This window comes from Lissotriton helveticus, chromosome 3_1 (assembly GCF_964261635.1).
Source record: "Lissotriton helveticus chromosome 3_1, aLisHel1.1, whole genome shotgun sequence".
NCBI classification, from domain to species: domain Eukaryota; kingdom Metazoa; phylum Chordata; class Amphibia; order Caudata; family Salamandridae; genus Lissotriton; species Lissotriton helveticus.
Window position 1 is genome coordinate 1857962440 of NC_136061.1, and position 144179 is coordinate 1858106618.

Sequence of the window (144179 nt, forward strand, 5' to 3'; positions counted from 1 at the left end):
ATTTTCATCATAAGAACACAAATATGTACTTAAGTGCTGCTCCTGCTCTCCAACATAATTTCTATTGAATAACAGAATGCCCATAAGTACCTTGCTTTCTCTGATGACAGCCTCAATCTCTTTGCTGACATTACTATCACCCAAATGCTCGTTTGCATTTTTGGTGTCTTATAACATTTTGTTTGACAATCTGGACTGGTCTCAAACCACATCCTTTCCTTTGAACCAAGAAGTGATGAACTTGCTTTAACTAATCTCTGGTGACACATAGCAGAGGACACACCCTCCACATGATCCTACTCATGCTAGGTCACTTCATTGTGACAGCAAATCAGCCTAGCTTAACCATTGGAGGATTCTATTGCATCTTTCACCCTTTTCACTCCTACTACATCACTAATAGCAGTCACCAAGACCCTCTTCAGCTTATATAAGAAGATCATAGAAACAACTGGACCACATCACTATCATTCACAACTGATAGTTACATTACCAATCCCCCATAATGAAAGTTGTCTTCATAGCGTGCACCAATTCCAAATACAGCCGCCTTTTAACTCATACATATAATCATGACCGACCACATGCACCAGCTTTGCAGGCTCTTCACCAGTAACCTATGTCCAATGTAGCTCTTTCAAGACTCTCTGCTTCATCCACTGGACCACTGATATTATTTAATCTATCTACAACTGTGGCCATACTTACAAAATATAATACTCTGATCCTACTATCTATAGACCCCCATCCCCCACTTCATACATTTTGTAAGTTGATTGTAGCTCTTTCTGTGTACAAATAGTGAGCTCTGGAACGCTCTCCTGTCAAGAAAAAGGGTAATCTATGACAACTTTGAATTCAGCAGGACAGTATAGACCTTGTAGTTCCCAAACAGGTCTGAGGATGAGTGTACATATCTACAACTTCGACTCCATCTATAATTTCTGGCCAATGTCTATGCATAAGCTCATCTTCAATATTTTTGTCTCAGGACCAAAGCATTCCTCTGAACTTCCGTGTGAGACAATGAAGTACACAGACTCAACTCAGGATCATATCCCAGGTAAAAAACATATCAGAGATGGTGACCTTAGCAGTTAGTAAGGTGGTTCTGGATGAACAGGCAGGAGGACACAGCAGCGAAAGGAACTTAAACGGAGATACTTAGTGTGAAGAACAAACGCGTTCACTTGTTTTTTAGATACAGGAATAGCAAATTTTCTGTCAGAGAAGAAAAAGCAATCCTACTTACCAGAGGAAGAAAAATTGGTGGAATATTGTCAGCATCATGCCAAGGACGCCATTGGGGATGGGCCTAGAGTTTTGTAGGAGGCGGGCCACACTGACGAAAGACCAATAGGAGAGGAGTTAGGAGCCAAGGGGTTTCTCGGACACCTTTCACTACTGATGGATCATGGGGAGGAGCTAAGAAGGAAAGGGGGAAGAGGCAGCTGCTATGAAAGCCAGATCATTTGCATTGGGGCTAGAGACAGGCTGGAAGGCAACATCTATCCTGACCATAGTTCCCGCTTCCTTTCATGCAACGTTATCGCTTTTTAAGCTCTCTGCTTCTCTTTATGGTTATGCGCAACCACACGTTTGCTAATAAATACCTGGAACACATTTTCAACACTCATGCATGATGACCATTATTTCTTACATAGGCCACACTATATAAACAATGCAAAACAAACATGGTTGCTTTCCAGAAGATGAACCAGAAGTTCTATAGAGCCTTATCACAGGTGTGAAACACATTACAAATCCTTCGCCCCACAAATTGTAGAATCCTGGAGAAGTGCTTCTTCTTTTTGCTGTCCAACCTTTCCTAGATTCTAAAGCTAAGAGTTACTGGTCAGACCATTAAGGACTGATCAATGTTAATTTGTTGATTCCAGGCCAGACAGCCCTCTCTCTCTGTTCCAATAGTCTCTGAGGGAAACATCCTTTACAACGTAACTGGTACAACGCGGTACCGTTACGACGCAGCTTTAACAACGAAAGTCGTTACAACGACTTTCGCTGGAGGGCGCTCTAGGATAGGGGATAGTTTAATTAACTATCCAACACCTTCCCTACTATCCACGGGGACTGGTGTTGGAATAGTAAATTAAACTATTCACTATCATCGCCCCCCCAACCCAAGTCGTTGTAACGACTTGCGTTGTTACAACTGCGTCGTAAAGGGACGCGTTGTAACGGTACGCGTTGTACCGTCATACATCCGTCTCTGAGAGTGACTAGTAGCAACATATGAAGCATGGATACAGTGGTTGCACTAGAGCAGGGGACATTTTAATCTGCAAAAGTAAATGGGCTGGCAACGTTTTCTCCCAGTCCACCAGTTACAGCTGGTTTCAGGGAGATGGACTTAAAAAGCACTATGTGCAGGCTAGCATTTCCACCATGGACTAAGACATCCTGCTGAAGATGGGCCACTCACTTTTACAGCATACACCTGAGCTTAAATGTACCCCACCATTCACCCAGTGTAAGTAAACCACATACAAACCGAGCTTCCATACAGTTTAAGAACTGGACAGCCAAAAGACAATATTCCCACAGCAGTGTTCCTAAAAGGTATTGCGCCACTGAAATATTAATTTGCTGCTACTAGCATGTCAACGCATATGTGCATAATTTGTGTATCCCCCATTCATCAGAGCCCTGTTGAACTGAAAAGCTGGAGGACAGGGGACTCCCAGAGGACGTGCATGATTATGAACTTCATGGGGATGACGCACTTTTCCACTTCTGGCCTTTCCTTTTACAAATCATTTTTTTCAGGTATTTAGCCTGATTTGTTTAATTTAACGGAACAACTTCCAGAAAGCACACGTTTGTCGCATGGAAATCTGGGGTACAAACAAAAGAGTTTTTATAACATGGAGTCATTTGGTAGCCCTATATCTGGCAGTGGTTAATTTCAATAACACATGAGAGTACACAGCTTCACCTAGTTTTGCAAAGGATCTGATCATTTGTATCGTTAGCCACCTCTTCAAATACACTTAAACGAGCAGAAGCATTCCTGGAGGAAGAGTTGCAAGAGCTAGCACCATAATAGGCTTTCAAAACCACTGTGTTTGTCTCTGGGTGTAATGAAGGGGTTATATGTATCAAGTCTGACAATTTAACAAGGAAACATTCTTTTTTATGGCTATAGGGAAATTTAGACTAGTGTTGATAAGGTGCAAAGCATTCAAAGACACTTTTTTCACTAATTTGCATAAGAATATGGGTGACAATTGTGTTTACCCATTGTCTGCAGTTCCTCCTTAGGGTAAGTTTCTTTTGAGATCTGCAGTAGGCATAACATCGTAATTTCTGATGTTTAGACAGTAGCCATGCAAAGTCTGAAGTAACTTTGCTCTTTGCATGGCCACTGGCCAGATTGTGCATATCGATATTTGGGCATGGGCCAGGGAAATAAGAGGGTTCTTTGATGTTCTCACATCCTCCTGCAAAATTATGCAACATTCCTACTACTTAACAAGCAGCTGGGTACATAGTGAAGATTTTTGCTATGTTGACGGCTGCTGGAAAAAGAATACATAATATCTTCTATTTAGCCAGCAGCCAGGTAAACAATGTAGTTTCTTTGCTGGTTGCACATTCATCTGCTAAATTGTACATATTATCTATTATTTAGTTAGAAGCTGGATGTAGAATAAGCTTTCTTAGCACTTTGCACAACTGTTGGACAAACAGTACATAATGTTTGCTATTTAGCGAATGGCCTGGTAAATGATGACTTGTTTTGCTGTTTATAATGCCATTGGCTAAACAGTAAATAATGTCTGCTATTTAGCTAGCAGATAGGTAGGTAGTGAAGTTTATTTGCTCTTTACATAGCCACGGCCAAGGAGTGCATAATCTCTACTATTTAGGCAGCAATTGGTTAAGTGGTGAAATGTCTTTGCTATTTGCATGGCTGCTGGCTAAACAGTACATAATTTCTTCTATTTGGCCAGCAGATAGGTACAAAGTAAATTGTCCTTGTTAATTACACTGCTTCCGGCCAAAGAGTGCACAATCTCAACTACTTAGCCAGAAGTGAAGTGATGTGAAGTTTATTTGCTATTAGCAATAACCCCAGCCAAACAATTATTAATTTCTATTATTTATCCTGAAGCCGAGTAAATAGCTGAGAACATTTACTGTTTATTCAGCAGCCATTTAGTTAGCTGCCACTGAAGTAAAACTGCACAGTAGAGCAGGTGGTATTTTACATATACTGTTAGACTGTGCATGGACGTTAGATATACGAAGAGAGATTTTAGGCCCAATTTAAAAAAAATATGATATTAAAAATAGGACGCAAGCTGTAAATCTCCTAGTGGGAATGATGAATTTAGATATAGCCTGTGCCACTGGTAAATACCTAAAGAAAGTTAAAGATTTCCTTAAATTTAAAGAGGACGGTTGACGTGTAGATCTTTAAAGTGTTAGGGTGCATGAGGTATCTATGGATAGAAGCAGGGTGTAAAACATATTTGAAGTTTGATGTGACCAAAGGAAGGATAGCTTGCTTTTAAAAGTAAAATTGTAAGATATTTATCTCTTGTTTTTAAGGATATGTGAACAGTAGAGCAGGCTTCTTCCTGGAAACAAAGATACATAATTGGCAAAGACAGTGATGACAGAAGACAAAGATGTACTAAAACTGGTTTAGTCATTAGAACTGAAAGAGAAGAGAATGCTTTTTGAGGCCTCTAATATGTAACTGAGAGCGTGGCTCTGTGTCAAATTTTGCAGCGCCATGCTCTGCCATTTCGAAAACACAGGGATGCTCTGTATTTACAACAATACAGTGCACCCCTGTGTTTTGCCTAGCGCTGGTGGTAAAAATAGCTGACTAGCACCAACACAGACACCCTTGCGCAATAGTGCCAGGTTGACTGCGTTGCAGGGAATTATTGTTTATGTGCAGGACGGTTTTCTTTCCTGCCCATAAACAAACAATAATGGCGATTTGCTACTTCTTCTTGCACATAACAATAAGTAATGGCATTTTGCTATTTCTATGTGTGCTACAGAATGCAGCACACATAGAAAAAGCAATAACTTGGAGAAATAAAAGTATTTCTCCTCATTGTGTCATTCCAACGTCTGCTATTAAGCCTCCTTGTAAATCTGTGGCAGGGTCAAAAAGCAATGGGTGTTGCGGTGGAACACTCACAACGAACCCCATTACACATCCCTGTCATGCACATACCTGCGTAAAAGGTTACCATATTTACAAAGCAGCGTTAAGGTACAAAAAGTGGCTTAACACCACTATGTAAATATGGTGCCGGGCATTGCACCATCAGAACTTCAACAAAAGTGATGTTACGCTGGCGTAATCTCCTTGTAAATATGCCCCTTAGTATCCCTTTTTCAAGGAGAAAATAGCTATAGGTAGCTTCAACTAAAGGTAACACTAGGAGAGTACAATCCATGAGCCTAAGGCCCCAGAACACAGTATTGGAGACCAAGGATATTGCACTTTGTAAGCTGAAACTGCCCCCATGTTGTGAGGTTGTTCTGGAGTTCCATATGTAAGTAGGAGCATCAGGACTATTCACAAGCAAAACACAATTTCCTTTCTCAGCGTGATGTGAAGCCACAAAAGTTTTGTCATGGTTGACAAGGGCTGTGTAAGCTAGTGTCCGAAAACCAGTGTGATCCTTTAAGTCGGCATTTAATCACCATGGAAGAGAGTGTCTCCTTCTCTTAAATTAAGATGATAGAGCATGAAGTCCAAGCAAGGGGGGTAGCCAGGCTCCAGAAACCTGTGAGAACCTCCAACACATTAGTTATTCCAAAACCATCAACATCTTTCACGTTCACCACCAGGAAAAAATGCAGCCTTAGGCCATGAAGGAGCCAAGCCAAGAATGAGGGTGAGGTGAAGACAGACCTTCACTGGGAAAAAAGGGCACCTGAAGGATAGTAAGCAAATTAGCATTCACACCTCATATTTGCCAGTTTTTGTATGTGTCATGCCCTTCCCAACATAACCAGGACCCTAGCAAAGGCTAGAATCTGGGAAATCGATGCCATACTGGAACTGTGACATACTGATACTGTGGAATCACTTGTCTGTGGAGTTGTAGTTCCTTAAGTATAATTCCACTATTTTGATACTCCTTAGCCCACCATGCAAACACGCCCAAAAATACCCTCAACACATTAGAGTGAAAATAGGGATGCTGCAAGCCAGGTAGACCGTAGAAGTGACACAGGAAACTCCCACTTCCGGAAATTCCCCATTTCTGCATGATCACTATGTTTTCTTCAACTTTTGTTGGAAGCTACTTTTTCCAGGATTATGTGCTCTGTGACACTGCATGCTGTCTCACAGTGTGGTGTCCTGTTCCCAAAATGGTACTCTAAAATTGGTTACACCCAACTGAAATATTTAACTTCCAGTAAGACCATTTTGGCCCAAAAAATGCACCAGGGGCAGTGACATTAACTGTCTTATGTGGGCTGCAGTATTTACTCTACCCTTATACGTGACACAATATACTTCTTCAGGAAGCATCATTGTGTTCTGGCTGGGATGTAGTTTAAAAGCACTGCAATAACACTTGTCAAGAAAAAGTCCTTTTGTCAAGTAGCATTTTATAGGTTAACTAAATCCCCCCTAAAGTCTGTCTTTGTGGGCCACAGAGCTGAATGCTTAATTATTAAACATGCGGCATACTACACACTGGGGCAAGTACACCTTCACAGTAAAGAATTGTCCCAAAACATTTTTCACTATGTAGGTTGTTGGAAAGGTAATGTCCCTGCACGGATGGAAGTTGTGTCTTCTGCTGTGAGTTCCCAACTGTGAGCGTCTGGTATTCTGTTTTTATTTATTTTTGGTGCAACCCCATGCTAATCTAACATGTGGCTGGAGGCCTAAGCCTGCCCCTTAAATTGAGTGAGCTCCTGGATCCAGAGGGGCACACTAAGCATGCAACAGTGGACTGCTATCACTGCTGTTGCAAAATCATCCTGTGCCCTGGGCACCCCCCAACTTTTTGCTGACTGGAACTGGTGGTAACTGACTCTGACTGACCCTGGGCTCTATTTAACCAGGCCCAGGGCCCGTGCCAAGCTAAAAGGAACACATTAGAACACAGTTAAGACACCCAACATATACTAGGGTACACTATAGTATGGTGGGGTACCCCTGTAGTTGGCATGACCTCCCACCTAAGCCCCTAGTATGCCATAGGGCAGGGGATTGAAACTACCTAGAAGTCTCCAGTATCCTGGGGCATGGCAGTTTAGAGGCCAGCAGATTCTCTGCATCAGCATGTGTGCAGTGCTGAAGCCTGAGGTCAGTTCAAAAGCTGCACTGGTGGCCAGGACAGATTTTAAACCTTAAATTGTGCCCAAACTCGACTTTGAGGGTAGAGGACCTTAAAAATTAAAAACCTACCATGTTTTTGCATATTAGGGACCCCCAGGGTCACCCCTAGGTATCCCAGGGGTGGGGGGTCAGTTATCTATAAGGAGCGCCCTTATAAAATGTGTTTTTAGAAGCCTGGGTAAAGTGAAATTTTACATTTCACTCCCCACATTGTCTTAAAGAGGTGCTCAAATTCGACTTTGATGCTGGAAGAATTGGGTATGGGTGATATGCAATATTTCTGCAGATTCCGAACCCCTGAAGTCTCCCCTAGTTGCACAGGGGGTGGGGGTCCGGTAGAAATTTGGGAAATACTTATAAAATATGGTTTTATAAGCCCTGGTGCTACAAAAGTGGCGCAAGTCATTTTCCCCATTGCAAACCACATGGCCCATAGGTTAACATGGTAGGAAGTGATTGATTACTAAATATTGATAGGAGAGGACTAGCCGGGCCATTCAAAGACTTCCCAGAATGGTCGTAGTAAATCCAACAATATTATATTGTTGAATTTCTCCTAAAGTGTACATACAATAAGTTATGAGACTTTCTTGTTTGTAAGTCCAAATTCAGCCTTTCAGTGGTCTGCCCTGATTGGTCAGATTTAAGTGTATTAGCCAGGCTGCTGGGAGGGCAGTGATCTGTTCTATAGGAATTCCAGGCCAGGAGGTGGCGTCGTAAACTACGCTCTTCAAAGGCAAGAGGGGAGGCCTGGGTTTTAGTCCACAATGACAGTTGTGACCCAGAGTCAGGACTAGGCTTAAGAAAGGAATTTGCAGATGTTACTGGGATGGTCCATGGAAATGAGATATCCCAGGGGGTGTGTTTAGCCAGCTCTTACCTCCTTGCTGGAAAGTCAGCCATTATGTATTTGGAAGGATGATGCATTCTGGGACAAACTAATGACACACTCCACAGGATGTGGTCATAACTAGGAGGAGTTGCCCTGCTCTCATTGGTCAGCAGTGACCTGGTGCTTGACCCAGAGAATTTTGAATAAGTATCTGAGAGGGGCAGAGCCCTCCAGATCTGCTGCTTGAAACTGAATGAAGCAAGAAGTGCCCTGCTGAAGGTTTTGCTGTGTGCAAGGAACTCTAAGGCATGCCCTATGAAGACTGCACCCTCTGAAACTACAGCCTTGTGGATTACCTTTCTGCCAAAAGACTCAAGAGTGGAAACTCCCTGCAAGCTACAGGTTAACTGGGCTCACCTGGACAGCCCCACAAAGAATTCCAAGCCTGGAGTACAGTGCATTTGTAAGGGTTTTGTTCCAGTGGATTGCGGAATTGAAGTTTCACACTTTCAAGGACCCTCTTGGAGATTCCAGAACCTTGGATTGTGTGTTGGATACTTTGGGACCTGCAAGCAGAACGCCAGGAAGGTGTTCTAACTGGACCCCGCTTGCTGAAGAAGGCGGCCCACTGCAGTGGTGAGAATTCTTCAGAACAATTTATAAAGGTGTGTCCCTGGCAGAGAAAACGAAAAGACTTAAAGGGGCGCTGTTGGTTTCTAAGCACTAGAAAGTGACTAATCTTTAAAAATTCATATATCAGGTTCCCTACAGTGGATTATTTTCGTTTTGGTGTCATTTAAAAGATAAAAATATTACCTATTTTTATAAATTGGTGTTGGATTTTTATTTTGTGTTGTGTCTTAATTATTTACTGAAATGGTGTTTTTAAATGCTTTACATACCTGTCTTTGAAGTTAAGACTGTCTGCTCGCAGCCACGTTACCAAGGGTTGAGCAAAGGAATAATTTTCTAAGACGTATGCTGAGTCCTATCATGTGTTAGTGGCCTTATTGCCAGTGGCAGACCTACATTTGCCCCTACCAATAACCCACTTTCCAACATTTGGTGTTCAGCGGTGTGGATGAGGACTTGTGTTTAAAAAGTACACCTTTCAGTGAATAATTTAAGATAAAAATCCTCTAAATTGCCTTAGAACAAAACTTTTGAGTTTGATTTTTCGAATTTGGACTAAACTGTTTTTGATCCATTGTTTTGATTTTTCCAAATTGTTCTAAGTCTATTGTGCCTAGTTTTTGTGACCCAAAACTAGGGAACCATGGAGCTGGATCTGGCTAAACTGTCCCAGTTTAAGATGGCGGAGCTTAGGGAACAGTGTAGGCTTAGGGGGCTGCGTCCTGCAAAGAAGACGAGGAAGGCAGGGTTGCTTGAGTCCCTAAAGGCCTGGGCCAGGGCAGCGGAGGAGAACCCAAGGGGATGGGAAGATGTTCCCCCCAACCTCACCCGAGAGGAGGGTGAGGATGAAACCTTTCCCATTGTGACTAGTGTTAGCCAGGTGAATCAAGGTGGTGGTGGGAGTGGGGAAGGGTCCCTTACTCAGGTACCACTACTGTCCCTTGCAGAGAGACAGCTTCAGGCTCAATTAGAGTTGATTGCATTGGAGAAGGAGAAATTCGAATTGGCTAAGAGAAAGTGGGAGAGGGAGGAGAAAAGGAATGGTGGCAGCGAAAGTGAAGAAAATGCTGAAATGTCTAGGTGTGGTAGATTTGAACCTAAACTTCCCAAAGGCATAGTACCCAAGTACACTGAGGGGGATGACATTGACAAGTGGCTAGCAGCTTTTGAGAGGGCCCTTAAAATGAGTGGACTCTAAGCTGACAAACCCCAGAGAGCTGGGGGAATCAGCTGATGAGTGGGTGAGAACCCGGGTTTCCATTCAGCATCAGGGGGGTAACCAGAAGAAAGGAGGACAGGTCCCTCCCCAGGGGAAAGCCCAGGGAAATGAAGGTCAAAATCCAAAGGAGTCCTCCAAAGACCCACAAAAACCTGCACAAGGAGGGAGGGTCCCGAGCCAACCCAAATTCAAAGGGAGGGGGTTTCAGGGAAAGCCTGGTAGGTTCTGTGATCCCTCAAAGGTGGGTAAGTGCTTTAACTGTAACCAGCCAGGGCATAAGCAGGGAGATGCTGTCTGCGCCAAGAAGCTCCCCCCTAAGGGGCCATCCACAGGGATTGCCAGTGTCAGTGTAGGGGTGGAGGGTGGTGTACAGAACAGGCAGGTGGTGGAAGCAACCTTAGTGTCCCTGGGTGGGGTGAGTATTGCCACCCTTGCTGCCTTACCTCCAAACATGGACAAGTACAGGCAGAGGCCTAAAGTGAATGGGACTGAGGTTGAGGCTTTCAGAGACACTGGGGCTAGTGTAACTATGGTCCTGGATAAACTGGTGCCACCAGAGAGGTTGTTACCTGGTGAGTTTCACCAGGTGACATATGCAGACAGCACTACCAAACTCCATCCCATGGCTGTGGTAGATTTGGAATGGGGAGGTGTGACAGGCCCTATGAATATAGCTGTGTCAAAGGTGCTTTCGGTCCAGTGTTTACTGGGCAATGATCTTGAAGCCTCTGCGAGGTCAGAGGTGGCGAGAGGACTCCATATGAAAATATTGGAGCTCCCGGAGTGGGTATGTGCTGTGACTAGGTCACAGACTATCCAGAAGGGAGGGGCTGGACACTTGGACCCTGGAACAAAGGGCCAAGCATCCAAGGACAAGGGCACAGGGTCTGGTGAGCCAGCCCAGGGAACTCCAGAGGCGCAGGAAGAATCTAACCCTGATGGGGAGGATTTGGCCTCTGAGGGAGGGACTCCATCCCTGCCAGAGCTGTCAGATTTGGCAGAACTGACAGGAGCAGGTGGACCCACCAGAGAGGAGTTCAGTCAGGGACAGCGTGAAAGGGTGGGGATGGACATTGTTGGTCCCCTGGACCCACCCACTGCATCAGGGAATAGGTATATCTTAGTGGTAGTTGACCATGCTACTAGATACCCTGAAGCCATACCTCTTAGAACCATTGATGCACCTGCAGTGGCTAGAGCACTGCTTGGCGTGTTCACCAGAGTGGGTTTTCCAAAAGAGGTGGTGTCAGACAGGGGCACGAACCTCCTGTCCAGCTATCTGACTGCTATGTGGGTTGAGTGTGGTGTCAACTACAAGTTCACCACCCCCTATCACCCACAAGGAAATGGTCTTGTTCAGAGATTCAACAAAACCCTGAAGGGCATGATAAATGGGTTGTCAGAGAAACTCAGGAGGAGATGGGACGTTCTCCTCCCATGCTTACTGTTTGCATACAGGGAGGTGCCACAGAAAGATGTTGGTTTCAGTCCTTTTGAGTTGGTGTTGGACACCCTGTGAGGGGGCCATTGAGCCTGCTAAGAGAGTCTTTAGAGAAGCCTCTTAAAGAAGCTAAGGACAATGTGCTTGATTACGTGCTAGGCCTGCGATCTAGAATGGCAGAGTACATGTACAAGGCAAACAGGAAACTGGAGGCCAGCCAGGAGCTCATGAAGCACTGGTATGATCAAAAGGCTACTATGCCTGAGTATACTCCAGGACAGTTGGTGTGGGTGTTGGAGCCTGTGGCTCCCAGGGCCCTCCATGACAGGTGGAGTGGGCCCTATCCAATCTTAGAAAAGAAGGGTGAGTTTACCTATTTGGTTGACCTTGGCACCCCAGGAACCCTCACAGGGTCCTGCATGTGAATAGATTGAAACCACACCATGACAGGGCAGACATGACCATGTTACTGGCCACTGATGAGGGTGTGGAGGAGGAAACGGAGCCTGTGCCCGACCTCCTCTCCACCAATGTGCAAGATGGGTCAGTGGAGGGAGTTGTGCTCTCTCCCAAGTTGACAGACCAGCAGCAGAGAGACTGTAAGCAGGTGCTGGAGCAGTTTGCTGGCCTGTTCTCTCTGACCCCAGGCATCACTGAGTGGTGTGTGCACCACATTGACACTGGTGACAGCCGACCTGTCAAAAATAAAATGTACAGGTCGTCTGACCATGTCAGAGCCAGCATTAAAGCTGAGGTTGCTAAGATGCTGGAGCTGGGGGTAATTGAACCGTCTGAGAGTCCATGGGCCAGTCCAGTGGTACTGGTACCTAAACCTAATCCTCAGGGGGGACCCAAGGAGTTAAGGTTCTGTGTGGACTACAGAGGTTTGAATGCAGTCACAAAGACAGACGCTCACCCTATACCTAGAGCTGATGAGCTCATTGATAGGTTAGGGGCTGCTAAGTACCTGAGTACTTTTGATTTGACTTCAGGTTACTGGCAGATTGCCCTCACTGATGGAGCAAAGGAGAGGTCAGCATTATCCACACCAGAGGGACATTATCAGTTCAAGGTAATGCCCTTTGGATTAAAGAATGCACCTGCCACCTTCCAAAGGTTGGTGAACGGGGTCTTGTCTGGGTTGGAACAGTTCAGTGCAGCTTACCTGGATGATATAGCTGTATACAATTCTACCTGGGGGGATCACTTAAACCACCTAAGGGAAGTGCTTCCGGCCATGCAGCAGGCAGGCCTGACTATTAAGGCAAGCAAGTGCCAAATAGGGCAGAGTTCTGTGGTGTACCTGGGCCACCTGGTAGGTGGGGGACATGTACAGCCTCTCCAAAGCTAAAATCCAAACTATATTGGATTGGACAGCTCCTGTTACCCAGACTCAGGTCAGGGCATTCCTTGGACTGACAGGGTACTATAGACAGTTTGTTCAAAATTATGGGACCATTGTGGCCCCCCTAACAGAACTGACTTCTAAAAAGAGGCCCAAAAAGGTGATTTGGACCCCAGAGTGTCAGAAGGCTTTTGACACTCTGAAAGCTGCTATGTGTTCAGCACCAGTGTTACTGGCCCCTGACTACCCAAAGGAATTTGTAGTACAGACTGATGCTTCAGAGCAAGGGATTGGTGCAGTTTTGTCACAGCTGAATGAAGGGGGCCTTGACCAGCCAGTTGCCTTTATTAGCAGGAGGCTTCTTCCCAGAGAGCAGAGGTGGAGTGCCATTGAGAGAGAGGCTTTTGCTGTGGTGTGGTCACTGAAAAAGTTGAGACCATATTTGTTTGGGACTCACTTTTGTGTTCAAACTGACCACAGGCCTCTCAGGTGGCTCATGCAGATGAGAGGGGAGAATCCAAAACTGTTAAGGTGGTCCATTTCCCTACAGGGAATGGACTTTACAGTGGAACACAGACCTGGGGTTGCCCATGCCAATGCAGATGGACTTTCCAGGTTTTTCCACTTAGCCGATGAGGACTACCAGGGTGTAGGTTAGTAACCCATCACCTTTCGTTTGGGGGGGGCTATGTTGCAAAATCATCCTGTGCCCTGGGCACCCCCAACTTTTTGCTGACTGGAACTGGTGGTAACTGATTCTGACTGAACCTGGGCTCTGTTTAACAGGCCCAGGGCCCGTGCCAAGCTAAAAGGAACACATTAGAACACAGTTAAGACACCCAACATACACTAGGGTACACTATAGTATGGTGGGGTACCCTTGTAGTTGGCATGACCTACCACCTAAGCCCCTAGTATGTAATAGGGCAGGGGATTGAAACTACCTAGAAGTCTCCAGTATCCTGGGGCATGGCAGTTTAGAGGCCAGCAGATTCCCTGCATCAGCATGTGTGCAGTGCTGAAGCCTGAGGTCAGTTCAAAAGCTGCACTGGTGGCCAGGACAGCTTTTAAACCTTAAATTGTGCCCAAACTCATCTTTGAGGGTAGGGGCCCTTAACAATTAAAAACCTACCATGTTTTTGCATATTAGGGACCCCCAGGGTCACCCCTAGGTATCCCAGTGGTGGGGGTCAGTTATCTATAAGGAGCGCCCTTATAAAATGAGTTTTTAGAAGCCTGGGTAAAGTGAAATTTTACATTTCACTCCCCACATTGTCTTAAAGAGGTGCTCAAATTCGACTTTGATGCTGGAAGAATTGGGTATGGGTGATCTGCAATATTTCTGCAGATTCAGAACCCCTGAAGTCTCCCCTAGTTGCACAGGGGGTGGGGGTCCGGTAGAAATTTGGGAAATACTTATAAAATATGGTTTTAGAAGCCCTGGTGCTACAAAAGTGGCGCAAGTCATTTTCCCCATTGCAAACTACATGGCCCATAGGTTAACATGGTAGGAAGTGATTGATTACTAAATATTGATAGGAGAGGACTAGCCGGACCATTCAAAAACTTCCCAGAATGGTCGTAGTAAATCCAACAATATTATATTGTTGAATTTCTCCTAAAGTGTACATACAATAAGTTATGAGACTTTCTTGTTTGTAAGTCCAAATTCAGCCTTTCAGTGGTCTGCCCTGATTGGTCAGATTTAAGTGGATTAGCCAGGCTGCTGGGAGGGCAGTGATCTGTTCTATAGGAATTCCAGGCCAGGAGGTGGCGTCGTAAACTGCGCTCTTCAAAGGCAAGAGGGTAGGCCTGGGTTTTAGTCCACAATGACAGTTGTGACCCAGAGTCAGGACTAGGCGTAAGAAAGGAATTTGCAGATGTTATTGGGATGGTCCATGGAAATGAGATATCCCAGGGGGTGTGTTTAGCCAGCTCTTACCTCCTTGCTGGAAAATCAGCCATTATGGATTTGGAAGGATGATGCATTCTGGGACAAACTAATGACACACTCCACAGGATGTGGTCATAACTAGGAGGAGTTGCCCTGCTCTCATTGGTCAGCAGTGACCTGGTGCTTGACCCAGAGAATTTTGAATAAGTATCTGAGAGGGGCAGAGCCCTCCAGATCTGCTGCTTGAAACTGAATGAAGCAAGAAGTGCCCTGCTGAAGGTTTTGCTGTGTGCAAGGAACTCTAAGGCATGCCCTATGAAGACTGCACCCTCTGAAACTACAGCCCTGTGGATTACCTTGCTGCCAAAAGACTCAAGAGTGGAAACTCCCTGCAAGCTACAGGTTAACAGAGCTCACCTGGACAGCCCCACAAAGAATTCAAAGCCTGGAGTACAGTGGATTTGTAAGGGTTTTGTTCCAGTGGATTGCGGAATTGAAGTTTCACACTTTCAAGGACCCTCTTGGAGATTCCAGAACCTTGGATTGTGTGTTGGATACTTTGGGACCTGCAAGCAGAACGCCAGGAAGGTGTTCTAACTGGACCCCGCTTGCTGAAGAAGGCGGCCCACTGCAGTGGTGAGAATTCTTCAGAACAATTTATAAAGGTGTGTCCCTGACAGAGCAAACAAAAAGACTTAAAGGGGCGCTGTTGGTTTCTAAGCACTAGAAAGTGACTAATCTTTAAAAATTCATATATCAGGTTCCCTACAGTGGATTATTTTCGTTATGGTGTCATTTAAAAGATAAAAATATTACCTATTTTTATAAATTGGTGTTGGATTTTTATTTTGTGTTGTGTCTTAATTATTTACTGAAATGGTGTTTTTAAATGCTTTACATACCTGTCTTTGAAGTTAAGCCTGTCTGCTCGCAGCCACGTTACCAAGGGTTGAGCAAAGGAATAATTTTCTAAGACCTATGCTGAGTCCTATCATGTGTTAGCGGCCTTATTGCTAGTGGCAGACCTTCATTTGCCCCTACCAATAACCCACTTTCCAACACATACATAGTGTTGGTGGCAGCATACAGTGTTTTTGTGAATCAGTAGTCATGGCCAGACCGTTTTACCTGTGTTACAGGAGGGAGAGCCTTACTGCTCCCTCATATAAAGAATGGATTCTACAGGCTAATCCGAATCCTGGCACTAACATCACTGCACATGTTTGCTGGTATGTTTGTGCGTGATCCACACTTGGAGGGTATGAGAAAGAACAAGACTGAAGGAGGCCTGCAGATTCCTGGTTGGAAACCCGTAGCTTGTTTATGTCCATAAGATGGATGTGAGGTTGCTTTATCAGATAGTGAAATTGTGTTGCTGTTATTCCAGAGACTTGAGGGAGGGGACCTAGACACTTAGGTGGGAGAAGAGGAGACAGTGCTGCCTTTAGAAATTCCGGTAAATCATTTTACTACAGGGAACTGTTGATTAGTCTTCTTTAGTACTGTCATTTGGTAGATGGGGCGAGGCAGGTAGGTTGAAGGATGAGAGTTCTATTTCTGTAGTTTAGCGTGAGAAGGGCCCTTTAACTGAGGCCTACCTTTTGTCCCTGTTTAGGATTACTGTGAGTGTGGCTTATAATAGCCAGGTTCAGAATGCATGCACCTCTTTCTGCCTCTATTGTGGGTGTCCTGCCTGAGAAGGACCATTCTGTGAGAAAAATTATGCTACACAACGGCAGAGTGTGGAAGACAGAATGAGAAGGACAAATAAAAGAAGAACCAATAGAAACTGGTTCTGAAGGTGCAGATAGAGAATACACATCTCCTGTCTGCAGTACTTGTATAAAAGAGGAAGCTGTTGACCCAGTTACTATTTCAGTTCCTAGTTTTCTCTGACCAAGAAGGAGATGCTCAGCAGAAAACCCAAAGGACTGCTGTGCAATTAGAGCTGGTGTCTGCCTGACAGCCAGCAGCCCAGTGGTGAGGGGACATCACGTGCCTGATTTGAAGAAAGAGCTGTCTCTCTTTCCTGAATAACCTGGAAGCACTCTGCCTGAGAGAAGAAGGAAGAAGTGAGCCCATTCTACGGGAGGAGCTGATAGTCAACATGGACAAGAAGCGGTTGACCTGTTGATGAGGGTCCAACCGCTGTAGAGACTCTCAAGAGCCGAACCAGCATGTTCCCTGATCAGAGTGTGTTACACTCGCTGAAGCAGAGGATATGCAGGTATCACCAAAAATGCGCCTGAGTGGAAGGTACCACTCAACCAGCTGTTGTTATGCATGTGACACTTGCCTGAAGTGTGCCCAAACAGACTGTTGCCAAGACTGTGGCATTTCCCTGAAGTGTGCATGGATGGACTCTGAAGTAGGTACCCAGCAGCACTTGCCCACAGTGTACCTGAAAGAATTGCACTGCTAAACTCGATTGCTGCTAAGCCCATATCACTTGATCGAAGTGTGCCCAAATGGACTGGGAAGCGGGTGGCCGTATCACATGCCCTAAGTATGCTCAAGTGGACTATATCATTGTGATAATTAATGCGGAGGCCTTAGGTACTGACCTGAAGTGCACCTGATTAGACTGTGATTGAGCTTCTGAACCTGTAAAGCACCTTGAAGCTTCCCAACTGCTGCCAGCCAGACTCAAGAACCACAGCTTTGATCCCTGGGACTTGACAGGGAAGCCACTGACTAACCCGCTAGCTCGTGTTGAAGAAAAACCCATTGGTGGCACAAATTTTCAAACTCCACCAGCTCACTGTATGCCGATAAGGGAGACACTCTGAAGATAGCCTGCAACCCTGTCCGCAGCCACCTCCTGGCTTTCCCACACTGTCCTACCTGCTTCTGTTCCTGAAATGGGAGCAGAAGGTCAGAGGCCAGCTCGTCTTGGCCGAGCAGAGGGAGTACATGGACTAACTCATACTAAGGCATAATCGAGGCCTTTCACGAAGACTTGCTTTAGTGAGAAAATAAACACTGAAATAATTAGTGCACACTTGGCCTGAGAGGTGTGAGCATTGCACCTGTGCCTAAGACCCACATCAGATTTGCCTATCTTATAAAAGAGGGGGAGGTGGAGGTGGAAGTGGCGGGTGAGCATTGGGAGTACCATTGCCCAAGGTAGCCTGGAGCTGCACTAGAGACTTGGAGTACCTACATATCATAGTCTGTAGCATTGCATTTTAAATTGTATCAAATTGCTTTATTTTTCATAAAAGACAAGCACTGGGCTGGACAGTCTGTTATTAAGCTGCTAGGTGTTTGTTGGGTGCTAACTTATTGTACCCCCATACTAACCACACTGAGAGGCATGTGTCTGCTCGCCATCACTACCACCAAATGTCAATTGCTGAAGGGCTTGTGCTTTGCCCAGGTTGCAGAGCTGTATCACTGGCGTAACGAAAACTGAGGGGGCCTCCCTGCACAGGACGTAGAGGGCCCCCCTCCGGGCTCAATCATGAGCTCTCTGGCCAGAGTGCAGTGCTGAGGGGGCCCCTTGGAGCTTGAGGCCCCCCCGCACCACGTGGGCTGCGGGGGCCTGTGTTAGGCCCCTGAGCTGTATTAGGATGGACCCCATGGCATCAGAGGCAAATGACCCCAGCCCACACAGTTGAGACCCGGTACTCCCTGCTAACACCATGGCTGACATAGGTAATGCTGCATTTTTCAGGAACAGGCCTAGACATGGCTAAAAGCATCACTTCCTATCATTCCCAGGTTTTACCTACTGAAATAGTCATTTTTGGTTCTGAAAATCCACTAGTGGGAAAGGCTTGAATCTGTAGCCATGTAGGGCTGAACAAAGTCAGATACCTTCACCACGAAGTCTAAGCGAATCAGTATTCTGTACGGCAAAAATCTTAGAATGGGGCGAACCTGGCTTTTTTGACAATCAAGGGTACAGCTTTCCTACGGTAGCCTTAGCACCTTGTCCCGGTCCTATGGTGGTGAAAACGTGACTAGGTCACACTTTTCTCCATCTGCTGGAAAAGTTCTTTCTGGCTCCTCTTTTAACCCTTAGGTACTAAGGAGAGGTTTTTTATACACCAGACCTCTCTCCAGCCAGAACTTCTACTGGGGCCATTCTCAATGGTCAGCTGGGGACTCTTACAGAAGCGTATTTGCTTTTTGTGTACCCAGAGCAGGCAAACAGTAGGGAGGCACATAACATTGGAGAGTAATTCCTGTCCACTGGTGCCAGAGGGGATCAGGAGTCTTTCTGTATTGTTTTTTCAGAAAAAAGGAAATATTTTTACCCCGGAGTTTTATATAGCACAAACTTGACCCAGAGGTATCAGGTATCAAAGCACTTTACATGAGCTCCCGTTGCGTTAAATTAGGACACATTCATTTTTGTTAGGCACAAGGATATTAAGTGATTGCCCAGAATCACAGGATGTTGAGCATCATTGCTGAGCCTCGAACCCAGAACCCCAGATTTGAGATTGACCGCCCTAGCCATTAGTCCACATCCTCTTCAACATACTTTTTCCTGATCCAGGAATATACTAAGGAGGTGGTGGTGAGGTACCAGTATTATCCTGTGTCCTAGCAAGTGGTTTGAGAATTCCGTACACCTAGTCCTGACTACTATCTCACTGTATGCCCACATCCCTTTTGAGGATGTCCTCTATTGTTTTAGTATAAATCTTCCCACAAGAGGATAAACTAAGATTGCTCGAACCAGCTTCCACCTGGAGGAGCTCTTGTCCTTCCCCTAGCAAGATTAGAAGTTATTTTTCACTCAGTTTCATTAATTGAATTCAATGATGAAAGTCAATTTTGATAATTTCAGTAGATATTAATTTTAAGACTGTGCACTTTGTGTTGCAGGAGAGAAAACTTGTTTAGAACTGGTTTGCCTCACAGCGCTTTCCATAGGCCCAATACATGTCCTTAACTAATGACCCCAGTCCCTGAGGGCAATAGTTTTGCCCCTGGGTCAAGGAAGTTTGGGATGTTGTCACCAAGTGGTCACTTAACTAGGATTAGTCATCTGAGCGGGGCAGGGGGCGGCTGGTGACATTTGAAAGTGGTGGGGTGCAAACTGATTTGCCTACTGCACCGCAGCGAGCGAGCGCAGCGAGCGAGCCCGAACCCCATAAGGGGGGGAACATTTTGAAAAAAGAGACGAAAAATCGTGCATTTTCAAGCAAATTTGAGAAAGCAGGAAGGTAATAAAGCAATTGTGAAAGTGCAGTTATTACATTAATAGATGGCATAACAGGTAGCTGCTTATTCAGTATAACCACAGAGCTAAAACCAGATAATAGAAAGCATGCAACTGTGAGTTACAAACTACAAAGACAATGGTAAGCAATAGGTGAAATGTCTTCCCAGAGAAGCTTTCAGAATTTCCCCACGATGTCGTGAGCAAACCAAATAGCTGCACCGTCTGGTAGGCTTCGACCAAGCATCATCATTCGCAGCAGATAAACTAAAACAACTCAAAAGTGTACATCATCATTAAAGTACTACATCCCCACTGTAATCCGCAGGCTTTTATCAACAAATATAAATGGTGTAATCTAATGTCCTTGGTCCATTCCATTCCTCCCTCCCTTCCCTTTCACTTTAGAATGTTCGGCAATCAACTGTCATGTGAAGATTCCATAGCTGACTAAAGCTGGCTGGAACCTGTGATGTTGTGACGCTTAATAAAGACTTCTCTTCAACTCGTGGCTATCTCACGTCTTATCAATGGTGACTATTGATTTATGGTGTGAGGGGACAGCTACACCATAACTCCCTTGTGCTCCAGTGGCAGCTGTACAGTGGACTTATACCTCATGTGCGGCAATGCGCAGACAATACTTCTAGCCCGAGGGGGGAAACATTAAGTTCACCGGTTTTAAAGTAAATTACTTTGTGTAGGCTTCATGGATGATTATATTTCATGCAGTTTAATTTATCTGCAGAGATCTAATGCACCATCTACCCTTACCTAAACTGATAGGTCCTCATAATGAGTGGCCTATACATTCAGAAGGATAATGAAATCAGCAGGCCTATCAGAATTTAAACGTTTTAGCTGAAGAAAACATGCAAGAATATGCACAGAAATACCGATTTCCGCATGTTAGTCTCCAAAAACAGTAATCCGCATTATTTCCATGCACCCAGAATTTCCGGGACCACATTAATGGTAATTCAGAAGCGGGGAAATACCAGGGATTTTCACCGGTCACCTGTATCAGGGCCATAGAATAGCCATGGGCAACAACAACGATAAATGCCACATTGGAAAATTAGTTATTTATGTGTACTACAAGAACTTCTAAGATTCACAGAGTGTACCCCTATTCTGCAGTGTGTTTTGCACAGCTGAGAAGTTTTTGTTGACATAAGGCGGCGTCCCACACAGCTGAAAATTTTAAAATTCCTTTTAAGTTCTTGACATCATTCAGTTCTCAGGAAGCTACCGAGACAGCAGCTCTCCTTGTAAAATTATACTGCACATTTTATTAGCAGCTCGTTAATCTAATTCTGTGTGGGTGGGAAAACACTTCCATGAGCTTCTAAAAATGCCAATGTTGGCATAGATTTGGATTTTTTTTCTATTTTTCTAAATACTGTGAACTATCGTATGCAAATGTTTCTCGTAAACATAAAATCATAACTGTTTTGGCAAATGTCTTCCGCACAGATGTTTTTGCAATCGCCTGCCAACGCGCTTAGGTGCATGGAAGTTTCATTTCTAGACTGCAACAGGGAGCAAAAAATGGCGCATTTTTATGATGCTCATGCTGCATGAAGTCTTCCAAAGACTCTAATTTCAAGTGTCTTGTAGAAATACTATGTACAGCCAGCAGCATTCTCTTCACCCGCATGACATCATCTGTTCCTATTTTTCAGTTGTACGATTTAACACTTGAGTTTCGCCCCTCCTCCCATAAGTGCGCTGTCTCCAGCCTCTCCTCAAGTAACCTTTCCCACACAAGTAGCCCCGTGTCATAAACTGAAAACGGAAAGGGCTAACTTTAGACCGGTATCTGCAACGGTTTTGGGCTGGCTGGATTTGGGGCCCATCGGCAGACGGTGAGGGTGAAAGACAGACCGGAGACAAGTTAAGGTGTGATAAAGGCCGCTTTATTGGGAAACAGGTGCATCTTAACCATACCACAACCTTGGCCTTTGCCGCACAAAACTAGGCCTAACTAAATATGCACATACCTGACCAAACCCCCCCCCACCCCACCCCTAAAACATTGCCCCCGCAAACAAACATAAACATAAGTACCAACTCTCCAACCACCTGCCTCAACTGTTTAACTCTTGCCATCTGTACACTCCCTCCCCCTCTGTTCAGGAAACTCATTCCTCCTAACCTAACCCCCCCCCCCTTAACTAGGAAAAAGCGCCACCCCAACAAACTTTCACCAGCACCTGCCCCCAGCGACATCAGATTTCCGCCACCTAACCAAAAGAAGCACCTGCTCCCAACAAAACCCCTCCAGGAATACCCCCCTAGAACCAGTACACCCAAAACCGAAAACCACTCGCGACCAAAACTCATAGGGAGGGCGGGTGGGACAACCAATTCCCTGCCTAACTCGGCTGCTGGGTCACTGTCCCTAAAATGGTGCACAGTGACCCAAAATGGCCGTATTTATTTAACCCCAGCCCAAAAGGAGCCCAAACCAGCCCAATGTCGCCCAACCAGCCCAACCAGCACAAAATCGCCTTCCTGTCCCCTTCCTGTTCCTTCCCCTCCCCTTCCTCCCGGGTCCCCAAACCTCCCCGGGGGGGCGAGCCTCCCGCCGGTCGGCCACCCCCGCAAAGCCCCATTGGGGCCCATCGGGAGACGGGGAGGGAAAAGACCGACCGGAGACAAGTTAAGGTGTGATAAAGGCCGCTTTATTGGGAAACAGGTGCATCTTAACCATACCACAACCTTGGCCTTTGCCGTACAAAACTAGGTCTAACTAAATATGCACATACCTGACCAAACCCCCCACCCCCACCCCAAAAACATTGCCCCCGCAAACAAACATAAACATAAGTACCAACTCTCCAACCACCTGCCTCAACTGTTTAACTCTAGCCATCTGTACACTCCCTCCCCCTCTGTCCAGGAAACTCATTCCTCCTAACCCCCCTTAACTAGGAAAAAGCGCCACTCGGAAGCCCCATACGGCTGCCGCTGCCCCCACCCCTAGGGCCCCTGCACCTTCGGATACCTGCACACCCCTACAACCCGATCCACTGGCTCCTTCAGCTGCACAATGTATAGCTCCATCCCGTAGCGTGATAAATGCACCCCATCCTCCCTGAAAAAATACACTGCCCCCTACCTCAGCTCCGGGTGTTCCATCCTACCCAAACCTTCCTTCTCACAGAAAACCCGCATTTCCCTATTAATCTTCCTCCGTGTCCTGTCAATAGCTGCAGGCCTCTCTGCCCCCCTCCAGCATCGTCTGGGTTGAATTCCGACCAAATGACGTGACACCCCGCCCACTGTCTCCTAATTTCCAGCAAATCCCTCTTCATTTGTTTTACCAGTGCCAGTCCCTTACACTGCACCAAATCATTCTCCCCCAGGTGAATGACTACCACATCCGGACAGACTCCCGCCCGCACAACATTATTCAAAACCGGCACCAACTCGTGCCAACGCATGCCCCCTTTTCCCAACCAATGACACCTAAACAACTGGTCATCCAACTCCAAATTGAGGCTCCTGTGATTTTCCCATTCGGCCCTCTCCGCTCTCTTTACAAATGAATGGCCCACCACGTAAATGCTCATCGTTGCCGCTGTAGGCCCCACCACCGCACCTGCAAAGATACATATATAAGTAATGGGCCAAAAATGCCTTCACTCCACTCCGTCCTCCCGCATCCTGACGTACGTCCTATAACAGTCCGATTTCCAGCGCCCCAGCCTTTTTATCTCCTCCTTTCCCCAACCCCTTCACGCCGCCTCTGTCGCCGCACCAATGCGGAAGCAATGCGTTCCGAATTCCTTCGGGTCCTCACCCATAGACCGCAGGGCGTGCCGCAGGACCCACAGTAGCTGAGCCGCCGTCACCCGACCGGCCTCTCCCCGGCCAAAAACCTCCGCCCCGGCTTGTGCCTGCCCCCTCGCCAGTCGCCTCCCCCACTCCGCCGGACAAACCGCCTCCGTCCCGGGACCAGCACCACCCATGTACCCTCACCACGCTGGTCTGTCTTCGACCGCCGCAGTCGCACCGCCACCTCCCGGCCTCGCAAATCTACCTCCCCCCACGTCACTCCCGGCCGTCCATGCAACCCCACCAACTCCGACACTCGGAAAGTTCCAAAAAACATCCATGACATAAGCGTGGAAAATAAACCCGTCTCCGCTGAATCCCTGCACACTCCCGGTAAGAGGCGCACTAATTCCTCCAGCATCATCGCGGTAATCGGACATCGCTGCCGCGCCCGCGCCCCCTTCTCCCGCTCCCAACCCTCCAAGAGACGCCCCCCCAACTCTCCTGCCGAAGGCGCATATCCCCACCAGAGCTTCCCCATGAGCGCCACTCCTGCCAACTTCCCCGCGATCGTCACCCTCGCCAACCCTTTGTCCATCAAACTGAGCATGAACCGCACTACCTGCTCCTCTCGACGCCACTAGCCACGCTGCCTTACCGCTCCGAAACGTAGAAACTCCAGCCAAGCTTGGTCATACACCCTCCACGTGGATGCCGCCACCGACAATCTCACCAACTGACCGACCCCCGCTCTCCCACCAACCAAAGCTCCTCTGGCACCGGCGTCTTGACTGCGGCCGCCTCCGTGGCTAGCCCATGGAACCTCTGCCACTGTGAACGAGACAAAGCATCCGCAATGTCATTGTCCACCCCCGGCACATGCTGAGCTTGAAACAGAATGTCATGTTCCAGACACTTCAGGACAAAAACGCGCATCAGCTTCAGCACCTGTGATCCCCTTGCGGACTGCCGATTCACCACCTGCACCACCGACATATTGTCCACCCTGAACAAGACTCGCTTGTGTGCCAGCTCCTGCGCCCACACCGACACCGCCACCACCAACGGGAAAAGCTCCAGGAAAGCAATGCTCCTCCCCCCTGCCTGCCACTGAGCCGGCCACTGCTCCGCACACCACCTCCCTGCCCAGTACAGACCAAAGCCGCCGACTCCCGCCACGTCTGATGACATCGTGACGTCCCACTGCCAGTCCTCCGGTGGCGCCATGGGCACTCCATTGAAACGCCCCAGGAAAGCCAACCACATGCTCAAGTCCTCTCTCGAACCCACCGACAAGCGCACGTGGTGATGAGGCAACGTCATTCCGGACAGTGCCAGCCCCAAACGACGGCAAAATGTCCTCCCCGCCCGCACCACGCGGCACGCAAAGTTCAGATGCCCGAGCAACACCTGCACCTCCCGCACTTTCACTTTCGGCCTGGCCAACATGCCCCTCACCAAGTCCATCATCACCACCCGCTTATCCTCCGGTAGGCATGCTTCCATGGCCGCTGAGTCGAGCTCTATCCCGAGGAAGGACAGCACCGTGCTCAGACCCTGAGTCTTCTCCGGCGCCAAGGGAACCCCTAGGTAACCCATTAGGTCCGTAAAACCGTCCAGCTGCCGCTGGCAGTCCGTCGAACTGGGCCGACCCACCAGGAAGAAGTCGTCCAGATAGTGCGTCACCGCCTCAGAGCCTGTGCGCCAGGAAAAAGCCCACTGCAAGAAGGAGCTAAACCTCTCAAACAATGCACACGACACGGAACAATCCATGGGAAGCGCTCTATCCACGAATATAAGGCCGTCAAACTGTATCCCCAGCAGCTGATGATCCGCTGGATGTACCGGCAACAACCTGAATGCAGATTTCACGTCACATTTCGCCATGAGCGCACCCCGCCCCGCCGACGTCACCAGCCTTCTCGCCACATCCACGGACGAGTAGGACACCGACGCCAACTCTGCCGAAATGTAGTGATTCACCGACGTGCCCTCTGGCCAAGACAGATGCTGGATCAGCTGGAACTGACCCGGCTCCTTCTTTGGAACCACCCCAATCGGCGAAATGATCAAATCCGGCAGGGGCGGCTCCTGAAAAGGCCCCACCATCCGCCCTTCCTTCACCTCCTTAAAGAGCTTCTCCCGGACGATGCCCCTGTGTGCGTCCACGGACTTCAGATTCTCAGCCCACCGAGCGATCCGCGGACCCTCGTAACCCAAACGGAAACCCTCCCTGAAGCCCCGACGCAACACCGCCGCATCGTCCGCCCGCGGATACGCCGCTAGTAGAGGTTCGAGCCTGTCCAACCTAACCGGTGTACAAGCCTTTTCCCAAGGCACTGCCCCCCCCCCCTGCCGCCTCCTCTCCCCCAACCGGAAGCCGCCGGCAGTTGCCCATGAGCGGGTCCCCCTCCGAGCCCCCAGCAGCGCACCACTGGGTGTCTCCTCCCGCACTTGGAACATTCGTGCCGAAAACTACACGTCTGCCTGAGACAGGACCCCCTATTGAAGTCCCAGCAGGCCCCAACGCTGTTGTTACTTCCGGCGTCTCCCGACCCCACCCCCCACGGGTGGGGCGGGCCGTAAAGGGGGTCGATGCCAATGGGAGCCCACTGGCCGTATAGATGGTTCGGCCAAATTTCGCCCCACTCATCGTCTGCTGATACAAATCCGCATCCAACTCGCCCCACTGTGCCTCCGGATCCGACGCCATGCGCGCCCGGAACTCCTCGTCATAATGCGACCAAGCGTAACCTCCGTACGTCACTTGAGCCCGCCGCACCACGTCCATATATTTGAACAACGCAACCGACCGGTCCGGATACTTTTCGCAGTATACACTAGCGTAGATCAGGAAGGCAGCTGACCAATTTTCAATGGTCACCGGGACCTTGGGGCGCCTAGCTAACTCCTGCTCCTCCTCCTTGGAACCCTCCTTGGCCATCAATTCCCTGTGAAGTAACTTCAAAATCTCCACGTATTCCCCTTTCCAAATTTTCTCCTTCATCGCCAAGGACAAGTGCGCCCCCAGAGGCTTCGCCGCCCCCATATAGGGCATCTTCTTGATGGGCACCTCACAACTCTCCTTTGCCCCGACGCCAGCCGCCGCCGACCCCCCTGCCTTCCCCGCATCTCCGCTCGCAGCGCTACCCGGCGCCGTGTCGCCCGCTGCCTCCTGCGTCTCCGTACCTACCCCCGCATCCATCACATACCTGCCCTTAACCAATCGCACTGCCTCCCCTCCCTCTGCATCCGTGCCCACCGACACCTGGCCTCCACCAGACACTCGGCCTCCATGAGGCTCGCCCAAGCCACTCCCCAACCGTGCAGCCTCCTTACCTGGTGTCAAGGCTGACGTCCGCGCCGGATCCCGCCGCCTAACCAGTTCCACTGGGGGGGCCGTCACTTGCGGCACCGTCTGCCGGGGGCATTCCTGCAAAATACTGCCAACAACATTACTCGTCTCCCCCTCCCCCTCCCTGATCTCCCCCTCCTCTTCCGACTCCATTTCTCCTTCTCCATCCCTCCATTGCCTCGGCAGAACACTGCCCGTGCTCCTGCCCAATCCTGCCTTGTCCCTGCAAGCCCTCATCAATATCCCCAGATCCCCACTCTCTCTCCTCCCACTCGCAGCATGATAGTCCGTGTATCCAGTCACATTCGTGCTCCATCCCCGTCCCCCGGCGGCCGTCTCGACCCATCGGGAGGGGGGTGGCGGAGACCTATCACCGTGCCATCTGCTGTCCGCACGTGCCAGGTCCCTCGGTGGAGCGCGGCCGCCCGTACAAAGCTGAGCCGGCCCATCCTCTCGGCGGATTGGAGCCGCATGCTGCTCACCCGAGCCCCCTGCCAACTGCTCCTGCCAAGAAAAAAGCAGGGAAGTCCAGCATGCCGAGGGAAACTCACCCCCATCGCCTCCCCAACCCCTAGGCGCCCCTCTCCCCCACGCCGCCGAATGCCCACCCCGCCACGCCGGTCGTCCCCACCATCCCCCTTCCCCCCCACCCCGCTCCCCCTCGTCCCCCCCTGCGCCCCTCCATAACCCCCACATGCCCCACATCCCTGCGATCCACCCCCGCTACCCCTCCCCCTCCCTGGCTCCACTCACCGCACCCCCCTCCCCTCTCCCCCCACCACCCGACCCCTTCCCCCTGTGCAGCCCCTCGCCCTCCCCCGTCCCCCTCTTTCCCCACCTCCCCTCTGGCCTGCCTCTACCCCCCGCCCCGAGGCGACACCGGCCTGCTTGTCCCCTCCATGCCCCCCTCCCCTCCTGACGACGACCCCCAATGCAGGTCACTCTCTCCCCCCCTCCCCCTGCCCCTCCTTCCCCCTCCCCTCCCCTTCCCCCTCAGAGTCCTCAATCAGCAATGGTGACACCCCCCTGCCCCCCGTCTCCCACCTCTGCATCATCCTGGCTCACCGCCCCTCCCCCCACCTCCCCCATCCCCCCACTTGATTTCCTGGCAGCCTAATGGGCACCCCCTCCTCCTGCACCACGGGTCCATGTTCCCCCGACCCCCCTTCCTCCCCCCCAACCTAGCACTCCTCCTGGGCTTCTTCACCCCCCCTCTGCCCCTCCCTCCACTGCCTGCCTCCGTCACTCCCCCCGGGCCGTTCTCTCCCGATCCCTCCACCCCCCACCCCCCCCCCCGAACTGAAGCGCCACCTTCCGCACCCCCATGCCCCGCCTCTCGTTTTTCGCGGCGCACCAACCACCCGCTGGCCGCCACCGCATGCTGCTCCGCCTCCGGTCCCCGCCCCCTCCTCCCTCCTCACCCTCGACCGTGGTGGCTCACAGGCCAGAACCGCCGCCGCGGCGCCATCAGCAGCGTGCCACGGTGGCCTTACCCGCACTCCCCCACGCAGGAGATCCATCTGGCCGGCTTCCCCCAAGAGGCGCAGAGCCTCTCGCACGCGGGGATCCGCCAGTGCGTCCGCCGCCACCATACCGCCCCAGGTACACACCGCTACGGCCGTCCGCGTCGACACACAGCTTCCGCCGACCTGCCTCGCTCAAAGTCCCAGTTACACCGTCACTCGCGGCCGCTCAATGTAACCGCTCCGCTACCGCTCCCACTTCCTAATCTAACTCCCCACTGCTAACACAATACGCACTGCAACAACCACCCTAACTGGACAACCAATTCCCTGCTTAACTCGGCTGCTGGGTCACTGTCCCTAAAATGGTGCACAGTGACCCAAAATGGCCGTATTTATTTAACCCCAGCCCAAAAGGAGCCCAAACCAGCCCAATGCCGCCCAACCAGCCCAACCAGCACAAAATCGCCTTCCTGTCCCCTTCCTGTTCCTTCCCCTCCCCTCTCCTTCCTCCCGGGGCCCCAAACCTCCCCGGGGGGGCGAGCCTCCCGCCGGTCGGCCACCCCCCGCAAAGCCCCATTGTAAATGGCGGAAGAGCTGCTGCAGCAATATTTTACGGCTTTTGAGAGTGGTAAATGGTTTATCGTCACCGTAAATTTAAAGGAATGTGCTGCTTTTGGCCTGAAAATCAGCATCTCTAAAGATATTACAGAGCACAGCAAAATACAATAACACGACACGAAGCAAAATGCCAACACGACAAATAAAGTATAACACAGCAAAACAGTCAAAACAAAACCCAACACAACCGCAGTACAACACGACACAACAATGCAGCACGAAAACAAAACTGCAACAGCCAGCTTAGCACACCATTACCACACATTGTGGTTACACATCAGTTTGCTGCGTGAATCTACTTTCATAATAAGACGGTAAAAGCTTCCCTACTTAACACCACAGACATGTGGTAGAGCCAGTCAAAAATATTTCCAAACCCAGTCCAATGATTTTCCGTCCAGCTAGTTAATATTTATTTCCATGCGTGCTCTGCTAAATACCAGCAGAGGTAGCATTGCAGACACCGGACCGGGGCACAGAGGGCAGTGCAAACAGCGGGCGTGCTATACTATAACTATATCAACTACTGAAGGAGGTACTTGCCCAGCGTATATGTAACAACAGTAAGTAAGAACTAACTGATACTCGCTGAAGACTAGTAGTACGGTCTACTGTAACTGAAGTAGTCTGGTGGTGATGACGACGGGTCGAGAGGAGACTCGAGAGAGAACCAGGCTGGCTGATTCGCACACTCTCCACACCACGAGGCAAGTACCAGGGCCCCAGAACCGGATCCAACATCAGCAGCGCCGCATGCCCGGCGGCGCTCGGATGATCTGATTATTTTTAAAAGACACTAGTGGGTCCATGGGCTAGTGGGGCTATGCCCCTACGCTCCAATGGACGCACCACGGCTGGAGAGGGGGCAAGAGCAGTTGACAGAACAAATGGCAGTTTCATGGTACTGTTTTTTGTCTTGGAGATGCTAGGTATGACTGCAGACAACTGCCACTGGAGTAATCTTAGTTTATCCTATTGTGGGAAGATTTATACTAAAACAATAGAGGACATCCTGAAAAGGGATGCGGGCATACAGTGAGATAGTAGTCAGGACTAGGTGTACGGAATTCTCCAACTACTTGCTAGGACACAGGATAATACTGGTACCTCACCACCACCTCCTTAGAATATTCCTGGATCAGGGAAAAATATGTTGAAGAGGCTAGGGCAGTCGATCTCAAATCTGGGGTTCTGGGTTCGAGGCTCAGCAATGATGCTTAACATCCTGTGATTCTGGGCAATCACTTAATCTACCTGTGCCTAACAAAAATGAATGTGTCCTAATGTAACGCAACTGGAGCTCATGTAAAGTGCTTTGATACCTGATACCTTTGGGTCAAGTTTGCGCTATGTAAAACTCTGGGGAAAAAATCCTTTCCTTTCTTCTGAAATAATAAGACAGAAAGACTCCTGATTCCTGCTGGCACCAGTGGACAGGAATTACTCTCCAATGTCATGTGCCTTTCTACAGTTTGCCTGCTCTGGATACAAAAAAAGCAAATAAGCTTCTGTAACAATCCCCAGCTGACCATTGAGGAATGGCCCCTGTAGAAGCCTTGGCTGGAGAGAGGCCTGGTGTATAAAAAACCTCTCCTTAGTAAGGGCTGAAATAGCAGCCAGGAAGAACTTTTCCAGCAGCTGGAGAAAAGTGTGACCTAGTCATGTTTTTCACCACCAGAGGACCGGGACAAGGTGCTAAGGCTACCCTAAGAAAGGTGTACCCTTGGTGGTCATAAAAACCAGGTTCGTCCAATTCTAAGATTTTTGCCATACAGAGGTATCTGACTTTGTTTAGCCCTGCGTGGCTACAGATTTCAGCCTTCCCCACTGGTGGATTTTCAGAACCAAAAAGTGACTATTTCTGAAGGTAAATCCTGGAAACAGGGTAAGGTAGCAAACCTCTTCCGATGGTGAAGTGAACTCAGCAGCTATTAAAAACAGTTTTGTGTTGCATGGAGCTTTTGATACCAAAACCGATTGCTTCAATGGTATTATATGGGAATGAATTATTACAAATGTACTTTCCACTGTGAAAATATAAATTAGTCACTGGTGATGTATTTAATTATACAGAGTAATATTATTCCGATTTTTTGATATGCATAGTAATCTTCATTCCTGGTACAAGTACCTGAAATGTGCATAATGTAACACTTATGACATACATACAAGGGCTCCCGCAATCAGCCCATAATGTTATTGATTTTTTAGTGAATTAAATTGTTGATACTGCTTGAAATGAACTCATATTTCTCTGGGGATTTGCCTATTCCTTTTGCCACAGTTACCTTGGGTTGAGCATAGTTGGGGTTTGTTTATTAAGTTGGTAACGGAAATCATCTCCCAAATGAATCCCTCGCTTTCTGACATCCACCCACTCAGGAAGAAGGAGCTCAAAGAACACAAGGGGAAAGAGTCGGTACAGATGCCGTTTTTCAGGTGAGAAAAGGAAAGAAACGACACACCTTAGGACAGGAGAAGCCTACACCGTTTCCAGAACACCCTCGGAAATGGAACTAGTTGTAAAAAGTGAGAAAAGGGCATGGCTACTACTGTCGAGCAGAAATACCTCCATTTTATGTGCATTTTATTGGCATGGACCCAAGTCCATGCTAATGGGAGCCCGTGACCATGGTCAAGAGGCAAACATTCCAAACAGAAGCAACAAATCGATACATAAAGCATCGTGACTCACTGTCGCGTGCCAGATGTGGGCTGGGCAGAGAGCACCTTTGCCCCAGGCGAGATGGCTGCTCTGCCATCATGTATGCAGATGGCAGTACTTGCCCTCGAAGACGAAGATAAGAATGCTGTGGCAACCTCAGCGTTATCTGCAGACATCAGGGCAAAGAGGAAAGCCAATAGCTAGAAGAAAACTGTTCGTTTTTTGGAGTAGAGCAGTTAAATAAGCAAACAGCTCTGAAGTGTGCAAGAAGGTATTTATTGAATTGTGCGGGTTTCTCTAGCACTGACTGGGCCGCAAAAGCCGTCTATGTGCTGTACGATGAGCTGTTGATGGAATTTGAAAATAATCAACGGGAGAAGATTTAAAACGTTAGACGGTGTTTATTAAATACTAGTAATAGGAAATTAGATGAGAAAACAAGAAATAATGTTAAACAAGGTTTTACAACATGCACACACTATACAGGTAGCACTAATGTTATTCATGGTTAAAGAGAGAGATGAACAGATCGGAGTGGGTGGCGCCATAAGTAACAAGAGTTTTAAAGGGCTGTCTAGACTTGTGAATTTACTGGAAAGGAACCTGATAAACCGGGCCACTATTAATTGGGCGCAATAAGTTCACGGAGAAGCTGGGTACTGTAGTCTTTAGATGGCACAAAGTGCCAAACACGAATGATATTGCCAGAGTCTAAATAGTGTACAGAGACTTGTAAGATGGTGCAAAGTCTGCATGAGAAATGTGTTATGAAGAGATTGCAGGAACTTAACCCTTTCATAACCTGGAGGAGTGTTGGAACTGGCCCTCTCTGCAGGGTCACCCAAAAACTTATTTTGCCTTTTGCCCTACAATTTTTTCTGAATTTGTTTTTGTTGGCCTTTAGACTCTCTGCACTTTACCACTTCTACCCAGTGCTATCGTGAGTGCTCACGCCCCTAAGCATGGTTTGATTGGCAAAAACCAATTTGCATGTTTAATTTAATTATAAGTCCCTTGTAGGGTGGTATAGCATATACCAAGGGTATGTAAATAAAATGCTACCAGTGGGCCACCCATGTAAGTAAAAGACACTCATATGATGGACAGAATGCAGAAGAAATTAAACATTCACTCCCAGTCGAGAAATCTTGGTTAAATCATTCGTTCTTTTGCTCACCATACCACCCCAATTTAGACCCAGCCATATGCAAATCAGTCTTGACCCAGCGCCTCATGGGAACAGTCCAGCTCGACCTGCCAAGCCAGGTCCTCCCTGGACCAGAACAAGCATCCTGGGACAGGTTTCGGGGTATCACCGCTCATCAGCCAATCTAGCTTGAATCCAGTGGCACAGTAAGCCTGAGACCCACGTCTGGGCATGCTCGGCTCATTTAGGGCTTGAAAGAAAACGAGACACAAATGATGGACAGAATGTGGAACAAATCATACATTCACCCTGAGGTAAGAGATCTGGGTTAAATCCATCGTTCTTTTGCTCACCATGCCACCCCAGTTTAGACCCAGCCATATGCAAATCAGTCATGACCCTGCTCCCCATGGGAATAGTCCAGCCTGAACTGCCAAGCCTGGTCCTCCCTGGACCAGAAACAAGTATCCTGGGACCGGTTTTGGGGTATCACCCCTCATCAGCCAGGCTAGCTTGAATCCAGTGGCACAGTGAGCCTGGGACCCACGTCTGGACATGCCCACACAATTTTGGCGAGAAAGCAAAAGACACACAAATGATGGATGGAATGCGGAACAAATTCACCCCAGTCAAGAGATATCGGTGTGACGGGGATGAGGGCATGGGTGACTCCATACCGTGGGTCTTCCCGTCCATTGATGCATTAAAAGATGTGTTTCTAATTTCTCTACAGGAAGGAACATGGCTAGCCCAGGTACATGGGCGTATACTTTCAGGTCTGCCCAAATTCTCAACAGCTCCTCTAAAAACCTGCCTCAACCCAGCAGCTAGACTTATAAAAGGCTCTAAAAAATTCGACCACATCTGTCCTCAATTCAAGGCGCTAAATTGGCTACCATACGAAGCCAGAATTCAACTCAAAATGGCTTGTATCACACACAAAGCAGCACACTTCAAAACACCAACAAATCTAGCTCAGAAAGTGGAGATTTCCGGTGGAAGCAGATATTCTAGCGCCAGAAATCTAGTGCTGAAACGCCATAGATCTTCCAGAAGAAAAAAACCTGTGACAGATCATTTTCAGGAGCTGCACTGAGAATCTGGAATTCGCTGCCTCCAAGCATCAGAAGAATAACGAACTCCTCAAGTTTCAAGAAAGAAGGTAGCATCTTTCTATTGAGCAAATTCCTACCTTAACCATTACCGAACAATCATGTAAAGATTTGCCTAGAGACTTTCTCATTTTTCCGCACGAGCATCGCTCGCCAGGTGAACACCAGGACGAAGCAGATAGAACCCTTTCATCTTACCTAAGAGAATTTATCCTCGTAACTAGTGAGATACAAGTCCCCATGTACCTGTTAAATGTAGATTTTCGCACATTTTGGTTGAAATGTACTAGTTTACAGTATGGATCCTTTAGACTCATATTTTGGGAATTTGTCAATGTCTTTGCTGCTATGAGAAGTTATTTTTATGCTTTCCAGTGTGTATAATGCCTACTATTGAAAAGTACTAACGAAATACGATATTACTGTAAAGCGCTCTGATATCCTAAGGGTTCAAGTTTACGCTATATAAAACACTGAATAAATAAATACAATACTGGGAGGAGGCAGTATTTGGGAAACAGCGAAGAGCAGGGTTGTGAGGGCCGGGGATGCAGAAGGGTTACTTGCAGAACAATGTTTTGGCAGCTTACATTTGAAAGGCATATGATCTTATTGTACAACTGGGAACATACCAGTGATAGTGTATATATGTATGGTCTCTATTTGAATATTTATTTTCCCTATGTATATCATTTAATGTTGCCAGGAGATTAATTAATTGGAGTTAATCTAATGAGGCATAACTAGGTTAGGTACCCAACATCAGAGAATAATAAGATCCCGGTGGTGGTACAGGATCACTAAAAGACAAGGTGTTATTCTTCCTCACACACCCATTCCCTTAGTGGTGTGGTGTGGCTCACTGGTTAGTGGCGGCAGACCCGGAAGCAGAAGTCGGCCCGGGACCAGGGTTCGATTCCCGACACGGCAGGGTCGTGGACTAGGGTCAGTGGACTCGATAATTCTCGCCTCGGTGCCTACTCTAACCAGGGGTCGCACTCGGCAACTCTGGGCATTAGCTTGCCTAATCTCAACAATGGCCCCATCAAAGCCGGGGATACCTGGCTCCACCTTGGGGATTCCCAGCAGGGACCATCCCACAGGGAAAGCAAGGACGGGTTCCCCCGCGGTATACAGCGCCAGGACGCCGGCTGGCAACAGTGCGCTTTACAAGTATACACATTACATTACATTACATTACTTAAGGCATAAAACAAAAACACTTACCTGTAACTTTTCCTTTTCCAACCCGAGGGTCGCCTTTCATCCATGGTGGTCCTAATGTCCTGGCCGTAAAATGAAGAAAGAGAAGATGCGCTATTACAACATTTCATTTCAAGGATGTATCTGAATAAAGTTACAATATTTTCAAGTCTGTATCCCTGGGATAATCTACGGTCATGCCCCCCTCCCTATACATCACCTATATCAGTGACACTGGGTTAAATCTAGTGTTCTTTTGCTCACCATGCCACCCCAATTTAGACCCACCCATATGCAAATCAGTCTTGACTCTGCTCCTCAAGAGAACAGTCTAGCCTGACCAGCCAAGCCAAGACTGATTTTCATATGGCTGGGTCTAAACTCGGATGGCATGGTAAGCAAAAGAGCAATGGATTTAACCCAGATTTCTTGACTGGGGGTGAATGGTTGCTTTGTTCAGCACTTCGTCCATCATTTGTGTGTCTTTTGCTTTCTCACCCACGTAAGTAGAACCTTAAAACATGTCCCATGTCTGCCATTACAGCATGAGTGCAGTGTCATATTTCAAATTTGACTTGCCATTTAAACCCCATTGCCAAGCCTTATTCTCCCCTTTTATGACATATATGTCACCCCTAAGGTAGGCCCTAGGTACCCCTTAGGGCATGGTGCTGTATAATTAAAAGGTTAGACATGTATTTTTAAGTTTTACCTGTCCTGGTAGTGAAAAACTCCCAAATGTGTTTTTCACTACTGTGTTGCCTACCCTTTCATAGGATAATATTGGAGATTCCATATTACATTTAATAAGCTGTCATTTCTACTTGAGAGGAGTTATATATGTCATGTTTCGTACCTATGAAATTGTAATGATAACCCCTCTTTATTTGTAAAGTCAGATTTTTCATTACAATTTTGAAAATGCCACTTTTTGAAGATTGGCATTTTCCTGCCCTTAAACCTTTGTGCCTGCAGCTTGTCTTGTGTCACATGACTGGGTGTAGCTGGCAGTCAGACTTTGTAAATTCCTCACAGTCACACAATAGAGATTGAGTGTGCCTCAATGGGTCAACTGGCAGGGTGAGGGGGCCAGAGCTGAGCACAGCCACACTTGCACCTGAATAGGCTGTTTCCTGTCTACACACAAAGAGCCTAACAACCCTGCATTCTCACTCAGCCAGCTTGGGGCAGGGGAGTCAGTAAATTCCATGCACTTCAGAGAACTCTTCCAGAAGCTTCTCCCACCTTCCAGAATAGGACCTGTTCACTAGTGGAACTGCGGAAGGTCTCTCAAAGGACCACCTGCTGCTGTGACCTGCTGTGCACTCTGCTGGACCACTGCTGCACTTGGAAGGACTGCTTTGCTGGCTGGTGCTTGCCTTTAACCCTCAGAGACCAGCCATTCTGTTGGGCCCTTCATCTACACCTACACCCAGGACTTCCAAGAGTGACTCAAGGGGCTAGTTTGCTGGCCTCTTAGTCAGAGCCACAGGGACATAACGGGATCCCACCATCTTAAACCCACACCTGGACCCAGCCTGAGGTGTCCAATAAAACATGGATCCTTGGTTTTGGTGCCAAAGTTGCCCAGATGGCCATTTTCAATACTGAAGATGTGGACATAATTTGGCCAAAAAGTGCTCTGAGAACCAATAGGAGACTGGGACCAAGATGAATAGAGAGGCAAGGATAAAGAGCAAGAAATGGAGAAAGAGAGATGGAAACAGGACATGCAGTCCCATAAAGTGCTAAAACAAATGGAGGAGAAATATGCCAAAACTTGTTCACTGGCATCAAGTAGTGGAAGGATACACCCAAACAATTAAAAAGCAGGATGAAACCTAGAATATCCAGGGGTGGAGTGAACACAAGAACAGGGAGGAAAGTCATAAAATCAGGAGCAGAAAAGTGAAATAGACAGGAAAGCCACCAAATAATGAGCAAGGGACTGATCCAAAGTCCACTCTACACATAATAAGTATTGGTTACAATGCTGTCTGCAACCGATGGTTGAAGCTGTCAGTAGTTAAACCACAAGAAAAATTGTGTGCAATTCCTGTATGAGACGGAGCTGGACCACACAGAAGAATGCAATGCTTCAGGTAGGTGAGAAGGTAGAGCAGATTACTGTGAAAGTCTTTATCTGGGTATGAAGAAATGTAATGTGGAATATAGAGGGAACTTCATTGAGACATCTCAATGATATATACCCACAGAACGATACAGAAGTTGCAAGGTGTACATGAATGTGGAATCTGAAACTCCAACAAGATGGGATATTCTACAAGGACAACTTCTTTTTCATTGGACATGCACCTGAAAAAAGAACACTGGTCTTTCTCCACTTCTCATATAATAGAGCATCGCTAGTAAATTATTTTCGTTTCTCAGTGCTCATTTTGCCTGTTCTGCCATCAGGCCATTTTGGCCCTAAGCAGCATCCATCCCCTAGCTTATTTGCCCGAGAGTCATATGAAAACACAAAAATGTCCTCAAATTAAAAAACTATTACAGCTGTTAAAGGATAAGGAAATAAACATGTACTTGTGAGAAATCCAGTCCATTAAAACCCTCATACCTGACCTCATGAACATTAATTCAAAAATTCAAAAAAGATTATCAAACTATATACATTTATCATACATGCATAAAAAAGCATGTTTCAAATAGTATAAAAGCTTTACTCTCGAAACTCAATACAACGTAGGATCATATACACAATTTTTAAAATAAACTCCAAAATTCCTTATTGGAAATGTCACCAAGTAAAACCTCTTCTGTAGCCCATTATAGCAAAGGTTGACACATGAACTGTAGACAACATTTCTTAACATTTGTTTCTTGAGTTATAAAAGCCATAATAAGAACAAAGAGAAAACGTCCACAGGGAGGCACGCACTAGTATGGTATGAACCGGGAGTTGAGAAAGAACAAAACATTAAAATGTTATGTTGACAGTAAACTGGACTTTCCAATTATAATTGAGAACTTACACCTTCACGGACCTATCAGAATACCCAGCACTGAATCAGAAGAGCTGGAAATTTAATTTCCAGTTCCGAAGGTCGTATATCCTTATCAAAGATAAAACTAGGGATTTATGGTGGAACAGTGCAGGCCCTGCAAGGTAGCTGGTCTTTGCTTAAAGGTCCTGATCTATCTGTTCAAATTCTCTCTCATTCTCTAAGTGAATCAGAACATTTAGCGCCAGATGTAGGTAGCCAAATACCGATCGGTAACGGCCGAAAATCGGTAATTTTGGCCGTTACCGACCGGTATCCAGGAAATGAGATGTAGGAGTGTAATTTTTTCCGAATCGGAAAATATGAGTCGGTATTATCCCGAATCGGAAAATAAGAGTCGGTATGTCTCCGAATCGGAATATTCCGATTTTACAGTTATCGATTTCTTACTTACCAAATCGGTAAATAAGAAATGGTAAAATAATGGGCATTGAGATGTAGGAAACCCAAAAAATACCGAATATAAGGAAATTCGGTATTTAGGAGTCGGTATTTACCATGGATTGAATGCAGGTGGTAACCAGGTGCAGGCTATAAAATAAGGCCCAAAATGCAACAGTGTAATCAGAATGGCGGCATTCTACGTCATTGCAAGGCGGCAAAGACTATAGGCAGCAGGAGAGAGGGAATGGCTAAGGGAGGAGCAAGTATACAGGCAGAGGATAACACTTTTCCAACTGACAGAGCCAGAAATACTCCAACGGTACAGGCTACATCCCCAAACTATCCTGAACCTGATCAGGGACCTACACCCATTCCTGGAGCACCCAACACCAAGGGCGCACGTCATCCCACCCCATGTGCAGGTGTTGTGCAGCCTACACCTGCTTGCCTCTGGGAGTTACCAAAGTGTGATAGCTGCAGTAGGTGGTGTGTCCCAGAGCTGCCTGTCCCGTTTCTTCAAGAGGTTCCTTGACGCCATGATGCAGAGGATGGAGCATTATATTTCATTCCCTGACACACCTGCGGAACTTGCAAAGGCCAAGACTGATTTGTATCAACTGGCACACTTCTCTCACGTGATAGGCTGCATAGATGGCACCCACATACCACTCTGCCCACCTGCAGCCACAGAACACATAAACAGGAACCGGAAGTCGACACACTCCATCAATGTGCAGGTCATATGCAACGCTCGCAACATCATCACAGACATCGTGGCGAAATTCCCTGGGAGTACCCATGATTCGTACATATTCCATAATAGTGGGATATACACACGCCTTGTTGCCGGAGATTTTGGGGTAAATGACATCGACACACCCTGACAGTCACAGTAGATGAGTGTATCATGATAATGCAACTAATGGCACTCTTTCTCCCCCCTAGGCGACAGTGCATATGCCCTGCGGTCCTTTGTGCTCACCCCCTACCTCAACCCATCCACCAGGAGTGAGAGGCGTTACAATGTGGCTCACAGATCTACACGCAACGTTGTGGATCGCACATTTGGACTCCTCAAGAGCAGGTTTCGCTGCCTCCACAAGAGTGGAGGGGCACGCCAGTACACTCCAATCCTGTGCTGCAAAATCATTGCGACCTCTGCCATGTTACACAATCTTGCCACCAAGGAAGGCACAGAGGTGGAGATCACACATCATGAGGACATTGATGATGACACAGAACAGGCAGAGCCCTATGCTACAGTAGCAGCACCAGCAACAGATGGGAGACTAAGACGGGCAGAGATCACATAGCAATATTTCTGAGTGAGTAATGAGACACAGACAGGCTAAGATTATGATGTACGTAGTTTAATTTTCACTACGCCATTCCAATAATACCACACAATGGTAACACAAAATATCAATGTCCATGATTGGGTGGTCACAGTTAACCACACCGTGACCTGTCCTTTGGGTTGAGGGAATAGTTAATGTTTCTGTCCACGGATTACAGGGTGGGACTGACGTGGCTGTGTCTCACTGTTTTCGGTGTTGCCTGGCTCTGTGGATTGACGCCTGATGCTCCTGCGTATTTCCGGAACAGGAGTGCTTGCGCCACTCCTGCTGGTGGATTCTTCACTTTCAACCACACATGTGTCGCCTGTAGTGGCTGCCTGTTGCGTAAGCAGCAGCTCCATGGCAGAGGTGACTCTGCCCATCCCCATGGATAAATCGGTGCAGCAGTGCACAATTGCATCCTGCGTCGCAACTTAACGTCTGCACAGCAGGGAGGTTGCAGTTGTGAAGCGGTTTAATGCTTTGGTCTGCTAGCGCAAACCCACACGAGCCTTGCGCCTCTCCAAGTGGTCCCTATTAAATTTGTCGCAGCGGACAGTCATGCACTGGGTCATGTCTGTCATGCCATTTGCCAGCGACTGCATGCTGTCCAAAATGTTCCCTATGCCCTTCTCAATGTTATCCAGCTTGTTGTTAATGCTGCGCACCTGCCTCTGAACACCCTTCATTGCCTTTGCCTGCAGGCGCTGGACCTTCACCATGGTGGACTCCAGACCGCAGAAGACCCCCTCAACGTCCTGCCCTTCAGCTCTCTCCCGTGCCCTTCGGCCTCGGACACTGGCCCGCACAGCTCTTGGAGTGGGCTGCTGCTCAGCGTTGGCTGACTCTGGTGGATTTGCTTGCCATGTCACCCTCCTCCTCTTCCTCCTCAGATGTTTCTAGAATGCGGAGAGGGGGCACATCAAGTCCGCCTTGCCCTTTCTTGCACAGGTGACGGTGTTGTTGGTGTGGGGGAATGTGCTGCTGATACTGACTCCTGAGTCCCAAACAAGAGAGGTGACTGAGGCTGTGGTGTGGTTCTTTGCTCAGGTGTCTTGGCTGCCTGCTCTGTGTTCTTCCCTCGCTGAACTGTGCTGGGACCAGCTTCTTCTCTCCTCTTCTCCCTATCCATTGCTGTGCTGCACGATGACTCTCCTGTGGACAGACATGGACATTGTGTCAGTGGAGTAGTTCACCTGTGTGTCTTGATTAAATCACACTACCATCACACATTTGCCTGCTACTCATTTGCTTCTGCTAGTAGTGTGTTGCATCGCTTGCTGTATGGTATGCTGACTGCATTGCTTTATCTACTTATGACTACGTCGCCCATGAATCATTGCTGGGCATTAGTAAAACCTGTTCTGGAGTGTGATGTAGGCACACAGAATGGGGAAGGGGAACAGGGAAATGGGTTAATGATAGTTTACATGCTTCTTACCTTGTTTCTTTGCAGCTCTGTCGGAGCTGCCAGCGTCCCCAATGCCATGGATGGTTTCCGGCTCTAGGGTGAATTCCACAAGCTCCTCAATGTCTGTGAGTCGTGGTGCTCGGTTTTTGCCTCCCCCTGTTGCTGCAGCTTCTTTTTTGTGGGCAGCTAGTTTCTTTTTGGTGATAATACGCCGGTCATACCACCTTTTTTTTTAAGTCATCAATTTCCCGGTGGGTGACTCTGATGACATTTATCTTTGCTTGGATATCAATCCAGGTAGTGCGCTTGACAGACTCTGCAACATGCAGAGACTGTTTGCCAAAGATTTTGCTGTAGTGTTTCACCACCTCTTCAACCAGCACCTGCAGTTCAGCAGGGCTGAATTTCTGTTTCCTCCTGCGCTCTGCTGCATCCCTCTGGCCATCCTGGGTCTCCATTGTGCTGTTCAGGTAAGCTCAGGGAAGCCTGCTCCTCTGTCTGTCCTCCTGCTCTCCTGACTGTTCAGTTTCTGCACCTGCATGGGTGTGGCCACTCCCAGGTACTGGGGAGGGGTGCTTGATTCTGTTTGGTTGATTCCACTGTACCTTTGTTTTTGGGTGTTTCAGATTGGTTCACAGGCTCACATGTTTGTCAGTTTCAAATATCCGAATCGGTATTTACAGATTCGGTAGTTTCCGAGTTGGTAAATTCCGAATTGGTAAAACTCATTCATTCCTATGGGCCTCTTGGCCCATAGGAATGAATGGGTGTTACCGATTCGGAATTTACCGATTCGGATTATACCGATTCGGTAAATACCGATTTCAGATTCCGAGTGATTCCGAATCGGTAAAATTTACCGATTTTTTTACCTACATATCATTTTCCGATTCTGAAATACCGATTCGGTATGAGTCGGTATTTAAGAATCGGAAATATTAAATTACCTACATCTGGCCCATAGTCACTCTATTTGCAGTGCCAGCTCGAACTGGCAGAGGAGACAGATGTTTTTAGTCTACAACAACACTGCGAAACAAAGGTTAACACGTTACCAGATGATCCCGGCCATGCTGTATGAAAGTGACATTACTGTTATTCAATGCAATAATACTCTTTAAACCTCCAGATTACACAGAAGTCACTGCAGTTGGTGCATTAACTCAATGATCTACCCATCCACATATGTAAGGAATATTTCATTACTTTTAATATGTAAATCAAATTTCTGTACTCATCCTTTTTCTTCAGGGCTAAATGTACAGTTTGGTGTTTGAGGCAACACTGATAGTACAAAATTATCAAGATGAGCAAAACAGGAAAAATAGCAGGGTAGCACATGAAATTCAAAACAATAACTTGTTGACAGTCTTATGGAACTCTCTTGAAACAAAATAAAAGAAATGCGTTATAAGACTTCCTCCATCCACCAAGAAACATGTCATCCTAGACAGCGGTCAATGGCGGATCAAGTGGACAAGTACCATAGGCTGCATCCGATGGGGTTTAGATTATCTTCCAAGAAATCTTTGAAAGCCACCAGACATCAATGTCAGCCAAAACATGTTGGTATGGCCATTTTCTCAAACTGAGAGAAAAGACAACCTTTGGGAAAACATTGAGAACACCATGACCCCTGGATCTCTGAACCATGTACACAGCTTTGACCCACATTTCTCGAAGACAAATATCCTTACCATACACCTCACACTTGCTGTATATATCGTCTCTATTGTGGTGTTAGCAGCTATGCCCCCCATTTCTTTGTACTCCTAGCAGCGTATTTTGATCCCTCTGCTCACCTACATTGCGTCTGTTCATTTCTTTACTCTCATGTAGAGCATCCTCTCTCCTCTTACCTTGCTTCATGTAGCCTGTAATCTTTTTCTCTCCTGTATTTACTATCGTCTCTCTCTTGCAGTGCATGTCCATTCTTCTTGCCCTGCCGGATTTGGTTTGAACGGATTTTTCCTACATTCTCTGTCTTTCGGTACATTTGCTCTCTTCTAACTCTTCAATTGCTCTGTCCTTCCTGTATGCAGCTCCTACTCTTGACTTGTTGTCCTACATCCACCTCCTCTTACAAAGCAGAGGCTCCCTTTGGTACTTGGACTTCGCTCATACCCTGACTTGGTTGCAAAAATGAAAGGTCTTGATGGATCATACACTGGATGCACCTATATTCTGGGTCATCTTTTATCATGATTTTGCACTTACGTCTTGTTGACTTGTTGCTCTTGAGGTGATTTCTTTAACCTATGGAGACCGAAGATGGCAGCAATCCATACCTGCAACTGCACCTGCTGGCATCTACAGGTGATGCCACTTTCCATCTCCCACTGGCCACTTCAGTACCTATTGGGCCTTCTCGGGTGTCATCTGCTCCTGTGTAAAAATAGTTCCAGGCAGGGCTTGAGTCGGGGTACCACGCGGATGGACGGCGTCCCTCCACTCATTTTACCGGGAGCTCGATAACTATAAACCGCAACTGAGTGCAAGCCACCTTTTGTGATGTCACTTCCTGTCGTGACGTCAGCGTCCCCCCACTTCTTTTTTAGGACTTGTGCCCTGGTTCCAGGCCTTATCCAGTGAAAGGACTGCAAAAAGGGCTCTGATCCGATCTGAATTTCAAAAGACTAAGGGCCTGATTTAGAAGTCGGCAGAGGGAATGCTCCATCACAAACGTGACAGATATTCCGTCGGCCGTATTACAATCCCCATAGGACAGAATGTGATCATAATACCGCGGACGGGATATTCGTCATGTTTGTGACCGGGTGCTGCCCTCTGCAAACTTCTAAATCAGGCCCTAAAATCACCAGAAGGGATCCTGGGCAAAAACATGTGGTGGGATCCAGTCCTACTGTGCATTGCTCTGCCAGTACAGGTGCTATAGACACCCTAGCATACAAGCCTCTAGATCTACCTCTTCTCCAACGAAGAAACACAGCCGTCAAAATTAACTGCTATAGAAAAATGTAATGGGACTGCAAAACATCTTCTAAACTGTCACAGGTATTCCACTACTATTTACTTTTGTTTCACAGGGACATTGACATCTTTCAGCAAGAAAAAACACATTTATACTTAGAATTAGTACAACAGGACCTTGGTTTTCCCGTAAATCCCACAAGAACAATCCCAACCACGACCACTCTATCTTCTTATGTATATGAATGCATGTATTTAGGGCACTAGGGGCCAACGTACCTCATGTCTATAAATGACATGTTGCAAATTGTGACTCATTACGATTAGAGACCATCACAACGATGGTGGCCGGCTGGATTCAACAGACCACCATATCTGTATTTGGTTTTGAATATAGCAAACACCTTTTTTGAGAGGTAGCTAATTTTCCTTAAAAGAAACAGGACTGCGTTTAAAAATAAATGTTTATTTTTCAAAAGTTTGTTTAAGAGGATACAGTGGTCCTATGGACACTGACTCTTCTTAAACAAACATTCTTTTTACATTCACCAAAGGGAAGCAATCCCAAGAGGATCCCTTCCCTTTTGAGAATGGGTTACTACCTCCTTTGAGGTGTCAGTAAAAGTTAATGATTTGGAACTGGATTTCGGCTGCAAAACAATGATACATTAGATACAGTGTCAGCCTGGCCTATAGGGCAATCTGGCAGTGCCAGACGGGTTTGCCTGAAGGTTCAGTATGTGGCTTGTTTTTGTGACTGTTTGTGGGAATGTTTTATGGTCTACTAGACAAGTTTTTACTGTTGATTTCCCTAATATTTAAGTAAACATTGCCTGCAGTAGGCTCAAGTCCATGCAGTCTTTCATGCCTAGTAAAACACTTATGGAGCGTGTCTGTGCAACTTCAAAACTGCCCCAATTTGCAGACATGGATCACATTTGTGGCCATCTAATTCACCAATGGGGGCCACTTTTATATTGGTGCCCAAGCCTATTTTCTCTCCCAGTCTGACCCCGGTTAGGTAATGATTTGGTATTTGGAAGGGATGCCTACAACACACTCCTTCCAGATCCATTCAGAAGTCCATAGTAGAAGTCAGAAATCATTTTCAGATTCTAAAAATTGGCTTTGTAAATAAGAAAAAGCATTTTATGGGTCACAAACGCCTAGTTGGAGTGCTTTCATCCAGTAAAATTGTTAGTATATCTGGCCCTTGGAGGCCAACCTTGCCTTCACATCCTTATAATTTCACCATGGCCCCCTTGAGTCCTGTTGTTACTGTCTTTTCTCCAATAGGATCTTCACAAACAGTTGGTGTTCCCACATCCATGGTCAAACGTCGACTTGCTATTTTCCATTTCCATATAGCGGACAAATAAACACGAGACACAACAATCTTTGGATTATTTGCATGAAGCGATTAACACAAACATACCAAGGGTGTATATCCTTTGGGACAGTATGTCATTCTGACCCCATAAAAAGATACAAGTTTATTCCCCAATGGTTGCTGCATGCCCAAACCCATTCTGGGAGCCTTTACTGAATACTTCACATTATCTATGCCCCAGCAGCAAAACGTATGGCTGCAGTGGAATGCTGAAACCTGTCACCTTTGTCATCACTTCCCTACTCACCTGCTAACTAGGCCCCAGCACTAGTGCTCCTTCCCTTAAATTGTACATGTGAATTGGTACACCCAATTGGCAAGCACTTTTACACATGTGTAAGGCCTTAGTGTATGGTACCAGGGGTACACAGGGCAGAGATGTAAAAGGTGCACGAGGGCTGCAGCACTTATTGTGCCACCCTGAGTGACTCAAGTGAAACCAAAGGCTGCAAGTCTGCCATTTCAGCCCTGTATGAGCAGCTTCCATGCTCGAGTTCGACCCTGCACAAACCAGGTGTGACAGAGTCACTTCACTGCATTTAATATATGTTAGTCACTCCTAAGCTAGGTCTCCTATAGACAAGGAGGCAGGGTGCATTATAGTATATGTCTGGAATATATGTGCAAGCATATACTGCCCTGTGGTAGAATTCTAAACATAATTCTACCTCAAGTGACTGACCCTCCATAGGATAACACGGGCTGGACACTGGATATACACCTGAGGATGTATGATAGTACTTTACATCGCGGATTTTACAACGCAAGTCGTTACAACGACTTGCATTGAAGGGCGCGGATTGTGGATTTTTATAATTTTATATTCCAACACCAGTCCACATAACAGTAGGGAAGGTGTTGGAATATAAAATTACAATATTCCTCAACCAACAGCGCCATCCAACGCAAGTCGTAGTAACGACTTGCGTTGTAATGGCAGTGTGGTAAAGGTCGTGCGGTGTAAACACCGCGTTGTAAACGACGTTTACCACACCTGATGTCCAGCTCCATTATGGAACAGTAGATTTACTTCCTGTTTCATTTCAAACACTGTGCTTTTTAACCCCTGATTCGATGGGGATGTCGAGGTTTAACCCGCATGTACCTGTGGCACTTTAGATTGTGCCCACCAAGATAACTCAGTACTCCCGTGCCTTGGTGGGCTGTTCCAAGGGTGTGCCGCAAAGACAGAAGTCTGACCTCATGCTGGGTAGTGTGTGCCACTCCCAGAGGCCAGAGACAAATACCTGTGTGTGCAGGAGGTGACACCTTCGCCCACACAGGATGGCTAGTGAATGGACCATCATGGCGTGAGCCCCAAAGGCTTCACTGGTGCCATAGGACAAAGGAACTTGTCCCCCACTCGAGGACAGAGCCTCCCCCTACTGCAGGCACTGTTTTTTCAGGTCAGGCGGGGAAATAGCTTCTATGCAGGAGACGTACACCTCTACAAGGCTGACCACACCTCTAGGGTGTCACAGCTGAGGTGTACAGTCGAGAATGGTTTTGGCTATCTTTAATTTATTATAACTCAATGGGAGAGTGAGGAAATTATGGGGCAAAGGCCCTATCCCAAGTTTAAATACATCTGAAACAAAGTGGACAAGCCCACTGAGGAAAGAATTTTGACTTACTGTTATAGAGAACGGTGCCAGGGAACCATTAAGTTTTGTTAAAAGACCCCTCACACACCAACCTGGTTGGTGTCATGCTTCATCATTGGGGTCCCAACCGGGTGGCCGAATGCCCCCCGGTTGTGCTACAACGCCTAATTACAGCGGAGCTGGCATGGTGAATTAGTGTGAAGTGGTGTCGTGAAAATGTAAAAGTATCTCTGGGAATCCTTGCCTTATGTGTTTTAATGATGGCGGCCCAGGATACAGCTAAAAACAGATAGCGCAACTACTGGAGTGAAATTGCACTCTTAGTTGTCTGTGTTGTGGTCTACATGTTTCAGCCCTAGAATAAATATATGAGGGCTTTCGTCAGGACCAGGTGAAAAGTGCGTGAGTGGCAAAAAATCGTGCCACTTGACAAGTGAATCTTCACAAACGTGTTAAGGTGTGTTGTGGTGCTCAGTGGTGTCAGTATTCTTACGGACCCACTGTGAAAACACTATATTTAAGTGTTAGGCAGAAATTCAGGGTTCCGGGAGGGGTACTGTCTATTGTCACACTTTCATCAAGACATGTAGCCCGATAAGAACATGCTGTGGTCTCCCGTGATCCTGGCAGCAGCCACACTAATTCACCACACCAGCTCCGCTGTAATAAGGCATTGTAGCACAACCGGGGGGCATTCGGCCACCCGGTTGAGATGCCAATGATGAAGCATGACGCCAACCAGATTGCTGTGTGAGGGGTCTTTTAACAAAACCTAATGGTTCCCTGGCACTACTGCTTAGCAAAGCTACGTCTACTTTTTGAACTTGCTTGGAATGTAGAGGAACCTACCTTAGGGTTAAACTAGCTTTCGCTCATTACTTAACACAAAATGACATTTTTCATCAAACAAAATACTGCCCATTTGTAGGTTGTTTTTTGGAATACTGGAAGTATATTTGTACAATATCTGATATAAATTCCCACATATAGATGCTACATTGCCAATGTAGATTTGTGGAAACATGTTTTCTTTCGTGATTTGTATTTGTATTTGTATATTTTATTTTATATGCGCATAAATCACCCGAAGGTCTCAGAGCGCTTGCAGATGCTCAAAAGCTGGGACAGTGGTCAGATGATTTAGAAAAGCCAGGTTTTTAGGTTTCTTCGGAATCTCAGATGGTTGGGTTCTGTCCTGATGTGTTGGGGCAGGGCGTTCCAGGTTTCAGGGGCTATTTTGGAGAAGGCCCGGTCTCCGTTTCTAAGTGTGCGAACTTTGGGGGTAGTTAGAAACAGCTTGCTGGAGGATCTGAGAGTTCTGACCGGACTATGGATTTTGAGAGTTTTTTCTAAATATTTCGGTCCTTGTCCATAGATAGTTTTATGGACTAGGCAGCATAATTTGAATTTTATGTGTTTCTTTATAGGAAGCCAGTGCAGAGTGTTGAGGTTGGGCACCGATGGAGTGCGGGGGGAAGATTAAGCACCATTCTAGCCGCAGTGTTTTGCAGGACCTGAAGTTTTAAAAGGAGATTTTCATTTATGGAAGGCAGCAGAGCATTTCCATAATCCATACGGTGGAAGATTAGGCCTTGGACTAAGGGCATGCGGGACGGAAGGGGGATCCATTTGAAATTTTTCTTCAGGCTGCGCATCAGTCCAAAGCTTGTGTGCACTATTTTGTTGACATGTTCAGTCATGGAAACCCTGTTGTCAATTGTCACCCCTAGGTTCCTGCCTGAGGACTTGGGAGAGGGGCAAGGTCCTAGTGTCGGTGGCCACCATTCATCTGTCCAGAGTTTGTCAGCATTTCCGAAGAGCACAATCTCCGTTTTGCCAGCATTTAGCATCAAAAAGTTGTTGGTCATCCAATCATGTATTGAAATCATGCACTTTTGGAATCTCAATTTGGTTTCATTGGGGTCTGGGCCTACGGTGATCAGTAGCTGAGTGTCGTCAGCGTAAGAAGCGGTTCCAAAACCGCGAGCTCTGATTACTTGTGTCAGGGGGATACGTATAAGTTGAAGAGCGTAGGGCTCAGTATAGATCGGTATTGATCACATTTCCTTTTATGCAAAAAAACGTTCTTAGTGCTCTGCACTAGTGCAGTCTTCAGGAAACAAAGAAAGTCATTCAGATGTGTCTATTATTTCCCTAATACCATCAGGGGCATAGCTTAGTCAGTGAGATTCAGGGTAGTGAATCTCAAATGTCTCTACTAAAAAAGCGTAGGGCTGTAGGGTGCAAGTGAGTGATGACAACAGTGTGGGTTGGACTGTTTCTATGAGGAACATGGTCAGTACTCATTAGCATTAGTTGAGCCTCTGTCTAGAGTAGCTCAGTGAACAATTACCACTGGTTAGACTATGTGCAAACATTCATCCCTTCACCTTTAAGGTGTGGGTTTGTAGAAGTATGCCTCAAAGAGATGCTGGCCAGCTGTTCAGGCCTACTACTGCCAATGGGTGTGAATTCCAAAAAGTAGTACATTTGCACCCAAGCAAGGAGCACTTCTGTGGGTGCAGATTTACTACTATTTGGTAAATCAGTCACTACATACATTTTAAGACCCAGACCCAAAAAAGTAAAAACTTCTTAGTGAAATGAGAATGAAAAGAAAACCCAGCACAGACATTCAGTGACCCGAGACCCAACTGCCAAAGCTAAAAGGCATTTGAGGGGTGTCAAACCCCAAGCACCTCTGTTAAGGATACACCCCTGCCCTTCTGACCTGTGCCTGGTAGTTCTTCCTGGGAACTTGAGACTACAGTCACATGCAGGATTGTAATCCATTTTCACTGTATGCACTTTTATTTGCCTTTTCTATAAAAAGCCTTGATGATAGATGTGTTACATTGGTGCATGTGGGCAGGGCTCCATGTTTCTAGCCCTCGCTTTTTACACATCATTTTATCAATGGACTGATGGTGCACTGTACTAAGCCTGAGTCGCAATAGAGGGTACAAAGGCAAATTAATAAGGCGAGCCGAGCCACAGTCGAGCAATAGGTCTGGCTTGGCTCTAAAAGGCCATGAAAATGTTTGGCGTGCATATCGTGCAACAAACTTAATGTAAAAATATGTTGCAATCTCTTAAAAATTCCAAAAAGTGTATTTCATTAACATTTGGAAATGTTTTACTTAAATACATCAGATAATATAACTGAATAGAGTGACATGTTTTAAAAGTGATTTAAAAGAGTTTTTGAAACAATCATATCTGCCCCCAATGGCAATGCCATCAGTGAACTAAGAGGAATGTAAGTAGTCTTGTAAACCCTAAACGCGGCCTTGATTCGTATTATAGATGGAGCAACATTATAGCCTATTAAATCAAATTTAAGAGGTACATGTGCAGCGCACATCCTGAACTTTAGTATTTGAAATTGTACTACTATGTGATGATAAAGAAAAAGGAGGCTGTATCAAATACAATTTTTATCTAAAATCACACAATTTGGAGAAGCAGGGAAGCCAATATGATTTCCAGGTTATCTGGTTTCACATTTTGAAGTTCAGCCACTAGATGGGTATTTCTGTCTCTCACTCCCGTTTTCATCATTGGTCACTGTTTTGTCTTTCATCTTGGCTCAGACAACAAAAACTAGATCACAAACCCCACTCAGGCTGGGAGAGGACTCTGGGTCACCACTAAACGAAAATAAAAAATAACACAAGCAACTAAAATGACCAAAAAGAAAAATGTTTTTGACAACACAAAACAATTTTTTTTTAAACACTACTGTGAAAAACGTTAATTTGGGGCCAAAATTATATAGGGAAGGGAGAATAGACATGGCAGGACAGTAACAAAATGGATTGAGCAAGGGGAGCAAAGGAGAAGTGAGACAGCAGAGTGAAGAAGAATGACACAAATATGGGGAAGAGTATGAGGAAATCAAGTGAGGACGAAAGGAAAGGTAGAGGAGAGAGGATACGAGTGCTAAAGATGCAGACAGATGAATGGAGTAAGGGGGAAGAGATTAGAGAGAAGAAGAGAGTGGAGAGAAGGATAGAAATTGTTAAAGATAGAGAAAAAGCTGGATAGAGAAAGTAGAGAAGAGAAAAACAGAAAAACGGTAGAGAATGTAGCATAACGGCCAGCGCTGCAGACTTTGGACCTTGGGAACCAGGTTTGAGTGTCAGCGTTGGCTCAACACTTTGTGATTTTAGGAAAATTACCAAATCACTCGATGCCTAAAAAAAATGTGTCCATGTAAAGCACTCCAATTTCTTTGGGTAGAGTGTGCGTTATATAAAATTACAAAAAAGTGAATGACGAAGGAAATGATGGAGAGGAGAGGAAGACATTGTCAAGCATTTCCTGGTGTATGAGAAAAAAGAAAGGAAATGTATTACCTCACATGCACTATCCTAATTCTCTCTCTCAATCTAGGGCTTAGGTCGTTTGCATTCCAGGAGGTAGTGCTAAAAGTAATTACAATCCACCAGTGGAATTTCCTTTATCAAAGGTACAGGAAATTCCGCCTGTGGATTCTCCTTTGGTTTAAATGCTGCCTCCAGGCAAAGGAGAACTTTCTGTTGTTTGCAGCGAGGAAACAAAGGGACACATAAGAATATAACATTAGGTATAGTGCAAAGAAATTCAAGGGACAGAGGGTCATAAAAGGAGCTGACAGGAAAGAGCAAGACAGGAGAAAAGGGGAACGTTTGCAAGAAGGGGAAATGAAATAAAACTTCAAGGACAGATACAAAATGACAGAAGGAATAAGGGCATGAGAGATATACAAATAACTGAAGAGAGAGCCCACAGGGGACACAGTATTGGGAGAGAGAGGGGGGGATTTGTACGCAGAGAAAAATATAGGAAAAGGGAGAGGAAATGTGAGAGACTGAGTAAAAAAGCACATAGGTAGAATGAGAGACACTGAGGAGAGGAAAAGTAGTAGAGTGTGAGAGAGAAAGGAAGAACTAAAGAGAGGGGCAAAAAGTTAAAGGGAGAATGAGACAGGTGCACACAGAAAGTAAGAAAGGGGTATAGAGACACAGAGAAAGAATGGTATTTGGAGTGAATTCCTGCAGCTTTTCCAGATTCAAATCAAGTCTCTAACCTCAATACAAAACATATCAAGTACGAAGTACAAAGGCATCGCTTCCAGAGAGGCTCCTGAGTGACAATTAAAGAGGAAGGCCCCTGGTTCCTTGAAGGTGAAGGGAAACCTCCAGACACGAAGGATGTGCATAGTTCTCTGACTAATGGCCTGATATAATAAAGGATATTCATGGATCTTTTCGGGGGGGGGGGGGGTGGGGGGGGGGGAGACAACGTGAGTGGCCAATAGGTGAATAAAATATCCAGACACCCAAAGTAGAGAAATGTATAGGCCTGAAGATCAGGTGAGGAGACCTGTGGGTGAGATACGGGGAATAATGGTGTGACTAGTGGTGCGTCTAGTCTTGACCAATCCTACTGACCCCACGAATTTAGAAAGCTTAATTTATCAGAGATTTCTTCCAAAATGACTCCCGATACCAAGCAGCATTTCATGAAAGGTCATCAACCACAAATGTGGGCCACTTTCTTTTTCGGTGCCCGGGGGCCTAATTCTATTCTCAATCTGACCCTGGTAAGAATGCTCCCAAGTAGAAGCTTTATAAGAGAAACGGATGCATTTCGATACTTTCTTCCATGCTTCCTACCAACTGCAACTACGGAGCAGTAAAGGGGAATTTTCATCAAAATTTGTCTGCCACCTACTGGTCATTTTGGGCACAAAGTATATTTAAAAATGAGGGGCAGACATAATATTATACTGATCACAATAACATGCAATACATGGTTGGCTCTGTTAGGACCAGACTCAATGCTACCCTGATCCACCCCCACCCCCCAAACCGACCCAAATGTGTCTTGCCTATAAGAAAGTCTTCAAAGCACCAATGCCCATTGGGCTAAAAGGGCTAACGCCTCCCCTGCCCCCCCCCACCCCCAAACACGACCCCCTCAGTCGCTCAGCTTGAAATCCTATAGGCCCCTCAAGCCCTAGACTAGCCGAGCTTACATGGGTACCTTTTTAATGACATATGAGAATACTTTGAAATACATGAGCTCAAGATGTATACTATACAAAAACCTCTTGACTTTGATTTAATACTCTATAATGTTGCTCTATATGTAATAAAAATGTGGGTCACATTTAAGGTGTACGTCAACTGCCTTGCCTCTTAGTTCACCAATGGCAAAGTCATCATGCTGGGAGTATGGGGGTTGAAAATACATTTCTAGATTACTGTTTAACAACTATTACTTTTAATAAATGTGCCTCAATGAAGTGATATACTCTGTTGTTTTCTTGATCTCCTCTACACATGCGCTTTAGGTTTTGTCTTTAGCGCTGGGGGGCCTTTGGTAGCCATGTGCTTTATACGTGTTTTATTAATTCATTCGTTCTTATGTACTAAGGTGAAAAGCTTTAGCATGTTAGCAATTTCCTTTTTTTTTTTATTTCCAAGAGACTTTATCATGTTATGTTATGTTATGTTATGTTATAATGGTTTTTATAGAGCGCACGGCTACTCAAAAAGAGTGTCCCGGCGCTTTCATTTTTTCATGAAGTTGTTGCATGATTTACATGCCAAACATTTTCAGGTCTCAGCTCGTGCGCTGGCTTTTAGAGATTAGTCAGGCCCTTTGCTTGGTTTGAGTTGGCTATGGCCCGGCTCTCTGTGCTACTTTGTTGGCGCGCCCTCTATATTGCACACAGTATAAGATAGGCTGCTGTATCCAAAAAACATTTACAGGTAAAGAAATCTTTGTTTGTTTTTTTCATTGGTTCTGTGCCTCATATTCCCGTTCTCTCTGCCAAATCAGTCTACTTGCAAGGTGACCATAAAATGTATGGGCCCTGATTAGGGAATGTGCGGAGTGGAATTCCTGCCTGGAATTCCATTCAGCACTATTATCAGAGATCCAGTGTACCTGCAGAGAGAGCGGAGAGGAGGCTGTTGGAGGAGCAAAGTGGGCCTTGAGTCACAAGGCCAAGTCCGAGAGGGCGTAGACTGTTCCCAGGACCCGTCCTAGGTAAGTGGAGGGGAGAGCTTGGGTCTAGGCACCTGCTCAATGGGGTTGCGCAGCCATTAAGTGGGTTTTGGGAGCAGGGAGGAGCACCCCGAGGCTTTGGGTAGGGCTTGGAAGGGCGCGAAGAAGCATGGAGAAACAGGAGAGCAGGTAAGGAGTAGGAGGAGGTGGGAGGTGGAAAAAGCACACTACTATGGGGGCCTGAAGGGGCAAGTGGGGAGGGGCTAGGAGCAAAAATTGAAAAAGTCGAAAAAATGGAAAAAGAGCACAAGAGTGAAAACATGCAAAAGGGTTTAGAGGGCAAAGCAGCCGTGGTCTGTGCAGGTAACAGCGGTGGGGTCGTGTGGGGGGGGGGGGGGGGGGGGGTGTTTCGAGAGACGATGCAGAGGGGAAATTAGATAAATAATTAATTTTCCCTTGGCATCGTCCCTCGAAATCCCCCCGCCCATGGCCCCACCGCTGTTACCTAAATGGACCGCGGCTTAGGCAAAGGGTGGAAAAGTTCAGTAAAAAAGCACAAGAGTGGAAGTGCAGAAAAAGACACAAGCCTGCAAGGTGCAGAAAAACTCAGGAACGTAGGAAAGTGCAGAAAACTGCACAAGGGTGTAAAAGGATAGAAAAGGAAATGGCAGAAGTGAGACACAAGTGAGAAGTGAAGGGTGTGGGAGAGAGATTGGAGAGAAGAGGCTGCTGGAGAGCAAGATGGGTCTTTGAAGCGCAATGCCAGGTCCGAGAGGCCCAACACTAGTCAGAGGAACAGCTCCGGGTAAGTGGAGGGGGAAGCTTGGGCCTAGGCAATACCTAGGCGATCAAGGCCCTCACCAAGTTATGGGCCATGACACATCAAATGCTAGGGAATCTTGCCCAGGACTTCTATCAATAATGCCTCAATCACATTTCGATCATTTGCCGGAGTCATATGGAATTCTGGGCTTCTGAGGGATACTAACAAGTGGAAGGTTCAGCCATCTGATTTTCCAGCCCTTCATGAATATGTGGGTTCCTTGCCACACTGACCTGTATGAGTTCAGCTTGACACAGCAACTTTCAGGTTCTTCATATGGGGACCAGATCGACAGGTGCTGGCTGCAGAGAGCTCTCTCCAGGATTGGTCCAAAGAATGCCATTATGCCTTCCTGACTTTCAGAGTGCCTTCATATTTCCTATTACATGCCCGGACGTCTGGTACCCCAAAAAATTATAGGTCAGCATTAAGTTGTTATGAATGGATTTTTGAACCCCTTAGGGTTCGATATTGTGCACATCTCCAATATTTTGGTGGAGATAGCTAGCTCAGGATTATCCTATTGTACAATAAACATGTATCAAACTGTGGTTTCTGCAAATCATGTGCCAGTTTTCAAGTCCTTAAATAGGAGATCATCCTTTATTTGGAAATTAAAGAAAGGGGGCTAAATGGTGTTTCTCCTGTAGATATGCATCCTTGTGAGATGTCAATAGGATATTTCTCACACACAGATGTAGGTGAATATGGATATGCTCCTCTGCCTGCTATCAGATGTGAAAGTCTCAGATATAGAAGAGAAACTTTCACATCTGAGGGGGCAACTGTCATTGTGGCTTAGGGAACAAAGAAAACAACCAGGTCGATTTCATACTTGGCCTTTCCAAACAACTCCATTGTACAGAAATGGTATGAGACATTATAACCCAGGCATTGGAGGGAGGCAGGACCAGAATACCTGACCAGAGTATGCCACATGGGAGTACCAACATTAACTCTAGGTGTAAAACTTGGCTCCGCTCGTGGAGTTAGCTGATTTTTGGCAACTCCACGTTCCGCGGAGAACGTGGAGTTGGCAGAAAATTCCGCACTAAACAACAGAGCAGCGTTTTTTTGTGTTTGCGGACCCAAAATGTGTTGTTGCGCACACAAGAGCGATTTACCGGATGCCTGAGATCGCAGACGAGATTTCCCATTCGTTCACGAGCGCCATGAGATTTTCTTGCTGGCTGTACAGTCCGCGAGAGTTTGTGATCACGGACAAGTCATTCGGACGCGCCATCGGACTTCTGGCAGAAGTTTTGTGAAGAACACGCAGAATCTGCAATATGGAGAAGGTTCTCTCCCAAGCTACATCAAAACCTTCTCGAAATGCCGATTTGGATTAAAAAAACTCCTCAGATTAACATTTGGCTGTACTTTTTTGTGCAATGAGTCATTTTCCTTTTTTTTTTAAGAGGAAGGAAGTGCCCCAGAGTCTCCACCTTCCTGTTCCTGTCCAGCAGGCTCCTCCCAGTTCTTTGTCCATCTTCTGATCCCTTTCCATTTGGATTTGGAGTTGGAAGGATCTCTCTTTGTGTCTACTGCGTCATATATCATTGGATTAGAGGACTTTTGAATTTGAGGTTTCACAAGTAAGTTTGAAAATTGGTGTTGTTTGTTTGATTTGGGCCATGCACCTAGATTGATTTTTTAAAAATGTATTGTGGTGGGTGGCCTGTAGTTTCACTACGGGCATAGATGTTTCTTTCTAAGTCATTTTTCTTCTTTTATAGAGGAAACATTTTGCACAGTTACTACATTTTCTCCAACGTTTGAAATCATTTTGCAATATTTATTTAATTCATTAGCCCAGTAGTCTGCAAATAGGCCTTTCAGCCAGTGGGCCCAGAGCTACTCATGGGTGCATAAAACAACTGTTTCTGTGGTGTCTGTTGAAGTTAAACATCATTTAGGGCCTGGATGGCATTGAATTAAAATGCAAAATGTGTTTTTTTTGGTATTTAACTTTTTTCATGTGTGTTAAATAAATGCCTTTGTTGGATGTGTGTGGTTGTTGTAACTTGCAAACCTTTTTTAGCCCTGTGGATTTTCGATTTTGGTATTTTTGCATTAAAGCTGTGTTGGTTAGCATGCCTCCTTTGTCTGGCCAGTGTGTGAGTGTGTTTGTAATATTGGACCATACTATGGTACCGGAGGCCAAACAAACCATCTGAGAAAACACCACTTGATCCAGAGGGAGGCGCACCTTAGTGGCCAAAAAATTGTTGTTGGTGGAAGGGATGAAGATGAAGAAGATCCGATCACGATGGAAAGTGAACAAAAGGGAGACATTTTCTCTGCTACACCAAGCAGCCCTGTGCCCAGCAGTACAGTGGTACCGCCCACATCAGCAACATTGCAATGCAATAGAGTCCGGCTGAGACACCAAGGAGCCCAAGGCAAGAGAGTACTGCAATGAAAAAACATGCATTGAGCATAACATCTGGCGTCAAGAAGTCACATGCATCAGTGGCACCAGAAAAGGAAAAAATACAGGCTACCATTCTCAGCATGTTTAGGTTGGAGGGGCAGTTTGAATGCAACCACCCAATGGCACGTTTGTACAAAGCAAAGCTGGCTAAAATGTTAGCGCTGGGCCTTCTCCCTCCTTTTTTTTGTGGAAGGGGTGGGTTTTCTTGAATTTGTGGAAGGTTCCCAGGTGGTCCTATTTGGCCAGAGTTGCTGTTCCAGCAACGTGCTGGAATGGCGTGGACAAGCTTTGCAGCAGAGTGCTGTTCACCCTATCCACCTGACAACAGACATATGGACCAATTGCCAAGTCACTGATTACATGCACATCACTGATCACTGCACACTGGATCTATTTTGTGTGGGGGTTAGAAAAAAGATATCTGCAAGTGTTGGCACTGCTGTGATTTTTAATGCCGCTCAGAAACATGCAACTGTAGCCATGTCCTCCATGGAGAAATCTCTTACTGCTGCAAACATTTTGGAATACTTTGACAGCAAGGTCTTTGAATGGCTGCAACCAAGAGGGCTTAACATTGGTTTTGTTGCCACGGACAATGGCAGCAATATAATTAAGGCCATGCCCAATGGTGGCTATTTCAGGGTCCTCTGTTTGGCGTACTGCATTAACATCATTGTTCAAGACTTTCTGAAAAAAGAAGACATAGTCGGCAACTTACTGACCACCTGCAGAAGAATCTGCACACATTTCAGCCATTCTTTTAAAGCCCGGAAGCAGCTGAGGATCATTCAACTTGATAATAGAATGCCAGTTAAAGCACTCATCCAGGAGGTGCCAACACGATTTAATTCAACTTATTAAATGCTTGAATGTCTGTTTAAGCAGTACAGACCAATCAATGAATATGTCATTCAAAGACGGAATGCTACTGTGAAAGGCATAATCATTGACCTAGTTAAATGCCTGACTGAGATGGTACTTACTTTCGAGGTATTCACACGTGAAGTCATCAAGTAGGACTGTATTATGAGTCAAGCTATCCCATTGTTGCACACCATACAGTAACAGCTGGAGGGGGTGTCTGCAATGTATGCAGGTGTGGAGGGAAAAAAAAGAAGCATATGAATTGGTGGAGAGCTTAACCCTTCGCTTATCTGAAAATACAAAGGTGCAAAGAACCATTGTGTCATCTAACCATTACATTTGTGCCACAATTCTTGATCCACGGTACAAACTATTACTGTACACTTTCATTCCTTTTTCAGACAGGGATGTTGCCAGCTACAAAACTTGGATAGCTGTGCAAGCCAGTCTGCTAGAAAAAGAACGGCTGGAAATTGGAGGCCCGCTCCTCCAGGGCACAACAAGTACAGAGGTCAGCGTTCAAGTTCAAATTCAGAGCCTGAGGGCAGTGCTGTTGGCTCACAGCAGGCAAAACTACCAACAACACCAAGAACAACATCACAAGAATAGGATCATCAGACCCAAAATTGTCACAGGCATGGTTTCTACAAGCAGTACAGTGCTGAAGCAAAGGCAAAAGAGGCTGAGCAAAGCGGAGCACCCATGAGCATTGAGCAGATGGGCCAGGCATATCTGGATGAAACAACAGAGATTTGATCAAAACCCATTGCTGTATTGGTATGTCGAAAACGAGCCAATGGCCAGTGCTCAGCAGGCTGGCAATAAACTATCTGGCTTGCCCTGTCACAAGTGTCTCTGCTGAGCATTTTTTCAGTGCTGCTGGTGCCGTTCTGACAGTGAGAAGGACCAGTCTCTCGTCCCAAAATGTGGAGAGGTTAACCATGATCAAAATGAATCAGCATTTATACCAGCGGATTACACTATACCTGATGTAGCACAGCAGGAAGATGATGACAGCGACTCAGGTCATAGAAGTAGTGTGTTAGGTGACCTACGTCTGGGTGAACCACCAGAGTTTGAGGATGAGCTCTACTTCCCTGACAACTAGGCTCTTTCAATTTCCACTCAATCAATCAATCAATCAGGTGATTTATATAGCGTGCTACTCACCCAGAGGGTCTCAAGCGCTTGGGGGAGGAGGGTCCGCTACTGCTCGAACAGCCAGGTCTTGAGTTGCTTCCTGAAGGAGAGGTGGTCTTGTGTCTGACGGAGGTGGATGGGGAGGGAGTTCCAAGTCTTGGCTGCCAGGTAGGAGAAGGATCTTCCTCCCATGGTGGTTCTTCGAATGCGTGGAACGGCGGCGAGGGCGTGGCTGGTCGATCGTAGCTGGTGGGTGGGAGTGTAGAAGGTCAGGCGGTTGTTGAGGTACTTGGGGCCCAGGTCGTGGAGGGCCTTGTGTGCGTGGGTGAGGAGTCGGAACGTGATTCTCTTGCTGACGGGGAGCCAGTGGAGGTCTCTCAGGTGTCCGGAGATGTGGCTGTGTCAGGGGATGTCCAAGATGAGTCGTGCGGAGGCGTTCTGGATGCGTTGGAGTTTTTTCTGGAGTTTGGCTGTGGTTCCCGTGTAGAGGGTGTTTCCGTAGTCCAGTCGGCTGGTGACGAGTGCCTGTGTGACCGTCTTCCTGGTTTCGGTGGGGAGCCATCGGAAGATCTTTTGGAGCATGCGCAAGATGTTGAAGCATGATGATGAGACGGCGTTGACTTGTCTGGTCATCGAGAGGGAGGAGTCCAGGATGAAGCCCAGGTTGCGTGCGTGGTCCGTTGGTTTGGGTGCGCTGCCCATGGCAGGGGCCCACCAGGAGTCATCCCAGGCGGAGGGTGATGATCCAAGGATGAGGACTTCCGTCTTGTCTGAGTTCAGTTTCAGGCGGCTGTTCATCATCCACTCGGCTACGTCTTTCATTCCTTCGTGTAGGTTGGTTCTGGCGGTGGCTGGGCCGTTGGTGAGGGAGAGGATCAGCTGGGTGTCATCGGCGTAGGAGATGATGTTGAGGTTGTGTTGGCGTGCGATGGCTGCGAGGGGGCTCATGTAGACGTTGAAGAGGGTGGGGCTGAGTGATGATCCTTGTGGTACGCCGCAGATGACTTCGGTGGCCTTGGATCTGTACGGGGGGAGGCGGACTCTCTGGGTTCTTCCGGTGAGGAACGAGATGATCCACTCTAGTGCCTTCTCTTGGATTCCGATGTTGCTGAGGCGCTGCACTAGGGTGCGGTGGCAGACAGTGTTGAATGCTGCGGAGTGGTCCAGGAGGATGAGGGCCGCTGTTTCCCCGTTGTCGAGCAGGGCTCGGATGTCATCAGTGGCTGCGATGAGGGCGGTCTCGGTGCTGTGGTTGGCGCGGAAGCCGGACTGCGAGTGGTCGAGGGATCCGTTCGTCTCGAGGAAGGCGGCAAGCTGTCTGTTGACGGTCTTCTCGATGACTTTGGCAGGAAAGGAAAGGAGCGAGATGGGGCGGTAGTTCTTGAGGTCGGCGGGGTCTGCTGATGGTTTCTTCAGGAGGGCGCTGAGTTTGGCATGCTTTCTTTCTTTCTGCGACGCCCCCCCCAAAATAAAAAAACTATATATATTACCTACTGGCGGTCACCAGTAGGTAGTTATAGTTAGGACCTATTTTCCATAGGAAATCCGCAATATTCTATTTGGAATAACATTGGCGCCGGTTGATGAATCTTCATGACATTTTTTAAACTGGTGGGGCGCTCCCGTCCGCTCCTATCCTGAAAGTCTTGGGGTGATTCGTGAAGCGGAAGCTGAGAAAAAAGGGGAGTCCCAAAACATGTTTTCCCCATGCAATTTTCCATAGGAACCTTTCATCGCGGCTACAGCCTGAACGGCTGAACAGAATTACACCAAATTTGGCAAAGTGGTAGTCCTTGGTTCAGACTTGTGGCTTTTGCTTATACGGTGTAAATCCGTTCAGTAGTTCCTGAGAAAATTACAATTAAAAGTACATATATATCTATGGCCTCGGTGGATCCGCGCATCTTGCGCGGACTATTAGCGCACCGTCCCGATCACGCACTGAATGATAATTGGCTATCAAGTGGTTGTCAACATTCCAAACCAGAAAGTGTTGGCAGTCATTTTGTGCCTCGGTGGAAGCGAGGATCTAGAAATTAGTGGAACAAGTGTTCATAACGTATAAAGGGGGTAGGTAAGAAATATGTTGACCCTCTAGACCTGCTTAGGGGGTCCTACAAGGACTTGTGGGGCCCAAAAAAAAAGAATTTTTTGGGGGGAAAAAACAGAGAAATGTGCGCAGGGTGCATGGATCCGCTGTAAAAAAAATAAAAACGAAGCGCAGGCTCCTGTGCTTGTTTACAAATTAGCTACCTGGGAAGGATAAATCCCGGGGTCTAAAATATTGCATTTGAAGCGGGGGGCAAGAAAAAAGGGGGTCCCAAAACGTGTTTTCACCATGCAATTTTCCATAGGAACTGTTCATTGCGGCTACAGCCCGAACGACTGAACGGAATTACATCAAATTTGGCAAAGTGGTAGTCCTCGGTTCAGACTCGTGCCTTTTGCTTAAATGGTGTAAATCCATTCAGTAGTTCCTGAGAAAATTACAATTAAAAGTACATATATATCTATGTCCTCGGTGGATCTGCGCATCTTGCGCACACTCTAAGCTCACCGTTCCGATCACGTGCTGAATGCTAATTGGCTGTCGAGTGGTTGTCAACATTGGAAACCAGGAAGTGTTGGCAGCCATTTTGTGCCACGGTATAAGCAAGGTTGAAGAAGTCAGTGGAACAAGTGTGGAAAACGTATAAAGGGGCAGGGTAGAAATATCTTGACCCTCTATACCTGCTTAGAGGGTCCCACAACGACTCCCAGGGACAAAAAATATATTGTTTTTTCCCCTAAAAACGGCAAAGTGCACTTAGGGTGCGCGGATCATGCCATAAACAAACAAATAAAACGAAGCACATGCTTTAATAATTAGCTACCAGGGGGGCCAAATCCCGGGGGCAAAAGTTTTAAATTTAATGGGGTCCCAGAGGGACTTCCTAGCTCCGGGGATCACCACCCTCTGGGGCAAAATCATTATTGGGTGGCGGGGGTGGCTCAACCGCCACCCCACCAGCAAAATAGATGGGTCGAGGGGCTCAAAGGCCCACTACCCCTTGGGACTTTTTTAAAAATGGTTGAGGGGGACTCAAAGGCCCCTCTAGTCCCAGGGACCGTCACTGCTGTTTGCTATGGCTCCCTGGTGCGCACGCGTTGGGTGCACGACTAACCCGTTGGAGATGTAAAAAGGATTTAACCAATGGCATCAATTGGTGCCACTTTAACCCTCTCTGTCCATTCCATTTAATGTCTACATTTGGCAAACCTAGCTCTTTGTCAATGGCTCTATTTTCTGCGTACCTTTGGCTCCAGAAAATATAGCTGTGTCTCTCAATCCACACTCTAAGCATCTTGAAAGGAGGTCTGGATGCACTCAGATGGTCTCTGTAAATGACATGGCAGTTTGAAAAGTAAGATTTTTCTAAAATGGTGTATGAGGTGCAGTTTTGAAAAAACAATAGAAATGATTGGCTGTTTAAAAACATTCTTGTCTGAAAAGTGGGGTGCATGTTTCTGTTTTTTAAAAGCATATTTCTTATTGGTTAAGAAAAACTGTTTGAATGGAACATTACATCAGATAAGGTGATATTTTGAAAAGTCAAGCACACTTGCTGTTTGCATTAGCAACATTGTGTACTGAACCTGTGACCTGTGTGCTTAGTTCAGTGTTCCATGTACTGTTACCATGGTAACAGGCAGTAAGCAGATTGGGGGTAGGGTTCAAACGTATGTCAATTGGAAAGAGCTGAAATGTGTAACCAATAGAAATATGTGTTAGATTTTGAATTAATGTGGGAAGCAATATGATTTGATATTTACATGTATGTGTGTGCAGAATGAGAGGGAAACTTTGCAATTTTTTGGTTTTGCTGAGTAGTGCTACAGTACATAGATTCTGTATTAGAAAATCTGGTGAGTTACTGACATTATTCTTAATCTACAAATCAAGTTGAAAGGTAAATTAGTAATTTGTGAAGAATTTCATGTCGGGTTTTTGTTTTTAATATAATTAATGTGTTTTTCCTGGTAAAATCCAGGTAGTAGTATTACTTGTCTTGAATTACAAGTGTGCCTGTGTCGACACACGGCAGCTGTTTCTGCGCTAGCGCAGGGGAGACCACACGAATGCTAAATATCATTGTACATATATCGCATTTCTGTGCTCTGAAAGGGCCGTAGCGTGGCACAGCTAAAGCGTTTGCAGTGCCACGCTGTCACACTTTCTTGTAGATCTGCTCCGTGGGATGTGTGCAGTCATCTCACTTGTTGCAGACAAGTAAATGTTTTTTTGGTAAAGTGAAAGGACGCTGTTATTTGTCTAGAATCACACTGTGAGTTAGTGTGTATTTGGGAAAATTGTGAGAGAAGCATTTGGTTGCTTGATGTGTTTGCAGATACATAAGTGCTTAAAAGTTTTTATTGTTGTTAAGTTATCAGGTATCAATCCATCTCCTATATTTAACATGCTTAAGTCTACTTCAGAGCCCATGTTAGGATCTTGCATAAACCCCAATTAGCGAGAGTTTTGGTATTGCTCCTCAAGTGCAGGGTTACCTTGTAAATACAACGCTATTGTTGTACTCCCCTCTTCTCTGTTCTATTGTAATAGGAAAACGTACCTTGCCTCTGAGAACGCTTACATTGCAACGCATGGAGATACGAGGCGAGCCGTTATCAAAACGGGTGCTAACATAAGTTAATGCATTTTAGCGTCATCTAGTAAATAGGGCGATATAATTTTCACCACATTTTTGGCTTTTTTTTTTAAAAAATGCGGCGAAATATATTTTTTATAAGTTTGCTATGACAGACCTGGAACCTCGACTCCTTCCCTGCCATAGCAAAGAGCAGTGTCCCGGGGGTAGACACCCCGAGACACAGCAGGAGCCGCTCCTGGTGAGTGGTGTTCCCCAAGGCTTTCGACTGCTCCAGAATGGGGGCCACGTGGCCTCTCTCAAACAATATAAAAAGCCCCAGAGGGTGGTGATCACCGGGGCTTAGAGGTAGGGCTGGACTGGGAACCACAACCGGCCCTGGCAAAGTGCTCGGCCGGCCCCCCCGCCCCACTCGAGGGGGTTGGAGGTGCCGCCAAGCTCTTTGCCGGGGTCAGTTTTCGCCCGATTTTGTTACAGGGCTGCAAAAACGGCCCTGTAACAAAAACTGTAACTGTAACAAAAACGGCCCCCAGGTGCCCAAAACCGGCCCCCACCCATGCGGCACTCCGGGGGATTGCCCGGTGCCCGCCATGGCCAGTCTGGCCCTTCGACCCATTGTTTTTTAAAGCCTCGAAGAGTAGCGGTTCCCGGAGCTGGACGGGGCCTTTAAGACCGTCCTACACAAGTATTTTACTGGGGAGTACCTTTGATTGCCCCCACACATTTATTTTGTAGCACCGAAGAATGGCGGTCCCCGGGCTACAGGGCCCCTCTGAACCCCAATGAAATGTAATATTTCAGTCCCTGGAATTTGGCCCTCCCAGGTAGCTAATTTTTAAACAAGCACATGAACTCGTACTTCGTTTTTATTTATTTTTTATGGCAGGTCCATGCACCCTGCGCACGTTTCTCTGTTTTTTTAAAAAAAACATGCTTTAGGGCATGGACTGTTTTAAACTCCTATACACTATGCATGTACTCGTCTAATCACCTTTACAGTTGTGGTTCAGGCCTACAATTCTCTAGTCAGTGTACCTACACTACAGCAAACACCCTGTCACTGCTCTTGCAATGCCATAGTGAATCTTTCAGTACTATGTTTTAATCCCTTCAGTAAAGTAAAACTTCAGCTAGTTATAAATTCACTCAGTGTCTTTTTCTTGTACTATTCTAATTATTCAGTTAGTATGCATGGACTCATATAGTGAGCCAGGCTTTAGGGCACGGGGTGCTTCAAACTCCTATGCAGTATGCATGTGGTGTAGTGTAACCACTTTCACATGTGTATTTAAGGTATACAATTCCTCTGTCAGTATCTATATAGAATGTGTTTGCATAGTAATAGAAAAGTATAATTTATAAGATTAGTAATATACTTTTATTTATGTTTATTTTTTACAAATATTGTTTATCATCATTAAAATAAAGTTATCATGCCTGAAAAAGGTCAAAAAAGAAAAAGAGAGCTAAAGGACATTTACTTGAAGAAAACTCACAACAAGTATTGGATTAGCAACATAATGTGGCCAAAAAGAAGTTTATTAAAAATGTTTCTAGACCGAAAAAGAAGGTTCAAAGTGTTGAAACCAGTGATAACGCTTCAATGACAAAACAAAATCGAAATAATAGGAAAGGAAAAAAACCAAATGTAGAATCAAAAAATTCGACTTATGGTAAAAGAAGAGAAAATCAGTATAAATAGATTCGAAAGAAAATATTTTATAATAGAGCAGTACATAATTTGCTGAAAGATTTGAAGAAATATAAAAAGAGATCACTATTTTATAAATAGAAGCATATTGAATCCATTGTTGAAAGGGCTTTTGAAGTAAAAAGAAAACTATTTATTTTAGTTTTAAACAGAATTCGATCACTAGATAAACCAATACTTGGAGATTTTAATATACACACAGACCTACCTAATCATTCAGACACAATGTCCCTGCTCTCTGATCTCCGGATACTAGGACTTGAAATTCAAAATAGCGGTCCAACTCACACTGGTGGACATACCCTGGATCTAATTCTAGCTAACTGCCCTAAAATAAAATGTTATCCTCCAACGCCTGTTAGTTGGTCCTACCATTTTGTTGTTGAATCTACTTTTTTAGGTCTCCATCTGCCACATCGTAAATCTCTTCCAGCAGTATAGCGAAGACAGTGGCATAAAGTAACTCCTGATAGACTTCAGAGGGTATGGAAAGAACCCTCTGTTTCGGAGAATGATGATGTTGAGACAGGTCTTATTAAGTTTAATAAGGCCCTTTTAGAGGCAGTGGACTCACTCGCGCCTCTGAAACTTCATAAACAGTATCCTAGATCCAAACAAGAAATATGGTACACTGAAGAGTTGAGAGTAGAGAAACAGGGATGCAGAAAGTTAGAGAAAGTCTGGAGGAAGATGCACACACCTTATAGTAGGAAGCTGTATTCGGAGGCCCTAGCCAACTATCATAAAAATATAAAATTGGCGAGGACAAATAGTCTCGCGCTACAATTAGAGGAAGCAGGTAATTCCTCTAGAGAACTTTACAAAATTCTTCAATCTTTTGTAAAACCTATAGTCTGTGAAAGCCCTGATGACTTCACTCAAACCATATGTGATGACATTTCTGCATTTTTTTAGAACAAAATAGAGTCAATATATGGAAAAATCACTGAAGCCCCAAATTTTAAGAGCAATATTGACTCCTCTCCTTCCCGGATACCACAGTGTCAAAGCAGCCTACTTACCATGATTCCTGAGGTTAGTTTGTCTGAGGTCACTGCTCTGTAGAGTCAAATTAAAACAGGGTCCCCAACTGACCTCTTGCCTGCTAAAATGGTAGCCCCCTTAGGTAGCCTGCTCTCCTCAGGTATTCGAACAGTGATCAACCTTTCCCTTAAGGAAGGGCAGGTACCCAGGGACTGGAAAAAGGCGATTGTGAACCCTATTCGAAAGAACACGGCGTTGCCATGGTCAGACCTCTCCAACCTCTGCCCGATCTACCTTCTACCCCATCTTAGTAAGATGACCGAGAAATATGTCAATACACATGTGTCTAATTTTATCGAGGCAGCGGGCGGTCTGGACCATTCACAATCTGGGTTCAGACCTAATCACAGCACCGAATCAGCCCTCCTCTCCGTGACCGATACCATCAGGATGGCACAGGATAGAGGAGGCTCTATGATTCTGGTGCTGTTAGATTTGTCCGCTGCCTTCGACACGGTGTCACATGACATTCTCATTGGTCGTCTGAAGAGGGTAGGGATAGGCGGAACTGCTTTGTCATGGCTGGAGAGTTTTATTACTGGCCGCTCACGAAGTGTTCGATTGGGCTCCCATTTTTCTATCTTCAGGGAGCTCACCAAGGGGGTTCCACAGGGCTCATGCCTAAGCCCCACACTCTTCAATGTGTATGTGGCTCCCTTGGCTGAAATTGTGAGAGAATATGCGTTCCCGCCTATATCATACACAGATGATACCCAGCTCCTGTTCCCTTTTCAAACACTGACGCCAGCAGTTAAAAACTCCTTCGCTGCAGGCATGAGAGCTGTATCCGATTGGATGACCTCCAATTTCCTGCAATGTAATGTGGGCAAGACGGAGGTCATGCTCTTCGGAGAGGCCCCGTTCCTCTGGTCACCTGAATGATGGCCTCTCGATCTAGGTTCTGCTCCTTGCCCCAAACAGGTAATAAAAAATTTAGGGGTTCGCCTTGATCAGTCTCTGCTACTTAAGGACCATGTAAGTCAGGTAGTGGGATCTTGTCGTAGGGTCATTGGGCTCTTGAGGCGAGTGTTCCCATACCTGGCAGACAATCATAGAAAAACCCTGGTCCAGGCATTGGTAATCAGTAGACTAGATTACTGCAATGGGCTGCTCATTTCTGCCAATGAAGAGCAACTTGGCAGGTTACAGGTGGCCCAGAATACAGCAGCTAGGCTGATCCTCAATGTTCCAGCTAGATCCCCCTCTTGCCCTCTTTTGAATAAACTCCATTGGCTGCCTATCCGCCAGAGGGTGAAATTTAAGATATGCTGCGTAATTCATAAATGCCTCTTTGGTACTGGTCCGAATACTTGTCAGAAAAATTTAAACCTTACGAGCCATGTCGTTCTTTGCGCTCTAAGAATCAATCACTGCTCCAGGTACCGCGTATCAAAAGGGAAAGACAGGGTGGCCGAGCCCTCTCCTATAGGGGCCCCACCCTTTGGAACACTCTGCCCCTCACCCTGAGGCAAAACTCCAATCTTGAAGCCTTTAGGAAATGCTTAAAGACTTACCTGGTCCCGACGATGTAGACTCTAATCTTCTTGTTTCTGATTGTTTTAATTTGGTTATGGCTTTTGGTAAGAACATAAGCGCGGAGATTCCCCTTCGGGGGTCGAATTCCTGCGCTATATAAGCAAATAAATAAATAAAAATAAATAAATACATTCAATGAAGGCCAAAAGTTGTAGTGTAGTTCCTATCTTCCCAATAGGCTCTGCGCATTGGAATAATACCTACAGCAGTAAAGGCCTAGGCCAGACGTTAACTAGGTCTACTACTGTCGATACTAGACTTAATTTTTGGGTTTGCCAGCGTAGCTCAGAGTTCGCTAGAAACTTTCTCGAATGTTCAGGAAAGAATTAACTCCCCTGATTAGACAAGAAGGGATTTAGTTTCTGACAACCATAGAACATGACAACTTTGCTCTCCCCTAATCAAGAGTCAATCTCGAGAGTCGTGTGAGCACAAGGCAATTATTTTACTCAGTCAGTACGTGCATTCTTAGTCTCATCAGATTGTAGAGAAAAGGAAGAGACGGGCGTGTTCAATAAAAAGGTGTTATTTATTGATCAGTCTCTTTTCTCGTACAAGAGAAATGGATCGATATTATTGCAATACTTATAGTTAAGTAAAGTGCATACATTAAAAGCAATAGTATAAAATAATACTGTAAAAACATTGATATGGTTTCTGAGCCATATGATGTTTAAAATGATTAAAATATATTTACATACACATATACATTTGACTAAACGTACTCAACTGGTGTTTCTAAATACGCCTACCCCGTGTACCTGACCTAAGTCTAATGCGTGGGCGGGAATAGAAAGTTACAGTTTAAGTTAAGTTTGTTTTTGCCAAGTGAATAACTAAAGAATTCTCTGTGAGGGGTTATTCAGTTCTGTACCTGGAAGTTAGGATGAATGAGGAATGGTATCTCTTTCTCTGCTCTCGATATTCCAGGCTGCCTGCGAGGGCTGCCCAGAAACGCCAGTGCTGGGTCTCTCGGCTTGAGATAGCAGCGCGTCTCTCAGCGCGTCAGGAAGGCGGGGCTGCGCCAGCGGGGTCTGCTTCTGCTCTCGGCGTCGGCAAGTATGGCTGCTCCGTCTTGTCACCACGCGTGTGTTTGCATAGGGCAAGATCGGCAATATTTATACCTTGAAGGTGCCGAGATTGACGTAAGGATGGACATAGATACGTCAATAAAGATGTCATACGACTTGCTCGTTAGCACATTCTTTACTAAAGTTCTCTGTGAAATCAAAACAATGGCCGCACGGATTTTCCAGGTTGTCATAGGTTTGATTTGTTATGAGAACGTCGTATGCCTTATCAGGGGCTGGAGGAATGTCGCTTGTCTAATTAGATCTCAAGCGTTATGACCTAATCAGATAACACGTTCCTGTGCCGTAGTGTGACTGCGTCAGATAACGGTATCTGCATCATGGGGGTTGTGATTGCCTCATGGGCTGACTGTTAGTTAACTTGATAGTTAGTTTAACCAGAATAGGGTCAGGAATAGGGGGATCGATTCAGAACCTATAGGAATACATGACACCCACTCCACGCTAACTATGGTCATATTTACTAATCTATGCATAGTATAACATAGTACAACATACTGTAGAGTATAGTGTATACCTTACCACCCCAAAATACATAAATGCATTTTGAAATTTTCAAATATACTGAAAAAATTGCAGTCATATACATTGTATGCACTTAAGCTATGAATTAAATGCTAAAGTAAACACGCATTTGTATGCATTATTGCTTATTTGGTATATTAGAAATACACAGAAATGGCTCTTAATATGGCTATACAGAAAGGAATTGCGAGACCATCTCATCACATAATAAAATATTTGTGAACATCCCAGCGGGCAACTAAAGTTTATAAAGTATCTAAAAATAGAAATCTTAGTTCTCTAGGAATAGTTTCTTACTTTAAGCAGAAGATAAGTGTCCAGAAAATTTTGTTGAAAAATAATTTGGGCTGCTAAAAAATTGTTGTCCGTGAACTGGTGGGAAAAATTGTTCATGTGACTTTATTTTTAAAGTTGAAGGCCGAATTCAGGGAACGCCGTGTGCGAGTCTACTCAAAAGTCTCTATTTCTGTTCTGGAGAGAACATCATATCATTCAGGCTTTTGAAAAAACTGTCAACAGCTTCATGGGAAAGTTCCACTAAGTCGGAAATAGGGGTAACCATGCATTCGTGCGCATGATTGTCTGCATTGACATTCTGATTCGCATTGCTGACAGAAGGTCGTACCTGTTCAATGCTGCTTTCATCTTGAACTTCACTACTCTTCAATCGTAGTGGTGAAGATTCCAGGAATGCCGTCATCAGGATTGGTAGCCTTTGAGGGCAGCACAAAGCGTGAACCTTGGTAGGAACCAACAGTGTATCTGCATCCACTGGCGCATCCGATTGTAGCGTCAGACAGGTGTCTAACACGCATTCTTCTCCGCATAGCAGACATCTCAATACAGGTAAAACACATCTTTGCCACATTGGTCAAAATGATAGAAACCAAGTCATGTTCAGGTCTCTAAGCCGGGATAGTCCCAGGATTTTTGATATCCGGTCCCGGTATCCAATGGCTAGGATTGTATCTTCCATTGTCGCGAGAGTTTGATCTGTGACATGGGTTGCCATAACGAAAAATAAGGACTAAGAATAGGATTCCTGCAATTAGTCCCAGTATCAGGGGAAGTCCGCCAAAAATCGAATGGACGAAATCTGGAAAAATACCCAGTATGGCTTTGAATGGTGTTAATGCCATCGAAAATACTGTCTTAAATACCTTTGAGACCCCAGTGGTATCAGAAATATTTAAGATTTCGCTCAGGATTTCCGCGAAATGTACGGGGGAATTAGTCGATAATAATGTATGTATCTCTGCAGTCGTCCTTGCGACTTGTAGATCATACGTTTCTTTTGATGACGTGAGCCTTGAAGGCGTCTGAAGGAGCACTGTTTTCATTCTGCTTAAAGTATCTATTCGAATAGAAGTAATTTTCAAACTGGGCCATGCCCTTGCCTCCCTGTCTGGAAAGGAGCTGGGGAACAAAGAGCGTCCACAGCACTTGACCTTCGCCGTCGTAGTGACTAGATAAGGAGTCCCGGGCATAAGACTACAACATTTGCGGTCTACAATAAGAATGTAACTCCCATTATAGAGTCTTTGAAAGAATGGTTCTATTTCAGTTGCAGGTGCGCCTTGCTGGTGACATGAAAGGTTGTATGAATTCCCTTCACAGGCTCCATGCAAACTAATTCCGTTACACAGAAGCGTGCCGCTTAGTGACATAGCACAATTGTTGCCACTAAGAAACACTTTCTGTCCTTTATTACTGATACATGCATGTGAATAGGGCAGGTTCCAAGTTGTTTTAAGGTACCCCTTCCCCAATTTCTCGTACATGCCAGCCTGTATATATTTTTGGCAGTATTGAAACCTGAAGGTTGAGATTGGAATATTTATGATTCCGTGGATTATCCATTCACTGACAGGTCGTTCTGACATTGTCATTGGTAATCTTTCTAGTTTTTCAATGCTCAAGATTGTATAATCAGCACCCTTTTGCGCCATACCGATTTGTCTATCAGTAAGGTTAAAGATTTGGAATAGTGACGTTGTGTTGATTAAACGCCAAGGCACATAGCCTGAACGCAGATTTTGTAACGTCCAGCCAAGCTGTACAATAGAACGCAATTGTGACTGACCATGTTGTAATAACAGTAAGTCTTGCGATAATATATCGATTGCTGACGACACAATGCTGTCCAAAGAAAAAATTCTGGAGGACAGAGTCATTAACCCATTGTCCACTACAGAAAGTGATTTTTCCAAATTAATACGGTCAATTTCCCGTATTCTTTCTGCTGTCTCAATTTGAGTAACCTTCCAGGCCTCATTGTATGCTGCATATACAGAGGCTGCTATGAAACGCTTTTGACGCTGTTTGCGTGGTCCCATTATGAAATCACGCAAGTCAGCACCATCAGTAAGTAAAGTTAGGTGTTGCTTAATTTCAGGCAGTGTGGAAGTTTGTAGCCACTGAAGGCATAATTTGCCCACACTGTAGGTTGTTATTATCCCTGGGTGATGTCTTTGGGGATATCTAGGGTCTGGCCTGGTCATTTTGAAACCCTGTGTTTTATTCAGGAATCTATCTTGACAGTTATTTGTATCTGTGGGCCAGATCAACCATTGTTTCCAATCAGGATGTGTTCTGTTTTGGTTTAATATATGGTTTACGTCTATCTCTTCATCTGTATCAGAGTTATTGCTAAACATTATTGGCTTTGGAATAGACGATTTATTTAAATCTTTGATTTTGGCTAAGCCAAGACAGGTGGTTTGTTGAACAGTGTCATTTAAAAATATCATTTGTTCTGGGATCATGCAAGCTCTAAACAATGCTTCTAAACCCTGTACTTGCCATTCTTTTGTACCCCAAACACTTTTCAAATCAACATTTTTGTCCCAATAATCAAATCCAAAAGTATTCATTTCTTCAAAGAATGAATCTGAATATATCAATTTTGTGTTGGTTATCATGGTTTTCATCCCTGTCTTGTTTGACAATTTAAAATAAAATGTTTCAGCATTACTTATGTTAAAACCAGAAAAATATGAATATTTGTCGTAAACGGTTCTTGAGCTCCCTTTTGGAGGTGTTGCACAATGTTCCCATTGATTATAATTTAAAACATTTCTAGGTTGTGCAGATTTATGCAAAAAATGATTACCATAGTGGTTATAGCAATACATACTATCATAATTTGTAGAACCTTGCAAATAATCATGTTTTGTAAATTTAGCAGACACTACTAGATCAGACATCATGTTGTTAATACTTTCGAAGTCCCAATCATCAGCAAATGAGTTTGGTTTTGCAAAGTCACTCAAGGAGATCTTGATTTGGTGTGGATATTTCAGGATCTCGACCGGACCATAAATTTCATAGTCAGTGTTGTCCCAGACTACCCCACCAGGTATCGGATTGGCTGTGAAGTTGGCTGAAGAAAGTTCTGGAGAAAGTTCTCTTTTCTCGACGTGTGAAGATGTGTGTGGTTTGAGGACCAAGTTGATGTTCTGACTTGCTGTGTCCATTTTAGCATATTTTCCCTCAATGAAGCGTCCCAAAGTAAATACCATGATGAGCCAAAGTATGAGGATAAATGCACCAAAACCCACCCAAAATTCAATCCATGGAGAAATCAGATATGTTTCTTTCAGTTGTTTCAAAAGTTCCTTCGCTTTGTCTTGAAAGGATTTTGATGATGGCTGTGTCTTTGATTCACTGAAGCCGTCAGAGGAATCATCGAAATTGATGAAGTAACCGGATGCAGTTCTGTTAATTGTTCCAATTGGTTCAGGATTTTTGTTTCTAGCTTTGTCACTTGGTACTTCATTGTAGATTGGTGTGTCTCTGCTAAATGTTTTTATTTGGGTTTTCAGAGGTCTTAGTTCTATTGCATTGTTGCATAGTCCTTCTTGTTCTTCTTTAGGCGTTTCGAATGTGATGAGCCTTTTTGTTAGAACCTCTGTATTGGTAGCAAACCTTGGTGTTCTGCTACTTATTGGGAGTCCACTTGGCCTACTGTTTGTTATCGGCCACATGTTGTGGTTTTACCAGGTCGATGGATACAACTCGGTTCTCCTTTTTACCAGCAAGTGGCGGTAGTACAACTGATCTTGTCCCGTTGACAGACAAGACAGGAACTGCTTTTCTGTAAGAAGGCCCAAATTCCTTCTTTACCGCGATCTTCTCCCTGACTAGATCCCCGACTTTTGGAATCCAGACAGGTCTTGCTGGGACAGGTGGTGATTCTTCAGTGGTTGTTGGCTGTTGTTTCAACTGTATGTTGCTCAGGTCTTTTCTTGTTTTGTTTAAGTCCTGCAAAATAGCCAAACGGTCTTTGACATCAAAGCTTTTTTCTTTAACCACTGAAGTCTGACTATCAAGGTCAGAGATCAACATCCTAGTTCCAAATAATAATTCGTACGGACTGAATCCCTTCAGAGAATTTCTTGGCAAGTTATTTAGACTACGTTGGACACTTATTAGATGTTTGACCCACCCAGCTCCCGAACCTAATACCTTTGCCGTTATAGATTGCTTTATGTCACGGTTTTTTCTTTCAACAATTCCGTTCCCCTCAGGGTGAAATGGACAAGAGTACCGCAATTGCACGCCCATGCTGACCATGGCCTCCTTATAAGCCCGAGAGCTAAAAGCAGGACCATTGTCCGAATGCAGCATGCCAATTGCGTATGTGCCGATAAAGACTCGCAAATCTTTTATAACAGTTCTGGCGTCAGCCGTTCGCTGGGGCCACATCCATATGAATCTCGTGCATGAGTCCACTGCGACCAAGATATATTTATAGTTACCATCCCTTTGTAAGGGACCGCAGTGGTCTAGATAAACACAGGCTAATGGTTTATCCGAGATTAGAAGGGGAGTCTGCGCTGGACGTCTCACCGTTGATACTTTCATTTTTTGACATATTTCACATGCTAGAACATAGTTCCTAGTTTGTCTTCTCATTTGTGGCCACCAGTATCTCTGTTTTAATAATGATACTGTGGCTGAGACGCCAGCATGAATAGAACCAAGCCCTTCGTGTGCCGCTATTATTAGTCCTAACCTATGTTCCATGTTTGGAATTGCCCTATCCCCCACTCCAGGGATTTGAGCAAAAGGAACATTGTTTGCATCAGTTATGTATGAGTATTTCACTGGAAAGCCTTTAGGGAGTGGTTCTATCGAATCCTTTTCTGAAGCGCTGACAGCTTGTAATATTTCGCTGTCTATTTTTGTTTTTGACCTGGTGACGGCAGCTACGGAAGCCCTTTGCACAGCTGCCTTCGCGGCCTCATCAGCCAATGAATTCCCTGCAACGTGAACGCCATCACGTTGATGACTCAGTGTATGTATCACGTGAGTCTTTGGTAGTTCTTTTTGTAAAAGAGCTACTTGTTCCCAGAGCATTTTATGCTTGATTGTGCCACCTTTCGCATCCTTGAAACCGTTCTGAAGCCAGATCTGCAAGTATTCATTATAAGACTGAACGCAATAATACGAATCGCACACTATGAGTGTGGGGAATTCTCGATCGGTATTTTCAAGCGCCATCTTGAATGCTAGTAGTTCAGCTCGCTGAGCTGTACAATCTCCTAGGGATTGTGTTTTAGTGAGGGTTGGTTTAAATTTCCCTTCGTGCCAACGACCTTTAACAATCGCGCACGCAGCACTGTAAGCTTGTTTACCCCCTACTGCGGGTTGTGCTGATCCGTCTGTATATATTATACAGCCGTAGTGATCTAGAGGCAGAATTTCGGTTGGCGGAGGACATTCAAATTCATATTGGAGAAATTCTTGTGTTTTTAAGTAAGGATCAAATTCGTACACCACGTCTGTTGCAGCAAGAGAGTTAGCCCATTGTATCCATCTCGGATGGAGTGCTTTAGCATTTGGAATGCTTGCCTTTGTTACCGCCTCTAAAGCTGGTATAGGTGTCACGATTATTATTCGTTTACCTTGTGCCAGGGCTCGTTCTTTTGCTATAGCTGTCTGTGTTGCTGTAAGAATTTTTTCCGTTGGGCTGAATTTCATTTCAGCCTTAGTGTACAAGTGTGATTTGAATGCAATTGGTACCTTTTCTCCCTCATTAGAGGTCAGGTATGTGAATCCGCATCTCCCTGGGATGACTCGAATCACAAGATTGCGTGTGTTATCACGTGTTTCTAATTTTGTTTTAATTAGCATGTCTGTTTGTAAGGATCTCAAAATTTCTGTGTGTGTTTGAGTCCAATTGGATCTTTTAAAGTCTGGTTTAATTAGATCATAAAGGGGTTTGACCCTTTCTGCGTAATTTGCAATGTATGTTCTTCCGAAATTTAGGAAGCCTAGAATTGACTGTAGGTTTTTTAGTGTTTTAGGAGCTTGGATTACGGCACATTTCTCTAGGAAATTGTCAGCCAGGCTTTTACCTTCACTTGATAACTCATATCCTAAGAATAGGACTGTCAGATGGGCAATTCTGGACTTTTTAAAGTTGAATTTGTAACCCTCTGCTGCGAACCCAAGTATTATGGTGTTCACTCTTTTCAAGTGAGTCTCCAAGTCATCATCTGTTAAGTAAATGTCATCGACATAAGATAATGCTTCATCATCATATAGTTGTAGTAATTCTGTTACTCTCGCTGAGAATACCCCCGGGCTGTTCTTGTACCCCTGGGCTAACCGACAGAATTGCTTTTGAGTGCCATTTACTGAGAATGCAGTTAAATATCTGCTCTCTGGTGCTATGTTTTGACAAAAGAATCCATTGGAGATGTCCAAGGTTGTTTTGTATTTATTCATTAGTGCAGCACTGTGTGAGTTTTGCACTGCAAAGGTTTTGCAACATGTGTTAAGGTGTCGGTAATCCAAAACTAGACGATATGAATTGTCTGGTTTGGAGACCGGAAACAAAGGATTGTTCATTTGTGAGGTGCAAGTTTTAATCACCCCCTGGTATTCTAGCTGATCTAGTATTTCATTTACTTGTTTTTTAGCTTCTTGCTTAATTGGGTACTGCCTTTGTGCAGTAGGTTGTGATTTTAACTGGATTTTGTGAGGAGGAGAATCCTCATCCCATCCTACATGATTTTTATATAAAGCAGGTGCTAAGGCCACTGCCCACTTTCTAGCAAGTGTATATTTTGTTATGAATTGGAATATGATTCGAGAAGGCAGGCATAATTACTTCTTCGCCATGAGGGCACTCCCTGACAAACTCTGATGGCCAGTCTTTTTCAGCTAGTAGGATATCATAGCCCTTGGAGAGATTATCCCAAAATAGTCCTCTTATTTTCCTAGTCCTATCTCCCTCTATACGTAATGTTATCTCGTATATCTTGTGGGGCTTGCTAACTCTGGTGTCTGCAGTTTCCACTTGAAGGTATTCATTCGTGTCCACTGTCTCCAGATGATTCATAAGGACTTTGCGAGCTATGCTCACCTCTGCTGCGCTGTCTAGCATTGTCTGAGCCCACTCTCCGTTTTTCAGTTGTGTCCTCAGTATTCTCGGCATTGTTAACTACCTTGATACTGGCTACCTTCTTTTTTGGAAATTGTAATTTCTTTTTTTGTTGAGCAGGTTCCTTGTCTTTGGACTTGGCGTGCTCTTCTGATCGTCCTCTTCTTTCCGATTTCTGCGAGGAAGTCTGAAAAGATTGAGAGGGACGTGTATCAATGTCTTGATATCTATCAGGTTTTTTTAATATTATCCCTATTTCTAAGGTTATATCTATTCCCAGAGGGGTCACTCTGCGGTGACCTCTGTCTTCGGTTCGGAGATTTCTCCCTTCGCCTAGGAGACCTTCCTCTGGATTGGAATTTCTTTTCTTTAGGATTGGATTGTTTGTTTCCATCCCAGTTCTTTTTTGGTGAATTATTATTAAGAAATATTTTTTCTGGACTTGTAGTCAGTTGCGGTTTTACTGGTATTCCACCTAGACTATCTCTGCCTAGTTTTTCATAGGATTTTTCTATGATTCTGGCAATTTCAGCTGGTTGGTCTGCTATATCTGTCTCTTTTAACCTCTGGCGGATCGCCACGTTTGCTGCTTCCCCTTTTATATTGGCTAATAATATAGCCGAGACCTGCTTGAAGTCTTTCAGTAATTTCATACCAAGAGTTAAAGCTGGTTCTGGACCGTATTCATCTTGAATTTGTTTTAGCACATCTGGTATTACCGAAATGGATGGAACACCGTGCGTTTTTGTGTAGATGGAAGCAAAGACTGTACCCCAAGTGTCACAGTCCTCTATGTGTGGTGCGATTCCCATTGGGAGACATATAGTCAGAATCCTGTGTTTTTCTAATGGGGTGGTGTCAGGAAACACCGCCTCTATTTGTGTGATTTTCTGTGCCAACCAGAATGGTATGTGTTCCCGTTTAGCTGGAACTTTACCTAGGCAGGATTGGATGTTCTGTGGTGTAATTTTATTTGTGTTCCCCTGGTGAGGGGTCAGCTGTGGAAGTTTAATCGCTGGCTGAATTGTTGAAGTCCGCATTACATACTGAACTAATTGTCTATGAATTTTTAGTAATTGTTTTAGCTGTATTAAGAGCTCAGCTGCAGGCATCCTATCGATGTCTGGATGTGGTGTGTATCCGGCTAAGACCGGCCACGTTGCTCCTGGTCTACCTAAAGGACCGAGCCTTGTAATGTGATTGTTATGTATTAGAGCGCCATCAAATAAGAGCAAATGCTCTTGGAATTTGAGTGGTACTTCCACCTCCTCGAAAGGAGTGTACGTTTCAGGAGGTTCCTCTACTTTGTAATAGTGGAAGTACTTTGTTACAGCATTTGCTGCTGGAAAATGTATCCATGAATAGTATACCTCTGTCTGCCGATATTCGTGTGCCTCGATTACGAATATGACTGTGCCACCTCTAGGTGTCAGTCCATTTTCTATAAGTTTTATGGTTATAGATTTCCTTTTAATGACCGGAATGAGTGTTATATTCGGGTCTGCTGCTTGCATGGTAGCATCAGCATCTGCGAGTTCAGTTGCTAATCTAACTGTCTCTCTTTCATCATCACTCTCTGCCATTTTACAGACAGGATGGTATTATGCTTGTTTGCAGATCAGGTTTCTTTATGGAAACAGAGATTAGATGCACAATATTTTGGAACTGTTTATCCTTCAACGTTGACTGTACCAAGAACCATACATAGGAGTTCCCTCCTGCGAGGTTTTGGAGGATATTACCTTTCACCCACTCCAGACGTCTTTGGAGTATTTGGGAAAAGGGGTCTGAGTGAGAAAGCACGACTGAGTTACTCTAAAAGTCTTACGTTAGTTTTATCGCCCTTTCCAAACGCGTTGGGCGCCATGTAGTGTAGTTCCTATCTTCCCAATAGGCTCTGCGCATTGGAATAATACCTACAGCAGTAAAGGCCTAGGCCAGACGTTAACTAGGTCTACTACTGTCGATACTAGACTTAATTTTTGGGTTTGCCAGCGTAGCTCAGAGTTCGCTAGAAACTTTCTCGAATGTTCAGGAAAGAATTAACTCCCCTGATTAGACAAGAAGGGATTTAGTTTCTGACAACCATAGAACATGACAACTTTGCTCTCCCCTAATCAAGAGTCAATCTCGAGAGTCGTGTGAGCACAAGGCAATTATTTTACTCAGTCAGTACGTGCATTCTTAGTCTCATCAGATTGTAGAGAAAAGGAAGAGACGGGCGTGTTCAATAAAAAGGTGTTATTTATTGATCAGTCTCTTTTCTCGTACAAGAGAAATGGATCGATATTATTGCAATACTTATAGTTAAGTAAAGTGCATACATTAAAAGCAATAGTATAAAATAATACTGTAAAAACATTGATATGGTTTCTGAGCCATATGATGTTTAAAATGATTAAAATATATTTACATACACATATACATTTGACTAAACGTACTCAACTGGTGTTTCTAAATACGCCTACCCCGTGTACCTGACCTAAGTCTAATGCGTGGGCGGGAATAGAAAGTTACAGTTTAAGTTAAGTTTGTTTTTGCCAAGTGAATAACTAAAGAATTCTCTGTGAGGGGTTATTCAGTTCTGTACCTGGAAGTTAGGATGAATGAGGAATGGTATCTCTTTCTGTGCTCTCGATATTCCAGGCTGCCTGCGAGGGCTGCCCAGAAACGCTGGTGCTGGGTCTCTCGGCTTGAGATAGCAGCGCGTCAGGAAGGCGGGGCTGCGCCAGCGGGGTCTGCTTCTGCTCTCGGCGTCGGCAAGTATGGCTGCTCCGTCTTGTCACCACACGTGTGTTTGCATAGGGCAAGATCGGCAATATTTATACCTTAAAGGTGCCGAGATTGACGTAAGGATGGACATAGATACGTCAATAAAGATGTCATACGACTTGCTCGTTAGCACATTCTTTACTAAAGTTCTCTGTGAAATCAAAACAATGGCCGCACGGATTTTCCAGGTTGTCATAGGTTTGATTTGTTATGAGAACGTCGTATGCCTTATCAGGGGCTGGAGGAATGTCGCTTGTCTAATTAGATCTCAAGCGTTATGACCTAATCAGATAACACGTTCCTGTGCCGTAGTGTGACTGCGTCAGATAACGGTATCTGCATCATGGGGGCTGTGATTGCCTCATGGGCTGACTGTTAGTTAACTTGATAGTTAGTTTAACCAGAATAGGGTCAGGAATAGGGGGATCGATTCAGAACCTATAGGAATACATGACAAAGTAAGAGGAAAAGAGTAATTAACAGAACTAATTATTGCAATGTTTTTTTAGGTGAACGGAAATACAGTTCAAGTTCAGAGCCTTTCTTTAATGAAGAGAGTTATTTTCAGACCAATGATTTGTTGCATGCAGTTGACACCAGTGGTCGAGCTTGTGAGGTTAGAAATGGTTGTCCAATTGACAAAGAAAAAATGTTTCCCAGAAATGTATAAGAAGTGATAGCTGATGAAGTTCTAGGCAAACGTGCTAAAGCCCCAGTGTAAACTTGGGATTGCAGTAGTATTTGTAGTGTATGACAAGAATTTATTGATCTTTTATGTAATTTCTTACGAGAATATAGTAAAAAAAAGTGTTAAACAAAAGATTAAGATGTTGCAAGGACTAGACCCTTGCAGAGTGAGAAAAAATACTGGTTTGTAAGGTCATTCTCTGGCTTGTCTCTCTAGAAAAGTATGTCAAAGTGTTTTTCATCATTTCAGGATGTTGGCAGTACATCATACTCAAAAGCGGAAGTTAGTCAGAAGATTGTATTATGCAAAAAGTCCAGCACTAAAATTAAATGAGTTGAACTGTACTCTTTTGCGTGGGTCAGTTTCAGATGTGAAGAAGATTTGAGATGATATTGAGTTTTGTTACTTTGGTCCTGAACAAGAGAGTGCAGAAACTCATACATGTTGAAGAGAATGTTGAACATAGTTGTACAAAAAAATTTGAAGGTGAAATTACAAAGTTTAAGGTGATTTCAGGTGAAAGGCCAAATTACTCTTGTATTTGTTATCGGCGAACTCACTATAAAAATCAGACTAGGAGTGTTGATCTGTATTTAAAAAGTGAAAGAGAAAATAATTATATGTGGAAGGAATTTGCAACTTATTTGTTTGGGTTGGGTTGGGTTCTGATCAGCGTATTTGTAAATATTGTTATAACAAATTAGATGAGAATAAAATGCCCGATTGTTTATTGTTTACCATTCATTGTTTATTATTCTTTCTGTCCTTTTACTTGATCGTATAATTCTTCGTATTTATTTCTGTATTTTTGTATTTATGTATGCATTTATGAATATGTATTTACTGGTATAAACTCTCAATAAAAAAAAAAAGAAAAAAAAAAAAAAAGAGAATAAAATGCCCACTAGAGCTGTGCATAATAATCTATTCCTCCAGAACTGATAGATTTAAATAGCTATGAGTCTATTCTCATTCAATGTGTGCACCTGTTTCAGGCTATTGTTCATATGGAGCCTAAAATAGGTAAATTGCTTCCTTCAGATTTACAGAGAGGATTAAAAGGAAGAGTTGTATATTTACCATTAGATTTACAGAAAAATGTTGAAACTATTGGTGTAGAGTGTGTAGAAAATGAACCACTAGTCATTCTAGTTAATGGTGTTCCTACTAAGAGTAAGAAAATCTGGCAGGAGTTAGTGGATGTTAGGAAAATGCAGAAGGCGACTTTGTATTTAATAAAAAACAATAAGTACTATAAAAATGTGTATATCGGAGAAGAAGAAATAATTTTAGCAGAAGATACTGAAACGTCAAGTGGACAAATTGAAAAAGTGGATATGTCAAGAAGTGAAGAAATCTGTAAACATTACAGTGTACATCCACTTCATTCAACATAAGTGATGGGGAATACTATTGAGTTGTTTCAAATGAAAAAATCAAAGGGAAGTCCCAGGAGTGTATGGGAAGAGAGCTTGGAAGCTCGTTGTTTTCCGCAGTTGTTTCCAACAGGAAAAGGAACAACCTGTGCAAATTCTTGCATCTGAATTTCAGACAACAAGATTATATGCAGAAGATCCAAGATTTAGACAATGTATCCCTTAGATATTTCATCTTTTGTTTGAAAGTGACTTGTCTGGACTTTCATATGCAGTCAATCACATACTGAAACAAGCATTTACAATGCAATGGTTTTGCCTTTGTTAAAGTTTGAGCTATTGGCAATGCTCTTGACATTATTTTTATTTATGTTTTTTGTTTTAACATAAATAAATGGCATTGTCATTTGCAATGCCACTAGCTTTATCTTTCGCAAATGACACCCACAAACACCTACAGAGAGGTCCCCCAACACACACCCACACAGAGCCCCCCCACACACTGCGAGCCCCCCACACTGCGAGGCCCCCCACACACTGCGAGCCCCCCACACACACTGCGAGCTCCCTCCACACACTGCGAGCCTTCTCCACACACTGAGAGCCCCCCCCCACACACTGAGAGCCCCCTTATCGTAACGGTCCTTCATGCTCTCACTAAATCTAGAGTTTACACGAACACATGCTTGTGCTCAGCTGACTCTCAGCCCCACGATTTCAGCACGATAAATAAAATCTGGCATCGCACAGAAACAGGGCATCCTAAATGTACATATTGACAAATTACAATAAATAACAAAGGCCTTAACAAAGCTTACATGCGCAAACATTTACATCTTAAATGCACAGTTTGCCGATGTATAACTTTGCACTGAAAGTCGTCGGATCTGACCTTATCCTAACGGTCCTTCATGCTCTCACTAAATCTAGAGTTCACACGAACACATGCTTGTGCTCAGCTGACTCTCAGTCCCACGATTTCAGCACGATAAATAAAATCTGGCATTGCACAGAAACAGGGCATCCAAAATGTACATATTGACGAATTACAATAAATAACAGAAAGGCCTTAAAATTTAAGCATTTGTTAGAATTTGCAAAGTCCAGGAATAAAGTTGACATGCGCAAACATTTATATCGTAAATATACCTATTGACGATGTACAAAAAAGAACTCAAAGGCATTTAAAAAAAAACATGGTTAAATTGGCCAAATGTATATGCAACACAATTTAAATGTAAAGTGATACGTATTCTTACTGCTTTGTATGTGCGTATAAAACAGAAAAATGTGCTCGTAAATTACCTGAATAAGTCACGGCAGGATCAAAATTCCGCCAATAGCAGCGCATCCAGAGCAGGAAGGCAGATGCCAGCAATGCCGGACCAGATTCAGGGGCGTTCCCGAGAATTGGGAGAGACTGAACAACCAACAAAGCGCCTAGAAGATTGACTAGCACCAAAAACAATAGCCTGTGACTTAACCCTGGATCGAAAACCCAAGCACTAATGCAAACAATGGCACATCCCTGGATGAATCATCACTTACACTGACAACAACCACACATACGACCCACGATAACACCAAAACTGGTTGGTGGATCGTTTTCCTTAGGAGAGAAAAAACACCGGCTAACCCGCTGCTGAAAAAACTCAGGACAGCGCAAACACGCCAGCTCGCGAAAAACACTTGAGCAAGGGGGGCAACTCTGAGATAGTAAGGAGAAAAGCAAGACAGAGAAGGATCCCACCTAGCAGAGAAAAGACTTACCACACACCATGCACCAGCAGCACATCACTGGCTCAAAATCTGTCAACACTATTATAGCCATGTGCACACAAGACACACTGTTTCTAGACCGTGGACAAGCCTAAACTCCACTCCTAACCATGAACATATTTTAGCCTCTTAGGTGCTGCGCCTATTCCAACGGCCGACGGCACCACTACCTCAGGAGTGCTGCCGTCGGCAGTTGGACGTTCGAACCTCACCTGCGCAATGGAACGTTCAGCACTGGAGCTGGACGTTCCATAGCTGCTAAGAGGCTAGTCTGGGACAACCCAGTGTTTGGCAATACTGAGCAGAGGACTCCAGTTCTATGAGAAAACATAGCTCCAGGACAGCACAACTCCGGGCCATAAACATGCAAAGCAAAAAACAGCTGTTAAAGCATGGAAATCAGCGAATTGCATATTCTACAGCAACACATTCTGTGGCAGGTCATGTGATCACTCATTAATCCACATGTCCCATGTCCTTTGCGTGTATCTTGCCACTTATATTTTGCAAAGGAGGGACGGATTCAAAGTGGACAGGAGCAACAGATATTCCCGAGAGGAAAAGAAAGCGATCCCTGTAGGGAAGCTCGAAGGGTCATTGATTGTGGTGGGTCAGTAATCCAGGGGAGGAAAAGAGAGCATCGGGATGAGGCAACGTCTCCTAAAAATGCGGGAGGTGGCAAGGTAGGGGGCATCGGCGCGTAAATGGTGCCAGGGGGACAGCTTCTAAAACGGAGAGAGATACACAGTGTGAAGGAGTGCACCAATTCTTTATTCCCATTGAGAGGGGCCTCGTGATTGCCAAGGGGGGCGGGTATGGGAGCAGGAATAGCTGAGGTCGATTGATACATGTAGCGCAGTAGTCGACACCTCTTCTTGTAAAGTTTAAATCCTCACTTTAATCAAATAAAAAAAACATCCTTTACAAAATGATGAGAGCTGCTTTCTTAGATCATGGCATTAAATGCTGACCATGATCGGTGAATAGCGAATCTGGTCCTGCTTTGACGGACAAACGTGTCTTCCAATGGCTAGCCTCCATTTATGGAGCTAGCCAATGGAAGACTGGGGCGGATTCCAAGCCCCATACTATACTCATTAGGTTTTCGCCTGCGCGAAAAAGCTGCGCAGAGCGCAGCTTTCGCCAGGCAAGACCTAAAAACAGCGTTGTAGAATATCAGTCCTGCAGAATTCCCCTACGCCATAAAAAAAAACACAAAACCATGTCATGCACCAGGTACAACTGAGCTCCCATGAGAGTAGAAGATTATAAAAAAAATCCTCAACCAAAGTATCGGGCCACATGCTATTATAACAGTCCACATATTACACCCCTGGAAGGTTAGGAGCACAACTGAAGACAGTGGATTTTCCGAGGGCTAATAATGGCTGCTACAGACCTTCTGCTCAAATATTCCAGTATTTGTTTAATTATTTTGTCAATATAATTTAGAACAATTTACACTTAGAGGGAGAAATTTTCTGGTAGCTTGATAGCATTTCTGCTTTCAGCATTAACAGTCATTAAAGGCCCTCCCTCATTTGGTCCCACATCTGCAGCTTAGGTGCATAACTTGGTAGACAGCCAATGAAGAACTCACCAGGGGGGTTGATGATATAGTGAAATGGTCTATGATAAAAATAAGATGCCCTTTAGAATAAGGAGGTCCAATATAAACGAGCCTCACGTGGGATGTTGCATAATACAGATACACCATTTTACTGAAGACATCAATGGTCAGATGTTCAAAGAATACTGGTAAAAAAAAAAGTTGTCAGAATTTACCACCACACTTTCTGAGACCAATCCTTAATTTTGCAAACCGACCACGGAGATAAAAAATCCGTTCACAGAAAAAGAATCACCTAAGAACAACCTTCCTCATAAATATATGTTAGGCAGGTCACAATTTGCTCCCGACTGTTATTGGCTGCAGTCACACAGATGTTGGCCTGCAAGGGACAGCAGACTACCATCCCAGGCAATGTTTCAAAATTGACTACAGAAGAAAGCATATGGGCCTCATCGTCAGCCCTACACCGCACTTATTTCTGGCATACCCGATGGAGTGTGAGAAAGAGGGCTTTGGAAGTGCCTGAAGTGTGCAATGCAAAAGCCACACAGCATCGTGACAGCACTACAAAACGTGTGGCTATATATAGCGCTCCCTGCTCTGCAGACTTCACTAGGAGGCGATAACATACTCATCTAATCGATGGGTTGTTGTTACTAGGGCGACTGACAGAACCCAACGCAAGTGTCAAAAGCTGGCAAAGTGGGATGGAATGGGGGTCGGGCACAAGGATGTCAAGCTGCGAGATTCTCCTCCTCTGCTGCGTGAGGCTGACACTTATAATGCACAGTGCTCTTCTGGTGTATGCAATAAAAGCCATCCTAGCGTTAGTACAAGCAGTGCGGAATGCAGCCTCCCGGCCACCTACAGCCACAATCACATCACCTCACTTCTGATATCACAATATTGCCTGTCATTTTCTAACCTACGTCGCCATCTATATAGGCCATTGTGAAGGTGCACACACACAGTACAGTAAGAACACTTTGAGGCAAATTCAGAATGAAACAGATAGTATAAGACCTGGAACATTGGTGCAGACTGATCAAAGGGTATTTGGGTTATTAGCAAAAACTAACAAACATTGGCAAAGCCGATTAATTTGATCTTGCTAACCTATTGGCTTTGCCACTGCTTTTAACCAATAATTAAAAAAAAATAGAGAGAAAGGCCCCAAGGTAGCCACTCCTGTCTGTTATGTCATTCAACAGACGTGCGCAAGCATGATGATGTATACTCCATCATACATGTGTGCTTATGCAGAAAAGTGGTTTAAATACTGCTGACCCACCAGCACAAACGGATGCTGCCAAGCCCTCCCAAAAGAAATACAAATACTACACAGCTAGGGGAGCAAATGAGAAGCAGGTTGGGGGGTATTTGATGAGGGTGAAGCAGCACAAAATGAGACAAATTAATGACCTAAGTACTATATTTCTTAAAAACTGAGATCTATATTGTCCAGCTGTCATTTTAGAATTGGCGACAGTGACTGTAGGTACAGTTAAAACGAAAGACCCACATGAAATGTTTTCTACTGATTACTAGTAACTTTTACATCATTTGACAACATTTTCCATCCTTAAAAAAAAAGGAAAATATATGCCTCAGAGATGGTTCCAAACAGCTTTGCGCACGCTTGTCAAATGATGGCGTGTTTGATATTACACTACATTTTCCATAAAAGACGGCATTTAATCCAATTTAGTCGGTTTCATTTGAAAAAAAACCCAAATAAAACCTAATTGAATAAGAGGGTTCATGAGTCAGAATCTGGCTGGCTCTGTCAGTCAGCTCACACAGCAATTCCCTGTTTGTGAACCACTTTATGGAAAGAGAAGACAGTGGGTGACGTTTCAGGAGAATGGGCATGCTGCCTCCTAGGAAGACTGGAACAAATCCTATGTCAAGTGTGAAGAGTGCCCTTTGTCTAAAAAATAAATCGTTATGTTTGACCAGAAGGCCGGCAAACTCAAATTAGTTTCTTTGAGTCAACATGCACGTTTTCTTTCCCATGAAATGCCGCCCATTCAATCAGCACTAGTACTGAAGCAGAGAAACACGGTTTGGGGAGCGCTTCACAGTCTTTGTGTATGCGTTTTGTGTCTGAGTGAGGGAACCACAAAGCTCAAACGTGTTTTGTGGTTATGCAAACATGAATGATTGTCAATTGCACGTGGATTGTGTTGTAGGGGGTATCCGGTTGCCAATCCACAAAATGGTTCCATATGCTGTATGGTTGTGGACTGACTGTAATGATTAATTATACATCTGTGTGGGTAGTCTGGTATCGCCTCGTCGCAGTATACGCATATAGCATGCAAACGAGGGCCCAGCTCTGTTTACACTACACAGAGAGAGCGAACGCCGAGGCAGCCTTCGTGGACCCGGCAAGCTTGAACCCCTCCGCAACAGCATTTTATCAAACGTCGTGGGGCAGGCCAAGGGCAACAGTTTTCACTTGGGCAGGGCACGTGCAAGCATAACGGCCGATGTGAGCTTTCCTATGTGCAAGAACAGATGCGAGTGCAGGGAGGACACTGCCAGTGCTGACTGCAGACTAGGGTTAACATCTTCAAGCGGCTCGTGCCTTCACCAGAGGTCCCTCCCTGGTACTTACCTCAGTAAATTAAACCCTCCTTTGGGCATAGTCTTTACCCCCTTACTAAGCCTGCTAGCTGTTTGGCTGATTAACAGGTCACCAAGGGCACTCATTAGTTATTCCATTTTCTTGCTCACTCTACGTGGGCTCAATGCATTTCTGCGGGGACTCGAGTTATGTGCGATGCTGGACATCAATAGCAAAGACCGCAGTAGAGCGCCTACTGGCATTTGAGATTATGTAGCGCTATACAAGGTCTTTCATGTGTTCATAAAAGTGAGCAGGGTCGACAGCCCTAGATGCCAGGTTATGACGCGACAGAAGGTAAAATACACTCATTTCACACTAACAGACTGCTCCGATTATTCATTAACAAGAATTACACCAGGGGCAGACCTTCGGGTCCGTGACGTGCACTCTTGAGCCCAACAGAACAGTACCTTTGATACGGGGTTTATTTATAAAGTTTTATATAGCGCAAACTTGATCCCGAAGGATATCGGAGCGCTTTACAATTTGAGGCAAAGGTAACAAATCAGAACAGAGTGTTTGGATTGTTTCCCCAGTCTTTCACTATCCTAGAAAAAGGGTCCATTTGGATATAAATCAAGTATGATTATTATAGAGAACCCCAACCATGGTATTATGTTTACAATTCTGAGTTTGTGCTTCTCCAGACCAAGCACTCTTAAACTATACTGTCTACCAGTTTGGATGACACCTGGCAACCACACCTTGCAGTCCTCTGTCCTACGCAACATCTCCTATACACCGATCCACACACCCACGATCGACTGTCTCTGCGCAGTGTGCGTGATGTGAAGTGCTCCTACACCCCACACTGGCATGAGTGGCACTATGAAAAAAATTAAATGCATCTGTGTGGTGCACGGTGGCATTCCCTCCCCATGCCTCGCCCCCTTTCCGCTTCCCTCTAAATCAGCTTGAAAAAAAGCGTAGCCACACTATTTGTCTGGGTCTAAAATGAAGCAATCAACAAAAGCTGCACTGCTTGCACGACCCAACAACCCACCCACCCGCAAAGCTTAAATACAAAAAAAACACTGAATGGATTCTCTGCAAGTAGTTCAAATTACTTGGTTTGAAACACAGGCAAACTTGGCACAGTTATCTTCGAAAACTAGGAGAAAGAAGAAAGAAACATGGCCCGTTTAATTTGAAGTGAAGTAAAGCTGGCTAGCATCTTGGCAGCGTGCTTTCCGCTCTGTAGCCATGGGCATCGAACGGGTGCTGGGCCCTACTGCAAGCTGGCATGGGGGTAAAATGCCATCAGGCCCCCTTTGCAGGTGCGGGCCGGCTGGGCATTGTTCTGGGATGCAGTCACCGTGCAGTAAAGGGGCGCACACAACAGTGTAGCGAGGCCTGCCCCATTCATTCCCGGTCACTGCGGCCCTCGAGGAGAGAGCCGGAAGGAAGCCGCGGACCCGGCTGTGCACATGGCGATAGTGCGGGGTGGAAACGTGGAACCGTGGCAACCACGAAACTTAGGAAGTCTTCAGGGTGGAGTCGTGGTGTCATGGTTCAGAAACAGCTGACCTGCCTCGTCCTGCTCAGTAGCGATCAAAACTTGTGGAAACTGATGTCATGCATAATGGTAGCTCAGTGGGTGCAGGACCCGCTCCTGAGATATGTGCGGGTTCCTACCACTTACTGATACTGCCTCGCGCCTTCTGTCGAGCTTTACGTGTATTTCGTGGCACACGGGTTCGAGTGCTGCAATACGTCCAATCATACAAGCACAAAGAGACAGCCCAGTTTGCGGTATGCGCTATAAAAACAGCTCAAACCCAAATCAACAAAATACACCTCTTCAGAGTATTGAGTGATCCTGTCCCACACAAGAATTGGGCACCATTCATTATTTTAAACATTCGCATGCACCATTAGCTAAGGTAGCTCAGTGCACGAGCGCCTGCTGCAGAGACCCGCTTTTGGCCTGGAAGGCCCCAGCTCCTGCTTCCTTTTATCTGCAGACAACACAGCAAGAACCATTGTGAGGTAATATTAGCACCTTCCGCTAGCGCCTAGAAACGATAGTTAGTTTGTACTATATGTGTGTGCTTGGTGTGAACACAATATCATCCTTATGTAATTACTACTGTAAACCATTGCAGAACGCATCCGCACCACCCACAGTAGTTCTAATACAAAAAAACACAAACATGTCTATGCATATTCCTTGTTAGAATGGCTCCATACTCTGGCGTCTGCACGAGACAGCGAGGCTGACTTCGCCCCGGGGGCACCGGCGATGGTGAACTGAGATTTTGTTTGGCTCTCCTGCAGGTGCGGATTCGCTCTTTTCGGATATTGCCATGGACAATGCGGGGAACAGCTGTGGACCGGGTCGAGTCTCGGCAGGGCGCCTGAGGTGGGTCCGGCTCGTGGCGGCGTGCGGCGCTGGAGCGGGGCCTAGGGGGGGAGGGGGAGGGAGGGAGGGGCTCTGCGAGCTGTCAGGGGCGATGCGGGAAGTGCACTTTAGAGCGGCCCGTACTCCTTTGAACAGGGTAGCTCCTCTGTGTGGCGCAGCCTCGGGGATTCCCTCTGGTGCGGGGTGGGTAAATACACTTTGCCGGCGTTGTGACACGGGCCGGATACCGGGGAGCAGGCAAGAAGGGGAGGCGGCGCTCAAGGGCACGCACCTTTTAATCTGCTCACTCGGGTCCCGGGAGCTCGTGGGGGGCTGCAAGGCGGGCGGTGCACTTCTCCTCGGAGATGGGTGGAGGCAGGGTGCAGGGCGGCCCCTGAGGACACGGTGTGGCGGCGGCTGCGATCAGCGGCGGCACACGGGTCAGGGCGGCCACGGCACGGCTCCAAGCACAAGGAGGCCGAGTTGGAAAGCCGGGACTTGGGGGCGGGGGAGGGGGGGGACTCGCGCGGGGGTTAAAAAGTAATTTTTTTTTTAAAATAAGAAAACTTACCTGACTGCCCGTGTCCGCGTCAGAGCAGAGGAAGCAGCTCTAGTGATGACGCGGCGGAGGCTCGGCCGGCTGGGCCAATCCCAGCCCGGCCCTGGCTGGAGGCGGACGGCTGCTTCCTTCGGCTGGGGAACTCGGCTTCGGGGGCCGGGGGGAAACAAAGGGACAATGCCGGGTGGGCACCGGCTTTAGAGGTCAGCAAAAGCCTCCACGCCATGTAAGTGAGGCTCCTTCTCCTTCAGGCGGGTGCTGGCAATGCCGGACCAGATTCGGGGGCGTTCCCGGCTTTCGGCTGACGTCGCGTGACGTCGGCAAAAGCCAAAGAATCTCGGGAACGCCCCCGAATCTGGTCCGGCATTGACGGACAGGCCCCTCGTCCAATGGCTAGGCTCCATTTATGGAGCCAGCCAATGAATGACGAGGGCCGACCCAAACCCACACTACAGTTCTCATCAGGTTTTCGCCTGCGCGAAAAAGATGCGCAGAGCGCATCTTTTCGCCAGGCAAAACCTAAAAAGGAGTACATCTGCAAAAAGTTTCTGCAAAGGATTTTATGGATAAAGTGCACCACAGGTTTGATCATTTGGAATCTCAGCTGATTAATCTGATGGCATGTCAGCGTGGCACTAACGAATATTGGTACCGTCGTCATGGAGAACTGAAATGTATGCTACAGAACTTAGGAACTCCTACATGGTTCCTTACCCTGAGCTGTGCTGAATACGCTTGGGATGATTTACTTGAATTTCTTCGAGAGGCAAATTCCAATATAAAAAATATTGAATACAAGACACCTGGAGAATTGTGCTCTTTGGATCCTGTTAATGTATGCAGGTATTTTAGTCATAGATTTGAAGCTATGATGTCTTTTATCTGCAATAAAAAGAATCCTCCTCTTGGAGAAGTTGTGGATTTCTTTTGGAGAAAGGAGTATCAAGCAAGAGGTGCTCCTCATATACATATGCTATTATGGATCAAGATTGCCCCAAAATTCAGAACAGATTCAGATGATACTGTTTTGTCTTTTATTGAAGAATATGCCACATGTGCTGTACCCAAAAGCACAAAAGGAAAAAACTTAAGACAAATAGGGGCCCATTATGATGTCGGCTGGATTGCCCCCGCCAGGCTGGCGGTAGCCACCGCCAGCCTGGCGAGGGCAATCCGCCCGACATCCACACTCGTTTTCACCCCGCCATATTAGTATGGCGGGAGTGACCTCGGCGGACGGAAAGACCGCCCGCCGCTTTTCCGCCCCGGTCGCCTTGCGGCCGGGGCAGAAAAGGAATAATATGGTGGCGGTGTCTATCAGACACCGCCAGCCATATTATGATGGGCATTTTCCAATGCCTTTCCTGCCACGGAAGGGCATGCGGTCTTCACTTTGAGGGCCCCCTGCGGGCCCCGAAAGTGAAGGAGGGGTGGGGGTGCACATGGGGGGTACCTGTGGTACCCCCCTGCATTTGCATATACAATGCGGTAGGCACCGCGCGGTGCCTGCCGCATTGTGTATGCAAATGCATACATGCATTTATGGCATTGTGGCAGGCGGTGCAGAGAGCACCGCCCGCCACAATGTTATAAATGCAGGATGCGGCCGCCACTGTGGCGGCCGCATCCTAATACCACCCACGGGACCCCGGCCCTTATGGCGGGCGGTCCCCAGTCCTGATAGGATGGCGGGCAGACTAAGTCCGCCCGTCATCCTAATGACCCCCCAAGTCTTATGATTCCAAAGCCATCGCTGTGGAAAATACCGCAGACGAAAGTACAAGTCTAAGGATAAGTTCTATACCAAATGTCGTTTTGCATTTCCACATCCTGTAATGTCCAAAGGAAGAGTGAACAGTTTTATGTCAGCTATGCGACATGCCATTACAAGAAAGTCTTCAAAAAATACCTACAATTTAAGAAGAAGCGAAGAGTCAAAATACATAAATGACTACAATCCGGTTATTCTGTCTGTGTGGAATGCTAACATGGATATTCAGTACCTTGCGGACAATTCTATTGCTGTTGCTCGATATGTAACGTCCTACATTACAAAATCAGAACACATGGAATTGAAAGAAATGTGGGAAGAGATTTCTCACGAGAAGAGTCTAAGTAAGAAATTATATAGTTTTAGTTTGAAGATTTTATCCCATCGAGAAATTGGAGCATATGAATGCACAGATCGGTTATCATCTGCAAGTCTATACTCCAAATCTAGAAGAATCATTTGGGTGAGTCTAGGTCTCGTTGCAATGTGAAATCGGGTACTGAAATCTCTTCAAGAAATTGAATATTTAGCAGAAAAAGATCTAGAAAGTACAGATATTTTGAAAATGAATATGTTGGACACATATTACCCAAACAGAAGTCATCATCTTGAGAACATGTGTCTCTATGAAGTGCTGCAAAACTACACTTTTAAACGGAACACTACAGAGAACATCAGTGATGGAAAATATGGAGTTATTGTTTCTGAAGTATGTTTGGTGAGACAAACAAAAAGAAATTTGATTAATCACAGGAAGTTGATTTGTGACTTCTGATAAAAGGGAATTTTACTATTTAGCCCTTTTGAAACTGTTCAAACCATGGCATTCAGAATTGGAATTACTTGGAGAATTTCAGAGTTATGAAGATTCCTTCAATGCTTGTAAAGATACCATACCATGCACTGTTTTTGCAACTTATATGAAAATGTTGAACGATCAAATTGATCAAGAAGCAACTATTGCAGCTGAGATTGCTAGAGACAGTTCTCAAGACAGTCAAATTTCTGCTGCACTGTGTCAAGATATATTAGGACAACCAATTGTTGAAAATGAAGCAGAAATCGACATGAATGAGGTGGAAACAGTAATGCATCAAGCTCAAGAAGATGTAACGGACTTAGCAAACTTGGAAGAACAACTAAATGTTGAACAGAAAGAAATATATCAGCAAGTGAGACAACAGATTGATCATGGATTTCTTCCTGAAAAAAAAGAATGTACATGCACATGTTTTCAACCTATCCGAATGTATGTGAGTGGACAAGCTGGAACAGGAAAAAGTTTCTTAATTAAAGTAATCACCAGTTATCTTTTTTTTAAAAATGTATTTACTTTTTTAAAATAATTTTTTCATTTAGCAACACAAAAAGAATTGTACATATTGAAGACATATTCATAAGCATAAATTAAGCATGTATCAACATTAATACTTCTTATTGTTAATACAGGTCATATAATCATGGAAGCATAAGAACATAACATAGCAGTTATTTCGAAGAATAGGTCAAAATAGATTGGCTCCCAGATTCTTTCCCCTCGTATCCTGACTTTTTTCCCTCTACATGCATAGATTGCCTTTTCTTGATTATAAATCCCTAGGTATCGTGCCAGCCATATTTGAAAGTTAGGGGGATTGGCCTCCTTCCATCGTGCTGCTAAGATTATTCTGTACACCGCTGTCCCCAGAAAGAGGCATGTTTCCTCCTCCTTGCTAAGCATAAGAGTATTGTCATACCCTAGTAGATATAAAGTGGGTGATTCAGCTATGGCATGGCCGAACACATTCTTGCCAGAATTCCGCTATCATTTGTCTGCAAGGTGTTAGTGTATCAGATGTGCCGGACTAGTACCGCACCGAGGACATTCAGAGTTTGCTCTTTTCCCCCAGATATACAGTTTGGCAGGTGTGTAGTATAGATTATATATTGTTTTATACAACTGAGCCTTTAAGTTGGACAAAACAAATAATTCGGATAAAGCTGTAATGACATGTCAATATCCACATTCGGATTGTTAAGTTTATTGGCCCATGTAGATTCAATATGCTCTAAATCGTCCTTCTTACTTTCTAACAGCATATCATAAAGTGTACCTATCCTGCATGCTGATTTCCCTATACAGTCCAATAAGGGAGAGATATTCAGGATTTTTATATTGAGGATAGTATTGATTTGAATAAACTTAAAAATATCTGAATTCGGGATTAAAACATTTTCTTGAAGGGACTGAAACCTGGTTTCTGAGATGCCTTGGTGGAAATCTCCTAGAGTTAAAACTCCCAAGTTTTCCCATCGCCTGGAGATATCATCATTAGCTTGTCTTGGTAGCACAGATGAGTTCCATAGTAGTGTGTACTTGTTACATTTTGGGATTTCAAGTTGTCCCGCTGTTTTCTTCCAGATTCTCCAAGCACTCTTAATAACCTTGAACTTAACCTTCTTATAATATGAGGGTTCTAATTGTTTTAGCAAAAAGCCTTTTGCCTTGTTTCCTAAGGCTAGTTCATATATCGATGGTATAGCACTTTCCTCTAATGTTGGATTTGCCGTATATGTATTAAACAAGGGTGTCATTTGCTGGAGCATAGTGGCCCAAAGGTAGAGCATTATATTGGGGATTGCTAGCCCACCTCTGTATACCGGGAGGGATAAATAGTTAAGGGCCCTCCTTATTTTCCTATAATTCCAGATAAACTTGCTCATTTGATATTCTATTGCTTTAATAGCTTTATCTTCAACTATTAGAGGAATGGCGCACAATAAATACAACAGCCTTGGTAGGATGTTCATTTTTAGAAAGTTTCCTCTCCCGATAATTGAGAGGTGGAGACTGTCGACCCTCTTTAGATCTGTCTCAATGTTTTTTTAGTAATGGTGCATAATTTAGATCATTAATGATCTCTACATTAGGTGATATACATATACCTAAATACACCGCGTTATCTACCTTCTTTGGGTCGTCAAACTGAATATTGTCAGTGCAAATTACCATGGTTTTATCGCGATTGAGAGAATACCCTGAGATCTGCCCGTAGGCTTGTGTAATAGCCTCAATTTCAACTATAGCCTCGGAGGGGTATTGTGTTATTACCGCGACGTCATCAGCATATGCCATAACCTTAGTGTCGTAGGAGCCTACCGTGACAGGTATAATTACATCGCTTGCTATCAATTTGAGAATCAACGGATTGATGTACATAGCGAACAAGATCGGTGAACACGGACAGCCCTGTCTGGTTCCTCTTAATATTTCAAACGGTTTTGATTCCTGTCCCATCACTAGAACCCTTGCCTTTGGTTCATGGTACATTGCCCTAATTGATTTAGAGAGGCAGGGCCCAAAGTTGTTTTTCTCAAGCACCGCCCATAAGAAACCCCAAGAAACGCGATTGAACGCCTTCTCGGCGTCAGGTAGGATCATCGACATTCTGCCCCCGTCGCATTCATGATATCAAATAGCGATATAGCCCTACGAGTATGGTCTGTGGTGGACTTCCCGGGAATAAATCCGTGTTGCCATGGGGAGACAAGGTTTTCGATGACCCTCCTGAGCTGATTGGCCAAGATTTTTGAGTATATCTTTGAGTCCGCATTTATTAAGGAGATTGGACGGTACGATGAAGGTAAGTTTGGGGGCTTTCCCTTTTTAGGGAAGATAACTATATTTGTTGTTTTCCATGAGACAGGAGGGATGCCACTTACTTGAATCCCTACAAATAGGTCTAGTAAATATGGTGTTATACATTCTCCAAGAATTTTGTATAGTTCTAGTGGGAGTTTATCGGGGCCCGCAGCTTTTCCCGAGGCTAGCTCTGACAGGGCCAGCAATACCTCTGTGTGTGTAATATTGTTTTCTAAATTTTCCCTTGAATCGTCAGCGATAGTCTTATTTGATCCAATCTCGGTTGGCCATATATTAAGGGCATCTCTTACTGCTTTTTGATCAGCCTTATCCTCAATCTGGTATAGTTTCCGATAATATTGCCTAAAAGTATCTAATATGTCTTCAGGTGTTGTATACTACTTTCCCTCTACTTCAATACTAGTAATTGTGTTATGAGATTGCTTCTGATGTGTTCGTAGAGCTAGCTGCTTCCCCACTCTCTCACCATCTTCATAGATTTTGTTACGATTTGCCTGGAAGATCTCAGCTGCTTTCTGAGTGAGCCTGCTGTTTAGCGTGGTTTTTAGAATCAGCATTTTCCTCAAGGTAGGTCCCCCATCCTCTCCCCTCCCTATTAAATTGGTATGCTCCTCCTCGATTTTGGCTAGCTCTTGCATCAGTCGCTTGTTATCATTGTCGACATCTTTCCTACGCTTAGCTACAAAACTAATTGTTTCTCCCCTTAGGGCGGCTTTGAAGCAATCCCAGACCGTGCCCTTGGAGGCACTATAACGGTTACAGCCAAAAAAGAACTGAGTCCATGTTTTTATATGTTCAACATAATCTTTATTTACCAGCAATTTTCTATCAAAAGTCCAGTTGAGCGTGGTCTATTGAGATTTACAGTATCAAGTGTGAGCGTCAGCAGGTTGTGATCAGAGAGTGTTTTAGGAAATTTGATTATTTGTGCTTTGTCAGAACAGTCTCTAGTTATCAAAATATAATCGATACGGAAATATTTGTTATGTGGGTGTGAAAAGTAGGTGTAGCCGGGGTCAGTTTGTTGTTTTAAGTCCCAGACATCAATTAGGTCAAAACTTTCCTTAAGTTGAGAGATGGCTTTAAACATTTTTGGCTTTCGTCCAGCATATGTATAAGTGTCTTGGTTTGGTCGCAATGCTTTGTGCCCCAGCGAAATATTAAAATCTCCACAAAATATTAATATTCTGGGCCAAGAAGCTAGTTCCATTTCCAGTTCCTCAAATATAAAGGGGTCATCTTGGTTAGCTGCGTATACTGTACAGATCGTTAAGCCTATGTTTAACTCTATAATAGCCCATCTACCTAAGGAGTCAACTAACTTACGTAGTGCCTGTCCCAAAAAAGGTCTGGCTAGGATAACAAACCCCCCCCCGGTTTCTAGATGTCTGGGTTGGGGTTGCCAATATATTGTATCCAGGGATCTTTAATAAATCTCTTTCGCCCCAGGGTATGTGGGTCTCCTGAAGACACAGTACATCAGATGAGTTTTGATTAATTATCCCAGATAGCCGGGCCCTTTTGTTCCTGTCATGGAGTCCCACCACATTCCAAGAACATATTTTCAATTTATCTATAATCTCTTTTTTTTTCTTTATTTTGGCTTTGAAGAAAACCTGCTATTCTGTATTTTTTCAGATTTTTTTTAGTGAAGTTATGCCTATCATAGAGATATTTTCTTTTATTCATTGTATTAATTTGGTTGCTTGTTTGACTGAGTTTTCCTCCCACCTTGTGCCCCCCCACCCTTGCCCTCGCCTCCCGCCGCCCCTCTCCCTGTCCCCCAAAGTAAGGAACATAGACTCCTTGAGAGTCCGGTTGGAGATGTTGCCTGGTTCGAATTAAACTAGGTTGTGGGCACCTATGTAATTGGTAGCTTCAAGCGACTGATTGCCCCAACCCCTGCGCCTGCCTGTGGAACTATAGTTTCGCCCTATCACTTCATTTTCTGTGCTTTTCATTGGCATATATATATATATATATATAAAAAAAAAAAAAAAAAAAGTAATCACCAGTTATCTACAGAAAACAACCGAGTCAAATTTGTCTTGTGTTGTAACTGCTCCAACTGGGTTAGCAGCACACAACGTTAAAGGAATTACATTACATAGTTTACTGATGCTACCTGTAGAGCATAAAAACAAATTGGAATATCACAAGCTATCTGGAGAAGCTTGTTGTGAAGTTTCAAGAGTGCTGATTATTGATGAGGTAAGCATGGTCTCAAACTTAATGCTTGCTTTTGTGCATTTAAGAATGCAGCAAATTCTTAAAACAGAGTATTCTGTGTTATTTGGATGAAAACATGTCATAGTTTTTGGAGATCTACTACAAGTTACTCCCGTTAAAGGACAACCAGTATTTTAAACACTTGTGCATGAAGACACTAGAAAGTTTCTGGGTAGTGTTGGAAATGTAAACATTTGGTCATATTTTGAATACAAGGAACTCAATACAAATATGCGACAGGCAAATGATGTTGATTATGGAACTATTCTTCAAAATATCAGAATTGGTGTACTGACAGAACATGGCAGAGAAGCTTTGCAGAGTCGATTACTTTCCAATTTGTTTCCAAATGAAAATGTAGTTCCTGAGAAAATATACATGAAATTGCAGAAAAAAAATCTGTAATCTGCTTAATGCCAACACTGCATGAGTGTTCTATATTCAACGAACAACTTTTGAAGCTGGAACATGAAGAAATAATAAAAATGGAAGCCATTGATAAAATTGAGCATGAAGGAATAACTATTATTTTGACAGAAAAGTTGAAATCAAAATTGGATTCTTCAGAAAAATCGATATCTAAAACTGCTGTTTTAGAAAAGAATTTATATGTATGTAGAAACTGTCGGGTAATTTAACGGTGTAATTTGGATGTAGAAAAAGGTTTAGTTAATGGAGCAATGGGCAAAGTTGTGGATTTTGTTAATTATCCGAATAAAGATGGTATTGAATTTAAAAAAATGTAATTTGATCAGATTGAAGAAGTAAAACAAATTGGTCATTGTTCAGTTCGTTTTTTGTTTGTTAAAGAATTATATGTCCGTAGAAAACAGTTTCCAGTTTCTCTGGCATATGCAGTGACTATTCATAAATCTCAAGGTTTAAGTGTAGAAAGTGCTTTGGTGATCTTTGGAAATACTGTGTTTAAAGAGGGTATGGCATATATTGCTTTGTCACAAGTCAAAACTATGGGGCCTATTAGGATGGCGGACGGACCTGCGTCCGTCCGCCACCCCCGAGGTGGAGGGAACGTCCGCAGGGGCTGCGGCGTTCCCTCCATGCAGATTAGGATGTGACCCAAAAGGGGATGATGGACGGAGCGTTTGAGCAAATCAAACACTCACCCCCAGTCAACTGATCTGGGTTTAACCCATCACCATTCTTTAGCCCACTCAGCCACCCCATTTCAGACATGGCTATATGCAAATCAGTCTGACCCTGTGCCTCATGGGAACAGTCCAGCCCGAACTGCCAAGCCATGTCTTCCATTGACCGGAAACAAGCATCCTGGGACCGGTTTCGGATTCATAATCCTCATCAGCCAGGCTATCTTGAATCCAGTGGCCAAGTGGGCAAGGGACTCACGTCTGAGCATACCCTGCCACACTTAGGGCGAACAAAGCGATGCAAAAGGGGATGATGGACGGAGCGTTTGAGCGAATCAAACACTCACCCCCAGTCAACTGATCTGGGTTTAACCCATCACCATTCTTTAGCCCACTCAGCCACCCCATTTCAGACATGGCTATATGCAAATCAGTCTGACCCTGTGCCTCATGGGAACAGTCCAGCCCGAACTGGATTAAACCCAGATCAGTTGACTGGGGGTGAGTGTTTGATTTGTTCAAACGCTCCGTCCATCATCCCCTTTTGTATCGATTAGGATGTGACCGCCACCCTTTGCATATGCATGCACAAAGCGGCAGGCACCGCGCGGTGCCTGCCGCTTTGTGCATGCATATGCAGGGGGGTACCATAGGTACCCCCCATGTGCACCCCGCACCCTCCAACACCCTGGGGGCTCGCAACGAGCCCCCTAAAATGAAAGACCACATGCTTTTCCATGGCGGAAAAGCCGCAGCGGAAAAGCATGTCTTCTGCCCCATCCTAATAGGGCTGGCGGTGTCTGATAGACACCGCCACCATATCAGAGCTTTTCCGCTGCGGTTGGAATGCGACCACGGCGGAAAAGCGGCGGACGGTCTTCCTGACCCACCAGCCATCCTAATCTGGCGGTGGGTCTTTGGAGGCTCCGCAGTGGTGAATCCGCATCCTCCGGGCCGGCAGTGGCTTCCGCCGGCCCGGAGGATGCGGATTCACCGCGATCCTAATCGGCCCCTTTATCTGGTTTGTTTTTGATTGACTTTGATAACACAAAGGTTACTGCAGATGCAAACTGTGTAAAAGAGTATAATCGGTTAAGAAGAGTTTATGCTCCTAATTTAGGTCAATATCCTGTATTTGAAAAGCATGTAGTAGGAAGAAAAAGAAGATATGAGAACATCTGTAGTGAAGGTATAGAGAAGGGAAAAAAACAAGATAATGTGATTGCAAGCAAAAAGAAAAAGGGCACTGTTGAAGAGACTGTGGGTTATCAGTTTGAAAATAGTTCAGATGTCAACTGCTATGCTAATGTAGTGGTCAATTTAGGTTTTTTTCTTGAAGGTTTGCAACAGCAAATTATAGAGATTCAGGAAGAAAGATGTTGTTCATTGTTGCATTGCGTTTATGAGAAATTGAGAACTGATAAAAGTAAACTGATTGGGAAGTAAAATACTAAGTGTTTGTGATATTTGTGATCTTTTGGATGTATATTCTGGTTCTACACAATTTACGCAGAATATCCAACAAAATACTCAGGAATGTCAAATGTATATGCTTACCATATTGGAAAATGAAGGTATACAAATTGAAAACCTTTTGGGCCTTTGTTATAAATGGAAACATCATTGTGAAAATTGCATGTATACATGTAGCACTAACATAGACACTGAAAGATTGATATATTTGACATTGCCAGACTGTAAATCAGTGTCTTTCAATAAACTAGCTAAAGCAGATAATCAGAACATGGAGTGCAGCAAATGCAAATCAGAAATGTTATCAACATTATTTATACAAAGATATGGACAATATATAATTTTAATGATGCAACGTTGTACAGCTGATTGAAGAAAATTAGAAACTTTAATAAAATATTTTGTAGCAAGTCAACTATCAATATCAGGAAGGACTTTTGTAGCAGGAGCAATAATTTTCCCTGATGGTCCTTCCACAACATCTGGACATTACACTGCCTATCTAAAATGTGAAAAAGGCTGGACACTTTGTAATGATACTCAGTTGGTTTTTAAACAACGTTTGCCAAGCGAATTACCTAATTCCTACCTAATATTTTTAAAGCCAAAGTTTTAGGAACAAAATTCGGCCTCTGAGGAATTTATTAATATGTATTAATACGATTACTGTTGGAAAATTTCAATATAACGGATTTCAAGAATACCATTTGGCCTTGAGGAAAGGTGTTTGTTTGAATTACAACAACATTTACAGTATTTATAAATGTAAGTTTTAATTTTTTTTTTTTTATCAGTGAGAATTTTATATATGTGTGATTTGTATTTTATGGTATTTTATTGAGGATAGATTTTTTTTTTTAAACAATCTTATTGATTATTTTTTTGTGCCAGCTGTTATGGGATGAGTACGATTGAAATCAATGTTTCTAGTGAAATTCAATATATTCTGAGAACAGCAAAAAAGGCAAAGAAAATAATTTGTGAAATGTAAAAATTATACTGTTTTGTAAAAAGCATAGTACTATGTATTATAACTGTATTTTTTCTTCATTTTTACAGATTCTAATTCTAAAGTATCAAATTTACACAAATTAACTTTATAAAAAAAACTGAAAAAAAATGTCTAGCATTTTTTATTTCTATTATTGTGAAGGTAAGTTTAACTAAGGGGCCCATTAGGATGGCGGGCGGATCGCCCCTGCAAGGCTGGCGGGGCAAATCCGCCCGCCATCCTTGCTGCAATGACCCCCGCCATATTAACATGGCTGAGGGGTCCGCGGCGGATGGAAAGATCATCCGCCGCTTTTCCGCCCCGGTCGCATGGCGACCGGGGCGGAAAAGGGTTTATATGGTGGCGGTGTCTATCAGACACCGCCAGCCATATCAGGATGGGCTTCGTCAGATGCTTGCGGTCTTCACTTTGGGGGCCCGTTGCAGGCCCCCACGGTGAAGGCGAGGTGGGGGGTGCATATGGGGGGTGCCTGTGGTAACCCCCTGCATTTGCATACACAATGCGGCAGGCACCGCGCAGTGCCTGCCGCTTTGTGTATGCAAATGCATAACAAGCATTTTTAACATTGCGGATGGTGCTGGTGTAAACACCGCCCGCCGCAATGTTAAACATGTATGATGCGCCTGCCACAGTGGCGGGCGCATCCTAATAACCCCCACGGGACTCCCGCCCTTATGGCGGGCGGACCCTTCCTCCAATGGGATGGCGGGTGGACTAAGTCTGCCCGTCATCCTAATGGCCCCCTAAGTATTAAAATGCACAATAGCCTGTGTTTGCAAACAGGTGAAGAAAATGGAGAAGGACGGAGTAGATATATGTGGAAAGATGCTCTGTGGGTGTTTTAAGTAACAGGATAAAATTAACATGAATACTGAGGGGCAGATTTAGAAGAAAGTGCCACAGCGTGGCACCGCAAGCCCTTTGGCTACGCCACGGTGCAGTACTTTTGGAGCACAGGAATGCGACATATCTATAATGATATGTCGCATTCCTGTGCTCTCTCCTGCGCTGGCGCAGAAACAACTGCCAAGCACCGGTGCAGGCATCCTTACACTATGGTGCAAGGATGCCTGTGCCATGGGTAGATTGTTTTTGTGCAGGAAGGGTCACCTTACTGCACAAAAACAATCACTAAAAGTTTTTTCCTCTTTCAATGCATGCTATAGAATACAGCATGCATTGAAAGAGAGAAAAACAAGGAGAAAGGAAAACATTGCTCCTCGTTTCGGCTCCGTACACCAACTCTAGATTGACAATTTCTCATAAATCTGGAGATGTGTCTTCTTCCATGGGTGTTGCGTGGGAACACCTACAGTAACACCCATGAAACGCCCCTTCACCCCAAAGTGCTGCGTGTGAAGGGGCCATATTTACAAGGAAAGGAAAAGTCACACAGGGTGACTTTTCCTCTCCTTGTAAATATGGAGGAGCTCCCTGCACAACAGTACGTCACAAAAAGTGATGTACTGGTGGCGCAGAGAGCTTGTAAATCTGCCCACAGTGTCACTGGGGTCCAACTAACCCAGCAGATATGTATAGAAAGCATCCTATGCCAACAATATGTCACTTTTTGTAACATAGTGAGAACGTAAAAAAGTCGTTCATATTTACAAGGAGAGGAAAAGGCAGTCTGTGTACCTTTTCTTTTCCATGTAAATACGACTTCAACATACACACCACTTTACGTTGAAAGGGCGTTCTATAGGTGTTGCTGTGCGTGTTTGCACAGAACACTCACAGAACAAGACACATCACCAGATGTATCAGAAATGACAAGTCTGGACATGTGTGTGAATAGTGTACCATCCTGCAATTGATGTAGCAATGCACAACAAGGAGAATTCTTTTTATTTCTCCTCATTTTTTCTCTTTTAATATATGCTAAAATGCACACCATACATTGAAGGAGACAAATGTGTTCATTGATTGTTTTTGTGCAGGAAGGTGAGCCTTTTTGTCCAAAAATATACTACACATAACACAGATATTCTTGCTCCATGGTGCAAGGGTGCCTATGTCACCACATGGAAGCAGTTTAAGAAGCCGTGCAGAGAGAAGCACAGAGTTGAAACATATTTATGTAAATATATGTTGTATCCCTGTGGTTCGGAAGTGCCTTAGCATGCTGTAGGTAAAGAGCTTACAGTGTCATGCTGCAACACTTCCTTATAGTTCTGCAGTTATACATTCACCATACACCACAAATGCATTCTTTCACTCAATTATACAGTACGTATACATTCATCTAAACTTTCACACACTAGCATACAAATTTAGCTCTTTCTTTAACCAGAGTAGTTAGTTCTGAAAATAACTTTTTTTTCTGTAAAAAAGTCAACAGGATGAACAAAACCATGAACTTTGAGGGAATAAAAAAAAAACTAGCATCGACGGTTATCAATTGCTATGCTAACTAGGTTTACTTACTGCTCCCCATAACAAATTAAACGATTGACTTCACGCAGTGCATTCTAACTTTCACAAATTGGGGACATATGTATGGTGGTGATGTTGAAGGTGATGCCCCAGAGGTACTTGCTATTGCTGGTGGTGGAGGTGCATTTTGGCGCAGTCTTCTAAATTCTTTGTGAGCATAGTTCACAGGATGCAGGGATTGGAGGTGCTTGCGCATACTAGCAGTGCCACAGGAGTATTTATTGTTTGGATCTCCTCTGGACAGCATTGCCTGGCAAATCTTGCATGTCACCTTAGTGGCATTACATTCCTTTTGCCAATCCGGAAAAGTTAAAAATTTCCATTCGATGGATGTGTATCTTTCGGAAGGGGGAGGTTCTGGTAGAAATTGTTCAGCAACAAAATCATCAGAATCAGATGATTCTTCTAGTGGTGTAGCCATTTTTGTCTCCAAAAAAGAAATTTAGGTTTCCAATGTAGAAAAAGTGAGGTTCTTCTCAGGACAGGTCTTCTCCTAAGGAAGGTCTAAGAAGAGTAATTGAAATGGGTGGGGTTCTTCAATAGTTAGAACAGTAAGTGTTATAAACCAATCAAATCTCTTTTTTTTTTCACATGGGATCCGCGTTGGCACCTAGCGCAACTTCGCAAAATTGCATTTAAAAGTATTATGTTTATTAAAACTAAAAGAATAATTTTTTTTGCCTTAATATTTATATTAAATGCATATATATATCTTTTTGTATATCGAAACATTTTGTGGAAGTCGCGCGCCCACCGCGTTGAAGACGCAGATGATGTTATGCAGAAACGCGTGAGCATGGCGTGGCATGATACCTACATATTGCGTATGCGCTTGAAGTTGGGTACGGGTCGCATAGCGATCGCGCATGAAAATACACATACATCGCACACCCTACGCGGATCCTTCAGAGCAATTCTAAAATGGCAGCTACATTCCACACAGTAATCGAGAGAGGTGCGCTTTGGGTGCGCAACTCCTCAAAATAATAAAAAAAAAGAAAAAAGAAAATATTATAAAAATATTGTAAAAAATATAAGAAAAATGAATAAATAAATATTTGAAAAAAATGTTTTTTAAATATATTAAAAATGTGTAACGTAATCTAAAAAAATGTGATTTCTGAAAATAAATAGATTAAAATATGTAGTAAATCAGTATCAAAGAAATAAATATAATAATACATTTAAAAATTGTCATTGAAAAAACCTTTGAAATTTACTGAAAAAACCATAGGTTTCACATATGTTATTTTTATAGTTAGGAATTAGCATTTAAAAAACCTTTGAAATTCACTGAAGAAAACATAGGTTTCAGGGGTGTTATAGTTAGGAATTAGCATTTAAAAAACCTTAGAAACTCACTGAAAAAAAGCATAGGTTTCAGGGGTGTTGTAGTTAGCTGGACATTTCACTCGTACAAAACCATTGAAATTTCTCCGTTAGAGTTAGTTGTACTAACTGTAACTCACGCGCCCGCAATCCACATATTACATCAGACATGGTCAGTGACATCACTGATGACATCACTGATGACATCTCAAATGACATCACAGATGACATCACTGATGACATCATCCATGTGACAATCAGGTACACCTCATCATACATTAGTATAACCTTTCATCACTCACTGTAAAATACAGAGTACCATATTTGAATCCATTGACACAGTACTACAAGTTTCTAAAAACCCACTCAGTGATTCCTAGATCTACACACACATCTAATCACTTACCTATCAATTCACTCATACATGCTGTGAATGATCAATAGAACACTATCAAATATACTTATGCACCTATATCGACATTACACACCAGCACACATCCTATTCACTTATGCAGTCATCCTACTCACTTATGCAAACAATGGATCATACTTAAATTCACTCAGCTACACACTTATACAAACACCACTTCATTTATTCATATAGATAGTAACTCATACTTAGTGTGTTGTAAAATCACTATTACAAGTATATAGTTATCCATACAGTCACTCATACAATCACTGAGTCTTCTGTATACTTATTTATATACAACAAATGTTAAATACACTGCCTTTTATTTTTCTAGTTTGTTGGACATGTACCATTGGGAGATATATTTGCTCATCACCACATCCATAAAGATATTCACTCACCCAAACAACTGTTATAACATGTTGTCTTAACCTCATATACTTACAGAATCAACTATTCACACATATTTGGCCAGTCACACCCCCCCCCACCGAACCACACACACATTCACTCTCCCATGCAAATACTCAGTAAACTAATCAATAACTAATATAGACTTTCACATAGCTTGTAACCAACAGGTGCAGCAGTTTACACAACAACTGACAAAGTAATATAGATATTCACACAGTTTAGTCACTATCCAATATTTTTAGTGAGACACTATAAATTAGTCAAGTAAACAGTCAATCACACTAAATCCTCCATCCAGATATTTATATATCCACTCATTCTTCAATTCAGATTGCTATATATATGACATATTTAAAAAACGAACAAACCCACATTCACTGGATGATGTCATCATTGATGTCATCAGTGATGTCATTTGAGATGTCATGAGTGATGTCACTGACCATGTCATAAAAAACACAATATAGCACCCTACAGCCGACTACAAGCTGAGCACCTCAATCCTAAAGACCCATATACATCAGTTTCTGTGCATAAGGCCTCCGGGACCTGCTGCGGTTGGGTCCCACTGGGATTCCAGAGAAAAGACTTCAAGAAGCGTGGAGGCAGCATCAGGTATGCAGTCACAGAACAGCCAAAAGTAACTTTTATCAATATTCTTTTATTATAAAAATGGAACAACAGCCAAAGTGTTTCGTTCCTTTCAAAGGAACTTCATCAGGGAATGGTCAAGTATGTAGACAGCCCAACTTCCAACTGTAGAAAAAGCAGCATAATGGAGGTAGCCCTGATACGCCACCAACTTTCCCAGTCAAACAGACGGGGTATCCAATGTGCATTCCCGTATCGCGCAAAACGCCATGAATGGTGGAATATGTGACATCATCAGCAGTGGATTGCGGGCGCGCAAGTTACAGTTCGTACAACTAACTATAAGGGAGGAATTTCAATGGTTTTGTACGAGTGAAATGTCCATCTAACTATAACACCCCTGAAACCTATGGTTTTTTCAGTGAATTTCTAAGGTTTTTTAAATGCTAATTCTTAACTATAACATGTCTGAAACCTATGGTTTATTCAGTGAATTTCAAAGGTTTTTTAAATGCTAATTCCTAACTATAACATATGTGAAACCAATGTTTTTTTCAGTGTATATATATATATATATATATATATATAAATATATTTTTTTATTACCTACTGGCGGTCGCCAGTAGGTAGTTATAGTTAGGATTGATTTCCATAGGGAAATCGCAACATTCTATTGGGAATAACTTTGGCGCCGGTTGAGGAATCTGCCTGAATTTTTCAGCAACTTTGCCTCGCGGCGCTCCGCTCCTTCTCTGAAAGTTTGGGGGGGATTCGTCAAGCGGGGGCCGAGATAAAAGGGGGTCCCAAAATGTGTTTTCCCCATGTTAATTTCCATAGGGCGGTCGGTCGCACTTTTAGCTCGAACGGCTGAATGGATTTTCACAAAACTTGGCAAAATTGTAGGGACTGGTAGCCCGATGTGCCTTTGCTATGTCTCAAGATATGTGCTCCAGAGGATTTTGAGTAATTTAGGTTCAAAAAAATTTATATATCTATAGCAGCGCCCCGGTACGCATACCGGGGAGCGCTCCGGGCGCGCTACGCGTCTTGCGCACGGCAAGCTGATTGGTTCTCGGGTGTCTGTAAACATTCGAAACAGTCCGCAGCGGCGGCCATCTTGTGTCTTGGTAGGATCGAGACACAAGAGGTGGCGAAAAACAAAGGGGGAAATGACCAGGTACGCGCACCGGGGAGCGGACCGGGGAGCGTACTACGGGGAAAACAGAGTGAAACAGGAAAATAATAATTCAAAGTGATTAGAGGTAGGGTAGCTCTGCATAGAGTTGTTGTGTTGTTTGGGTGTTTTAAGTACCAACATGTAGGTACCAATGTTGAGTCTTAAATTTAATGTACACCGTTTCCTCTGTAGATACCTTGCATGTTGTTACAGAAGTTATTGTGCTATATGGAATCCATATCATAGTCTGTCAGGAAAGCAGAAAGAACATGGAGGCAGGAGATGAAAAAGAGATGTCAAATACACATTGGAGATAATATAGTGGGAGAAAGGAAGTATCTATGAGCAAAATTACTATGTAACACAAAAAAGTTGCACAGTATACAATAAGTCTGACTTTACATTATAATCAATTTGGTACTAGTTTAAGAATTACATATAAAAATGAATAATGTCTCAAACAAGTTTCGAATTATTAAATATAAATTTATTTTTGAGATTCATTTTCCAAATTAAATATAACGTCTAACATTTGACTGTCCAAAATGTCCTCATTTTGAAGGAGGAAATCCACAGATTCTACACATTGTAGAAGTTCATGGTCTCGTGATTCGTCCATGAATTCAATGTCATTTGGTTCAATGTTTTCTTCATTGTTCTTTGCAAGGACAATTTCAAATGAAACTTTTTGTTCTCCTTCCATTTTGGCTGAAATTTGCATAAAAATATATATATATCAGTAGAGATAGGGCACTGTTGGGTTTAAGTTTAGATAGGTAGTTTTTAACAGTGAATTTATCTTTGGGCAGTGTATGGTAGCAGACTGGAAGTAGAAATATAAAAAAGTGTATGTGATGAAACCTAAGTAAATTAATAATTATACAAGACAAGCCTAAATCCATCCATAACTATAACAGAGAAGTCTATCTAAATCTATAACTATTACAGAGGGATAGTATATAACTATCAGAAAAAGTTTTCCATATTAACTTAAAGTGCACAATATACTTCAGTTTTCAAAATAACAACTTACCTTTAAAAAGAAGTTGAAGTTATTAGTGAAAATCCTTTTGAAATGTACACCAGGAAGTAGTAGTCAAAATGGCTGTGTTTCCCTCTCTTTCTTTATATATATTCATGTACAAAACCAATCAAATGTCAGGTAATAAAAGTAGAAAATGAAAGTAACATTTTAATTGGTTGTCAATTCTAACACTTCAGATGTGTTTTTGTGAAGTAATTTACCTCAGGGTATTTAGAGAGGTCTACAGGCTAAATGGCTCAATGGAATTCCATCGAATTTGGGAAAATGGTAGGGATTGGTATGTAGTATGAGCTATTCTATATTTGGTGAAAGTGTCTCCAGTGGTTTTTATGTAAATTAACTTTAAATTTTTTTTTTAAAGCGCTTCCCGGTGCGCGCCCCGGTACTCGTACCGGCAGCGCTACGGCAGTCCTCCATTTTGTTTTCGGTAGATTTAAGACAGAAAATGGAGGACAAACAACGTTGGGAATGAGTATAAGGGGGCATCGTAGGCACTCCCTGACCCTCTAGGTTTTTTGAGGGGGTCTTAGGAGGCCCAAATAGGCACAAAAAAAACTAAAAAAATATATATTTTTCGCGGGGGGAGCACCCGGTACGCGTACCGGGGAGCGTACTTTAGTGAAAAACAGTGAAAAAAATTAGAAAAAGATAATCATTTGGAGTGATCAGAGATAGGGTAGCCCTGAAAAGGGCTTTTGGGTTCTGTGGCTGATTTAGGTACCTACAAGTAGGTACCAATGCACAGTCTTAAATTCAGGAGGAATATTCTATTCCCCTCATCTGAGAAGTGCACACCATCTCCTCTGTAGATATCTTGCATGTTGTAACGCAAGTTGTTGTTGTATATTGAACCCATTCCATAGTCTCTCATGTAAGCAGAAACAGATGTATTCACATGTTTCCGTGCTTTCTCAAATTGTGGACAAAATTGGTTGGACCACTTCCATTTCTGCCTTTGGCATATATTGGAAAATACCAAGGCAGTTTGAGGAAAAAGTGCCATCAATTGTTCAAAGGTGTCCTTTAAAAGCATTTCCAGACCTACCCCAGTCAAAGTGCCTAAGTCATTTCCACCACAGTGCAGAATTATGAGGTTAGGGTGTGGCAAATGCAAAAAGGTTTTCACCAATGGTATCAATTGGTAACATCCCAATCCTCTCTGGCCAATCCATTTAATATTCACATTTGGTAAATCAAGGTTGTGAACATTTCTGGTAGCTGCATACCTTTGAGCCCAGTGGATATAGCTATGTCCAATAATCCAGACAGAATACATGATAGAGGAGGTTCTGGTGCAGTCAGATGAAGTGTAGGAATAAAATGGCAGTTGGAACAGTAGGAGTTTGCAAAAAAAAACCTGTGGAGTTTCAGTGCTCTGATCACAAGCAATGATTGGTAGATTGAGATAGTTGAAAACTGTATGTTAGGGTGCATGGTTGTGTTCTGTGTAAGAAGTAATTTGAATGGTTAAAAAAAAGTCATTTAAAGAAACATTGCACCGGATAAGCTGGTGTATTCGCAGGTCAAACATCCTTGCTGAGGTGATTTGCAACATTGTAGAATAAACTTTTAAACCTTGGAGCTCAGTGAGGAGGGAGTTGCTATGGTAGTAGGTAGAAAGGGCTGAGGGGGGAAGGGTGTTGGTTTGAAAATACAGAGGGAAGAGTTTTGATTGGTTACCATGAGCAATATGTGGGTAGATTTAGAGATTTTCTGTGCCATTAATGGTTGCAGTGCCTGGAGAACATACCTTTTGCTCAGCTAAAGAAATATTGGTGTGTGTATCTGACACTGTTGTGAATCTCCTAGAGCATTTGTAAAGGTGAGTTATGATTCATTTAATATACATAGAGACTTGTATACTCTATGGAGAAGATTTGGAAGCAAATTGTGGTTTTTTAATGTTGCTTTGTGTCATGCTTTTTGATAATGCTTGGTAAAAAGTTTTTACTGCATAGAGGAATTGTATTTTGTGAAATTGTGAAGTTTTAGTAGTGACATGGAATGCTTGTACATAGGACCTGTGCTGTGTTTCTTAAATGTGATGTCAAAAACGATTTTGGGAAAAATGAATGGCTTTTACATTTTTTAAAAGGAATAAAGAATGTGTGCATGTTTAAAGAAATAAATTTGACTCTTTACAATGATGTTACCTGTGTTAACTCAGTGTAGGAAGCATATTGAGTTTGTTTGCATAGAGGAATTGTATTTTGTAAAATAGTGAGGTTTCAGTAATGACATGGAATGCTTGTACATAGGACCTGTGCTGTGTTTCCTAAATGTGATGTCAAACACGATTTTGAGGAAAATGAATGGCTTTTACATTTTTGAGTATAATGTGGCGCAGAGGTTTAAAAAGTGACGCATCTACCTACATGCGTCACTTTTTAAATATGGCGGGAAAAGGTACATGTTTGGGCTTTCCTGGGGAGCGTAGGTGGTGAGGCTTGTGTCTAAGAGTGCAGTGGACTAGGCTTCATGAAGCCTATCCCCGACTGCACTATTAGACACAGGCGTCAATTTGACTCTCTTACTATGATGTTACCTGTGTAAACTCAGTGTGGAAGCATATTGAGTTTGTTAGCATAGAGGAATTGTATTTTGAAAAATAGTGAAGTTTCAGTAATGACATGGAATGCTTGTACATAGGACCTGTGCTGTGTTTCCTAAATGTGATGTCAAACACGATTTTGAGGAAAATGAATGGCTTTTACATTTTTGAGTATAATGTGGCGCAGAGGTTTAAAAAGTGACGCATCTACCTACATGCGTCACTTTTTAAATATGGCGGAAAAAGGTACAAGTTTGGGCTTTCCTGGGGAGCGTAGGTGGTGAGGCTTGTGTCTAAGAGTGCAGTGGACTAGGCTTCATGAAGCCTATCCCCGACTGCACTCTTAGACACAGGCGTACATTTGACTCTTTACTATGATGTTACCTGTGTTAACTCAGTGTAGGAAGCATATTGAGTTTGTTTGCATAGAGGAATTGTATTTTGAAAAATAGTGAGGTTTCAGTAATGACATGGAATGCTTGTACATAGGACCTGTGCTGTGTTTCCTAAATGTGATGTCAAAAACGATTTTGGGGAAAATGAATGGCTTTTACATTTTTGAGTATAATGTGGCGCAGAGGTTTAAAAAGTGACGCATCTACCTACATGTGTCATTTTTTAAATATGGCGCAAAAAGGTACATGTTTTATGCCGCCGATGTGTCACAAAAAGTGACGCATCAGCAGTGCAAAACTGACGCAGGGCCTCATAAATGAGATTCTCTTTTTTTTGCACACTACTCCAGTTTAGTCCTGTCCACTGCACTCTTGGACACAAGCCTCACCTTTTGTGCTCCCCTGGACAGTCTTCATCTCATCTGCACTCCTTCTTAGGTGTCAGAATCCTATCACATGGGGAAAGCTCCATGTGAAAGCGTTTGCCTCAGTCTTATCCCTGCTGTGAGGCAGATGCTTGTACATGGGACCTGTGCTGTGTTTCCTAAATGTGATGTCAAAAACGATTTTGGGGAAAATGAATGGCTTTTACATTTTTGAGTTTAATGTGGCGCAGAGGTTTAAAAAGTGACGCATCTACCTACATGCGTCACTTTTTAAATATGGCGCAAAAAGGTACATGTTTGGGCTTTCCTGGGGAGCATAGGTGGTGAGGCTTGTGTCTAAGAGTGCAATGGACTAGGCTTCATGAAGCCTATCCCCGACTGCACTCTTAGACACAGGCGTCAATTTGACTCTTTACAATGATGTTACCTGTGTTAACTCAGTGTAGGAAGCATATTGAGTTTGTTTGCATAGAGGAATTGTATTTTGTAAAATAGTGAGGTTTCAGTAATGACATGGAATGCTTGTACATAGGACCTGTGCTGTGTTTCCTAAATGTGATGTCAAAAACGATTTTGGGGAAAATTAATGGCTTTTACATTTTTGAGTATAATGTGGCGCAAAGGTTTAAAAAGTGACGCATCTATTTTTTTTTTATTTTCCCCAAAATCGTTTTTGACATCACATTTAGGAAACACAGCACAGGTCCTACGTACAAGCATCTGCCTCACAGCAGGGATAACACTGAGGCAAACGCTTTCACATGGAGCTTTGCCCATGTGATAGGATTCTGACACCTAAGAAGGAGTGCAGATGAGATGAAGACTGTCCAGGGGAGCACAAAAGGTGAGGCTTGTGTCCAAGAGTGCAGTGGACAGGACTAAACTGGAGTAGTGTGCAAAAAAAAAAGAATCTCATTTCTGAGGCCCTGCGTCAGTTTTGCACTGCTGATGCGTCACTTTTTGTGACGCATCGGCGGCATAAAACATGTACCTTTTTGCGCCATATTTAAAAAACGTATGCATGTAGGTAGATGCGTCACTTTTTAAACCTCTGCGCCACATTATACTCAAAAATGTAAAAGCCATTCATTTTCCCCAAAATCGTTTTTGACATCACATTTAGGAAACACAGCACAGGTCCTATGTACAAGCATAGGCTTCATGAAGCCTAGTCCACTGCACTCTTAGACACAAGCCTCACCACCTACGCTCCCCAGGAAAGCCCAAACATGTACCTTTTTGCGCCATATTTAAAAAGTAATGCATGTAGGTAGATGCGTCACTTTTTAAACCTCTGCGCCACATTATACTCAAAAATGTAAAAGTCATTAATTTTCCTCAAAATCGTTTTTGACATCACATTTAGGAAACACAGCACAGGTCCTATGTACAAACATTGCATGTCATTACTGAAACCTCACTATTTTACAAAATACAATTCCTCTATGCAAACAAACTCAATATGCTTCCTACACTGAGTTAACACAGGTAACATCATTGTAAAGTACATTACACTTGACAGAGGTATAATGTGGTGCAGAGGTTTAAAAAATGACGCATCTACCTACATGCGTCACTTTTTAAATATGGTGCAACAAGGCATATGTTTTATGCCGCCAATGCGTCACAAAAAGTGACGCATCAGTAGCGCAAAACTGACGCATGGTTTTATAAATGAGGCTCATCTTTTTCTTGCACACTACTCCAGTTTAGTCCTGTCCACTGCATTCTTGGACAGAAGCCTCACGTTTTGTGCTCCCCTGGACAGGATTCATCACATGAGCAGTCCTGCTTTAGAATGAAATTTGAAAAACAGAGATAAGGTGATATGTATAAGGTTTTCATTACACTACCGAAACATTTATAGGGCAAAGTAATGTTTTTTACATTTTTGAGACAGAATAAATTGTGTGTGCATGATTACATAAAAAAATGTGATCTTTTCACAATCATGTCACCTGTTTCACCTGAGATTAGGAAGTAGATTGTGGAGATGAGGTGAGGCATGTCCAGAGGGACAGAGGAGGTGAGATCTATGTTAAAGACTGTAGTGGGAGAGAGGCCTTTCCTGGGAAGCATAGGTGGTGAAGCCTTTGTATAAGAGTGCAGTGGACTAGACTTCATGAAGTCTATCCCCTACTGGACTCTTAGAAACAGGTCTCACCTACTTTGTACCTGTGGACAGAGCTGTGTTCCACTACACTCTTCAATACAGGCCTCACCTCTTCTGCACCCCTGGAGAATCCTGACTTGATCTGTAACCCTGAATAGATTGTTTGGTTTTTGTCATTGCTTTGTTGTTTGGTAATAGTGATCTATAATGTGCTATTTTTTTCTTTAACACAGATTGAAATCAAAAATGCCTTCAAGGGAAAGACGAAGAAAAGAAGATAACCGCAAAAAAACAAAAAGAGCAACGGAATTACAGCACTCTTCCACAACAAATACTTCAAAAAACAGGAACAAAGCTCCTGGTAAGAGAACTAAGTCTTTCATACGTAACATATGTACATCGCAAACAAATGATGGACAGCATGTAGAAAAAGAGAATGAGAGATTAAATTTGAAAAGGAAGGAGAGACCCTCAAAGAATTCTACAACTGGAGCAGGAGAGAATAATATGTATAGGAATAGAAGGCAGAATCAGTTTAGAGACATTCGTAAACAAATGTTTCGCAATAGGGTGGTTTTAAATTTGTTAAAAAACAATAGGAAAGGTAAACAGAGAGCTGCTTTTCGTAAGAAAAAGAAAAGTGTAGAGAAGATTGTTGATCAGGCTTTTGAAGTTAAGAAAAAATTATTTATTTTAATAATCAATAGAATTAGGACACTTAACAAGACAATTGATGTTTTCAAATCAAACAGTAGATGGAAAAGAGTAATTAATCGGACTAATTTTTGTAAAGTTTTTTCGGGAGAATGGATGCACAGTTCAAGTTGTGAGCCATTTTTTAATGAGGAGAGTTACTTCCAGGATAATGATTTAGTGCATGCAGTTGACACCTGTGGTCGAGCGTATGAAGTGAAAGACGGTTGTCCGATTGAAAAAGAGAAACTTGTGCCTAGAGAACCAGAAGAGGTGTTAACTGATGAAGTTTTAGGGAGACGTACTAAGTGTCCAGTGTACACTTGGAAGTGTAGTAGTATTTGTAGTGTGCGACAGGAATCAATTGATTTGTTTTGTAATTTCTTACGTACATATAGTAAGAAAAGTCTAAAGCAGAAAGTGAAGTTGTTGCAAGACTTAGATCCTAGCAGAGTGAGAGAAAACACAGGTTTGCAAGGGCATTCACTGGCTTGTCTTTCTAGAAAAGTCTGTCAGAGTGTTTTTCATCATTTTAGGATGTTAGCAGTGCATCATACCAAAATGAGGAAATTAGTGAGAATGTTGTATTATGCAAAAAGTCCAGCACTTAAGCTTAAACAATTAAACAGTGCTCTTTTGCATGGAACTGAATTAGATGTGAAGAAGATTTGTGAAGAAATTGAGATTTGTTATTTTGGTGAGAAAGAGGACAGTGTAGAAATTGACACAGCAATTCAAGGTAATGTGGAAGACAATGTACAGATTTCAAATACAGAAAAGTTTGAGGAGGAAATTACCAGGTTTAAGGTGAAATCAAGTGAAAGGCCGAATTTTACTTGTGTGTGTTGTCGACGAAGTCATTATAAGCATCAAACTAGATTAGTTGATTTATATGTAAAAAGTGAAAAGATGAATAATTATGAGTGGAAAGATTTTGCAACTTATTTGTGGGTGGAGAATTGTTTTGATTTGAGTTCTGATCAGCGTATTTGTAAATATTGTTATGATAAATTAAATCAAAACAGAATGCCTGCTAGAGCTGTTCATAATAATCTGGAGTTGGTAGACATTCCCCGTGAAGTGATGGATTTAAATACATATGAGTCTATTTTGATTCAATGTGTCCATCCTTTTCAGGCAATTGTTCGCATGGAGCCTAAGATAGGGAAATTGCCTCCTACAGATTTGCAGAGAGGATTAAAGGGAAGAGTTGTTTATTTGACTCTAGATTTAAAAAAAATATTGATACAATTGGTATAGAAAAAGTAGAAGAGGAACCTTTAGTTATTATAGTTAATGGGGTTCCGACAAAGAGTAAAAAAATCTGGCAAGATTTAGTGGATGTTAGGAAAGTAAAAAAGGCAACGTTGTATTTAGTCAAAAACAATGAGTATTACAAAGATGTATGTGTTGCAGCAGAGGAAACAGCTGCAGATGAATACAGTGATTGTTCAGGCGGCCAAATTAAAAAAGTTGATGTGTCTAGAAGTGAAGAAATATATGAACATTATACTGTTCATCCTTTGCATTCCAAAGACGTAATGGGGAATGCAATTGAATTGTTTCAAATGAAAGCAGCAAAAGGAAGTCCCATTAGTGTATGGGAACAAAGTTTGGAAGCTCGTTGTTTTCCACAGCTATTTCCAACAGGTCGAGGTGGACGATATGACGATCGACCACTTCAAATTCCTGCATCTGAATATCGAACTGTAAGATTATATGCTGAAGATCCAAGGTTTCGTCAATGCATTCCCTATTTGTTTCATCTACTGTATGAAAGTGACTTGTCTGGGCTTTCTTATGCAGTAAACCATATACTGAAAAGTGGAGCACATCTGCAAAATGTTTCGGCGAGGGACTTTATGGAGAAAGTGAATCTGCAAGATAATATTTTAGAATCTCATCTAATCAATCTCATGGCATGTCAGCGTGGTACAAACTAGTATTGGTACCGTCGTCATGGGGAATTGAAATGTATGCTAAGAAACTTAGGAACTCCTACATGGTTCCTAACTCTTAGCTGTGCCGAGTATGCATGGGACGACTTACTTCAATTTCTACGAGAGGCAAATGCAAATATACAAAATATAGAATTCAAAACACCTGGAGAACTGTGTTCTTTGGATCCAGTGAATGTATGCAGATATTTCAATCATAGATTTGAAGCTATGATGTCTTTTATTACCAACAAAAAAAATCCTCCCCTTGGAGAGGTTTTGGATTTCTTTTGGAGAAAGGAGTATCAAGCGAGAGGTGCTCCTCACATACATATGTTGTTATGGATTAAAGATGCACCCAAATTTGGAACAGATTCGGATGAGACAGTGATGAGCTTCATTGAAGAGTATTCAACATGTGCTGTTCCGAAAACTACAGAGGAAAACAGTTTAAGGCAACAAGTTTTACGCTTTCAATCCCATCGTTGTGGAAAGTACTGTCGTCGAAAATTCAGAAACAAGGGCAAGTTCTACACAAAATGTCGTTTCGGCTTTCCACGACAAGTGATTTCTAAAGGAAGAGTAAATAATTTGATGTCTTCTCTGCAACATACTGTGACAAGGAAATCACCAAAAAATACATACAATTTAAAAAGAAACGAAGAGTCCAAGTACATCAACGACTACAACCCAGTGATTTTGTCCATGTGGAATGCTAACATGGATATTCAGTTCGTTGCTGACAACTCTATTGCTGTGGCTCGATATGTGACGTCTTACATCACAAAAAAAGAAAAGACAGAACTGAAGGAAATGTGGGAGGACATTTCACATGAAAAGAGTCTAAGCAAGAAATTATACAGTTACAGTCTGAAGATGTTGTCGCATCGAGAAATTGGAGCATATGAATGTTCTGATCGATTGTCGTCAGCAAGTCTCTATGCGAAATCTAGAACCATCATTTGGGTGAGTCTAGGTCTTGCTGCAACACGAAATCGAGTTTTGAAATCTGTACAAGAGATAGAGTATTTGGCGGAGAAAGAACCAGAAAGTACAGATATTTTGAAGACAAACATGTTGGATACATATTATCCAAATAGAAGTCATCACCTTGAGAATGCTTGTCTCTATGAAGTTCTGCAAAGATGTATTTATAAGAGGAACATCAGAGAAGATATCAATAATGGAATATATGGAGTCATTGGATGTGAAGGATGTCTAGTGAAACAGAAAAAAGGTCATTTGATTAATCATCGAAAATTGAGTTGTGAAAATCCAGATAAAAGAGAATTTTATTATTTGGCTCTTTTGCAACTCTTTAAAGCATGGCGAGAAGAAGAGGAACTATTTGGAGATTTTCTCTGTTATGAAGACTCTTTTAATGCTACGAAGGATACCATAGAATGTCCTGTTTTTCCAAATTATCTGCAAATATATTAGGAAGTGGAAAAAACTGGACATTAATACTTTAAATACCTTTCTTGAAACTAATGGCCCATGTACAAAATCAGACATTAAAAGCCTTTCTTTTTCAGTACAGAATTGGCTCATGACAGCCATTGATTCTTGCCTACCTAAAACAAAATTAAGAGGCCATACCCGTCATCCTCCTGCCCCTTGGTTTAATGACACTCTAAAGGAAGAAAAAACTAAATGCAAAAGTGCGGAACGCAATTGGCGGAAAACCTATTCCCTGGAAGCAAAACAAACTTATAAATCTAAATTGACGCACTATCAGATGTTATGTAGAAGAGCAAAAACAGATTATGTCTGTATGACAATTACGGAGGCGTTAAACAAATCAAAAACATTGTTTAATGTTGTAAAAGAGCTTGCAGGATCTAACACTGTTCAAAAACCACCCGATTTAAACAAAAAACAGTGTGACCAGTTAGCTTCCTTCTTTGTCAACAAAGTGGACAAAATTCATAAGGGCATAGAGCTCGCACAAAAAGATCAACACCAGCTTAATACGATCATTTCTGGTGATCCAATTATGGAAGTTGGCGATGCTTCCAAAGAGTTGGACTCTTGTGCCATTGACAAAAGACATGCAACCTTAGAATGTTGGCCACCGCTAAATGCCGACATGGTTATCAATTTACTAAATACGATCAAATCCGGCTCACCAAAGGACCCCTTACCCTGCTCTGTCCTAAAACAATTGAATAGAAATGTATTGACGTTCATAACAGATCTACTTAATGCCTCTCTTCAGGAAGCATACGTTCCAGCAGAATGGAAGCATGCTATGGTCCACCCATTGTTGAAGAAGGCTGGAGCAGATCCAAATATGCCCTCCAACTTTAGACCAATATCTCTTCTGCCTATCTTTTCAAAAATCTTGGAAAAGCACGTGCATCAGGTGCTGTCGGAATTCATAAAGACACAAGATCTCCTTCCTTTACAACAATCTGGATTCCGTGTAGGTTTTTCTACGGAAACGACGTTGCTTGGAGTGACAGAAAACATCCGCGCCATGATACACAGAGGAGAAACTGTGGCACTCATATTATTAGACCTGAGTGCCGCGTTCGATACTGTTTCACATGTGGTGCTGTTACGAACACTCTCCTCCATAGGTATTCATGGCGCAGCCATAAATTCGATTGAGTCACTGTTAAGCAATCGTACGTTTCAAGTTTTTTCTCAGTCTGCCTGCTCTGAGACTTTACTTCTTAAACATGGAGTACCACAGGGCTCAATTTTAAGTCCACTGCTTTTTAATTTGTATATGAGTCCTCTTGCGAGATTAGTTGAGGAGACAGGTTTGAATATGTTTTCATATGCTGACGACTCACAGCTCCTTTTCTCTCTTTCTTCAGCCGAAAGTAACCATCCTTCCATGCTAAAATTAGGGTTAGGTAAGATCGCTGGATGGATGCAGGATAATTTTCTTAAGCTTAACGGCGAGAAAACGGAGCTAATTATTCTTAGAAAAAATAGAGAGGCCTGGGGACCACAACATTGGCCATCTGAAATGGGCCCTCCTCCTATACCTGTTTCACAGGCACGTAACTTGGGAGTCATAATTGACGAATCTTTAGATATGCACCAGCAAGCCGTTAAGACTTCTGCTACATGTTTTGCAGTCTTAAAATGGCTAAAGAAGATCTGCTGGATGCTCCCTGATGGCACCAAAAAAACTGTCATCAATGCCTTGATTACTTCAAGGCTAGATTATAGTAATGTGCTGTACCTAGGGGCAAAGAAAGCTACAATCAGAAGGCTGCAATTAGTACAAAACGCAGCGGAGAGACTTCTTTTCAAAATCCCTATGTCCTGCCCCACTACTAAATACATCCGTGACCTTCATTGGTTGAAAATTGAAAATAGGATTAGGTTCAAATCCCTATGCTTTATGCACAAAATTTCAACTGGAACTGCTCCTAAATATCTGCGGAATCTTGTGCATCCTTACTTACCTTCGAGAGTTCTTAGATCAGCAACCGCTAATAATTTCATTATTCCCAAAATCAAATTATCACGGATGGGGGGAAGATCCTTTGTCTTCTTAGGCCCATCCCTCTGGAACAAGATGCCTCATTCCTTACGTTCGGAAGTCAGCCATGTGAAGTTTAGGAAAGCATTAAAAACGTGGCTTTTTAACATCTGATATTGACTGGCAAAATACGCATTTCTGAATTACTAGCGCCGGGAAACCCCTTGGTGGGTAGCTGTAGCGCTATACAAATTAAATAAATAAAATAAATAAATAAAATGTTGAATGAAGAAATAGAGCAAGAAGCAAAAATTGCTGCAGAGATTGCGTGAGACAGTTCTCAAGGCAGTCAGAGTTCTGCTTCATTGAGTCAGGATCCACTAGGAGGACCAATTATCCAAAATGAAGCTGCCACTGCCATGGATGAGGTGGAAAGAGCTATGAAGCAAGCTCAAGAGGATGTAATTAATTTAGAAGATTTGGTGAAACAATTAAACCTTGAGCAGAAACTGATATATGACTAAGTCACAGAACAGGTTGAACATGGATTGAGTCATGAGAAGAAAGAGTGCTCATGTACATCATTTAAGCCTGTCCGACTGTACGTGAGTGGAGAAGCGGGAACTGGAAAAAGTTTTCTGATTAAAGCAATTGCATCTTATCTGCAGAAAAGGACTGAATCACCGCTGTCTTGTGTTGTTACCGCTCCAACTGGGCTGGCAGCACATAATATTAAAGGGATTACTTTACATCGTTTACTGATGCTGCCAGTGGAGCATGATAACAAATTGCAATATCACAAGCTATCTGGAGATGCGTGTTCCGAAGTTTCGAGAGTCCTGAAGAAAATGAAACTTCTTATCATTGATGAAGTAAGCATGGTGTCAAATATGCTTGCTTTTGTGCATTTGAGAATGCAAGAAATTCTTAGAACAGACTATGATGTTTTATTTGGAGGAAAACATATTATTGTTTTTGGAGATCTTCTGCAGTTGACTCCAGTGAAAGGACAACCTGTGTTCAAAATGCTCATGCATGAAGATACCAGGAAGTGCCTAGGAAGCATTGGAAACGTTAATATATGGTTAAACTTCAAATATGTAGAACTGCTTCAAAATATGCGGCAGGCAAAGGATGAAGATTATAAAAATATTTTACAAGATGTAAGAGTAGGAAAAATAAGTCAGCAAGGGAAAGAAGCTTTACATGGACGGTTAATTTCAAATTTGTACCCAAATGAAAACATTCTTCCAGAGAATATTTTTAAGAAAATTAACGAGAGGAAATCTGCCATATGTTTGATGCCAACTCTGAAAGAATGTTCCATGTTCAACAACAAAATGTTAAATTTAGAAAATGAAGAGATAGTGAAACTGGAAGCTACAGATAAAATAGAGCATATGGGAGCAACAATTGTTTTGTCTGAAAATTTGAAATCAAAATTGGATTCATTAGAGAAGAGTATATCTAAAACTGCTGGTTTTGAAAAGACTCTGAATGTGTGTTTGAATTGTCGTGTCATTTTGAGAAGGAATTTAAATGTTGAAAGAGGTCTGGTAAATGGAGCAATGGGTCATGTTGTTGGTTTTGTGAATTACAAAACTAGAGATGGAATTGAAATTTAAAAAATTAAATTTGATGGCATTGATGAAATAGAACAAATTTGTCGTTGTTCAGCTAGATTTTTGCTCATGAAAGACTTATATGTTCGCCGAAAACAGTTTCCTATTTGTTTGGCATATGCAGTGACAATTCATAAATCTCAAGGTTTAAGTGTAGATAGTGCTTTGGTGAACATTGAAAGTTCTGTGTTTAAAGAGGGTATGGCATATGTGGCATTATCACGAGTCAGAACTTTATCAGGATTGTACTTGATTGAGTGTGATGAAACAAAGATTTGTGCTGATCTAGATTGTGTTAAAGAATACAATAGGTTAAGAAGAGAGTATGCTCCACATTTGCCTCAATATCCTCTGATTGAAAAACGTGTGGTAGGCCGAAAAAGAAGAAATGAGAGTAATTGCAGTGAGGTAGTAGCAAAAAGACAAAAAGTAGATGAAACTGTAATTGTAAGCAGAAGGAAAAAGGATTCTGTTGAGGATGTTGTTGGATTTCAGTTTGAAAACAGTTCTGGTGTCAACTGCTATGCTAATGTAGTAGTTAATGTTGTTTTTTTTCTTCAAAATTTACAAAAACAGATTGTCGAAAATCGGGAACAAACATTGTGCTGTTTATTGAATTCTGTGTTAGAGAAATGTAGTAGTGATAGAGGAGAAATAGAAAGTGTTTCAGAAATTAGGAATCTTGTAGACATATGTTCAGGTCAAAATCAATTTTCACAGATAATTCAGCAGGATTGTCAGGAATTTTTAATGTATATGTTTGATGTATTGGAAGATGAAGGAGTAGATATAAAAAATCTTTTTAACCTTTCTTATCAATGGCAACATGACTGTGATAACTGTGGTTCATCAAGTAGTACTAGAATAGACTCTGAAAGATTTATATATTTGACTTTACCAGACTGCAAATCAGTGCCTTTTAATAATCTAGTTAAAGCAGCGGATCACAATATGGTGTGTACCCAATGTAAGTCTACAATGCTGTCCACATTATTTCTACAAAATTATGGTCACTATGTCATTTTAATGTTCCAACGATGTAGACCTGATGGAACTAAATTGACAACTTCTATTAAAAATGTTGTGGCTTCTCAGTTATCGATATCAGGAAGAACCTTTGCAACTGTAGCTATTATTTTTCATGATGGTCCTTCTACAACATCAGGGCATTACACATGCTATTTAAAAACTTCTAAAGGTTGGACCCAATGTAACGACACTCATTTGACTTTCAAACAACGTTTGCCTTTTGGCTTTATAAATTCATACCTAGTGTTTTTACAGCCAAAATTTAGGTAAAAGTAATTGGCTAATGAAGACGGGAGCAGTTAATAAAGGTTATTTTGCTGTTTAAAAATATATTCTGAGTAAAAGTGATCCAGGCAATATAAAAAATTGACTTGTCATATTGGTACTGTAAGTGGATGTCATAGTAAGTGATGTTAGTATTATACAAAATGATGAACATGAGTGAGTCAGAGATGGATTTACAAATACTTAAATATTGTGAAAATGTTGTAGAGCCTTTGTTTCAGAACGTCGAGAAAAAGGTCATTTCAGAGTGCCTTAGAATTAATTTGAACATATACTCATACATCTGACACTATTTGGCCAAATAGAAAGGTGCAGGAATGAGTAAAGAGTCATGACTGAAAAAAAGGAGTATATGAAAATATTGAAAATATTTCAGATGTTCTTGGAGCTTTTCTTATAGAAAGTCGATGAAATGGATTTTTAAGTGAACAGCAAAGTACTTTCCAACGAGAAAAGGACCTCCATGATATACTATTTGGCCTCAAGGAAAAGTAAGTCAATCTAACTTTAGCGTACATTTGTCATTTGTCAGTATTTAAGTTTTTTTTTAAAACACAATCTTTTAGATTGTGCTTTTTTTTCCCGCTGTCATATGATGAGTAATTTGAACTCACTGTTTTAAGTGAAATTCAATATATTCTGAGAACAGCAAAAATAAACTATGTAACATGTTGTACAAGTTATTTTATACTTTGGATTGTGTAAATTAAATTGTATTCCCATTCTGTGACATTTACTTTCCTTTTTCCATCCTCTTTCAGCTCTTTTTACTCATTTATAATGTCTTTCTGTCACTCTCTGTAACCCCCGTTCCCTTACTCCACTTCTTTGACAACCCCTCATTCTCATTTCAACTGTGTGTATCCCGTCTCTCCCTTGCATAACTTTTCAGCTTTCAGTCTCTCTGCTTTACTTCTCTTTTCCGTATTTTCCTCCTTTGCTCTTTTAGTAATTCCTGTTTACTCACTCAGCAGTATTATTGCACTCTATCACTATAAATCACCCACTCTCCCTAGCTTATCTTTGTTTGCTCCTTACTTTTGACCTCTTCTCTCTATTTTTCATTCACTACTTCTATGTCCTCAGTGCCTCACTCTACTTGTGTTATTTTCACTTGTGTTTATCTACCTTCTATCACTTCTTTTACAACAACTTCACTGCTCCTCTCTCATCGTTCTTCATCCCATTTCTTTTACTCTGGTTCCATTACTATCCCTCATTTCCTTTCTTTCAATGTCCTTCTCTTTACTTTCATCACCAAATTATTTTCTCTCAGTACCACTGTTTTAGTCGTCTTCTCCTCTCTTTCCTTCTTTTTGCTCACTTACTCATTTTCTTTTCTCACTCATTGTACTCCACCTCACTCAGTTTTTCTCTTAGTGTGTCTACCTTATAACTTCCTCAGTCCATTTCTCTCAATCGTTGTATATTATCCTGTCTCCCTTCATCCTTTCACTCTATGACTGTTCTTCACTTACTCTCAGTTATCTTCTATTCCTCATTCTTCTAAATGCATCCTTAATTAGACTGTTTTCTGTCTCATTCATTATCTTTTTACTTACTTCTGTTTCCTGATTTAGTTTTGCTAACTCACATTGTTTTAGTATCTTTCTTACCTTCAGTTCATTTCTCTGTTCTTCTCTCTCTTTTTGTCAGTGAATCTATATGCCTTACTCTTTGTAATTTCCTCTTCTTCTATTTCTTTTTCTCTCTTTTTGTCCTTCTACCTTAGTTTATTTCCCTTTCCGTGTTCTTCACTCTAACTTTATTTCTAAATAGAGCGTTATGATTTTTAACCTCTTCATTTGTATCTTTTAATTTAAAATACATATTTTACTAATTATAACTTATTTTTTCTTCTCTCTTTCACAGATACAAAGTGTAGTTAAAAAATTAATTAAAGTTATATTTATTATATGGTAAGTATGACTAAAAAAATTTAGTTTGTCATCACCCTTTGCTTTAAGCTCACTAACATTTTCTCAATCTACCACACTCCTGTGTCTTTACTCTGCTTCCCTCACTTATTCTTATTCTACATGTTTACTCCCCTTTTCCGATTTCCCATCTCATATTCAACTTCTTTCAATCCCTTTTCTTTACTTCACTTACCCTCTGTTCCCTTCCTTTGCTTCTTCACTCATTCTCTTTTTCTTAATTATTTACCTTACTCCTACACATACACGTCATCCCCCTTCCAACACATACACACACCTGTAACATACACCCCACACACACCACACACACACCTCATACACATAACAAATCCTCCCACACACACTCCTCAAACACACACACACATTCCATACACACACATACATCGCACATATATACACCCCACACTCATACACTCCTCACACACATTCCACACACCCTCACCTCCACCCACACCGAAACACCCCACACAGCCACACCCACAGACACACCTTACACACCCACACCGTGACCTACACCCACTGACTCCCTATAAGTCACACACACTGCATTACTTATCTTTTTTTGCTGTTTTACTCAAGCCCATTAGGGTACTGTTTCCTTTACTCTATTTGTCCTCTCTCTTTGTCACTCCCCATGTGTTATCCTAATTCAATTTTTCTCCCTCTTTCACCCCTCTTTACCTATACTACCTGGTCTTTTCTCACTTTCCCTCATCGTTCTTCATTTATCGTGGTTCAGCCACTACCCTTCATTCTCCATTTTTTACTGTCCTTTCTTTTTCTTTTAACAGCCAATCACAGTCTCACACTATCTCTACTTTAGTGTTCTTCCTCTCTCTTCCTTTCTTTCGCTCCTTTAGTCATTTTACTTTTCTCACTTTCATCCAATTACACCTTCTCTATTTTTTACTATGTAATAAACAATCCCTCTGTGGTCATCTTGTAGCTCTTTTTCTCTTAACATAACTCTGTTTGTGTCCTTCCCTCATGCTAACTGCTTCATTAAATTTTATTTTTCTTTTTTTGGGGGGGCGCGCCCCGGTACGCGTACCCTAAGGACAAAAAATTGACAGAGATCCTTTAAAAATATAGGTTTAATTTTATAAATGTGAGGTCGTTCTGAAAAGCACTTTTTTTTAAATTCTTTTTGTTGTTTTATATTTTTTTATTATTTTACTGAACTTTTTGTTGTTGTATTTTTGAACAATTTTATATTTTTTTGTGGGAACAAACAAAAAACAGGGAAGTGGAAATGGCTCAACAGGAGCAAAAAAAAGAAAAGAATTAGTGCTTCCTTTTCTTGTTGCATTGGTGGTTGTCCACAGCATTATTTATTAAGGTGACACTAAGTTCACCATAACATAACGTTTTGCCACAGAAAATGCAAACATTTTTTATGGTGCCAAATGTTTGTTGTATATTTGGCACCATTTGGCGTGCTTCAGGACCAGAAAGTGAGTCTTCAGTAGAGGAGGTGCTGGCCACAGGGGGTGGGTTGTTCTGAAGTTCCTGTACTTCAGCGTGGGCTAAGTTATTGGGATGAAACCTCTCCATGTGGCGGATCATGGTAAAATTACCAAATGAATATTTCTTTAGGGGATTGCCCCTGGAGAGGACTGAGCCACAAATCAGACAGGTGACTTTGGGGGCGTTCACCTTTTTTTGGCCTTCAGGGATTGAAAAGAATTGCCAAATATAGTGCACTTTAACGTGCCTTTGCCTTGGTTCTTCATGCAGGAAGCGCCTTGATTGTTCCTCCTCCTCCTCTTCTTCCTCTTCTTCTTCTTCTCCTCCAAGGAACTGTGGTGGTGGACCTTCTTTTCTTGGTGGTGGTGGTGGTGGTGGGGGTGCACCAGCTGCAGCTACAAGTGATGCCATTGCAGTGATCAAAAATAGCTCTTGCTCTCTCAATGAAGAAAGTTAAAATGAGGAAAAAAGGAGGGGGCTTTCATCATTTGGAGAAAAAAAATGATGAGAACCAATGAAAAGTGTTATTTTCAGGTCACATGACCCGACACATGACCTGATGCGCTTACGTTACGCGCTCCAGCGCGCTTACGCTATGCGCACCGGGCCGCACCGCGGAGCGCTTCCGGGTGCGTTTACGCAGCGCGTCATAAGACACATCGCGCGGCAACGCGATACGTCGCGCTTACGCGACGCGCCATAAGACGCATCACGTGGCTACGCGATACGTCACGCTTACGCGACGCGTCACGATGTGGTTTTTTCGATCGCGGCAATAGCGCTAACGGGACGCTCCCCGGTACGCGCCCCAGGGCGCGCCGCAATATTGCGCTTACCTGTGCGTTCACCGGTAAGCGCCCCGGGTTAAAAAAAAATTGACATAATTATACAATATAAAATTCGCTTTAAAATGTATTATTTTTTATAAGTATAAAGATTTGCTATTAAAAAACATTGAAATTCACTGAAAAAACCATAGGTTTCACACCAGTTATAGTTAGGAATTAGCATTAAAAAAAACGATTAAATTCATTTAAAAAACCATAGGTTTCACATCAGTTATAGTTAGCTGGAAGTTTTACTCGCATAAAACCAATGAAATTCCCACGTTATAGTTAGTTGGACTCACTATAACTTGCGCGTGCAATGCACTGCTGATGACGTCACATATTACATCACTCATGACATGGTCAGTGACATCACTCATAAATCACTGATGACACCATCCAGTGAATGTGTGTCTTTTTGAAAAATAAATATTAGTGAGTAATGTTTAAATATTTAAATATATTAATTAGTGTTTCACTTTGTGTATAAGTGGCTGCATGGGTTGGTGAGTAGGTACATGTGTATGTATATAGGTTATTAGATGTTTTTCTTAGTATCAGTATGAGTGTTTGTATGGTTTGGTGGAGGTATTACTTAGCACATAGATGCATGAATGACTGACTCTCTCTTTGTATGTGTTTTGAAGACAGCATATGTGCAGGACTGTATGGGTGGATGACTGTGTATATGTGTGTGTTACTGAGTGAATGAGTGTCTCACTAGTTTCTTTACCAGTAACTACATATGTTTTAATCTAGTGTATGTGAATATTGATGTATATAAGTGAGTATATCTAAGAGTAAGAGATTGTAAGAGTTCCTATTTAAATTAGTATGTGTTTCTATAAGTGATTGTTTAAGAGAGTAAGTATGTGTAAGTTTTCTTTGAACTAAAGTGGTAGTGTGTGTATAGCTGTATATGCAAATAAATGGATGTTCAATAGTTTATTTGCATGTGTGAGTATGTGTGTGAGTAACTTTTGGATGACTGTATAGGTGTATCACTACATATGATGAGTGAGTATATGTATGAGTGACCATATAGAACTGTTGGTGAATCAGTGCATGTATATATAGATGGTGGAATTATTCAATTGGTTGTAGTAACTGGTATGGGTATCTCCATTTTTTTGAAAATGTTACTTTTTATTTTTGAATATGTGTTTCAAGGGTTACATTTCAGTGAAAGGAGGTCTGTCACTCTGTCACAAGGATGGTGTCATCAGTGATGTCATGAGTGATGTCACTGACCATGTCATGAGTGATGTAATATGTGACGTCATCAGCAGTGCATTGCACGCGCAAGTTATAGTGAGTCCAACTAACTATAACGTGGGCATTTCATTGGCTTTATTCGAGTAAAACTTCCAGCTAATGTGATGTGAAACCTATGTTTTTTTTAAATGAATGTAATCGTTTTTTTTAATGCTAATTCCTAACTATAACTGGTGCGAAACCTATGGTTTTTTCAGTGAATATATATATATATATATATCGCGCTCCAAATCCTCTCGATTCACAAAGAAGACAACAGCACTCGGGGGCTACTTTTCAACACTGCAGGTTTATTATTCGCAGGCACTCTCCACAAACGCGTTTCGGTGTGTCGCCTTCGTCAGTGTGGTAACAGTGATTCTTACTGTTGGGTGGATTAAATACACCATTTACACTTTCTATTTTTCATACATTGAAATAGACAGAGGACAACCCCACTATAGTCGCTCTGGGCGCCATCTTAGCATGTCAATATGGGTAACCTAGTAGTGATCACAGGTTAAACAATGAAGCCCCTAGATGGGCTAATCCATAGAATTAGTGGGTATAAACGTTAGATTATAAGTTTCTGAGGTAAACAACAACAGAATCAAGCCGTGGATCGGCTAGGGTCCTCTATCTAATGGGTAGCATATTGGTCCACCACTACCTGCAGGCATTTAACATTTCTTATTACCGGATAAGTCGCAAAGCAGTACAGTACAGCTCACATTGTTTGAAACTCAATACATCAACATTGTTAAACAAAAAAGAAAGAGTTCTTCAGTCCTTAGAACACAACATTATTACATATCAAATTATATGAGGGTTCTGGACGGGAAGGGGAACTCTAGTAAAATAATCAAATACATTAGACATGATGATGTGTATCCATCTAGTGAGTGTCGTGCATACTATGCGACAAAGAGGGGCCCTGGAAGGTAAGTGCTCAATAAACAGTTATCATTATCTTCACAGGGCAAGCTCGCAGCCATTCAACTGAACCTCAGATTCTCCATCGCATCGCAGCAATATTAAGACCACAATCGCCTGTGCTATCCTGTGAGTTCCTGCAAAACTGGAGATATGTTAGGTGTATTACGGATGTATTATAGATGTATTTTAGATGTTACACGGCCTTCACGGGACTACAAAATCCTATTTTGTCCTGTATGTTTTGTATTTTATTTCCCCAGATGAAAGGCCAACTCCTCCCCAGCATTCAAGCCCCTAGGGAACTTCGTAGAAAGGTCAATAATGAACCTGGATTCAAGTCTACGAAGTCGTCTGAGGCGATCTCCGCCCCTAACATTAGGTGGTACAGTGTCAAGGCCGAAGTATTGCAGTAGTTTTCGGTCTCGCCCATGGACCTCCGCAAAATGGCGGGCCACTGGGTAGCTGGGGTCTGCCTTGTCGATGGCTCTCAAATGTTCCAAAACCCTTAGCTTTAGTTCTTTGATAGTGCTGCCTATGTAGCGAAGGCCACATGGGCAGTGCAAACAGTAAACAACATATTGTGTACTGCAGGTGATGAACTTTTTGATTGGTATGGTCATTCCTGTATCTGGAATGGTGTACGACAAGACTCTTCTGCTACTCGCACACGCTTTACATCTCCCGCAAGGGAAGAACCCTTTTTGGTCTTTCAAGGTGTTCGCCTTAGGGGGAGGTTTTTCCAGATGACTCCTAACAAGCATATCACCCACAGACCTTGCTTTACTGAATGTAACTAGCGGGTTAGGGGGAAGGTCATCTTTTAATACACTGTCCGTTTGCAGAATATGCCAGTTCTTTCTTAGCATTTTTTTCAGGTCATTGGCTCCAGTTGAATAAGGAGTGATCAACCGAAATTTGTTAATGGTGGTGGTTCTGTTTTTGTCACGGCCTGATCCATCTGGTCTGGCAGTGAGTAGACTCCCTCTTGATATCTTTTTTACCCTCCTCAGCGTATCCTGTAGTAAGTCTTCACCATATCCCCTTACCTTAAAGCGGGATATACATTCCGAGGCAGCCGCCTCGAAATCCAAATCTCTAGAGCAATTTCTGCGAATTCTCAACAGCTCTCCGTAGGGGATGCTGTTGATTAGTTGTGGTGGGTGGCTGCTGCTGGCAAAGAGTGTAGAATTGCCAGCAGTCTTCTTCCTAAATAGGCTCGTGTGTAGTTGCCCATCCTCAACAAACACCCTCAGGTCCAAATACTCCGCTGCCACAGGAGAAATAGAACCCGAGAAGTGTAGGTTGAGGTTGTTGTTATTGAGCAACTTGATGTACTCAGTAGCTGTTGTAACGCTACCATTCCACACGATGAAGAGGTCATCGATATAACGATGCCAGCACACGGTGGTACCCACCTCCTGCCCAACCTTGCAGCTCCTGGGTACTTGCTCCTCCCACCAGCCCACGAAAAGATTCGCGTAGCTGGGAGCGAAGCAAGTACCCATCGCCGTCTCTGACTTCTGTAAATACAGTTGTTCTTCAAACAGGAACACATTATGGGTTAGGCAGAATTCAATGAATTCGAGTATCATGAGATTATGTCTGGCGAAGCGCATCTGGCGCTGTTCTAGAGCATGTCTTATTGCATTCAAGCCCTGTTGGTGCTCAATGATTGTGTACAAACTTGTGATGTCAAGCACCACAAGTAGGTATCCCGGGTTCCACTGTAGATCTTGAATTTTCACCAGGAAGTCCTTTGTATCCTTTACATACGATTGTAAATTTGACACCAGAGGGAAAAGAATATTGTCTATGAAGCGTGACATGTTCTCTGTTAAGCTGCCAATTGAAGAGATGATGGGGCGTCCGGGTGGACTCTCTTTGCTCTTGTGCAGCTTGGGTAAATGATAAAAGGTTGGAATCATGGGACAGTTGTTACGTAGGAATAAGTGTTCGTCTTTACCCAGCATCTGTAAATCGTACCATTTCTTGATGAGGGTATCATACTCTTTGATGCTCTGTTGGTACGTGTTCATGGTACACTTAGTGTAGAAATTGTCATCGGAGAGCTGTCTCAATGCCTCGGTTATATAATAATTCCTACTCATTAAAACAACGTTCCCACCTTTATCAGATGGTTTCACCACGATGTTGTTATCTTTTTTTAGGTTCATCAGTGCCTCATATTGTTGTTCAGTGATGTTGAAGTTGTGACTGGTATGGTTAGACTTGCGATATCTGATGAGGTCATTTGTCATTGCTTCGCTAAACGCATCAACTGCGTCCCACGGGGACTGTGGAACAAATACGGATGGAGGTTTAAAGTTACTCTCCTCCCTCTCTTGGTCGATCCCTTGCATCTCTGCCCTTTGAGCAGTGTCCAAATGTTGCACATCTTGTGTTGCTTCTCTTTCAAGATCTTCCAGAGCTTCTGCTGTTACTAGATCTCTACTGCTCAGGGCATCTGTTGCTGTTATTCTCGTCCCCTTCTTATTAGAGTCTTGAATATGGGATCGTAGTTTGAAATACTTATGGAGTTTGAGTTTACGCGTGAAGCGAAACAGAAATGGTTTGGGTATATTCCAGTTTTTTTTAATGCTAATTCCTAACTATAACTGGTGTGAAACCTATGGTTTTTTCAGTGAATATATATATATATATATATATATATATATATATATATATATATATATATATATATATATATATATATATATATATATATATACACACACCTAAGGAGCAATATTTACTTTATCATTTGTGTGTGTGACTATCTTTCTGGTTCACAGATCCATCCCCACCGTCTTACTCTTTTTATTGCCGGATCAGAGATGCAACTGTGTGCAGTCAATGAAGACGTAAAGTCCACTCCTGACTCGCCCAAAAGCCATTTTCCTCAAGCCAAAAATTGGATGGAGAATTCAAACAAATGTGTGCTTGCCTACAATCTTGGGCCCTGAGTATCTATCTATCCTTTCCTAAGCTAGAAGCACTGCCCCAGAAGAACAGGTAAATTATGGTATGCGTTGCACAATGAGTGATTGTTGTTTGCTGTGAATGTCTATTTTACAAAGTGACTCAAGTCAATCTTTCCCTTCTTGTTGTTCAATAACAAAATTGTATGACTACAGGCCGATCCATTGCATTTTGAGTCGGAAGTAGACGAGTCTTGAGGACTCACTCTGGAGTCGGACACAGTTGGTATAGACTCCGAGTTGGACACCATGACCATACTGGCAGTCAGAGTCAGGTCAGGCTAATCTGAGATGATTGATGAAAAAACTCAGGGCATGAGCATGAATACTTAGTAAAGTGCCACCAGAAGACGATGACATTTTTCAAATTCACTGAAACCAACCGATTTGGATGATTGATGATGACTTTGAAGTGGTCTAACAGCAAAAAACAACATAGACATGACCTGCATGTCTGTGTAGTGGTGATGGGCGTCAAGTGTGGTGTGACTGACCGGTGCATTGATTTTTTTACTTCATTTGGAAAATGCTATGTTGCTGTGTGTATATGTAAGTATGCTCAGTACTGTCTGGCTCAAATCCCAAGCTAAGTGGAGTTTAGGTGGGGGTGGCCTGTTGTTGGCTGTAACTGCCTGAAACAGAGTCTGATTGAGACATGCTGCCTCTGAACGTATTCTTGTTGCACTCCTTATGCAGTTTAACTTTTTGATTTCTCCTTAATTTTTCAATATCCTTTTTGTTTTTCCATCTACCGGCCCTTTACCCTGCGCCATACTGGAAAAACAACTCACACTTACCATACCAAACCTCATCTGCCAGGCACCAAAGATTCACAGGCGGACAGTGCAATAGAAATGCAGAGATGCAACTCCCAATTTATACTGTATCTTTTTCTTTCTCTTCATCATTATGACTGTGTGTGTTGTTTATGTTTGCTTATCTTACTCCTACAGATAATTCAATTGTATTTGCTATCTTTCTAAGCCCGGTACAATTGGACATAAATATAATGAATGTAATTTGGGTCTCTCTGGGAGCAGACAGACAATTGCATAATTAATATACTGACCTGTACTTGTCTAGTACCACTCAACATCATGCATTCATTTCCTTTTCCTCCCATAACAGATTTATGATGGTCAGCTGCCAAGATGAGTGTTGTCCATGTGTAGTGTTTGTCTTTGTCAAACCTTTCCCTCAAATCCCTCTTCCCAACTATTCATCAAGCCCCTAACACTCTTCCCCCAGGCTGTGTGATTTATTGAGCTGTGACGTAACAATTTTTACACCATTAATTGATCACACACATGGTAGGGCGGATGTGGTGAAAGCAACACAACAACTCAGTGCAGGGTGAGGAGGATTGTATTATTGACTAAGCTCATATAACCCACACTGGCAGTATATATATTATACAATATTCACCCCAGCACAGTGTATGATTTTTTTTCCAGAGGAGCATCTCATTGCCAGCATCATCATTCAGACACAGTATTAATTTGTGTCTAAGCCGGTTTAGCTGGTCCACTTCGTACAGTTCATAATAGCTCAACATTGTTCTGATTAATTAAATTTTTCGTTGCTTATTATACTCTCTTCTTGTGTCTGAGTCTGTTCTAGTAGTCTAGTCTCTGGTAACTGTCATCAAGCTTGCATATAATGCCGGCATTAACCTTTTTTCAGTTTGTTAACTTCTCTTTCGATGAATAGTCCCCACTCTCCGAGTCCTTATCCTACAGTTCAAGTTCACCTAGGAAGTAGTGGAACCTCGCTTCAGTTCTGATTAGTTTGCCTTCAATATCAAAAGAAACGCTAGCCATGCATGCTGCTACTACTACCGCCACCATGATGGCACATTGGGAAACCATAGAGCTCTCCCTTCATCTAATCAGGTAAGAGAAGTAAACTGTGGTTGATTGATCATTGTTGAACGACAATCATTCTATACAATGGTAATTCACCCCCACCCCCTCTGAGTCCTTAGGGTTAATAATAATATATAGTAATAGCAGAGTAGACTGCAGAGACTAGGATGAGAGAGTAGTAGGACAAGGGAGGTTACCACATCACTATTTTGTTTACACTATCAGCAGATTTTTAAAACTGGCTGCGGTAAAGGCAGCACTGAGAAGTAAAACAAACAATCAATAACCCCACCACTTTTTTTTTAAATCATTCAAAATCATAAAATGTAAAAGTATGAAATGTTTAATATTTCCTGAACAAAATACCAAACCCACAACTGGCCCACCCCTCTCCCTAACCCAAACCTCATGTCCAAGTAGTGTCTAGGAAATTTCCATAAATAAAGAAAAACCCACCTAACCCCCAAGTCCCACCCACCCACCCCAAAACAGATTAAAAAAGGGGATGAAGATACCACTTACGGCGGGTTAGGAGCTTCTGGAGGTGCCTCTCCACCCGTTCCTGCCTGGCTTCAAACTGGCGGAAATAAGGGGGAGCAGCAGTGCTGGTGGAATGGTGGCGGCGCAGGCGGGCACCCATTGCACCGTGGCAACGTGGTGGGGTGTTTGTTGGGGCCTGGCTGGGGCCTGGGGCATCTGCAGCAGCTTCTGCCTCATCCTCCTTGGCCACCAGCTGCTGGTACTCAGTCCTAATGGCCTCCCTTTTCTGCTGCCGGTCTGCCGGGTCCGGGCTGCAATCCCCAGTGTGGTCGATGTTTTTGGAGCAGCAGGAGTAGCTACATATCAAGAAAAATTGTAAACAATGCTCTTAGCGAAACACATAGACAATTATGCCATGGGTATGGAGGGAGGTGATTGATGGTGGGTGGGTAGGAAGGATACATAATGTTGCTCTTGAAAACTGTGAGTCCAGGGAGGAGTCTGAAATACCACCTCCTCAACCCTTTGATTAAAAAAACCTCAAAAAAAGAATTCCAGGCAAGTAAAGGTGATACTAATACCACTACAGAGAATCACCATAGTTCCTTATTCTCCTTCCCAGAATTTTTACATTTATCATTGCATTGTTCTTTGAGTATTTTATTTTTTATTCTTCACCCTTTCCTTTGTTACTCACCACCACTTAAGTTTTTTACATTCTCTCAATCCGCTCTTCACCCTTGAAACTACCCTTCCATCCATATAGCCATCCATCCAAAGTTCCAAACAAGGCTCTCTGCCTCACTCTAGTCTCATGATCTCTAGTACACACCTTTCAGCAACATACATTTGTCATTTGACATTTGCCCACCCATGTGTCTTTAAGTTTCAATCAAAAGAAACCACCACAGGATTCCAATCACCCAGGTAGGCATCCTTTCACATATACACTTTCACCCACCGTGGCAAGATTCCTACCCGCATACCAGCCTTTCATCCATCCTTCACCCACCCATGCATACTAGCTATCATATTTATACGGTGCTTTCACCCATGCATCCTTCACTTTCAGTCATACATAATGCATTTCATCCAACCTTTCCCCTTCCATCCTTCCCTTTTACAACAACTCATAGTTAAAGGTCTTGTACATGAAACGTTTTCTGCTGAGTTGAAGATAGGAGCGGCCATTAGTTACTCATCTCAATTCAACTCCTTTGTTCACCTGTTGTTCACAATTCAACAAGACTACACCTTTACAGTGAGCTTATAATTATAATTAATTGTCAATAATAAGCGAGCAATATGACTTACCACCGCCCGCCACTGCCGCTGGCTCACCCCCTTGTGCTGCTGCAACCATGGAGGGAGTTCTGTGGGGCAGTGAGGCGTCATTGCACGCGCTGCATCCTGAACCCGGACCCAGGCCTGCCGCTTGCTGCCAGGGTGGATGGGAGGTGGTGCTGGATATAAAAAAGCAGTGCTGCCACCTCCACTTCGGGAAACAGGGCATGGAGCTGCAGCTCTGCCTAGCGCCGCCTTCTGCTAAAAAGGCGGACGCGCTTGGTGCGCCCTTATCTGTCATGGGGCTGGGGGAAAAAGAGAAAAAAAAGAAACTGGGGAAAAAGAAGGAAGGACTGGGTAATAATAAGGAAGTAGGAAAGCTAAAAAATAAAGCACAGAACTCACCAAAAACACACAGTAAAGTAGAAAAAAAACACAAATACACACTTAGAAGAACAAAGAGTAAGATAATAAATAAAAAAGATGGGAAATAAAGTTACAGGATTACAGAGATTAAGGAAGGATGAAAAAGTAGACCCATCACTAGAAACAGAGTAAGAAACAAGTTGGCCGTGCCCATGTGCGACCTCGTGGTGCAGTTTGTGCGATATTTCCACCCAAAAACACAATGCATGTTGACATACGGCAGAAAACGTCACACGAACGGGCGAGACAAGCAACTCTGCCGGCTAGCTGAACTCCACGTAGCGTGGCGGAGTTTTGTTGCAACTTCGCGGAGCGCCGCTATGTGAACTCAGCCTCCACAGTTGGTAGTGTGCCTCCTTGTAGGAGTATAGGAGGCTACCCTGACTGGAAAAAGAGTTCGAATGAGGGTATGCTCCATTGGTATCCCACCGCAAGGAATGTGGATCTTCAGTCAGAAGAATACCAGAACCATCCCTGTCACCTGGGGACAGAGTTTCCACAGACACCAACGCCATGCAGCACTGCCAGGATGCCATTACTCCATGAAAGTCAGGAAGACGGGAGGACTCAACACCTTTATGAGGGGCCATGGCTGGAAAGGCCCTCAGACAATGCTTTATTCATACTTTGTCCTGCTATTCCACTGAATTATTCCAGTTTCTTCATTGCGTTTTCCGGTTCATTCTCCACATCCTGAAAGTATAGTATGATATCATCCATGTAAAAGGAGAAGGTGCATGCCATTCTTCGCATGCAGATATCCTGCTCCCCTCTTGGGCTTCAATATTTCCTGGCTAAAGGTTCCATCAATAGGGCTAAGAGGAGTGGGGACAATGTATGTCTCTGTGGAATACCTCTTAGTATTTGAATTTGTTCAGAGATTATTTCTGTCCAGGAGTTTAACGCCTTCAATACCTGGAACAAATATCTCCAGTCCAATGTCAAAAGCTTCCTCATGTCTATTACTGGTACTGCTGGCATGCCCCTTTCCTTAGTTCCTTATGTCTGCTCAATGATATGGGAGGGGCTTCCTATGTTTAGTGCAGTATTTCTTACAACCTGGGTTTAGCATGGTGAGGGGACAGTATGATGCTACCTCTATTAAGTCCATTGGCATTGTGATTGTGGTTTTGGCATTGGGATGAATATTTCTCCTCTGCTCGCCTATAGCAATGATCCTGATGTATTTGCTTTTTGGTATAAGTGTAGTAGGATTGGGATGCAAATCCCACAGCAGGATTAATAGAATTTCGATGTCACTGCCAGGTGTTGTAACACATTAGTTCCTTTATTTCTATATTTATTTAGCTGGCATTAATTTCCATATATGTGTAGTTGTCTCAGGTACCTTATCGGGAGCCCTCTTGACTTGCTTATGGGACTGAGCACAGTGTTTTATAATACATGTGTACCACCTTGTTTATTTCTGATTATATATCAGCTATCTTTCCCTCTGGAGTTCATAATGCTGAGATAGGGTGGTTAGGTAATTCATTTTTAATAAGCCAGGCTCACAGTTTGCCTGTTGTATCGGCTTCATTGTACTGCCTGGCTATTGTGATCCTTCTTCCCCTGACCAGCCCCATTTATTTGATTGATACTGGTGGTTACTGACTCTGATTATGCCCTGGGCTCTGCAAACTAGATCCAGTGCTAGCACTATGTGTAAAAGGTATATGGTAATTAGGTTTGACAACCAACCTGTGCGCCCCTAGTATATGGTAGGGCATGTAGGTTTAGATTTACTTCACTTAAGCGTGCACTGCTATTTTTCCTGCTGTCATTTTGAAGGCAGCCCGCTTTGCAGGCTGCTTTTAAAATTGAATTATATGCAAATTCAGCTTTGGATTGAAAGGGGAGAGGAGTTGGCCTAACAGCTAGGGCGGTCGTCCTCGAATCTGGGGAACTGGGTTCGAGTCCCGGCAATGACGCTGAACATCCCGTGATTCTGGGAAAATCCCTTAATCTCCATGTGCCTACCAAAAATCAATGTGTCCTCTTGTAATGCAACTGGTGCTATGTAAAGCGCTCTGATACCCGATTCGGGTCAAGTTCATGTTATATAACCCCTGCACCCGCTCGTCACGCCAGCTTCCTACTTCCTCTTCCGCCCCCTACCCCGGTCCACCACGGGCTTGCCTGATTGTTGTGGAGGGTAGGCGGGGCGGCCAATCAAAAACCTCGTGACGCTGAGAGGCCAGAGTCTGGGGTCAGCACACCAGTTACTTAAGGCGATGCACTTTAGGACGCGGCGCGCGCCGAAGGCAAGCCCGTCTGCGCCCGTCCGCGCCTGTGCCGTGCCCAGTGCCAGGCATACTGCCGGTGGACACACGAAGGGGCAAACATGCTGGTCCAGGGCTCAATTGCTGACCATGAGATCTCAGAGCGGTAGTTGTAGCTCTAAGTGCAACCCTTCTCAGCTACTTGCCACCCACTTCGTTTGCAAAGACTGTGGCTTCCCCTCTGGAAGCACTCACCATCGGCCCCAGTAACGAAAACGGCATATCACCCTACCGTGAGATGCCCAGGGAGGTCAAGGCCTGTCTCATCAACTGCCGCTCCCTCCCACGCCATGCAGGCGATATCTGGCTCTCGATAACCACCCATGAATAGGACTTGATGTTCCTTACCGAAACATGGGTTAAAGACTCTTCTAACCCGGATATAGCGTTAGCAATCCCCCCTGATTACCACTATGTAGGGATCAATCAACCAGGAACTAAAATGGGAGGGGGAGTGGCCATCATTTCCCGGTCCCCATGGAAAATTACTTCCAGGAAACTGCCTAATTGAGGCCCCATTGAGGCAATGTATTTTAGCATCACGGACCCCAGTCATCTGGTCCTGGCGGGCGCCCTAATCTACAACCCTCCTGGCACTCAGCCCTCTCACCTCAATTAGTTACTGGCCACTCTGGCCGACCTTTCACTAAAACCCCCACATTTTACTATCTTAGGTGACTTTAACCTACATGTGGATGATCCTCACTGTCCGAAGGCAAGGGCCCTCGTAGAAACTCTAGCCTGAATAAACTTGGACCTAAGAGTTCACAGTCCCACCCATTCGGCAGGCCATACCCTAGACCTGATTTTTTCAAACCTGTCAGGCCTTTCTACTCTAACTCCGAGCCCTCTGGCATGGTCTGACCACTCACTCATCCCTTTTACCCTATCTATTCTCCCCCGAGTAATTACGAATAGTGTAAAACCTAACCTGGGCAGGAAATGGCATAAAGTCACCTATGACACCCTTGAGCCTGCACTGGCTGACATGGAGTGGCCCCCGTCTAAGGACTTAGACGCAGATGTGGAAAATCCTAATACCACCCTCATTACAGTGATCAATAAGATCGCCCTCCTACTCCCCCTTTCCTCGGCTAGATCAAAGCCCTCCGCCCCATGGTTTTCCCCGGAGCTCCGTACGGAAAAAAGTAAATGTAAAAAACTGGAGCGCCAATGGCGACGCACTTATGACTAGACCGGAAAAAGCATTTATAGAGCTGCGCTAAAAAGGTTTCACAAATTAAAACAAGCCGCTATGAAAGAATACTTTTCCAACAAGATCAACTCCTCTGACAATTCGGCCGAAACCCTCTTTCAAATTGTGAAAGACTTCACTAAGCCTTTAGCGCTTACCCGTCTTGCCTCTCCTAGCCAGGAACTTTGTGACAACCTATCTCGTTTCTTTCATCATAAGATTGTGGATATTTTTTCCTCTTTTACTCCGTCCTTAGGGCTTGACGAGGTGTCATCAGTCCTAACCTCTCTACCGGCCTGTACCACCACATTAGTAGCATTCAAACCTATCGTAAGAGATTCGGTCCAACACAGAATGCAAAAATGTAAATCTGGCTCTCCCCTGGACCCCGTCCCAGCTCAAATATTCACGCAGCTGGGCCCACTCATCACCACCACTCTAACTTCCATTTGGAACGCTTCCCTCTCCACTGGCCAGTTCCCGTCGGAGTGGAAACAGGCAATGCTAATCCCCATATTGAAGAAAGTGGATGCTGACCCGACGGTACTTAGCAACTACCGACCCATCTCTCTCCTCCCTAAACCTGCTAAAATTCTGGAAAAAATAGTACAGGAGCAATTGTCAAACTATCTGGAATCCAACGCCCTCTTACATGACTCGCAATCCGGATTCCGCTCCGGATATAGCACAGAGACGGCCCTTCTGGAAGTATCAGAGACCATCAGAGAGAGCGTGGACAGAGATGAGGTGGCCATGTTGGTGCTCCTCGATCTGTCCGCGGCGTTTGACACCGTGACCCACTCCATCTTACTGAAAAGGTTGCATGACCTAGGAATACAAGGCACTCCTCTAGCTTGGATAAAGTCATTCCTGTCAGGGAGAACGCAACAGGTATGGTGTCACCCCTACCTGTCGAAAGATAAGATGCCCGTGAACTGTGGAGTCCCCCAGGGGTCGGCCCTCAGCCCCCTCTTTTTTAATGTTTACATGTCTCCATTTGCAAGAGTGGTTGAGGACTGTGGTGTCAGAGTGGTCTCTTACGCTGATGATACTCAGCTAATCTTTTCCTTCAGAGACCACTCTGACAAAGGACTCGACAACTTTAAATCTTGCCTCACCAACATTGTACAATGGATGACATCTAATACATTAAAATTGAACACTGAGAAAACTGAGGTGCTATTTTGTAATCTTAAAACCCCTCTGCTGTCTTCCGCATGGTGGCCGACTGAGCTGAACCCACCTCCCATTCCCACCAACTCAGCCCGGAACCTAGGGTTTCATTTTGATAATGAACTCTCCTGCAAAACACAAATCCAGAAGGTTACTTCCACCTGTTTTGGCAAATTAAAAATGATTAAAAAAATCTCCCCCTATCTGTCTAGGGACTCGATGAGGACTGTCGTGCATGCCCTCATAACCTCACACCTGGACTTCTCCAATAGTCTTTATGTAGGGGCTCCTGCATATTTACGTCACCGTCTACAAATTGTCCAGAACGTGGCGGCTAGACTGATCTGCCACGTTCCCTATCGTCACTCCATTTCCCCCTACCTGAAGAACTTGCATTGGCTTCAAATCTCTCACCGCATCCAGTTCAAAGCCCTGGTCCTGGCTTTCAGAGCACTTAATGGGTATGGTCCAGGCTACCTAAGAGACAGATTGAAGCAGGTCCATTCAGTCCGTGCCCTTAGATCCAACCATCTCCGTCTCCTACTACCTCCTCGCTTCCAGCGTTCGAGAAGAGGAGGCAGAGCTTTTGCGGTGGTCACTGCTAAGCTGTGGAACTCCCTACCGCTGGACCTTAGACTTATTGAACGGGAATCCCTTTTTAGATCCAAATTGAAAACATACCTGTTCTCCTGCTACTAGTCGCCTTGATCACTACCGCTGCTGTCCACAGCGCCGGGACACCCCCGGCGGGGGTAGCCATGCACTTAATCAAATTCCATAAATAAATAAATGTAATACTCTGTAAAAAAAAGGTACTTCCAAAGTCTTGACCTTCTTTTTTACATATGTCACCCCTAATGTCTCCCCTGGGTGGCCTAGGAGTAGGGGACCTTGTAACTATAAACAGGGACATTATAAAAGATGTTTTATATGCCCTGGTGAGGGACACACTGCCAATTTTGTTTTCCCCATTGTAATACACCCATAGGCTAAAATGGGAATACTTTAATAAAGTATAACTATTTATAGCAGTGAGCTACATTCCCAAAAGCTTTGGAAGCCTAGTCATATCTTTGAAAGTCACTCTAGTGCATTGTAAATGTATCCTTGTGTTCCTTTGTTAACTACTGCAAGTTGCAGCTATCTGATTTTGTTTCATTTTCCTACCTTAGCACAACACTTTTAAGGGCAGAACGAACTTCATAGGGTGTCTCTATGTACAAGCCTCTCAGAAATGCTTACATTTTGTTTCTTTCCACCGCAGCATTGCCAGATGTCCGGGTGTTGTTCTTAAAAAACTAATATATATGGGTCTTGATTATTTCCTTGAACAGTGGGTCAAGGAGGGCCTGTCTCTGTAGTCTGCAAGATGGGATGTTTTCTGGGTTTCTCCCTCAGTGTATGTGTACTAAAACTGGGTTGTGGCAAATATTGTTCAACCCAAATGATCAGAGTGCTGTACAAAACCCTGCAATTGCTCTGATCATAATATCACATCTAATCAGGTATGCAGATCGTGGATAGAAAAATAGTACACATATTACCTGTATGCCCGGTGTAATTATCTCTATACATCTGTTAACCCCCAATTATTTAGCCAGGATGTAAAGCCCTCTGTGATTTTTTTGTTGCAGGTGTGCCTGGCAACAGTGGGCATCATCTGTCCTCGGTCAAATCATGGGCAAAATTATAGTACCCCTCCCCATGGTGCTGGTGCTTGTGCAAATTCTGTTAA